Below are 121,896 nucleotides of genomic sequence, written 5' to 3'. Positions count from 1 at the left end.
GTATGGAATCGATCTCTATAAGCCTACCCAAACGAGGAAAATACATGTCAGATACAACATACTATAAATACATACCTAGAACGAATTCGAGCCTCAAAATATTCTGCTGTAAAAGTCGCCTCACCACGTTTCGAGAACAAAAGGACAAAGTTATTTATAGAAACGTTCGTAGAGGATTATGGTATATCCGAGGTCACGTGGTATCGCCACATCGTGGAGGCGCTTGAGCTGCGCCCCGAAGCAGCTCGAGTACGGGCGCCATTATGAGAGAGAGAAAAGTTCGCAGTCGTTCTCGAAAACGAAGGAAGTTTTGTTTGATTTAAACCCATGAATCAATGTTTAAGAGTTATCCCACGAACATGGTAATATTTGTTTTTGTTGTCGACACCTCTGCGTCTATGAACCAGAGAACGTCTATTGGCACTACGTTGCTTGATGTCGCCAAAAACGCCGTGGAAACCTTTACAAAGGTAATACTTTTGCCTATAGTCAAGATGAAGGCTTAGAACAAGTGTTGTTTCATTTTTCTGACCTATAAAATTTATTTGGTTTAGCTACGTCAGCGAGATCAAGCGAGTAGAACAGATCGATACATGCTGGTGACGTTAGAGGAACCGCCTGGAGCTATAAAGGTAGGCCCTATTGTGAGCAGCAATCTAGCTCCTATCGGCTGAGATCGTAGGCCAGTTTCGTACCTCGGACGGGGCATGTCAGCGGAAGGAGATCTCAAAAATGGAAGATAGCCGTGTAGGAAAATGCATTTAAATGTCTTACAAGTTTGTTGTTGTTTGAATTTACAGGAATTTTTCATGTCTTTTGTGACTTTATTTTGTCTTGTTTACTGACCGAAAGGGATTATGGGTTTTGTTTAGAAAGCAGTTCTTTAGTAAACATAGCTTTTGTTTATGTTGATTGGAAAGGTTGGGTTGCATTCTTAAAGCTTACCCCTTCCTATCCAAGCGATCTGAAAGTTAATCTATAAATAATTATTAAATTGTGTTTACTCAAGGAATCCCTTCAGGGGAGAGGAAAGGATGAAGTGTTTTGATTTATTACTGTCATTAATAATTATTCTTTCTCTCTTTTTTTGTTATATTTACATTTATGTTCCTTGGCTCTTTGATGAACTTGTCATTTGTGAGCCCCTTTTTAAAAGTTGTAAATATATATTATTTTTAATTTAGGAATAAATTCTTTTGAAATGTAAAGTTATCCTAGGTAACTTGAGGTTGTAGTAATGTGTACCATTATAATTAATTTTCAGGCGGGTTGGCGGGAAAATCAAGCAACATTTATGAATGAATTAAAGAATTTACAAGCTACTGGTCTGTCTACATTAGGCAGTTCGCTAAAAGAAGCATTTGATCTTTTGAATTTGTATCGTCTGCATTCTGGGATAGACAACTATGGAATGGTAAGACATTGTTAAATAAGTTTTAGATTTAGTTTAAATATACTACAAGGATTTCTTTTGGGTGGGAGATTGATCTTTTATTTGGAAAGATCTGTGTCTAAAAATTTCAGGATGAAAAAAAAAAACTACCTTTGTGATAAGGCCCACAACTCATTAATATTTATTGAGTTTGTTAACACTGAAGTTTGAAATCTACACAACATACTGTAAAGTTCTTCAAAATATATATTTGAAAGCCAATTTTTTTAACAGAAAGTTCCAGTATATATAAGTACCTGGCCGGGTCATTCCCAACTTCATTTGTCAATCATTGCAGAGTGTAAAAAACTGACAAACAGCGTGCATATTATCTACTTTTCTTAGTGTTCAGAATGAACCCTTTTAGCAAATTAGAAAATGATATCTCGTATTGCTGTGGTGACAGTCTAGGTTTTTTTAAATTAGAATTGTAGGCATATTTATTGTAGAGGATGTTTGAATCAACCACGTGTCAGTACTGAACAACTACTAAATTTGCATTTCACATCGCAAAAGGTGTGAAACAAAGGAGGAGCTTATCCTTTTATAACCGAATTTCTTGCTTAAAATAGTGTATTTAGTGGTTAGATTATGGAGACTAGGACATTTAGTTAAGACGTTCAAACTCTGCTGTTGTTCAAAGGTCATTTTATTTTCATTATCACTAATTAATTTGTTTTGGGCATTTATGCAGTGTCATACAGATGTAAAATATACTGTAGGCTAATTTAATTACGCCACCTTTTTTGCAAAATTGAAAGGCTTTCCCAAGGATTGGTTATATATTGGCCATTAGTTTATCCCAAGATGTTTGATTGTTTTGTGTATTAGACCTTAAGGATTTGTGGTGTCTTTTCAGTGGCAAGTTATCCAGCAAATACAGCAAATGTGTCACTAACAATCTCTAAGGGGAGCATAAATGCCCATAAATGAGGAGGCAATCGACATAACAAAGAGTCACTGAATACTTCCTGAGGCGAATTATCCTCGGGGAAGACATCAGACAGGTGGCGGCAAAATGAATTTCCAGCAAACAAGGCTTAAAATTTCGTGGCCAACTATAACTGTTTATCTTGCACCACACATCAAACAAGAACGTTCGGTACAAACAAAACCGAATAGGATTAATGTCATCTTTCAGCGTGTACTGCTCTGAACAAAACGTTTTGTACAAGTAAACCAGAAGCGTGACTCACATGCCATAAGATACAAAAATGAACACAAGCTTCCCATTGATAATCTCGAGCCGGAGTGAAAATAAATTATCATAATTAAGAAAAATGCGGGAAAAGACACGACACTTTCCTTGTGCCTTAGTTTCTTTTGAGTCAACATTTGATAGTGTTTTGATTAGTATAGAAACAAAGGAAAAGGAAATTAGTTTCTTAAAGAAATTGTGGAGCTTTTTTGGTGGGGGTGGGGGGGGGAAGGAGTAGAAATGAATGTTTGGTTTTATCAATTTGGCCACTGTAAGGAGATTTGAGTACTGATGTTTCAACGGTAGCCCTTCATTAGAGCGAATCAGCACTGATGAAGGGCTAAAGCTCGAAATGTCGGGTATCAGATCTCCTTACTATGGCCAAATTACTTTATCAACTCTGTTGATAAAAGTAACATTCATAGAGACAAAGGGATTGTCTTCTGGTCAAGCTCGACCATAGGCCATTTGAACAGCTCACTTTTTACTGCCCTGAAGAATTTGCCAGTTTATTTTGAAGACACTGGTTATGCCCAAGCTGTGAGCCCTTGGGTTGGGGACAGGAAATAGACACTCCTAGTAATGACTGATGCACAAGTATCCTCAAAACGTAGTGACAGTGAAGTGGTTATTCACTCTCTTTATTGTTTTTCACAGGGACGAAATCCTTTCTATGTGGAGCCAGCAATGGTAATTTGCATCACTGATGGGAGCAAGCTTTCTTCTCAAAGTGGTATCCAGGATGAGGTATAAGAATCCACATTTTTTAAACAGTATTTTCAATATAAGTAAGGAGAATCCATGTAATGGTTCTACTTTCACTGATTCCAGCAGTTTAAAATGGAATTCTGATTTATTGACAGTGTAGTAAGATAATAGCAGAAGTCATACTATTCTTTTCTTTGGTTGCACTAAGCCTGCTGCAATTAAAACCTCTAGTAACTTTTATTAGCAGCAACTCTATTTTTTATTTTACCCCTAACAATTGAGTGGCAACTTATTTTTGGTTATTTTATTATTTTATTGTTATACATTTTCAGAAAAGTTAGCAATCCTAGTAAAAGGTGGTTGAAAAACACTTCCCAAATTTATAATCTCAGCCAGCAGCTGTATTTTACAGCTGCGAACTTCAGAGAGGATGACCAGCGATCTAGAATTTGAAAATGACTAAATGTCAACAAGAATAAGAGACTCACTCTTGTATATGGCCGACTACTGCCCTTGGGGGGGAATCTTCATAATAAAAGAAAACTGTAAAACAAGGAATAGCTTTTGTTAGAGAGTACAAAAAGGCAACACGTGATGTTTTGCAAGCTCTGTACTGACTGAAGGATGATTTGGTAGATAAAGAGAAACTCATTCTCTTAAGAAGCCATGGAGGTTGCAGATGACCTCTAACCAAACAAAAACCTGTTTTCTCCAAAGTTATTTCTTGTAATTGGCCTGTGGCATTGTTATGATTGATTTTCTTTTGGCCAGAAAAAAAATGTTTAGCAAATATCAAAATTAGTAACTTTTAAGCCTAGCAACTACTCAAATCGGCTTTTTTTCTTGAAATTGCTAAGTTCTCGCTGAACTGCAACCTTTCAGGTGACTTCCCTTCTCTGGCATTGCAGCTGTTTTCATTGTTGGCAAAAATCTCCAAATAGTATAAAACCATTGTGCTGTGTTTTCATCTGTCAGGGTACATATTTTTCTGAGACATTCTTAGTGTTCCGGAATACACATTCATGAAAACTGTTTAACCCTTTCCCGTCCGAGGGAAATGGCGAATTTTTCTAAATCGCTAACTATGAACTGGGAGACTACATGTGATATACCATTTAAAAGGTATTTTCTGGAGTGTGCTATAAATCACACCAACAGAGATGGAGGAGGTCACATATTAGAGTGAGAAAAGTCCAAAACGAAAGAAGAAAAACTTTGAAAATTTTCTTATTTGTTGTACATACTGGGTATCCCCCTAAACTATAGCTTAATGTACAGCTCTCAGTGCATTGCTTGTTGTAAGATATCAACTGGACCCTTAACGTAGAAAGGAAAAAAAATCCAAAAGTTTGAGGGGTGGTAAATCAAGTCTCATATAGGAGGGGGGCATGATTTTATGCCTTCAATTTATAGATCTTTCAAAGATCTTTTGGTTGTGCAAATTTCACACAAATTGACCAAATACTGAGCTCATAATTGCGTCTTGTGCCATATGGGACTCTTGGTCGGGAAAGGGTTAAATATTTATTGTTGCTCCTAGAAGCTAGAGGACCAAAGGATAAGTGTTATTAAAACATTTTTCTTTCAACATTTTGGATATAAAGTCAAACTTCTGCTTGCGGACTCCTTCCGTAAGCGGACACCAAACTGGGGTCCCAGTGATTTCTCTACTTATACTCTGCATCTATCATCTCTTGTAAGTTGCCACCTCACATAAGCAGACAACTTTTTGGAGCTCCAGGCACCAAGATTACCTCCCATAAGTAGATACCTATGCTTGGTCCCATGGGTATCCGCTTACGGGATGTTCGACTGTACCTTCTCAGAATGTTTGCGATGGCCCTTTGTATGGTTGGCGGGTGGGAGGTTCATTGGACCACCTAATACAACTTAACCCTTTAACCCCTAATATCAAAGAACAAATTCTCCTATCTTGTCCCGATACTTTTCTTATGAAAGTACTGGGGAGAAATTATGAAAATAAAAGAAAATTCACCTTGGGTGATCATATCCTTAATTCTCATGACCTCATTGGTTGAATAAGAATTGATATTACGAGGAGAAATTTGATGCTGATCACCGTTAGGGCTTAAAGGGTTAATCATACTCTTAATAATATAACAGTAAATTTTCAATTTGTTGGTTCACTGTCTTCTTTCATTAGCTCCACTTGCCCATGCACACCACATTGCCGGGGCATGAGCTTACCACAGAGCCATTCCGCTGGGATCAGCGATTGTTTGCAGTCATTCTCCGTATGCCAGGGACCAGGAGTTCCATGCCAGGCAAGATGGGAATACACAGTGGGGATCCAGCTATAGCAGCCATGTGTGAAGTCACAGGAGGTAATGTTAACTTTGAAAGTGTTAAGTTCTATAAACATCATAATTCAGTTGACATTTGGTTTAAAAGGAAAATTTCAAGTCTTTGTTTAAAAGAAGTGATACAGGAAACAGATCGTCAGATTGTAATTCTAGCTGGTGGAAGGGTAACTCAATACCAGGGTTCGTGCTACTCCTTGAAGTCCTTGAAAAGCAGTGGAATTTACTTTTAGATTTCAGGGGCGCTTGAAAAGCCCTTGAAAAGGAGAATTTTTGCTGAAAGTGCTTGAAAATAATGAAAACTCCTTGAATTTTTGTTCGGATGGGAAATAGTGTGGGATGGCATCAAAGTTATTCAGGGATTGAGCGCAGATTTCAAAATCGGGGACAGGTTATATCTGGGGAAGCTTTTTTAAAGTTGATATTCATGTCCAGTGAAAACATTTTGAAACAGTGCAAGACAAAGCAAACTTGCTTTGAGTACTCCTTGAAAACTCAGTTTTAGTGCTTGAATACCCCTTGAATACTCCTTGAATTTTATGTCCAAAAACCAGCACAGACTATAAAGACTTAGTCTCACATGCTCCAGTCCTCTGGAAGTTGGCTGTATATGTAACGCTGAGGAGTTGAATTCAAGACGACCAAATACATCAATAATTGGTAAGGGTGGGAAACTTCAATCATGGAACCCTAACCCGTGGGCCACATTGTCTTTTTTGTAAGAGGTGGTATCAATAGTGCATTTGTTAGCAAAAAATGATGCATGTAGCTTATCCAAACTTTCTTTCCATCTTATTTTGGTTTCTTAATTCTCATCTCTTAGGGCGATGTTACAAGGTGACCTCATCCAAGTCCTTGGGACAAGCATTAGAATCGCTTGCGCAGAAAGTGCAATGTGGTGTGGTGATAAACTTTGAGAAGATTGGAGGAGCCAGTAATCCACCTCCTCCACCCCCTGAAGGTAGTTTAATGGACACTTTGAGATCTATTATTTTATATGTAATGCAAGCAAAGTGTAAGTTCTGTCTGTCACCAAATGTCTTGTAAAAACTGTGTTAAAAATTTGTTTTTGGTTTGAAATGTCCCTCGTTTCAGATTCATTACCATGTTCTCTTAACAGTGGAAAATAAAATCAATGTCTGATTTAGTATGAGTATGGCACATTGGTCCTAATTTACTGTACCCCCAAATATGCAATAGCACCCCTCAGCAAGAATGTGGTGGTTATTCAAAGGACTTGAGCTCTACACTGTAGGCTGGCTTTTATTCAAAAATGTTAAAGTGAAAGTGTAAAACAACATGGTTCATTTTAAACCAGCTACAAAGGAGACAACAACGTTGGTACTGTGGGAAAGACTAGTCATGATTGTTTATTTAAAACTTAATAAGGGCCTTCCTCTAATAAGCACCACATCAAATAATTAGAGTTCTCAACAAGTATTGTGGCTTTTTTTCTTGTCAAATGAATATTATATCTAATGGTACTTGGCAGTCCTGTACTCAATTGTTCATATTTTTGCCTTGTTTTGTTTTGTAGTTTCCAAAGTTAGTGGAAATGAGGTTCGTGAGACTGACTCACCAACACCATCTCTACAAAACCATGTAATGAATCATGAAGAAGACAAGAACTCTGTTAGTGATGAAAATCATGTCTCAGTGAAGTCAGAAGGCTCAGTGGCAAGGTAAACTGCACAGAATCAAGAAAAAAATATTGTTAGCAAAAGACAAGATTGTTTTGGTCCTTGATAATCATTAGGGACCTTCAGATCAGAGTATGAGTTACAAGATTGAGTACGAGTACTACTTTCAAATTTCAAGTCAGTCACATCCCCAGAACTCTCGCTTCTTCCTGTTGTTTAACAGCAGACAAGAAGACCCTAGAAACAAGATTGGTATGTCAAGGGGTTGTCTAAACAATGCAAACCACACTTGAAAAGTTGTACTCGTATTGAATCTCGTACTTGTAGTCAAATCTGAGGGTTACAAATTGCACGAATTGCACCATAATTTAACTTTTACACATTAGAATCCTGTTTGTTATAATTATTTGAGTGTGTTAGAAAAAGGCAGAAAAATTGAAGTTTGTGACAACATTTCACGTAATGAGTATTTTGTTTTTTGCTAACAGAACTGAACAAACTGGAGAGAACTCCTTATCAACTTCCACTCAGCCTGAGGATGGTCTAGGTGTCCTGGGGATTTCAAGGTCAACCACAAGTTCCCCTGTGCCACAGAGCATGCAGTCCACAGCATGGACGAGTTGTCGCAGGATGATATACATAAAGAGTAATCCACCTTCTGGGCACTGGCCTGTGCCGGAGTCATTTTGGCCAGATCCATCAATGCAAACTCTGGTAAAAAGAATACTTTTTATTTTTCTGTTGCATTGACATACAGGAAGGCACACAAGTACAGAAATGTGTACAATAGTTTATAGGTATTATATGGTGAAATTCTAGTACAGACTATAGACACACCTTTGGGGCCAGAAAGAAGTTTTGCAATTTAATGAGACGTTTGACCAAGGAGGTCAATTTCTGGGAAAAATTTAATGTCTGTCAGAATGAAGATAAGATAAAATAAAATAATTCTAAGTGTCCATCTATTTAGCACATACATACTAATTGGGGACACTTTAAATTAGGAAACAAACATTGCAATTAGAACATAAATGTGTTAAGAATCCCAACTGGTGGGAGGCAGACCAGTTAGCTATTTACAAACTGCAGCAGAGGAGTTGAAAAGTTGACTACCAAGAACAAATCCATTGAGTGGCAGGGTGAACAATTATTTGAGCCTGGGACCTCCAGATTTCCAAATCCAGCACACTGAACTACTATGCCTTAGCCATGCCGCCTCCATGGAGGAAAACTGTGTGGCTCAATTGTACAATACTGTTAGTTCTAACTATTTTCTTCCGATTATCGCAAGCACCTTGATATACAAGGCATAACAAATTGATCATTGGGTGTACATGTATATCAATTTTATGTGATTAAGGTGTATGTGGATAGTTTTTGAGTGAAAAAGAAGTTATGTTAGGTCTGCCTGCTAGGATTTGGTAGCCAAGCAGGAAAAAGTGGCCTGTTTCAGACCTCCATCAATTCAACTGTTGTTGTATTTTCGTGTGACAGATTGAGAAACAAACCATGTCAAACAGCCTGTGAGAATGCATGTTTTGGATCTCCAGATTAGACTGGTTCATATACATAATGTGTTAGAGTCAGTAGTTGCATGTGGGAGCATGTTATGATTAATTTGTTTTGTTTGCCAGCCCTCAAGAGACGCTCACCCAAGTGTGATGTTTTCATGCAACAATTCTGAGCCTTTGGTTCTTGACAACTTGCCATTTGACAAGTACGAACTTGAACCATCACCTCTTACCCAGTACATCTTGGAAAGAAAATCCCCATCTACTTGTTGGCAGGTATGCATCGTGCATTTATTAAACATTATTTCCTTGTCTTCTGTTGTTTATTGAAAACGTAAGGTGTTTTAAATAAAATTTGATTGTAGTTAAAATAATTATTAAAAAGTTGTAACTGTAGATTTTTATTTTTGCTACAATGTACATGTTGCAAAAATTATCATTTTGACGCCATTTGCAACTGAAGGCTAACTTACAAAGTATGCGAGGTGTAAATGTACATGTTGGTTTTCTTTTCTTTTTCTTTTTTCTTCAATACATTGGTACAAAGCATTTCTTAAATTAGCTGAGAATGGGAATTTGGGGAACTAGTGTTTTCCCCTTCCATATCACCATTAAATTAACAATAATTTTGTTATTGTTATTTAACTTTTTCAGACATTTATTGTAAATAGTTCCAAGAAACTTGGTGACACAGGATTTCCCTTTGGTTACCTGAAAGCAAGTACTAATCTTCAAACTGTGAACCTGTTTGTTATGCCGTACAATTTCCCAGTTCTATTTCCTGTTATAGGTGAGAAAATCCTCTGAGTGGCAGTTTTAACTCCCTGCTCGAAATAATATTTCTATTTTTTTATGGAAGCATTGGCCACTTTGTCTTGATTTTTGGCTCTTGCCATACATGTGAGCATTTTGTGTTTGTTTATTTGTTTGTGAAAATATGAATTCCAAAAACATTGGCTAATGGTTCTGCTATCCAAAGGGAAACAGTAACAATTGTCCTGGTAACATTGTAACCAGTTAACTAAAAGTAACATGTGGTGCTTTTTATTACCAGTATTTATAGTCCATTAATGTATTGTTTTCTGAATGCTTTCAGGGATGAACCCTTATGTTTTAATAATTATTATTGGTAGTGGAGTGCTCATTGTGGGACTACTGCACTTTGTGCTTGAAATGCAGATTGAAGTGCTTAACATGACTCTTGGATGATGGGGGCTTATAAATTGGAAGGAATGCTTTCCTTTCCTAAAATAAATACAGTCGACTCCTGATAACTCGAACCCTCACTAACTCGAACCTCGCGCTAACTCGAACCAATTTTCCTTTCCTTTCAGGTCATTTTCTATATAATTTTACCCTCGATAACTCGAACTCCCAATAACTCAAACCTTTTTCAATTTCCCTTGAAGGTTCGAGTTATCGGGAGGCAACTGTAGTAGCTTCAGATCACTGTGGGAAGGTGATTTCAGTCTGTTACATCAGCTCTTTATCTCTTTCAGATGAACTAGTCAAAGTTCACAAGATGAAACCAACACCAAAGTGGAAAGAGAAATTTGACAATTACCTCTCAACAATGCCCAACTACTATGCAGGGGTATGGAGATGCTCATCAACATCTCATGACTTGCTTTTTATTCCATAAATTATTGATGATAATTATTGGTATTAGTAGAGGCACCTGTACACTTTTTCTTCATTCTCAATAGACCATTTCCAAGTTGCTTTGAACCTCATTAAAGCGAGGCTAAGTGTAAATTTTCACTTTTTTTTTTACATTATCTTGGCATGTGATTCAAGTTTCACAGAGAAAGAAAGTTGGGTGGTGACAGTATTATTAACATTTGGTGTTTGTTTGTCTGGACAGTAGAATTCTATCTTTTCGATTAGAAATTCTATTGATTAATTTTATCATTTCTCTCTCTTTTGTCTGAAGCCTCTTCGCAATGCCTTCCGTCGTATGGGAATCCCACCATCTTTTGTTCCAGATCATTTGGACTCCTTCCTGAGTTACACAGTTGTAAATTATTTAAAGAAAGTAAAACAACAAGTAAGTAAAGTATGGGGGAGGGGAGGATTGTTTTAGTTTTGCTTCTAAACTCAACTAAGTGACTTCTGATGAACTGCTAGATTCTCCTTCCAAATTACCTTATGTTTCCTTTAAAAAAAAAGGAGAATTTCTTGTGAGATCAAGAGTCACTTAAAGCCTTTCTCCATGCATCACTTCATTTGATATGCAAGGTTTTCTGAGTACAGTACTTCTAAAAAAAACAGATGACAAGCACAAAAAAAGAAAGAATTGGGTCTCGGAAGAAAATCGGGATGTGTTCCCACTTTCCAGGAGCAAAATAGTAATAATTAATTTATGATATACATAAATTGCTCCATGAAGTGAATACATTCTTTTTCCCCAGTTTTGCTAAAAATTACATTGTAATGCAAGCTATATGTGTTAATTATTGATAAGTCCCTTCAGCTCAGTGGCAGAGCATCTGAAGTATGATTGGAAGGTGATAGGTTTGACTCGTGTTGGGGGAACCCTGATTTCTTTTTTCCAAGTATGCCTGTGTCACTTACTGAATAACACATCGTTCTCTGTGCTTCGTTGTTTGCAGAGTAAAATGGAGACAGAGAGGTTGATTTCTTTAGTTGGCAAAAATCCTTCTAGAGAAGCCGTGCCTCGGCCACTTTTGAGGTCAGTAATCATATTGTATTGATATATTGTTGCTTATTGTCACAATATTATTCTGATATTTAGCCAGTTATGGACTATAATGATCACTGATATTGAACGGTTTTTTATCATAGTCTCAGTGTAAGAACACCTCAGCTGCCTAAAGCCAAAAAAAAGGACATTCATGCATTACTACATGACAACTTTTCCTCCAGTAATGATGATAACAGAATATCTAGGTGAGAATGATTATACATTAATTACATGAAGTGAACTTGAAGTAAACGAGGGAAGTTTCTTTTTTTTGTTATATTGCTAGGATTACGGAGAGGTACTTGTGAGCTTGAGGGTCAACTTATCTGTTGGTAATAAGGATGCCTAATATAGACTAAGGTGTCTATAAAGAGACTGTTCAACTACACCAATGTGAGGATATTTCAATCCTGAAGTGCACAGACATTTGTTCCAGGAGAACTAAGTTTATGGTACAAAGATATGCACTACACTGTCATGATCACAGCACTTGCTGGTTGAAAATTATTTATCTCAACAGTTTTTTCTCTAGCTTGAAACAGTACGTCTGCATTGTAGTTGAAGTTAGTTTTTGGTTTAAAATTTTTCAAACCAGTTTAGTTGGATTTTGTTTAGTGTCAGATTATGGTAATGAATCTGGGATAATGGACAAGAAAACTAAATAAATGCATCACCATTGCAGTTATGTATGATGCAGTGATCTCTCATTTATTCTGCAATCATTCTTTCATCCACAGTTCAAATTTATATATTTCGTATGTTTTGCTTCTACCAAAAGTAAATCTGGCTTGAAAAAATATTTTGAATCAAACGTTCAGATTTAAACCACAAAGTCTATTCAAATTTGAATTGACTTCTGCAGCAACAACTTCATGACCTATCTTTTTTTTGTCTTTTTCAGTGAGACTGACATCAACATTCCTAATGCCTCATTTCATAGTGTTAAACAGGTTGGTTGTTGGTTGCATCAACTGCAGTATTTGATTCTAATAATCTTAAGAGTTAATTGTCTATTGGCATGAGCATTTATGGGGGTCAGGGGGACATATTATTATTACTAAATTTCCCCAACTATTACCATAAGAAGAACTAGGGATCTGGGAGGGCACATTATTATCAAACAAAATTAAGGTACCAGGGACTCCAGGCTCATGGGCCCCCCACCCAACACAAGGTTCTCAAGTTTGCATAGCTTACAATGATGCAGTTGTGCTGCAAAAGAACAATTTTGTGTGGTGTTTTATCAAGTTATTTCAATGTTATTTTTTTCCATAGAATGTCAGAACACAAAGCTACAAAAATCCATTTGACATATCAAGAGATGAGATTCTAGACCAAGTGTCAAGGATGAGAATCAACTTCTTTCATACAGCAGCCACATCGACAAGACTTCAAGATGAAGGTAACTTGTTCCTTGTTCTCTCATTAGTCTGCTTAAAATTTTTAAGTATTAAATTATGGTAATAATAAAGGCATAATAAATAATCAAGTAAAATGTTAGGCAGACAAGCACAATACTGAGGAGTGAATTCATGAAACTGTTAAATTATTCAGGCAAACTTACACACATGGAACTTTTATACTGGAAAACATCTATAAATCAGCCCTTATTTTGGTTGACAGTCAACAAGTGAAAGGGTACTACAACTCTCACAAGTCTTACCACTACAGATAGAAAACATCAATGTCATGCCTGACTGTCAAATCCAGACTACCAACAGAATCTAAATTTCATTCAATTTCAATAGTCCTACAAGTCGTGTGAACCTTTGTTTAGTATTCTTCAGATACTTTTAGGCTATCTTTGGCAGACTTTGGAAATCTTTGGACATTGATCTTCAGCAATGTTCTGTAATAATTGAAACACCTTCACTAAACAATGCAGTATACAGTACCGTGCAAATGTAAGTTGACAGTCTCGACTCGAAACTCGATCCTCGATCCTCGAAGCTATCGAGAATCGAGTATCGAGGTTCGAGGCTCGAGTTTCGAGTATCGAGTATCGAGACGCTCGAAGAATTTTTCGAGGATCTCGATGGCAGCTTTCGAGGAAACGATTAATTTCTCGAACCTCAAACAATAAGAGAGAACAAAAGCGATTTTCCCATGGCTCTTGCATGTGGTCTTTTTTTTAGTTTGGTCGAAAGTTGAAGTAATTCAAATCAGCGGCAGTGAGTGTTCGATAAATCTGTTTCGGCGCGTTTCTTCCTTCCGCGTATTGTTTAAAACACATCTGTTCGTCGTTGTTGTGACATTAAAACATGCTTAAATTTTTTCATATGCTACACCAATTCTTTTTAATCAAACTTCAAACTCGACGAAGCGAGCGGAAAACTACAAGATTGCGGCTTTTTCGCGGGCCGGAATGTAACACGATCGCTTCTGAAATGTCTTCGCTGCGCAAGGATTATACTTGATTGTATTTGAATCCTTCGGATGAAAACTTCGAAAAAAGCATTTCCTTATGTAAAAACGCACAACATTAACGGTAGATTCGGCAAGGAACCGGGGAAACTTCAACGTGGCCGTTCGCTTGCCTTTGAGCAGACTTCGAAAGCCGCCGCGAATGTTTACATTTGCGGCGTAGCGTTACAAATTTGCATAAATATTACCGAGATCATCTCAAAAGGCAATGTCACGTTTTCTTCATTTTCTATCAACTGTTGATTGTAACCGTATCCTTCTCTGACGGATGACTGGATTACTTGTTTACTAAACCCAGTTTTAACAGTGAAGGAAGCGAAACTAAAAGATTGCGGCTTTTTCGGCCGCTGTTTCACAAGCTGAAAATGGAAACGCGCGATCGCTTTCAGCCCCGCTAAGTAGTACGCTGCACATAATTATGCTTGATTGTCCTTTGATCTTTCGAATCAAAACTTCAAAAACAGCATTTCCTTGATTAAAAACGCACAATACTTTCGGTTGTAATCGGCAAGGAACCGAGAAAACGCTTGGAGAGCTAACTCTTTCCAGCTCGAGCATACACGTGTACACATCGCTCCAACAAAAACGTGAACACCGATGGCCGTCTCGCGGAGTTGGTTCCTGTAAAAAGGAACTGAACTGTGGCCTCGGATAAGACGTGTGAAAAACTAATCACGCGAAAAGTTCTTTGTTTCCCTGCCTCGAAACTCGATGCACTCGACTCGATACTCGATGCACTCGACTCGAGCCTCGATACTCGAAGCTTTCGAGTTTCGAGGATCGAGGATCGAGTCGCGAAGTTCGAGTTTCGAGGGACTGTCAACTTACATTTGCACGGTACTGTAATTATAAAACAGTTCAGCATTGCTTAGAACAATCATCATAGGCATTTTTTTGCAGCTGTTTCAAGTTGAAAACTGATACCACTTTCTTTTCAATGATACTAGATGCAAGGCACAGTGTGGCCATTGCAGATATGGGCAATTATCAAGAAGTGCTTCGTCAAATGAGTCCTTTACGTGAAGTTGATCCTGGGCAGAACAGAGTGCACATGTTTGGAAACCCTTTCAAACTTGCCAAAGACCAGGTAAGTTGATGTATGCTTTTTTAACACCTGGAGTGGAGAGTTAAAAGCAAGTTCAGCTTTTCATTTCTCTCAATAATATATTATTTTGCTGCACTAAGTTCAAAATATTATTAGAAAAATTCTTTTCCTTTGAGGAACACTCAAAACAAACTGCATCATAAAAAATGTCCCCCCAAAATACATACTGTAAGTTAAAAAATTTTCTTGAGACTTAACTGCACAGATTAAGCAAACAATTTTATATGTAAATGGCTCGCCAATTGTTAGCTATCTGAACAGCAACTTGATGACCCCCCCCCCCCCCTGCCTTCCAAAAAATAATCTTCAAATACTATAATTTCTGCAGAAATGTTAGCCCAGAGCATAAGTAATACATGTACATAGCTCTGCATCTGCAAGCATTATTTTGGTTCAAAATGATTTTGTTGTTATTTTTCTTGCAGCGAGTCATGGTTGATGAGGCTGATGTAATGAACGAGGCAATGGCAGGTCCACCTTCACGTAAAAGGCCTCCAATAGACAACAGACCTGGCTCCCCGAGGGACAGAAAGAGGCAACAGGAGACACCTCCTGTGCGATGGCCCAACAAAACAAATGGAGGAAGCTCATTCCCGGCACCGCTCAACAACAAAGTGCCGCCGGACAAAAGCTTGCTATCTCAGGATGCAAAAACAAACAATGTCTTTCCAGGTCATGCAATGAAACGGAAGCACAGTGAAGGGGGTGAAGGAGCTAACAAGTCATTTAAAGCATCAAAAGGTTTGATGAAACCACAGCTTGCTAAACTACAGCAGAAACTTCACAACAAAGGAAAGTTAAATCGGAAGCAGCAACTGGGTGTAAAAAGTGACGCAAGTAATTCTTCCAGGAATGATTTTGTGTCGTCAATTCTCAAGGAGGCAGTGACTTCTCAAAGTAGAACATTTTCAGGTCAAGGAGTGCCTGTGGTTAATTCTAATGACAATTTAGTCGTTAAAAATAAACTGACTAACTCGGAAGCTCCTGATGTGCTCGTAGATGGAGTTGTAAAAGAAAGAAGAAAGGGACCATCACCCAGATTGCTGAGAAGGCAACTTGCTCGAGAAGCCTGTGAAGAAAACAGGCTAATACGAAATACTGTGTTCAGGGAGATGAGACAACCAGACAAAAGTAAGTCTAGTTTTGTAATCGTATCAAGTTCCTCAGGTTCTTTCCTGGTTTCTGTGGGTTATTTTTACACTATGGAAATTATGACAATTTCTGTTGCCCTCAGGAGTGGTTTGAAATATCTTGCTGGGTGGCATCAGCACTACAGCATTCCCAAATATGGAGCAAGTGTCCCACTATCCCACACAAATCGCCCACTGCAGATGAAAGCAAGTTTTGATCTTTTCTCTACAAATGACCAGCTAAGATTTTAACCTCAACTTTTTCCTAAATCCACAAAATGTTAGTTCTCCAAATTGATGTTACATTGGGATGGGGGGGGGGGGGGGGGTTGCATTTCTTGTATCCTTCAACCAATTTGATGATTGCAGAAGTAAAACAATCAAACCTAAAGGAAACAGGTTGATTTTGAAGGAAAGTTTGGTATTTATAGTAAAAACAACAATGCTGTATACATGTCAAGGGTGGGTAAAGAGCAGTAGAACTTCATCGAAAATAAAGCAGCCATTTCATTTTAACTCTAGTTTATGACCTTATAAATCAGAATTCTTTACAATCTATTTAAATCTCAATTTTTATTTTGTGGAGCACAATTTGGAAAGTCACAGCCCATAGCCATTTTATCAGCAGATCATGTTTCATTTAGGGAAAAATGGTTTGTGGCAGTTACCATAAAGGCTCTATAAATGTTTTTTACCAAACTTGTTTGGGAGAGTTTCTGCAATACAGATTTCATTTGCAGAACATTAAAAAATCTAACATGCATTAAAATTTTGTTTCACAGACGATGAAGTTATCTTGGACCGTGTAGCAAACTTAAAGGGCTCTCCTGAGGTTCAAACTGCTGCAATACAAGAAATCATAGAAGAGGCTGTTCTGTTCAAGAAGAAAGCATTGATTGAAAAACTTTCATCACATCTTGCAATTGTACAGCAAAGACTCTCACCAGACTCAATCGATGTTAACCTTGAAAGGAAGAACAGATAGCACCTGTACAGTTTAAAGTATCACTGGCTTAATTGAAAGCCACTTTGTTTTGGTTTTGTTTTGATACATGTAAATTGACAAATTGTAATTATTGATTGCAATGTGTGCACAGCGTCAACACAGTCCTGTCATACTTGCCACCAATGTAAATTATTAGGCGTGTACAGCAAAAGGTGGTGGCAATGTCATTTGGAAGATGTTTTGGTAGATAAAGTATTTTGAACGCTTTCATACATGAATTCAAAACACCACTTTACAATATTGTAAGTTTGTTGATAACTCCAGAGCAAGTGTCTTTGGATAGTCTTTGCTCATTGTTTGAACATAAAATATACATTTAGAAAGAGTACAAGAAAACTTGCCAAGCATTATTTTTTAAAGGAACCAGAAACTCAAAATGTGACATTCTTGCAGTTTTTATTGTCACTAAAGCATCCTGCATTGAACTTCTTGTAATTGAAAGACTTGGTGCAAGTTGAAAGAAGGCAATTTGCTTTTAACCACTAACTGAAACTACTCTAAATTTGGCCAAGTTTTTGCATGTATAGCAGATTTTGTGCCAAGTTGATAATACAACGTTTTCACATGATGATGAAATAAGAATAAGGTCTGTAACAACTACATTTGAGAGGTTTTTAATATACCTATTATTAAATTTGGACTGAATGTTACGGCCTATCTGACTTAGAGTAAACTGTACAGGGAACAGAGATCATTAACACGATGGAGTTTTTAGCAGTGTAGCCTTCTGGTGAAAATAATACTGGGTCAGAATCTGCCTTGTATGCAAAAGCTGAGCTGTTGTAGAGCATTTCGCTGATTTCTGACCAAAACATAACGCAATCCTGTTTTGTACCAAGCCCTACAATTTACAAAAATATCGACAAAGCACTACATCATCACCTCTGTCCCTATCATTTCCCTGATCATAACAAAACAAATTAAAAACCTTTTCAGAGATGTTTAAAGCAAAGTTTTTCTTGATGATAAGATAACCACAGAGATGCAGCTTTGCAGCTGTTAATTTAGCTGTGCACAAAAAATGAGAAACAGTGCTTGATGTTCTAAACAGGAGACCTTGGCAAAGGAGAAGGTTTTATACACTGGACACTTGCGCTTTTCTTATAACAAAGATAAATGACTATTTTAATATTAAAAGCAACAATAAGAGTAAACACCTTAATTATTTCTCTCTGATTCTATTCTAAAATGAGTCTGCTTCACTGTAGTAGCAAAAAGCAAGAGTGTGAAAAATTCATGCATAATTTAATACTTAATAATTATTATTTGATAACACCATTTCCCCAACTCGCTGTAGATCCGTTGCATCAGTTAATACCAGCAAAGACCAGTTCAAATTAACTCGAATTTTTTTAAGCGATCAGTTAGCACAAGGTTTGGAATGAAGAAACGTGAGGACCACTGATAAAGTTAAACAATTCTTCAGAGCGTCTAAAATAATTTTAGGTTATATTAATTATAACCTGAGAACGGTAAAACAAGGTTGTGGCCTCGCAAACAGCCATTCTTTAGACTCAGCACATACTCACAGTCAGGAGACATCTATTCCCTGTACATTTATTCATTCATGGGGAGGACTACAGGCAGGAGCCCAGACCATTTGCTTCATAGCTATTGGTTCTAGACCCCCCGACCCCCATTCAAATTTTTCCCATGGTTCCAGTCCTTACTCCAGCCAAATCACAGAAAATTTGGACTTGTAACATACTTGACAATTGTCCATTCCCTATTGGGGAATATTATCAGGCTATACAGAAGGAGGCTAGACTGCTGGCAAAAGACTTGTTTCCAGACTCCCATTCAAATTTTTGCTATGAGTTCCAGACCTCACTCCAGCCTAATCACATAACAGTAGCTATGACATAAAGCAAGTACAGGGACATTAGACCAAAGTTACTGATTTTTAACTCATTCTGAGGACTACTTATGTGTACAGGGAAGAAAGCACCTGTGCCTTTCATACAATATGAGTTCACCTTGAATTGGCTTCCTCTTGTGAGGTCCTGCCTTCACTAACAATCCCAGTCCAAAGTTATTAATAGCAAACTTGTACAAGTTGATTCTGTTCGATTTACTGGTACTGAATTTCAGTCCCCTTTCAGTTACACTGTTAAGCAGGACAGATTCTTCCTGATCCTTCACTCCTCCAATGCAAACTGACCACTCATTTACTGGCACTTGAAGCTGGTAGTTGGTAATAGCAGTACCTACTTGAGTCTTATTCTCGGTAGGATTTGTAGATTTCTTGCAAGATAACAACTGAATACCCTCTCTTGCTTAAGACTAATGAAAACCGAAAGGATCTACTCCCTGGTTATTTAACACTGTCCTTTGCAGTCTGTTTAGCAACATAATTTTTTGACTTGAAACCTTTTTCAGTTCTTCTAGAGACTCTTCCACACCCCATGTGGGTTAGGGGGAGGAGACAGCTGACATTTCAGACTAGCTCTTCCAGTCTTAATTCTAGAACCTGACCTTGAATGTGAGCATCAACGACACTGTCTATTTTCTCTGTTCTTAGAAACACTAGTAATTCACCCATTACTGGGGAATGCCTTTAAGGTGGCCCATTCCTTTTTATTGGCGTGTTTTTAACATTTTTGATGAAGATTTTTGTCAGGAAAGATTCAACTGATTTCTTTGAGTTTTGGCACCCTTAATTAAAAATATTTGAACTTTAAGAAGATTTTATTTATTTTTTAATGTTATTAAAAGTTCTTGACGAGCCAAAAGAGCATCTGCAAGGGAGGCTACCTTAGAGACAAAACGGAGAACAGATTATTTTGTGGAGAAAAGGCACTGTCTTGTGAAATCACTCTTGCCAGCACTGAATGTGTTGATGCAAATCAAACACATGAGATGTTGAAGCTGGAGTTGGTTTAGGCAATGGGTCCTCCTTGTATAACTCTTCATAGTCAAAATGAGCTGTCTGCGTCTCAAAATCTTTAGAGAAGAAAGCCATAATGTCTGGCTCATGTGATTGAGACTTAGCTGTTTTGAAGGTACCCCGAGCTTTAGGATATGCACACTCTGTGAGCACATCTTCATCATTAACATCAAGAGGAACCAAATCGGAGAAAATGTGACTACCCTTCTTTACATTGACAGCTTGAGCAACTTTCTCACCAAGGTTTGTTCTGGCAGTCTCAGATTGTTCAAGTTCTTCAGCAATTGCTTTAGCTGTGACAAATTGTTCCTTCTGAAGAGCTGCAAGCTTTCTGCTTACTCGGTTTGTAGAGTTCATAGATGGCTGAACCAGGCTATGAAATCAAAAGACACTAGGCTTTATTCTCTCAGAAGTCTTAGTTCACTCAGCTTGTGAGGTTCCTCTACTTAGCCCCACCCCACACACCCACTCACCAAATTACCTATGTATTTATTATAAATTGCTCAGTGAATACGGTCACCTCTCCCCAAGCGACAAGAGGCAGCTGTAGCTGCAGGCTTCAAGATTATGTCAGTCATCTAGCAGTTTAGATAGAAGAAAGATCGTCGCAGTTAGTACGCAACTTAAGCAGTTGCGAAAAGTAAGCCTGAACAAAATTAAGGCTTGAAGTGGATTCAAACCCATGACCTCTGCGATGCTGTTGCAGTGCTCTACCAACTGAGCTATCAAACCAACTGGGAGCTGGTCATATTGTGATTAAGTTGCGTACTAACTGCGAGGATCTTTCTCCTATTTGATCTTTCATCCGCAGTTCAAAATATATGTTTCATATATTTCTATTCATCTAGCAGTTTGTTGAAACAGTATCTGTAAGTTGTATTAACCACAAATTTTAATAATAATAATAATAATAATAATAATAATAATAATAGCAGTATCCTTCATTACAACATAACAGAACTTCAACTTAGGGAAGAGTAATAAGTGAGCCCCCTCTGTGGCTTTGTAGCAAGCACCCACTTTTCCTAAATCATATCACCCCCCCCCCCCCCCCCTCTCAGAAGAAGAGAATCAAAAGAGAGAACACTATAACTAGGGTCTATGTTTCGCTAAGTGCCAGCTTTAAAGCAGCTAAGGTCAAAACATAGACAAAAAGCAATTGAACTCATGCATAATTATTTAACTTATAGTTATACTCTAACTTACGTGTATTTAACAAAAACTATACAAAGCCGCAGTTTAAAACCAGTATTTATCATTAATGAGTTCATCTAGTTGACTTACCATGCATAGATCTCCTTGCTTTCTTCTGACTTATCTTCAGTTGGAACCGTTGAACTCTTGTGGCCGTTTAGTTTGAGTCTGTTTGGTATTGACTTCGTTGATTTCTTCTCGGGAGTGAGGTCCAGTTGGGTACTTTTGAACAAAGTGGTTGGGTGCTGGTACATGGGTTTGGGAGGCAATCGTACACCTTCAGAATCCATGAGAAGATTTTCCTAATGTTTGCTTCAAAAAGGCAAATTCATCGATTGAAAACTCTCACGAGAAAATCGCCATTTTGAATTTGCCGCAAACTACAAACTTCCTGTAAATTCGTGACAATTACATAGAGAAGAGCGTGCTAAAAGTTATCCGCTGACCAACAAGGCGCTGGGTGGCGTGATTCGAGTATTGTCAACACAGTATTTCCTTTCCGTTTGACAATCAATGTTCTTCGCAAATTCTTCTCCTACTAAGGTTAATGCTTAAATTTCTCCATATTTCTGTAATAACTTATTTATTTGTATACATTTTTGTAGTTGTTCTTGTCAGGTAAAATCTACAGGACCCCACTAGCGTTCATACTAGACTTTAAGTTAACATCTTGTTTAAAAAGGATATGTATGTATTGTGATATGCCCGGGGATATGGTATCACAGATGGAGTCTTTTTTCTTTTCAGTAATTTAATGCAAAATATCTCATCGAAAGACATACACTATACAGTGATATCTAAAGAGGTCATTATATTTAACATTGTACTTTTGTTTTGAATCCAAAGTTCAACATCGTAGGTGAATAATTTAAAACAAAAACAAAAAATACGTGTAAAAAAAGAAAAAGAGACGTCCCCGGGTGGGCTTGAACCACCAACCTTTCGGTTAACAGCCGAACGCGCTAACCGATTGCGCCACGGAGACATTGTCAGTAATTACGCTGATATATGTTAAATATAAAACTTTTACCTACAATGCCTTGCGAGGCAGGCGAGCCTCAGAAATGTTATGCGTACCGTGTGAAGGCCATGCATCGAAAGTTACTTAAAGAAATCAGTCATTTGATTGTATTCGAAGAGATGTACATAAAACCAGACTCACCAACAACGTTTAGAAATCCCCCAAAAAAACATACTCACAAACGGCAGAGCCGAATCGACCGAAAGTCCTTGCATGTTTGATACTAACCGGTTATCCCTTCAAGAGAAAAGTGAAGTAGATAAGAAAAGAAAAATAAGCAAGAGGACAGGGAAATAAGCGATCGGTTAGTCCAGCTTCTGGAGACATTGGTCGCGTTAGAACTCGCGAGAGAACTCGCGCGAAATTAGGCTTCGCGCCATTAACGTGCGTGACTGACGCGAAATGTCATGGATATCGCTCCTGGAAGCGTTGAACATTGAATTTTTTTACAAACATCCTTGTTGGTTAAGGGGAGATAGTTTTAACGCTTAGTACCAAATACTTTGAAAACGTTTTCCATGTTTTCTTCGCCCGACCACCTATGCCATACAATCCCCATGCTTTTGCATTTCATTGTAATATCTAAATCGATATTTCTAAAATTATTTTTCTTTTTAACAATGTTGATCCTACTATTTGCAGACTTACAGCTGCCTATATCCTTTCATGTATGGATTATAGACAGACTTTTATTATTTATTTAGTGAGAGACCCTTTTGTCATTTTAGATTATATTATATTAGACCTATTTTATTATAGGTAAATACCATGTACTGGGTGACATAATATGCGATTAACACAGTCTATATAGTGTAACATTTTAAGCGACTAACTTTCGTCGGTGTTTTAGTATATAGTGAATATACCAACACGAAATTAAGCAAGTAGTTATCGGCTTAAAATGTCACAGTATCAATATACCGACGGAAAATAAGCCAGTGTTTACTGGCCTAAAACTGTGACATTTTAGGCCAGTAACTACTGGCTTATTCTGCGTCGGTAAATTAATATGAACTACATACCGTGACATTTTAGGGCAGTAACTACTGGCTTATTTTGCGTCGGTAAATTAATATTAACTACATACCGTGACATTTTAGGCCAGTAACTACTGGCTTATTTTGTGTCGGTATATAGTGTGACATTTTAGGCCAGTAACTACTGGCTTATTTTGCGTCGGTATATAGTGTGACATTTTAGGCCAGTAACTACTGGCTTATTTTGCATCGGTATATTATATAATATACAGACCAAAGTAAGTCGCCTAAAATGTTACAGTATATATACTGAGATAACAACATATTATGTCGTTGTCTAAACCGCCCCATGTACTCATGTAGGAATACCAAATAAATCGTTGTTGTTGTTGTTGTCTGTGCTATTAAAGAGTTAGTATTATCAGAAAAAAATAAAATAAAAAATATTAAGTATACAACACGATCACCACCATATTAAACAGACATCTAAAACATTGACAATCCTTTCGATCGGAAATTGATGTCGCCCTCACCGGGTCACGGTCTGCAGATCGAGTGAGAGCGTAGATAGTATGACAGATAATCCTTTTTTAATTAAATGTTCAGTTCAGTTTGAATTAATTTTAGGAGCTTCTTCCGCGTCTGTGTGTTCATGCCATTTTAAAGAGCTTTTTTCCCAATTGTCATAGCTGTCAGGCGTATGCAAATATTTCTGTTTACTTCGTGTAAAAGGTTACATGACAAAGGTACACGCAAAGTTCTGATTTGTTGACATTCTGACTAATTGCAAGCTACAATGCGAAGAGGTTCGTTACCAAAAACATTGGTCGCGATGGTGATGTTGGCGACTGTGCTTTTCTCTCTAATCATCCAAGGTAGGAAAAATGATAACCCTTCCTTCTGAAATCGAATCTGATCTGAAGTGTTTTTAGATCTCTGTGACCTCTGTGTTTGGCGTGCTGTGTTTGCAATCCTGTCCACATGGAAACATACACTAAGATGTAGCTAGATTCCTTAACTGCAGTATGCCTATTGTACATGTGAAATACTGGATTACTGCTTCTAATGCCAAAAAGCTAGTCTTTAAAAATCTTCCATGTGAAAACAAATTGCCCTTGACTCAGTGTGTGAATTTTCAACCTTAAGTTAACATGTCATTTAGTTATCTTGTAGTGGTATTTTTATCTTTGCGTGTGTTGAATTATGTATTCAAACTGTGAATTGTAAACTAACCGACTGGAATGAACCAAACTCAGGTATCAGTCTCGGTCTGCATTAGCGTGGATTCATTAGTTAATTGCTTAATCTCTTGTTTGCTTCTTCCTTTAGATGCTGCAGCACAATTTACATCACAGTCTTCAGGTAAGAAGAACCTACTTATGTGACCGTGGCATGAAAGGAAATTGAAAAGATACCTGTTCGGTATTATTGCAATGCCATTCACTCCGGCCAATGTTCAAAAACTAACGCAATGCTATGCCGGCGCAGCTGGGTCGTAAAACAGTTTTATTATTATTCGGTTGACAAAAAGAAACTTAATTCTTCTACTCGGCTTTAAACGTGTTGACTCATTTTATTTAACTACTTTGATAACGCGTTGTTGTTAATTAGATGTGGTCTGGTAGATGGACAAAATGTCATTTATGAACTGTCAATTTTCCTTTTCCTGTCTGTCGTCTCCTGTCCTCCGGTTGTCATAAGCTTTCCATATCCAATCTAGCAAGCATGCTGTCTTTTTTTTTTTTTTTTTTTTTTCTTTTCTTTTCAAACAAAACAAACCTCACCGGTTGCGTTTTCAAGTGTGATTGACTTGCCAGATGCTTTTATTTCAATCAAATTATCTTGTGATGACCGCGAGCCGAGCCCCACTTGGGGGCCCGTTTACGTGCTACAATCAATTAGGAATAGACAAAATGATACCTAACAGCTGTGCGCTTTTAAAAACTATTTGTACTGTCGCGGAATCTTTCATGGACTCCGCACTTGCCGGTTCACAAACTGAAGAGGACTGTATCTTTCCTTTTCTGAAGATTTATTTTAACATTCCAACAATCTGACAATCACCGATCCAATCTACAATTCACTATCTTCTATTCGCGGTTCACAGTTACCGTTCACAATCCGTTCTTACTCGATCTGACCTTACATTACAATCAGTGTACTAAGATTTACAAGCGTTTCTCTTCCTTATTTAGCTTAATAGATGGGTCATTCGTCATTGTCATGCAGTTCATTAACTTCGGACTTGTGACATTATTCATTTAATTAATTTCCTAGTTTTAATTTTCTATTTATGCAATATTTTAAGTCACGCACATCAGTGCTTCTTTTCCGACATTCACTTTGAATATGTTCTTTTTGTCCTAAAAGTAGACGGGGGAATAAGTATTAAAAGTCTTAGTCTTATTGTATAATAATCATGATCCAGCCACAAAATCGTTCCTTAATCAACACTGCTGTAGCATTTTAACTTCTAAACTGGCCAAGCCCACAAATGGAAATTTGTAAACTGATTCTGAAAGTCGCAAAAACAAACACCGCCACAGGAAAACACTGCCCAGCAGCTTTCCTCTGAATGGTCACGCTTGAAATTTTATCCATCAGCAGTTGGAACAACTTTGCACGCCGTGCTAAACGATTCCACAGAATCGGTACTGCTTAGTATCTCTATTTTCACAGTCACTCTTTAGGCATGTTTAGGATTTTTGGATGTTAACAGTGATCAGCATCAAATTTCTCCTTGCAATATAAATGCTTATTCAACCCCTGACATCCTACCTCATCCTAAGTATTAGGATATGATCACCCAAAGTGATTTTCTTGATGTTTCAATAACGTATCCCCAGTACTTTTATAAGAAAAGTATGGGGACAAGGTAGGAAAATTTGTGCTTTGAAATTAGGGGTTAAAGGGTTAATTTGAATCAGGGTTACTTGAATGTTCATAGAATTTTCCTCAAAGGTTCAAAGGGTAGAACAAAATTGCTTGCGATCGCCCTTATCAGCTTCAACCGACTTACTGATCCCTTTGTCTGGGCTATCAGGGTCACAATGTAACAAGACATTGGGTATGCAAAGCTTTTGGATCCAGAATGCTGACATCACCGCTTCGTCCATTCGTGACGTTTTGCACGACCCTGGGGAAGCACGTCTCCATGGCAACGGAGCTTGGATGCCGCTTAATCAAGATGTAGGCCAATTTTTGCAGATTGATTTTAAAGACGAGACTAATGTGTCAGCGGTCGCCGTTCAGGGTCATCCTAACTACGAGTACTGGGTCACAAAGTATTCGTTGTCATTTAGCTTGGATGGCAAGACCTGGGACGAGTTATCTGAGGTAAATGGTGGCGCATACCCTCAGCTTTTAGCAAGAATAAGCTAACCCTCCCCTCCCACCAAAATTGAACCAATTCTATTTGATTGACTCTATTCCGGCAAATAAGAACAAACCAAAAATTTTCAGAGCCTGGTTGTCAGGAAGTTAACCCCGAATCCCTGGTGAAAAATCAGCCAAGGTTTTAACCTTGCTCGTCAAGAATGTTTATAAAGCTAATTTGAAGCCAATGGTAGAAATAACTTTAAGATAAAACTGAGGGACAAAATCTTTTTGGAGAATCTTTTTTGATTAGTAATTCAACTTGAATCAAAGTTCACGTTAATCCAGGATTAGCCAGTTCTCTAGCCACATGTAGCTACGCTGTTTGGTAGCGTGGTTTGTTCACGTTTGATGTATTTGATATTTAAGGCAGTCAGATTATCTCATATCGTAAGACTTTTTATTGATTCTGTGTTTTTAAAGTATCGTTTTAGTTTTCTGTTAACACATTTGAGAAGCCGGTTTACTTTTTCCCTTTACCTCGGATCAGCTTAACCTTCCCTGCCGAGGTCCGAGCTCTGCGCTGCGTCAAAAGCATCAACATACATATGGCTATACAAATGAACCGCAAAGCTCTTACTGTTGCCAAAGGACGTTTACTAATGGACCTTTTCCTATTTAGGTTTTTGTTGGCAGCAATAACAAACACGACGCCATAAGTTCTCAACTACCGGAGCCAAAAGAGTCGAGGTTTTTACGCTTCAAGCCAAAGGAGTGGCATGGTGCTATTGCTATTAGATTGGAGATTTATGGGTGTGTGCGAGGTAGGCTTTTTAAGGCGATCAGTTAGGGGATTTATAGACTGCATAACATGCGTTTATTTAGAGCGTTTTATGTCTCGCGCTTCGTGTTTGGCTAAATAAACGCTTATTATAATAGAGTGATTAAGCACCACGTTTACGGAAAACGGCAAACGTGAGATTCGTGTTCATGTTTTCTTGAAAAAAAAAAAGAGTACATAGACGGAAAAAGTACAAGATAATTGTGGGCTTTGATGCTAACGCAAAGCTACTCAATTTTCTGAGAAACTGAAAACAGCGAGCGGTAAATGCTGTGTAAATATGGTCATGTGGTCATTTCTGCCTTTTACCGTTTGCCGCAAACGTGGTGCTTAATCTCTCTAATAACAGGCGCCGAATAGGTTTAATGAGCAAAAAAAAAATCGCTCTGCACCTGCGTTATACAGTATGATGCATTACTTTGCCATAGTATGTTCAACAACGTTTATCACCAAATACAAGGTTTTGTGCAACATCCTTCCAACATCCTTCCCAGAGTCCTCTCTCTTCCTCCCTCGAGAATGGAAGACAGCTGAATGACTGAATGATAGATATGGTTATTGCCTCCTATTAATGACATTTTGACCTTGCAAGTTGTTAGACTGTTCATTTTATTGTTGTCGTTTTGGTAGATAATACATAGCAGGTAGTAGTCAAATGAATGAAACAGGCATGGTATAGACTCAACTGAGTTAGTCATAAAATTTCTAATAGACCCTTCTCCAAAATGGTGGCAACAGATTAAGTGAGTTGAAATTGAACTGAATGAAAAACTGATACCAGCACTGGAAAGAGGACCTTTACTTTAGTAACCTTACAAAGTTTCAGCATATTGGGTGTTATATCAGCTTAGGAATTGTAAGATGAAATTTGACAAATTTACAGACGTTTGTATGACTGGGGGTATACGTCATACCCCCAGTCATACAAACGTCTGTAAATTTTTCATTTTTCAACTTACATTTTCTCAGCTGATATTACACCTGATATGCTGAACTTTGCAGGGTTACTAAAGTAAAAGTGCTCTTTCTAGTGCTGGTATACGTTTTTAATTTTAACTCATCTGAATTTTCGGCCGCCATTTTGGAGAAGGGTCTATTTGTCTTGCAGTAATACTGAACAGATTTTATAATGGAATCTCACTGATCGACTACTCTGGATAGCAAATATCTCCTATACTAACAAGCAATGATTAAATTGTTGAAATGACAAACTGCAAATATGTTCTCAGTCCTATGCATTAACTTATCTTTAGCGACCGAGTCTGAAAAAAGTATTTATTTTACCCCAGGTTCTCCAAAGTGCGGAAACCGCCAAACAACGCACCATCATTCCCGCCAAAAGCGTATTGTTGGCGGGAAAACCGCGCAGCCAAACTCGTGGCCTTGGCAGGTGGAATTTGTGGAGGAAGGGATCAACCATTGGTGCGGCGGCTCAATAATCCACCCTCAATGGATTCTAACTGCTGCGCACTGCGCAGATCCATTTTATTCTACAACTCATAAAGAAATACGCCTTGGAGAACACAACAATATGAAGCTCGAGGGGTACGAAGAGATCATGGAGAGCGACAGGGTTTATATACATCCAGGGTTTAAACACGATCGGCCGACAGCAATTAACCCTGGAGATTACGACGTGGCACTCTACCATCTAAAACGACCGGCGACTTTTTACAGTCGTATCAGCCCGATTTGTTTGCCCGACGAGGACTCGACGTTCCCCGAAGATGTTGGTCGGGAATGCGTCGTTACCGGCTGGGGTTATACTATGGAAGGTGAGTCCCCCGCTGAAGTTTTACAAGAGAACCAAGTACCGATAGTTTCACGAGCGGAGTGCAATAAAAAAGATTCGTACAACGGATACGTCAATGAACATTTCATGTGCGCAGGATTTGAGGAAGGAGGAAAGGATGCTTGTCAGGGCGACAGCGGAGGGCCCTTGATGTGCCAAGCCGATGGTACTGGAAAATGGGTGCTCGCTGGTGTTGTGACTTGGGGCATTGGATGTGCAAGGCCCCACAAATATGGAGTCTATGCTGACGTACGAAGAATTCTCCCGTTTATCGAAAGCACCTTATATGGTATGGAAAACGTTCTGTGTTTCGTTGTGATTTCCCAAGACTGGGATTACTTAATTGCTGTTTACCTTAACAAGCCTTATAAAAAATTCTGTGTCTGTAATACCCCCATCAGTCCTTGCCTCCTATCAGTGTATCTAGTCGCGGGTTCAATAAGCAGAAACAAAGGCTTCTCGTAGCCCAGAGTATTTGAAATTGGTTAAATGTATAAGTGGTATTCACGCAGTGCGAAAATGGAAACTAGTTCTCACCTGTTTTTCTTTGGTAAATCACATGAAAACAAATGAAGTCAAGCATTTAAAAACATCAAAGAATTCGATCAAAGCACCGAACGAAGATTGAAAATACGGGAGATCGTTAACATTTATTGTACAATGTAACTGGTACAAAAGTCAAAGTCAAATAACTTTATTTATCCTAGGTATTCTCATCACTTACACTAGGCACTACTTATAAAAATACTCGTTACAAAATTCGTTATATAAGCTATCTAAACCTACAATAAATTAAGTAAACTGCTTTACATGAGAGCCGTGTACAAAATTGCCTGTACAAAACCATTTAAACGTATTTAGCTTACGTTTTAAAGTGTCTATGTTTCCTGATCGAGAGTTGAACTGTTGCTTCTAAAAGCTTTCAGATTTTATTTAAGATAATAACAAAAGAACACAACTGATTCCAGGTATTTCTTCTAACAGGTTACCCAGAATGCGGTGTTCGCCCAGTCTCGTCCCAGATCACACGCATCATTGGTGGTCGCGAGGCTCGCCCCAACTCCTGGCCGTGGCAAGTCGATCTTCTGGTCAACGGCACCAATCACATGTGTGGAGGCTCTCTGATTGGCCCTTCATGGATTGTGACATCAGGGCATTGTTTCTATATGTATGACAAGCCAAGCCAGTGGCAAGTCAGAGTTGGCGAACACAATGAATCAAAGTACGAGGGCTTTGAAGAAATGATTGACATTGAGAACATAACGATTCATCCGGGATTTATACTCGGTAGCGCAGATTACACGGGCGATTACGACATTGCGATCATCAAACTCAAGAGACCAGCGGTGTTCCACAAACGAGTGCACTCCATTTGTCTTCCGACTATAGAAACCAATTTTCCAGCCGGTAAAACCTGTTTTACTACAGGATGGGGAAGACAACAAGAGGACGCTGCCGTGTACTCTGAGGTTCTTCGCGAAGTTGCGGTGGATCTGGTGTCAAAAGACGTTTGTAACAGTAATGTTTCATACAATGGCTCGATAAATGAGCGATATTTGTGCGCCGGTTTTCAAGCTGGCGGTAAAGACTCATGCTCTGGTGACAGTGGAGGACCTCTGGCCTGTCAGAAGGAGGATGGTAGTTTTGTATTGACAGGCGTGGTCAGCTGGGGTGAAGGGTGCGCTCGTGCTAACAAATATGGAGTGTATTTAGATGTGAGGTACATGCTGCCCTTCATTGAGAACACTATCTATGGTAAGTCACTCGCTGGTGAGGCATGTCTTTAGGTCGCTGGACATTGCTTCCTTTTTTGAAATCCCATTTACATGCGAACTGCTATATTTTAAATTAATCCAGATTTAATTGAAATGTTTCCTAGTTATAATCTTGAAACTGATTGAGGATTTGAGGTATGCAATTGGATAGAACATTTGACCAAAATCAAGGCTCTTTCTTAAATAGATGCGATCTGTGTTTATCTAATTAAGAAGACATAACAGCTTGAAGCAAGATTGATCATTTGTAGGTTGATGACTCAGACGTCTTCTATAAAGTGTTTATCAGAAGCCAAACAACTTGCAGTATGCTTATAGAAAGATAAAAGTAACGCATACACGTCACATGTCTTTAGCCTCTAAATTAATTTTAGATGGATTGGATATTGCTTTATAAACAATAAACTCACTTCAAAAAGGTCTTAAAAATAAGATGAAACACTGAATGAGACATCACACAAATCATTGGGTCAGTTATTAAAAGACAGTTTAGACGGTGTTTAACAAAACCACGTTTTAAGTCATTTTCAATTTTGCCACCAATCATATCTAAACATTGTCTGCTGCTCAAGGTAACAAAAAGGCTTGCATCTCAGACTAGAAAACTATTAGCTACTTAAAATAAACCACTTATAAACATATTTGGAGGCCCACGGTTTGTCTTAAAACGCGGCCTAAGTAAGACTCTCTTAAAATAACTGGCCCATTGTGTTTTAAACTCAATATATCTTTTGTCCATATAAGGTCATCCTTCTTGTGGAATGCGCCCAGTCCCACCTCCGTCCTCCCGTATCGTTGGTGGAAACGAGGCTCGCCCCAACTCCTGGCCGTGGCAAGTCGATCTTCTGGTCAACGGCACCAATCACATGTGTGGAGGCTCTCTGATTGGCCCTTCATGGATTGTGACATCAGGGCATTGTTTCTATATGTATGACAAGCCAAGCCAGTGGCAAGTCAGAGTTGGCGAACACAATGAATCAAAGTACGAGGGCTTTGAAGAAATGATTGACATTGAGAACATAACGATTCATCCGGGATTTATACTCGGTAGCGCAGATTACACGGGCGATTACGACATTGCGATCATCAAACTCAAGAGACCGGCGGTGTTTCACAAACGAGTGCACTCCATTTGTCTCCCGACTATAGAAACAAGTCTTCCAGCCGGTAAAACCTGTTTTACCACAGGATGGGGAAAACAACAAGAGAACGCTACCGTGTACTCTGAGATTCTTCGCGAAGTTGCGGTGGATCTGGTGTCAAAAGAAGTCTGTAACAGTAATATTTCATACGGTGGCTCGATAAATGAGCGATATCTGTGCGCTGGTTTTCAAGCTGGCGGTAAAGACGCATGCTATGGTGACAGTGGAGGACCTCTGGCCTGTCAGGAGGAGGATGGTAGTTTTGTATTGACGGGTGTGGTTAGCTGGGGTGAAGGGTGCGCTCGTGCTAACAAATATGGAGTGTATTTAGATGTGAGGTACATGCTGCCCTTCATTGAGAACACTCTCTATGGTAAGTCACTCGCTAGTAAGGTATGTCTTTAGGTCGCTGGACAGTGCTTTCCTCTTTTAAAACCATTTACTAGACTATTGATATATTCGAGTTAATCCGCATTTAATTGAAATGTTTTCCAGTTAAAATCTTATTGGGGTATATAATTGGATAGAAGGTCTGACTAAAATCTATGTCCGTTGTTGAAACAGATGCATGCCATCTGTATTTATCTAATTACGGACATAACACCTTGAAGCAAGAATACGATCTGTTGTTGCTTGGTGACTCAGAATTCGAAGTCGTCCATATAATGTTTATCAGAAGCCAAACAACTTGCAGTATACTTATAGAAAGATCGAAATAACGCGTACACGTCATATGCCTTTAGCGTCTAAATTAATTTTAGATGGATTGATATTCCTTAATAAACACGAAACGTACTTCAGAAAGGTCGTAAAAACAAGATATAACACTGAATAAGACATCACGCTAAACACTGTGATTTAAACTCAATATATCTTTTGTCCATATAAGGTCATCCTTCTTGTGGAATGCGCCCAGTCCCACCTTCGTCCTCCCGTATCATTGGTGGAAATGAGGCTCGCCCCAACTCCTGGCCGTGGCAAGTCGATCTTCTAGTCAACGGCACCAATCACATGTGTGGAGGCTCTCTGATTGACCCTTCATGGATTGTGACATCAGGGCATTGTTTCTATATGTATGACAAGCCAAGCCAGTGGCAAGTCAGAGTTGGCGAACACAATGAATCAAAGTACGAGGGCTTTGAAGAAATGATTGACATTGAGAACATAACGATTCATCCGGGATTTATACTCGGTAGCGCAGATTACACGGGCGATTACGACATTGCGATCATCAAACTCAAGAGACCAGCGGTGTTCCACAAACGAGTGCACTCCATTTGTCTTCCGACTATAGAAACCAGTTTTCAAGCCGGTAAAACCTGTTTTACTACAGGATGGGGAAAACAACAAGAGAACGCTGTCGTGTACTCTGAGATTCTTCGCGAAGTTGCGGTGGATCTGGTGTCAAAAGAAGTCTGTAACAGTAATATTTCATACAATGGCTCGATAAATGAGCGATATCTGTGCGCCGGTTTTCAAGCTGGCGGTAAAGATGCATGCTATGGTGACAGTGGAGGACCTCTGGCCTGTCAGAAGGAGGATGGTAGTTTTGTATTGACGGGCGTGGTTAGCTGGGGTGAAGGGTGCGCTCGTGCTAACAAATATGGAGTGTATTTAGATGTGAGGTACATGCTGCCCTTCATTGAGAATACTCTATATGGTAAGCTCTATGTAACGTAGGAGACTAATGTAAACACACAGACCAAGTGCTTCATCAGGCCGTTGGTACTTTATGTATGTTCAGTTTTTATTGCTACTTTCCTGTATAGTATTTTCCATGACAAGTTGAACTTTATATTCCTTTAGATTTTGTTGACAGTTTGCTGGCAAACATTTGCACAGCTAAGCAAAAAGATGCACAGTTTGGGTAAATTGTCTTGCATGTCGAAGGGCATCACACTTTCCACCAACAGTGCTCATGTCTAGCACACTTAAAAACCAATCTTAACTGGCCAATACGTCTTTGACACCAAAGGTCTAATTGACGAAATGAACTGAACAAATTCAGAACACAAAGCGAATACATCACCCGTGGGAAAACGAGTTTCTGATTGATTGATTGATTGATTGATTGATTGATTGAATGATAAAGCAACAAAATTGGCGGGGGGGTTGGGTAATGCTTGTTGCATCCTTCTTTTGAAAATTTATTACTACACGTCCGATATAAACTAGCCAAAAAAAGGTGGGGCCTAAGGTTCGCCTACAAAACGTCAAATGCATCTTTTGAGTTTAGAACGTCCTAAAAATGGCCTTTTATTTTCCTAATTGGTTATTATCACTCAGGTTATCCAAAATGTGGAACTCGATACCTATCCGCGCCCAGCTCTCCGATGGTCAACGGAAGTGAGGCTCGTCCCAACTCCTGGCCGTGGCAAGCTGAATTGCTATTCCAAAACACGCATGCCTGCAGTGGTGCCCTGATCGACCACGACTGGGTAATAACGTCTGCTTCTTGTGTGAACGCCAGTGCAAAACCTGAAGACTGGGCAGTCCGACTTGGTGAACATAACAGGACAGTGCTGCAAGGGTACGAAGAGACTGTTAAGATTAAAGAAATTGTTGTTAGCCCCAAACGTCATATTGCACTGTTGAAGATGGAGCGAATCGCCGTACTTCACCAACGTGTTACTGCTGTATGTCTGCCGGATGAAGATAAAGAATTTCCTGTTGGATCGTCGTGTTATGTGACCGGTTGGAAATCTAACGAGAATCAAGGAAATGTCTCTGATGTGTTACTTGAGGCTCAAGTCGAAATAGCTTCCCTAGAACTTTGTAACACATCATACAGCGGTGTGATAAGCAAGTATGAACGCTGCGCTAGCACCCCACGAGGCGCAGATAATGTCTGTACAGTTGATAGTGGTGCACCGCTGGTTTGTCCAGGAAGCGATGGAGGGTTTTTTCTAGGAGGAGTAGCGTCTTACGGAGACTGGTGCTCTAATCCGGGAAAATATGGCGTGTTTATCGATGTTAAATCGATGCTTTCCTTTATTAATAATACCATTACGGGGTAAAGGGATGCAATCAGCATTTAGGTATAAAGTGAAGAAACTCGAAGTAAACTAATTCTAGCTTGTAAGCATCTAAGGTGTGCTTATCCAGCGCACCTTTTAGCTTGCTAAAGTGATTATTTAGTTAGTAGGTGACTTATCTTACTTGTCTTACACAAATAGCTATCTGTCTCACAAAACTAGACGCAACAATATTCCGTAAGTGCTACATCATTAAGCCCGAGCAGACGTTGTGCACAACACTGTCAAACGTTCTGTATCTTAAGTGCATTGTACATCCACCCCTTTTTTTGTAAACGTTCTACATCTACATCTACATCTATTAAGTTGATAAAATCTTGTAAGATATCACATAATTGAAGGGGCCTTACTACGAAAGGTATTGGTCTCATCTTGTGAATCTGAGTTTAAACGAGACCGAAAGTTGTCGAGCTCCGCAGAGAGTGTTATCTTCCACCGTTAGTACGTTTTACAGACAACCCCCATTACTTCTATCCGACTCTCGCGCACTCTCGAAAAGTATTTTTTATAGAGTTCACAGTCAATGGGAGTTCAAACTATTGTTCTCACTTTTCGCCAACTACTCGATGCGCTCTCTTTAAGGAGTTTTCGAGTTATCACCACACTCTTGTGGACTTTTCGTTGTCGTTTAATTCTGACTTCACAGCGAAATACAAGGAGTTCACGCTGCAAGCGCGCCATTATAAAGGCATCCAGCCTCCTCTCCCACGCGTGGGAGCTGCTTTAAAGGGTTTATTGCAGTTTTATACGCAGTCGACGAAAGTGTTTTTCAAACTAAATGTGTGTCCTTGTGGGTGTTTTTAACTAGTATTCAATCTAGACGAAGCAAAGTTTCCCCTTGTCTCTTTAACCCTTTAAAACAGTGATTAGCACCAAATTTGTCCTTGTAATATCAGTGCTTACTCATCCCCTTAGGTCATGAGAATTAGGGATTTGATCACCCAAGGTGAATTTCTTGGTATTTCAATAACGTCTCCCCAGTAATTTTATAAGAAAAGTATGGAGACAGGATAGGAGAATTTGTTCTTTGATATAGGAATACACGGAAAAGACGGTGCACCATGATCTTTTGGGACTCCATTCTGGTTTTGAAATTCGGGGGTAGAATGGACGGAGTACAGTTTATCCGGAGTAAAAAGAAATGCGTTCTCTATTAGAAGATTTTTGAGGTTAATGAAAATGAGCGAAATTGCGTTCTTTTAGGAGCTGATAGTCTGTATTTTTTAATCCTGAATCGTGACCAGAATAGTCAGAATTCTCCCGAAAGAATGCGCCCTTAATTAGGTAGGACAGAAAACTTACCACCTTCCGAAACTAAAATCAAAGCCTCGAACATATATACACATTGAATGTAAATCCCTTTAAGGCAAAAATGAACCAGGAAATGAACATATAATCTCTGCGCGTTTATTACTAACGCAAGACTTTTTGACAAAGAACTGTTAAGCTACAAAAAGGGTCACGCCTCTCTTAAGCTTAAGCTATTAAACAATGAAAAATATCATGTACTTTAAAAAAGACCTTTACATGCTACATCATGCAGTAAATCCATTCCCCCCCCCCCTCCCCCGGGGGAGTGATTTTATATTAGTACAGGCATAGTACAGGCATGACTGATTGCCTACAAGTACTTCGCGAAACAAGGCATATCTTACCACTCAGTAAAAATGTCTAAAGTTATATCCTTGAGGCAAGACTCAACTAAAACACAAATAAGGCTTTATCAGACAAAATTTCGGATTCAATTAATTGAACAAAATGAACAACCTTTTTGAGGCTATCTTTCAAGTAAAGGCCTCAGGACCTGTTCTTATGAGCCCAGCTGGGTCATGAACTGGGCTCAGGAAGTGTTGCGAATGGAACAGAAATGTCCAACGTTCCCTTAGAAACGAGGAGCACCTTTAATGGAACTCCGCGAACGTTTTGATTTCCCCACAGGTTTTGTAATTTGTTTAATTTTCCACTTCGAGTTCGGGTTTTTCGAGCAAATGGTAAAACACTCGTGTTAAAGTCACTTTAGCCCCCTACCATCAGCACCCTTAAACTTATCTACGTTTTCAGTCTCATTGGATCCAGTGCACGAAAAGCTTTGCACTAGGTGTCAAAATTGTCAACTTTCTTGGTTTTCATCTCCGTCTGTAAACACCTCAGAAGCGCCTTCAGTACTTTCTGATGATCCCACACTATCTTCACTCGTACTATTTGGTGAAAATGTCTTTAATCCTTCCAGTCGTTCTCTGGCAACCCTTAGTTTCTCCTCAAGAAGCACTGCTCTTGCCTGCGCTTCAAACATGTCCTTTTTAGCCGACGATTGTTCGTTACTCTTTTTCTTTTGAGTCAGAGTGTCCAGATACGCGCTGGTCGATCTTGGCCTGTCCTCGTACTTTCCGAAGGACCTCGGCGACACCGGCTTCGTGTTTTCCGATCTTATGTTGTCTCGTTCTAACCTTACGGCTTCATACATTGCATTGAGATCGTGAATCTTTTGTCTGCTTTCGTCGAGTTCTCTCTGTAGCGTTTTTATAGTATCAATAGTCTTTTCGTCTGCTTCTAAAACTAATAAACGCTGCTGCATCATCTTAAGCTTCTGTTCAACATCTTTCTTTTCCCTCTGGGTCTTTTCGTTGTTTTCTTTCAGCATTGAAATCCTCTTGTTCAATAGTTGGATTTCCTTGTTTAATTGCTCTTTTTCCATTTTCAACTTTTGCACCGCGGCTGAATTTTTCAAATCTTTTTCGTCAACCTGGTCCTGAGAGCTGTTGATCTCGTCAAGGATGTTATCATAAGCCATCTTTAAATCACTGTAAAGTTTTCGTGAAGTGGACATCTCCAATTTCAGCTTCTCGTTTTCGCCTTTTTCATTCATCCAGCTTGACTCGAGCTCTGGGATCTGCTTTTTCAAGGCTTCCAGTTCTTCTTGTGTATCTTCCTGCTTATTCACCAGTGTTAATAATTCAGTGGTCTTTGCACTCATCTCTTTAGTTGCCGCTGAGAGTTCGTTCTCAAGCTCGCGGTTCTCTCTCTGGATTTTCTTCAACATTTCATCCTTCTCTCGTATCTCTTTTGCGTCCATCTCACGGTCATGTTTCTCTTCTCTCAAACGACTTTTGACTTGTTGCAGTTCTTTTCTAAGATTGGCATTATGTTCCTTTGTTTCCTTTGCCGTCACGTTCGCCTTGGCTTGCTCCCTTGCTGAAGCGCATAGTTCGTCTTCAAGTGATGCAATCTTGTTCTTGCAGGATTGCAAATCTCGCAGAAGTTCATCATTGCTACTTGCGTTAGACTGTGTCATGTTCTCTAAATTAGAAACTTTCTTTTGCATCTCTAGCAATTCTTTCATCTGAGAGCTCACCTTACGTTGACTGTTTTCCAAGGCATTTTCTAACTGGGCATTCTTTTGTTGAACGTCAGCTATTTTATCCTCTAATTCTTTAATCATCTCTTCATAGGTGGCGTTGCATTCTTCCATTCCGATAATGGTGTTTTGGGCAGAATTAAGCTCCGATTCCATTGCAGTCTTAGCTTTTACAGCTGCTTGCAACTCATTTCGATCGAGCTGTGCAGAGTATTCGGCTTTATGAATCGTGTCTTCAAGTTCGCTTATTTGTCTGTCTTTCCATTCGCTTTCTTTCTCCAAGGTATCTTTAGCTGTGAGACACTCATTAAGCTCTTGCTCCAGTTCTGCTTTCTTCTCCATCAAACTTTTATTCTTGTTTTCTGCGTCTTCTTTTTCGAGCGCGATATTTTGATAAGCGTTCTCCAGTTCAATCACTTTTTTGCGGCTAACTAGGTCAGCATCCATTGTGTTTTGCGGCATCTGTGGCTTCTTCACAGGGGTGTTTTTGGGAGTGTGAACTTCGTTCAATTTCCGTTGCAATCTCTCATTCTCATGCCTTAAAGCGTCGAGTTGGATCGTTTGTTCCGAACACTGCCTCTTCACCTTGTTAACCTCTTCTTTAAGCCTTTGCTTTTCTTCGTCTAATGCTGCATTTTTCGTCTTAAGTGTGGTAATAACTGGACCTTGCGATAGAATTTCGCCATTTAGCTTCTTGATTTCTTTCTGGGCGTCTTGAAGAACACTTGTCTGCTCACTTGAACTTGCTTTAATCTCTGATAGATCTGTCTGTAACTTCTTATTTCGTTCTTTTAGTTTCTTAATACTGAAATCAAGTTCAGAAATGCGATTATCCTTCTCTTGAATGATTTCATTCAATTTCTGTTCCTTCTGCTCGAATTCGTCCTGTGCTTCTTTCTTTTTCAGAACTTCACTCCTCAGTTCAGCTTCCAAATTTGTTTTCGTATTTTCCAACAGCAGAATGCGCGCGTCTTTTTCTGACATTGTTTTCTTGTTGTCTTGCACTCCTCCTTTAAACTGCGATAAATCCCTTAGAAGGTTGTCGTAGTCGTCTTCAGCATTATTTAACTTGTGACGCTCATTTTCCACTTCTTCTTTTAAAGCGGAAATGTCCTTCTGTTTATGTTGGAGTTGAAGTTGAAGGTCTTTAACAACCTTTTGATGCTGTGCTACAATCCTGCTAAGCTCATCCTGCTCTTGCTCAAATCCTTCTTCTCTAGTTTCATATTCTGCTACTGTTTTCTTCAACTGGAAATTCTCTGCATCGAGCTCCCTGTTCTTCTTTAAGGTCATGTTCATCAAAGCGTGTGCTGAAGACAGCTCATCTCGAAGTGTCTGAATGTCTCTTTCTAAAGATTTCTTCTCGGACTTCACTGTGTCAAGAACAATCTCATTGCCCTCCGCTTCTCTTTCAGTGTGATCCCATTTTGTCTGCAGCTCTTGCAGCTTGCATTGTACTTCAAGAACCTCATCCTCAGCCCTTCGAACCTTTCCTCGTTCACTTTTTAATTCTTCCATGAGAAGATTTTTGCTATCCTCCAGTCGGCTATTCTGTACCTCGAGCTGAGCAGCTTTTTCCTGGACCATTTCTAGCTGAGTGTTCGATATGTTCAAGTCCTCTTTAAATGTCTTCAAATCGCTTTTAACGTGGTCGAGCTCTCTCTCGGAGTCTTCGCTTCGCGCTTTTAAAACCCTTTCACGTTCTTTCAAGGCCTGTAAACTGTTCTGCAGCTGGGTATTAGTGTTTTTCAAACTCTCTACGTCATCTTGCAGGGCGTATTCGTTTGCAATGCTCCTCTGAAGATTCGCTTCCGCTTTCTTGAGACGTTCTTTCATTTGCAGTAACTCCGAGTCTTCTTCAAGATCATCTACATCATACAAATTACTCTGTAGCGAAGGCGAACTCACGACTACTTTATTTCCTTGAACTGCCTGAAGCTCGATCTTCAACTTCTTTAATGCGTCTTTATTTTGATCGAGTTCTTCCTTCAATGAGCATTTGTCAGCCTTCAAGTCTGTTATTTCATTCTGTTTGCTACCTAACTCTTTCTTGTTCTGTAGTATTTCATCTTGAAGCTCAGCAATTTGATTCCCAACGTGTGCGAGATCTTCACGATGCCTGTTAAGAGCGTTTTCCAGTCGTTTCTCTTTGTTCTTCAGCTCGTCTCTCTCGTCATTCAATACAGCCATTTCCTCATTAAGTGATTCGATCTCTGCGATCTTCAGCTTGACCTCTTCTTGGGCGGCTTGTTCTGCTTTTATTGCTTTCTGCAGGCGATCTTTAAGATTAGAAATAGTCTTCTGCTGAGCAATGATTTCGTCCTGAAGTTGTTGATGCCCTCCGCGAAGCTTCTCGCACTCACCAATGGCGCTGGTGAGATTGCCTCGTAACTCTGCAGTTTTTTCCTCCACTTGCACCTTGTCAGCCTTCAGCTCTTCTATCTGACTATTTTTCTGTTCGTTTTCCTTCTTTACTGCATCCAGACGAATCTTTTGCTCCACACACTGCTTGCTGAGCTTTAATATCTCGTTTCGGTTTGTATCTCCCCTGTTCGTTGCGTCTTCCAACTGGCTTTGAAGTGCCAAGTTATCTTTCTGTTCATTTTCGTATTTTAGCTCAAGGTCTGATATCTTTCTGTTAATTTCCAGCACCTCTTCACGCAGGGCCCTTCGTTCCTTATCACACAATTCATAAGTGACCTTCAGGTCTTCAAGGAGTCTTTGAGTCTTGGAATGTTCAAACTGAGAATCGAGGCAGTCTTGGCGAGACATTTTAACGTCGTGCTCCAGTTTTGAGATTTTGGCTTTGTTTGTAGCTATTTCGTTCTCAAGGGAAGCTTGTCGCTCTCTGCTTTGTTCCAACAAAAGATTAGATTGTTGTTGATGGGCAGAATCTTCATTTGCCTTGTCTATGTCATCTCGTTCTTTCACAAGAGTATCTACAGTTGTCTCATACTGGCTCAATTTGCGTCTTAAGGACGAAATTTCATCTTGAGCACCTTTCAGCTTTGACTCGCTGGACTCGTGATAAAATGCAGTGGTTTGCAACTCTTTCTTTAAAGCAAGGTTCTTTTCCTCAAACGACTCCTTCACGGTTTTGAGTTGTTCAATCTGACTGTCCTTTTCGCACATTTCTATCCTGTAGCTCTCAACGATCCTTTCTTTTTCTCGAACTTGATTGTGAGCTAAGAGAAGTTCCTCTTGGATTTTTTGTAGCTTCTTCTCTGCAGTCTGCAAATCATCTTTAAAACGCTCCTTTTCTCTCAAAGCAGATGCTAACTGAAGATGCAGGTTATTCAGTTTCGCTGATTGGCATCCTAGATCGACATTCGCTTTCCTATTTTCTTCGTTTGAATCGGATACTTCCTTTTCAAGGAGCGCCAGTTTGGTTTCCTGTTCTTGCATCTTTCTAGCCAGCCTGCTGTTTTCATCCAGGGCAAACTCGTTAGATATTTTGCTTGTTATCAGATCGTTTTTCGCTTTTTTCAACTCTGCTTGTAAACCCTTAATCGTGCTCTGTATATCTTCGTAGTCCTTGGCCTTTTGTTCCAAATCGGACTGGACAGACTCTCGCATCTTCTGATGTTCCGTTGCTGCAATTTCTAGTTTCATCAGTTCTTCTCTCTGGTTAACAACTTGAATATTTGTCTCGACCGTCTTCCCCTTTAGTTCTTCATTTTGTCTCTTTAATGCTTCAATCTGCACCTCGTACTTAGCGACCTTACCGCATAAGTCTTGCAGTTCGTCTTCGTGGTGCGATCTTGTCTTACCCGATTCTTCAAGGTCCTGTTGAATCTCTAATACCTTTTCCTCCAATTCCATTCTTTGTCGAATCGCTTGATCCCTTGATGTTAAAACCTCATCCAGTTGTTGTTTCAACGTTGCTGCTCTCTCGTTGAGATCGTTTACTTTGCGGCGAAGCTCGTCTCTTTCTTTCACGTGGTTCTCACATTGTAACTCCAATGCTGAAATTTTGGAACGGTAGGCGGCCATGTCTGTTTCTTTGTATACAAACTTGTTGCGTTCTTCCTGTAGAGTCTTAACCAGATTACTTTCCTTCTCTCCGTTTTCCTTCAGGTTGGATTCCATTGATTCTATCTTCTTGTTTGCCACAGACAATTCGATTTGGAGTGTTCCTTTCTCTTGGACTGTATTTTCGCTTAGCTCTGTCAGACGAGCGATCTCTTCCTCGCTACTCTTGAGCTTCAAGGTGAGTCTCTTGAGTTCTTCCGCGCTTGTCTCATGTAAGGAGTCCTTGTAAGACAACTCGGTTCTAAGCGTACCTAAGTCGGTTTCCAGAGAGCTGATCTCGTCCTTGAGCCGTTCAACGACAAGTTCATTTTCCGACACCTGTTGCCTCAGTCCCTCGCATGTTCTCTGGAGTTCTTCCATTTGGTTCTGCATGGCGCTTTCCTCGTCACCCTTTCTCCTTGCGTTCGTATTGCTTTCATGAAGTTGACATTCCAGTTGTGATTTGCTCCTCGACGCTTCTTCTAATTCTTCCTCCATTTTTGTCAATCGTTGCGCCGTCAAAGAATTCTCGTGCTCTTTTTCTTTGATACCCTGCTCGGCGAGCTCAAGCTTTGTTTCAAGATCTTTAATGGTTTTGTTCGCAGCTTGTAGATGCTGGTTTAACTCTTCCTTTTCGTTCTCCGCCACTGTGAAATCCACTTGCATGTCCGCCATGTCTCTCTGAGTTTGTAACAGGTCATCTTCAAATTCCTGGATTTCTTTCTTGTACTGTTCGTGCAACTCTTGTGTTGCAGTATATTGTTCACTCAGTTCATGGTATTTCAACTCCATGTTGGCGGCTGTGACCTTCTGCTCAGCAATAATGATATCCTTGCTAGCAAGCTCTCGTTTATAAAAATCTTCGCTTGCTTTCTGTTCTGAAATGCCCTGCTGGTAGGATATGTATTCGTCTTGTAATTTTACGAACTTTTCTTTCTCCTTTTCAATCTCCTCTGTCAGCTGGGATCTTTGCGCTTCTCCGAGATTTGCTTGGACTTCCATCTTATGTATTTCCTCTCGTGTTTCCTTTAACTTCGTCTCGAGGTCTTTACTCTCTTTTTCTTTCCTTTGAAGTGTGAAACGAACCTCTTGTGCCTGTCTCTTGGTTTGCTGTAGAAGCGTACCAGAGTCCATTGTCCCATCTATGGTTTTGCTCCCTCGGCGTGACTCTAGCTCTACGATTTTGTCCAGGGACTCCTTAAGTTGCAAGCTTAATTGTTCCACCTGTGTTTGGTTTCGACAGAGATCAGCCTCAGTTTCAGAAAGTTTGCGACTCATCGACGATAGCTCCGTCTCCAAGTTTTCAACTTGCTGCTGGAGGTGAGGAAAATCAGCCGATGATTCCAATTCCTGTTTAACTGGTTTAGAGAGACCGTTCGTCTTATTTTCTTTCTCATCTCTAAGATCATGAATCTTCGTTTCCAACTTTCTAATTCGCTCTTTAAAGTCCTGGTTTTCGGCTTTCAACTCCATAACGTCTTCCTCTGATTTTTCAAGTTTAATTTGGGTCTCTGACAATACACTCTCAAGTCTTGCCTTGTCCTTATTTACGACATCGTAACTTTCTTTAAACTCCACCACCTGTCCTTTCTTGGTCTCTAGTTCCTGATTACAAAAATCAAGTTTTTCTTTATAAATCTTAACTTCGTTTTCTAACCCAGAGCAGTTCTCGCGATATATTGCCAGTTGGTCTCGTACGACATCTAACTTATACAGCAATGAACTTTCTTTCCGCTCACTTTCCTCCATTTCTTCTGATTCCCACTCTTCCTGTATAGTTTTTATCTTTTTTTCTGCGGCCAGCAAATCGTGTTTTAAGGATTCGTTCTCCTGCTGAAGGAAATTGCAATGTTCGTGACACTCTTGAAGTTGTTGCTTGGTTCGAGAATATTCCCTGTCTAACTCCACAATGTCAGCATCGTAATTACCATTTGTCAGATTAAGACTTGTAAGGTCCTTCTTCAAAGTTTGCACCTCCTTGTCTAATTCTTCCTTTTCCTCTTGTAACCTCTTAATGATGTTGTTTCTCATTTCTTGGTTGCCACTATTCCAGCTCTCAACCTCGGAACACCTTTGCTGGCTCCTTAGGAGCTCCTGCTGAATCTTTTTACTGTTTTCTCGGGCCTCTACAACTTTATCCTTTAATCTCACATTTTGTTCTGTGAGTTCTTTGATGTGCATTTGCAGATTGGTAATCTGAAGGAAAATGAAGAATTTCATGGTTATTTCTTAGTTTTTGTAAAGTATATACTAGATTTTGTGATAAAAGTTAACGCTAAAAAGTAACGACGTTTCGACCTCTCCGAGGCCGTTTTCAAGTGCGAGTATTTATGCTACGTTTTGTATTTTTTACTCGCACTTGAAAATGGCCTCGGACAGGTCGAAACGTTGTGACTTTTTAGCGTTAACTTTCATCACAAAATCTATTTCTAAGAAATTATATACCCTGTACAACTAAATGGTTCAATTCTGGGTCCCAGAGGGAGAAGCCACACATCCTCGTCGTGAATCCAGGACAACGCCTATGGAAGCTAGTAGGAATCAGACAAGCTGTTGCTCAAACTCAAGTGAGGAAAACCAAGAAGCATAGGTCATGTGAACGCTGAGGAAAGAGTGATCAACGAGGATTATCTGGGTATAGACTATCGCTGATAGTATTAACGACTTTTGAGTTAATACTGAAATAAACTGATGGCAGCACAAAACAGTTACTTTAGGTAGGAAATTGCCTCTTGACAGAGAGTTTAGTTTGATTTAGTGAAAAGATTAACGTTGACCTTTCAAACTAGAGTACCTTCAGAATTTTTTAGTTTTAATTGTCAAATTCTTCCCTGGCAGTTCTTAAGCATGAACATCGAGTCCCATCGTTGAAAGCATATGAAAGACGATATGATGGAAAAGTTACTCTATTTCGGGGACGCATGTTGTTCTTTCTCTTATCGCTTGACTGTCTTTAAGATCGAGAGAATTAGGGACCGCTTGTAGTCTACCTTAAAACCTGGAATCATATCAGAACAGGAGCTACGACTTATACCGTCGTAGCCATTGACGGACTAACCCTGAAAACTCAGAAATGCACCTAACCCTGAATTTGGGTACTTCATATAAAACATGTTTTTTTGTCGTTTTCATGTGACTTCATGTTTGACAGAATTATGTGTGTTTAAGAGAGAATTAAGGTTAGGAGAAACCTTGTGATGTCTATCATACAGCTCATTAATCTCATTAGCATGCATTTCTGGACATATCTCAGGTGCTTCAACTATAACTCTTGTCTGTATTGACTGTTTTATTAACCTTTGAGTTTTCAAGTAATAGTTATATCACAGACAGGAACGGTATTCTATCGACAGCCATGTATGCACCCAACTTAGCTTCTCTTAAATGGGCTCATTTGCGTCAGTACACTGAATTCTGTAAACTTTTGTGAAATGTTTTTAATTTAGAAGTTGACCTTTATCAGATCTTTGACTTAATATCTTTAATGGAGAGTACTCAGAATGGAAATTAAGTTTTTCACTGATATACGTGTTCTTTAAACTTTTAAGCTTAATCACACAAGTGACGATAATGAACCAAATCAACTTGTGGTTATTGTCTTTATGTATGAGGGGTGAGCATTAACAAGAATTGATTGACTCTGTTTTATGGCTTGTCCGGTGCATGTTAATGGGAACCAGTATACAATAAAATATGTTTATATTCGGCATGTTTCAACATGTCTAAGCAATCGTTAACCGCAAACTGACCGACGGATCACGGAAAATTGCCAGGAAAAGTAAAGAAAACTTCAACAAATGATTTGTTAAACAATTAAGGTTTTCAAATTAGAGGTGAATGTAGAAGGCCGTCGATATTAAGCTATCAAGTAACTGGCCGTGTAAATTCCCACCCAAGATTGGAAATTTTACGTTTCGTGCGTAGTTGCTGACAATATACTCTTTTGTGACTGGAAAAGTGCTTTGTGTGTGTTGTATTAGCACATCAAACAACGCGGTAGAAAGTTTACTTCACGCTCTTACCTCATCAGCATCATTTTCCTTTAGTTTCTGTACATCTTTGCGTCTCTCGCTTCCGTCATCCTTACAGATCACGTTGTTGTTGATCAGTTCTTGATCTGTATCAGCCATCTTTAAATCCTGGTCGTTTGTTTCACAGCATGCCGTTAAAATCTCTTAGCGTCCATTTTGGAATCCGTTAGCTCTCTGTTAAAGTGACAACACGTGCATCAATACGCTCTGAAAACGAGTCTTTTCAGAAGTCACTTACATTCCGTGTTTTAGCAAAGCATCACGCTTTTAACAAATATGCGATCTAAGTGATAAATTCAGTTAAAGTTAACATTTGAAGGCGTACTATTGTATGCTTGGAATCTTTTCAGTAATGACATGCAAAAAACGCTGCATTTACACAATGCTTTGTTTACACAAATCAGTAGATACGATGTCTCGTGAGATTTGAGGTTTTAGACAAATGAGCTGTATTGTTTTCTTCGTTAGCGTCGAGCTCTTGGGATAGTGGGCAGAAGGACAAGAAACTATTAAAATCCTATATTGAAGAAAGAAAAATATCAGTAGTAAACTGGTCTTACTTCGGTGTAAAGCTATGAAATACGAATGAGTAGTTTTACGAGTCAGCTGTACACAGTCCTTTGTCGAAAAATCCAAAACTCTCTTTTTACTACTGATCGGGGATAGCAAAGGTATTTCTAATCATTCAGTAATGTACCGCACAAAATTTCTCTTGATGTGCTTTATTGCAATAAATTTATTGATGAGTTGTTGAAAGGGAAGATTTTACAGCACTTTTTTTAGACGTTGTTGGTTGATTAAGGATTTCATCCACATACCAGGAATTACTGCTAAGAAGCTTTTGTTTGAATACCATTAAATTGGTCGCATGAATGCACGTGATCGCAACTTAGGATTTTATCAACAAACTCATAAGTGAGTCTGTGGTGTCCACGTTCAATAAATTATCGTATCGTACCGTAACCTTTTATAGTGCAACAAACACGACTTCTGGGAAGTCAAGTTCTGTAGCTTTCATCCAAATGGTCACACTTTAGGATTTCGTCCGGAGACTCAAAAGTTAGAACCTTCTTCTAAAGCATATTATAAACAGAACCACAGGAAAGTAATGCTCAGTAGCCGTTTCAGTTTAGGATTTCATCCACAGACCGGAAAGTACAGTCCACTTCGTACATCAGATCACAAAAGAATAGTTTCTATAAATAGCTCACAGGAAAGGTAATGCTCAGTACCTTCCATTATAAATTGCCGCACTTTAGGATATAATTCTTTGGCTTGTTTCATTTTGTTATCTCAATTTTTCCCCTCCTGTTATTGGCGTATCTCTCACTTCCGCGGACAGGTGAAAATACTCGAAAAATAAATGAACGGATACCATTCCATAAATACTCTTTTCTATTAATTTCTCCACTCTTCCGCTTTTTTAAGGTGGGTTTTTTTTAAAAAGCCACCCCTTCTCTATTGTTAAGGGAATTGAAAGAGTCCCCATAGTGAAAGCGTTAAGTGCATTTGATAACCTTTTCGATTTTCCATGAACCTAGTTTAATGGCCTTAGCTCCCACAAGTCTCCTGTAGCTCAGTGGTAGAACATCCGAACAACAATATCGGGAGGACTTATGTTCGACTCCTGATAGGAGCACTCGGAGTTTTTTCCCGAGTATGCCTGTCTCACTTACTGAATAATACATAATTCTCATTTTTTCACCAAGCTTAAAATATTCCATCACGTTTATTCCTTTTCGATTTCCTTTTTGGCCTGCGTGGCAAGCGTAATCGGGGAAGGGAAGGGTGGGGATGGGAGCGAGAAAAAGTGAGAGAAAAAAGGGTGGACTGGGAGAGAGGAGAGGGAACGCAGGCATGCGTTCCATCATCCCTCTCCCAGTCCTCCTTTTTCTCTAACTTTTTCTCACTCCCCCTCCCCCTCCTCCCTCTTCCAATTTTTTTCTACACACATTATCTATTATCCTCTCCTTCCCGAAAATTTTTTCCACGCTTCCAAACTTCAAATTTTTTGTTTCTTTTACCTTTTTATAAAATGGTCTGATATTTGCATATGACAGGAAAAGAAGTCGAGAATCATCCGCAAGGTCGAGAGTAATGCATTTGAATTGTAGATTAATTTTAAATTATTCCGCTCCTTCCGTCACCTATTACCACGAGGAACTTGATGGCAAGATGGACGACGCTAAAACTTGATATCGTTTAAAGCTTATTTTCCGCGAAGAAAACTTGGTCCTACAAACGGCATATAACATTTAGTCAGTGTATATCGTATATATCGTCATGACAGAGGTCCCTTGGTACGCGCCTAACTTGCCAATGCAAGGCTGCTTCGAACCTTTGGTCGCAAACATGGCGTGGCTGAACATAACATGAACAGTTGCATGAGAAGCCGTTAGAGGTATGTAATCACCCAGTTTTCGAACATTTTTTCTTTATTTTCCTGAATTGCTAATCGGTTTATAACAATGTCAGTTACGCGTTGATAAATGAAAATGGTATGCAGTTTCATTTCAAAGGCCAAGATAATCGACGACCCTTTGCTTAACCGCTCAGTTTCCTGTAGTAATTAGCGTCTAGGAGTTTTGCCAACCACTTTTGGAAGAATCAAGAGTTAGAACCACCTAACACAGCATAATAAATAGCACCACAGGAAAGTACTGCTCAGTAGCTTTCATTTGAATGGTCGCACTGTAGGATTGCATCCACAGACTCAAAAGTTAGAACTGCCTTGTACAGCATAATAAACAGCTCCACAGGAAAGTACTGCTCAGTAGATTTCATTTAAATGGTCGCACTGTAGGATTGCATACACAGACTCAAAAGTTAGAACCGCCTTGTACAGCATAATAAACAGCTCCACAGGAAAGTACTGCTCAGTAGATTTCATTTAAATGGTCGCACTGTAGGATTGCATACACAGACTCAAAAGATAGAACCATTCTGTATACAGCCTGACAAAACGGTGAACACTTTTTCTATAGCTATCATAAATTTTGTACACTGACTTCTTCCATATTTATTTTCAGGCAGACATCACGTACGAAATTGGGCAAAAGAAATAGATTACCTCAGCGTAAAGATTTTGCAAAAGGTGAGAATGCTTTTAGTATGCAAACTGAGGATCTGTGCCAAATGAAACTTACAAAGAACTTTTTTGATTGAGGAAGGACAATTTTGCTTGTTTTCATGTTTGTGCCATAAAATGGATGGAGCCCCAAGAGTGAACTGAGACATTCTCTCACCCTAGGGGTGGATATAGGGGAATGGTTGTTTCACAATGGAAATTCCAAAATTTTCTAATGTAGCGGAAAAAGACCTGCACCGTTTGCGACGTCTCACATTATTGGTCGAGAGAACAAAAGAACGAAGAACAAAACAGTGGAGCTGCAGGTTGTCTGGGTCCAGTAAAAATAAAGCTTAGAAAATTTACAGGCCTAGTGAATGTAGCACATCCTCTGACCCCCTGTACGTGACCCCCATAAGCATTCCCCTCCCTACATAACATCCACCCCTCTAGTTCGCCCCCTCGCCAGTCTATCTCATCTTTTACAGTTTTGATTAATGTATTAATGTAAAGCAGACCTCTAGCCACAAAATTTCTTCAGCCCCCTCTTTCTGGATTCTCTGGACTCACCCCTGAACTGGTCTTGGAAACGAAACGAAACTTCCCAGAGGATACTTTCCTATGACTTATGTATGTACTGATGTCTGTGTAGTCAGCCAATGTGTATGGTTTTTTGATCGCCAGTTTTGTTCAGTACAAGGCAGAGATTTTGAACGGGTTATAAAGGCTATTATTTTTCTTTTGGGCTGAAAAAGATATTTTAATTTTGCCAGTTAGGTTTTTCGGTTAGTTGCACCCCTCCCTTGATCCTTTATCTCCTCACGCACCGTGTCCGCTCGATGTCATGGAACAAACAAGGAAGGGTAATGAAAACTAATATGACAAATTTTCATGGTTGCATTTTGCTTTACAGCCAGTGGTATCACAACAATCATTGCCAAGAAGAGACAGACTTCCTAACGATAAAGATTAATTGAAAGGTGAGCTAACAAACGTACCCTCGCATGGTGGTCACCATCTTATTTCAGTTTACAACTTAACAATGCATTTAAAAATAAACGTATCATGAGAATTAACTCATTTCCCGCCAGCATGTCTATCCTGTATTCATACATACCGACATTAGTTGTATGCGTCCAACAGGTTGTGGTTATTGACTCAATTTGGTCTGACATTAGCCTGTGTAGCAGTAGTAATCGGGGAGGGGGAGGGGGAGCGAGAAAAAGTGAGAGAAGAAAGGGGTACTGGCTCCCCCTCCCCTCCTCGATTGCGCCTTCAACGCAGGTTAGTCTGACGGTTTTTGAAGGTTTAACCCTCTCATTCACTTTTCTAGAAAGGCGGGGAACATTTTTCTAGCCTGAGTGTAAGGCCTCCCTTAGAGGAGGCTACATATGATCTTTTTGCCTTTAATTGTGGTTCGCTCCTTAAAGTGGGGAAGATTTAAATGAGTATTTGATTTTATGAGCAGAATTGATAAGGTAATTCGTAAAGAGATTCGCGAGCTGACGTTTCTCGCGTTAGCCCTTCGTCAGAGCGAGTCCAATGGATTTAGGGTTAAGTTTACAATAGGTTCGAAATGAAGCTTGGATTTTCCCTTTAAGCTATGGGTCGGCCACCGTCGATCATAATTTGAACATTACTGGTCCCCACGAGAGAAACAGGCAGTACCTTATACAAACGTATTTTACTATCGGGCTTTGTTCCTAACTAATATATGCATTCGTGTAGCGTTGTCAGGGCGCCAACGTCTGTGAAATTCTGTTTAGCTTTATTTAAATCTTCTTTCAAAACAATTTAAAACAGTCGATGATATTTTTTATCCGCTTATAGCTGGAAACGTCAGTCATCAGGTGATGGAGAGTGGAGAATTGTGGAGACAAGGAAGAGGATTGAACTTCGGACGGAGGACGGAGGACTGCGGGAATCTCTTGGCACAAGGTTTAGTCGCTTAAAATTGTAGCATATCAACTGTAGGGTGCAGTTGTTCAAAGCTGATTAGTGCTTACTTTTGACATAGCCTAAGATATGGTTTCTCTAGACAAAATTCTGCCTTTATATGTTGCAAGGTAAAGCCCTTGTTTCAGGCGAGAAAGCGTTTTTCAATGTTCAATTACGGCTTCAGTTTGAGAAGGAATTAACAAAATAGTACGTTTTCATTTCTGAATTTGAATTTTGATCGCTTAGCCTTGATAAACGTAAGAATTGTGCTTTGAACAACTGGACCCAGGTGTATATGCTTATTTTTATGTTTCAAAATTTATAAGAAGGTCTGACATGGGTACCTACGCTTCGGGAATCAGGAAAATTGCCGAATTTTAGTGTCTACCTTTTCACATTTAGGGTGCACATGTTGAACTAAGAAAAAGATTCGCATTTTTATTTAGTAGCAAAATTTAAAAAAAAAATTAACAACAACAAGGAGCAAACAAACAGTACACCGAAAAGTATTGTGCGTGAAGTTAACTTCAGTGATCACACTTTCAAAAAGGTCTGAACATGACTGGCCTTTGAACATCATCATCGAAAACACCACCACAGGAAATACTGGCTAGTAGCTTTCATTTGATTGGTCGCACTTAAGGATTTCATCCACAGGCTCAAAAGTTTGAACCACCTTGTATGTCGTAATAAACAGCACCACAGGAAAATAGTGCTCAGTAGCTTTCATTCGAATGGTCACACTTTAGGATTTCTTCCAAAGACTCAAAAGTTAGAGCCACCTTGTACAGCATAATAAACAGCATCACAGGAAAGTACTGCTCAGTAGCTTTCATTCGAATGGTCACACTTTGGCTAGGATATCGTGCATAGACTCAAAAGTTAGAAACAGCTTGTATAGAATTTAATGAGCAGTACTGTACCATGGCTTTTGTTTGATTCAAATTTTGAAGCACCTTAAACAGAAATGGGAATGTGGAATAGCCATAATTAGAGTGCTCACACATCATCCACAGAATTAAACGTCTTGATCCACCTTGTATTGCTGACAGCATAATAAACAGACCACAGGAAAGTACTGCTTAGTAGCTTTCATTTGAATGGTCACATTTTAGGATTTCATCCACAGACTCAAACGTTAGAATCACCCTGTACAGCATAATAAACAGCACCACAGGAAAGTACTGCTCAGCAGCTTTCATTCGAATGGTCACATTTAAGGATTTCATTCCCACACTCAAAAGCTAGAACCACCTTGCACAACATAATAAACAGCACCACAGGAAAGTACTGCTCAGTAGCTTTCATTCGAATGGTCACATTTAAGGATTTCATTCTCACACTCAAAAGTTAGAACCACCTTGCACAGCATAATGAACGGCGCCACAGGGAAGATCGACATTAGAGCGCTTTCTAATCGATAATAATTACCACAACAAAGAATCGTCCAAAAAAGCTCTCATTTTGCTTCGGTAGACTTTCACAGACCCAAACGTTAGGATCATTAGGTGCACCGGATAAAGCTCTCTACGGAGATATAGCTCATCAACTTTTATTTGAACGGTCTAATCAAACGTGATAACCACTTCGTTGAGCGTTGTGATCACTAGCACGAGAAGGTCCTATGTACAATTGTAGCTTTCAGTTGAATTTCCTCTCATTAAGTTTTAAGTCATAGATACAACAAATGTATCTCCAAAATCAAAAGTCGGAACCGCCCTATCCAGAAAATAAACAGGAACAAAGCCAGTTCACTTAGTAGCTTTCTTTTCAATGGTCATTCACAGAATCAAAGGCTAGAGTGCAAGTTTATAGAATGATAGATAGATCCACCGAATAATAATCTTCAATATGATTCAGTTGAATAGACACACCATAGGAATTCAGTCATCCACGGACCCAAAAGTTAAGCACTGTCTTGTATAGTATTAAAGTGGGTCACAACGGTTTCCAGCAACTTCAGTTATAATTAATTGGATTGATCACTTCAACCACTTTTTATCAGCTAATACTATAATAATGGTATAAAAAAAGCCTTAACATTGGCAAACAAGTTATGGCAATTTTTCCACTTATTAGGTTAACATAGCAACAAGGTAACTTTTCAAAAACAGCTTTATTTTAAGTATTATGTGAATATAACTAAAAGTCGAGCTCGGTGACCTGTCTTATTTTACTAGTTAACATGTCAAAACTAAACTTTCTTGCAAATCGCAAAAGTTTATGTGGTTCATAGCCACCTTAAATTTCCGACAATTTAAGGTGGCTACGAATCCCTCCCAACAAAATGTTGTAAACTTTGAAAAAAGGTTGCGTGTTTTTTAATTATGCCGAGTACAATTCGATAGTAGAAAATGGATGTCACCGAACTCATTTTTAGTTATAATCACATCACACTAAACATAATGCCGTTTTCAAAAAGTTATCTTGTTGCTATGATAACCTATTTAGTGGAAAAAATTACCATAACTTGTTTGCAAATGTTAAGGCATTTGTTTTATAATAGTATTATAGTATCCACTGGTAAAAAGGGGTAATAGTAGTCAATACAATTAAATCATTTAGAGCCAAATGTATGCCAGATTGTTGTTAAGGGGTTATATTGTTTCTAAGGTAACCTATAAAGTCAAGAAAACAACTATAACTTGTTCACCAATAATTAGGCATTTGTTTGATATTGATTCAATTATCGTTCTATGAACTAACGAAGAGTGGTAATATTGATTCGTCAAAGTTTAAGTGCCGGAAAGTGCTGGAAACCGGTGACAGTCACCTTACAGAAACGAACTGCATGTAGGAAAGTTCAATTGATAGGTTTAATTCGAATGTTTACAGCTTAGAAAGCGCTATTTCAAAATCCAAGCCTCTACAGACTCAAAAGTTACAGCAAGCTTTATGAATCACGATTTATGTATCACAGTTCAATAGCTTTCTGCTGTGAATGACAGCACTTGAGAGTTTCATCCACAGACTCAAAAATAGGAACCACTTTATGCACAAGATAAACAGCATCAGAGAAAGTAATGCTTGGCAACTCTCATTTGAATATTACACTTGAGCATTTCAGCTATACACAGATGGGATGAAGCATTTTTTGCAGTTTTACTGGCAGTACAATAGTAAAAAAAAAAATCCTCATTCGTTTTCATTTGAGAGGTCACATTGCGAGATTTCTTCGACATTTATCTTCATCGCACAGACTCGCAAGTTAGTACTACTTATTCTCTTTTTGTTTATTAGTCAAACTTTGGCATTTTATCCCAAGACATAAACATTGGAACCAATGCACTGTTTGTAAGTGTTTTGATTCTCAGAATGAACGGTTTGACACGTGCATCAAAAATAGCTAGGATGCCAGGCAATGTATCAAAGTTTCTGTTCTTCCTTTAAAGGAAATCACCTCTCAACTAACTTGAGAAGCTTGAAAGTTCACCAGGGGTTAGCTTTAACAAAGTCAGACCTTCTTATAATAAATATTTAGCAGTAAGTAAACATTTTACAACAACGTATTTTACGGTCACCCAGATGCCTCTTGTTTTCGCGGTGGTTTAGTTTTCACAATCGAATTTTGCCGAGAATAATAGCAGAACTGTGGAAAAACTATACGAAACGACTGAAGGATGATTTCTGACTGGACAAAATTCTGGTGAGTCCAGGTTAGGAGTATTTACTCGGCTGAACAATACAAAGAAACGACAGAAATACGACAGATACAATTATGATAGTGACGACAGGACTAAACACAATGACGATAACAACATGTCAAATAAAACAAAAACGAAACTACAGTCGATTATTTAGGACGTAGACAAAGTTACCGAGGGAAACGAAAACAAAACAACAAAAAACGACGGAAAACCCGAAAAAAAAAAAAAAAAACTGAGGAGAGGGGCGATGAAAAAAATCATGACAGAAAAAAGAAACAGAACTAAGCTTAAACAAAAACAGACCATGACAAAAAGACTTTGAAAAACTAAAGAGCAAGACGATGAACAAAACTTGACAGAAAACAAAAGCACAACAAAGCTTAAAAAAAAAGAAAACATGACAAAATAGACTTTGAAAAACTAAAGAGAAAGACATTAAACAATACATTACAGAAAAAAGCAAAACTGAGGTTTGACAAACACAAAAAAAGAACGATAAAAAACTTTGAGAACTAAGGGGAAAGACGATGAACAAAACATGACAAAACTACTGTTACTAAATAAAAATAAACGATGATAGAAAATGAGCGAAAAACTACAGATAGGCAAAAACAAATATGACAGAAACAGAGAAAACTGCCGAGAGACAAGAACAAGAGATGACAGATAAATTATTAAATTTGATTGAAAGTGCGGCGAGAAAAAATAGCAGAGCATGAAAGAAAAACATGGAAAATTGTAGAGAAACTGTAAGGAAAATGGCACAAAAAAAGAAAACTTAACAGAAAAATACGATACAAAACCAAAGCCGCGAGGAAAACTTGAAGAACGAACGAATTACACGAAACAAAGTCAAAACTCAAGAGGAACAACAGCAACACATACGTTAGAAAAAGTTTCGAGAAACAGGAACCAACACTGATGGCAGACCAATAAGGAAGAGAAACAAAAGAAAAATATGACAGCAAAAACGAGTAATACTATATGGACAAAATGGAACAATTGACAACATCAAAATTAAGGAAAAACTGAGGGGAAAAGACAGCAAAACATGACAGAAAAACGAGTGATATTTTGGAAAAACTGGAACAATTGACGACATGAAAATTAGGGAAAAACTTAAGACTGAGAAACGAAACAAACACGACAGAAAAACGAGCAATAGCATACTATGGGAAAAAAACTGGAACAATCGACAAATGAAAATTAGGGAAAAAAGGAAGGAAAACGAGAACAAAAAATGAGAGGAAAAAAAGCAATACTTTGGAAAAACTGGAACAATTAAAGAATAAAAATTAAGGACAAAGCAAAGGAAAGCAAAACTGGAGATATACCATGACACGACATGAAAACAAGTGCCGCAAAACTGTGGAGTAGCAAGAGAAAGACATGACAGAAAAATCCGTTTTTATTTTTTTTTCAGAGAAACAGAAACAAAACATCTTATGAAAACCGAGAACAAAACACGACAGAACAACGAACAATACTTTCTAACTATCGAGGAACAAAAAGAAAAAAAAATCACATCAAAACAAGAGTAAAACAGAAGAGTAAAAAGAGGGTCAAATTGAAACAAAATATGTAAGAAAAATTATAGAAAAAGCAAGGAAAAAAGACATGACAAAAACAGCAAAAACTGTAGAATACAGCACAAGTAAAACATTACATGAAATAATCGTCAGACTGTTGAGAGACAGAATCAAAACATGACGGAGAAACGAAAATGAAAGGAAAACAAGAGAAAAACTGAAGAGGAACAGAAAAAAAAGAAAGAAAGAGACGAGCAAAAAACAAGTTAAAAAAAGACAACACTTGTACCATTAACAGAAGAAAAACAAGACCAAAACAGAGAAATGAAAGAAACATTTGACAGAAAAATAAGAGAAAAACTAGAGAGAAACAGAAACAAAAGAGACAATAGCAAAAAAAAAGTTGACAAAAACGAGACAGAACTGTACCATTTACAGTAACAGGAACAAAATATAGTGGAAAAACAAGAACGAGACGGAGATATGAGAACAACATCTGATAGGAAAACGAGAGAAAACTATAGAGAAACAGAAACAAAGACGACAAGAGCAAAAACAAGTTGACAAAAAAGGGACAACTGTACCATTTACAGTAACAGGATCAAAATAAAGTAGGAAAACAAGAACGAGACAGACAAATGAGAGCAACATTTGACACGAAAACAAGAGAAAAACTATAGAGAGACAGAAAAGAAAGAAAGAGACGAGCAAAAACAAGTTTAAAAAAAGACAAAACTTGTACCATTTACAGAAGAAAAACAAGACCAAAACAGAGAAATGAAAGAAACATTTGACAGGAAAATAAGAGAAAAACTAGAGAGAAACAGAAACAAAAGAGACAATAGCAAAAAAAAAGTTGACAAAAACGAGACAGAACTGTACCATTTACAGTAACAGGAACAAAATATAGTGGAAAAACAAGAACGAGACGGAGATATGAGAACAACATCTGATAGGAAAACGAGAGAAAACTATAGAGAAACAGAAACAAAGACGACAAGAGCAAAAACAAGTTGACAAAAAAGGGACAACTGTATCATTTACAGTAACAGGATCAAAATAAAGTAGGAAAACAAGAACGAGACAGACAAATGAGAGCAACATTTGACACGAAAACAAGAGAAAAACTAGAGAGAAACAGAAAAGAAAGAAAGAGACGAGCAAAAACAAGTTTAAAAAAAGACAAAACTTGTACCATTTACAGGAGAAAAACAAGACCAAAACAGAGAAATGAAAGAAACATTTGACAGGAAAATAAGAGAAAAACTAGAGAGAAAGAGAAACAAAAGAGACAATAGCAAAAAAAAGTTGACAAAAAAGAGACAAAACTGTACCATTTACAGTAACAGGAACAAAATATAGTGGAAAAACAAGAACGAGACAGAGAAATGAGAGAAACATTTGATAGGAAAACGAGAGAAAACTATACTGAAAGAAACAAGAGCAAAAACAAGTTGACAAAAAAGAGACAAAACTGTACCATTTACAGTAACAGGAACAAAATATAGTGGGAAAACAAGAACGAGACAGAGAAATGAGAACAACATCTGATAGGAAAACGAGAGAAAACTATAGAGAAACAGAAACAAAGACGACAAGAGCAAAAACAAGTTGACAAAAAAGGGACAACTGTATCATTTACAGTAACAGGATCAAAATAAAGTAGGAAAACAAGAACGAGACAGACAAATGAGAGCAACATTTGACACGAAAACAAGAGAAAAACTATAGAGAGACAGAAAAGAAAAAGAGAGACGAGCAAAAACAAGTTAAAAAAAGACAAAACTTGTACCATTTACAGAAGAAAAACTAGGCCAAAATAGAGAAATGAAAGAAACATTTGACAGGAAAATAAGAGAAAAACTAGAGAGAAACAGAAACAAAAGAGACAATAGCAAAAAAAAAGTTGACAAAAACGAGACAGAACTGTACCATTTATAGTAACAGGAACAAAATAAACTAGAAAAAACAACAACATGACAGAGAAATGAGAGCGAAGTATCAGAGGAAAACTATAGAGAAACAAGAAAGAAAAAAATACGAGTAAAGAAAAACTGAATAAAACCATGACACGAAGATTACAAGCAAAGCAATAACAAAAAAAAAACTATAGAGAAACCGGGAAAATTGAAAGAAATAAGGAAAAAACTTGAACAAAAAATGACACTGAGAAAAACCTTGGCAAAACCGCAGAAAACTTGACAAAGAAGCGACTTCAAAATTTTAGAGAAACAATACTCAATGTAAACTTATTTCCTACTCGAATTATTATATTTGTATAACATCGCGTTAAAATAAATTCAATTTAGACCCCTAAGACAAAAGGCATCAGGGTATACAACTGTAGGGACCGGTTTGGTTGAAAGTAATTTAACGCTTATCCAGGGTTTAAAAGTAAAAAAATTAATTGAAAAAATTACAGAGGGATTTGAGACTCGACGTTTCGGAGTCATCTTGACTCCATTATCAAGAGAAAATTATTTAAGTTTATAAACGTGGATATTTAAATAGACTAATTGTATTTTTATTTCTGCTTTTTGAAAGTTCCAAGCAAATTTTTATTTAGTTTTCTACGCTATGTGTGAGATTAACATTAGCCTACACTGAAACATTTTTTACCAAATCAATCAATCCAAATTATTTTTGCAAATTTTTTTCTTAAAAACGGACGTTTTAAAGTTAGTGTACGTGTTTACCCTGGATAAGCTTAATTTTACTTTCAATAACTGGCCCCTTGCTCCAAAAAAGCGCGTTTTCAGATATTAAAATCGAAGTTGAGTCCTAAATCCAAAAAAGAACAGCCTCTTTGATGTACGATTTGGAAAAAGTCTAATAGCAATTTTCTCCCTTACATCTTGCGTATAAATAGCGAATTAGTGAAATACAAACCAGATGTAGTTTGTTTCTACCAGAAGCGCTTTAATTCCGGAAAACAACACAATCGTTTTGCGAAAATGATATCCTGAAATTCACTGTTATATACGAAAGCGCATAGAGCAAAAAGTCTGGAGGAAACAAACTGTATCAGGTTTTTATTTCACTTAATAGCTTTCTGTATGCAAGAAGTGAGAGGAATCGCTATTTCATCTTAGGATTTTTGTCTACTTTATATCGGGAGCAACGTTTTAGCTTTTAGTAGATAGAAAAAACAAGAAAAACGCGCTTTTAAAGGGGGCTTGATAACTAGTCATTTTGTAGGCTATTTCTTTTACATTTTTGTCTATGTTTGATTGCCTTTACCAAGAAAAAAAGCGCTCTGCTTTTGATGTGGGTGTTCTAGTACTGAGTCAAAAAACTTTTAAGTCTTTTGGCGGGAAAAATCTGTGCAGGTTTAAGCCGGATTTAGCCCTTCAAAAGTCAAGATATTTTTTGATTTTGTGCTATACTAGTACTGAGTCAAAAAAAATTCTAAGTCTTTTGGCGGGAAAAATCTGTGCTGGTTTGAAACGGATTTTGCCCGTCAAAAGTCAAGATATTTTTTTGATTTTGTGCTAGACCCCGTGTTAAAAGCGCAGGACTTTTTTTCTTTTCGGCAACCTCTCCTAGGCAAAAAAAAGTAAAAGAGATAGCCTACAAAATGACTAGTTACCAGGCCCCTTTTAAAAGCGCGAGTTTTTTTTTCTTTTATTGTTATTGTAATGAATACAAGACAAATAAAGTTGAACAATCAAATAGTTAAGTTTTAAATTCTTTATTGACTAATTGATATTAATTACAAGTTATTGTAACTACTTAAGTAGTGATCATAAAGTAAATAAACTATTTTTGTTGACAAATATTGTGTGAAACGAATTTACTGAAGTCAAAAGTAAAAAATAAGTATTTTTTTGGAAACTAAAACCTTCAAGAATAATATTTTGTTGGCAATATTGTGAAACGAATTACTGAAGTCAAAAACGAAAAATTATTTTAAGTCTTTTTTGGTAAATCAAACTAACTTTGAAAAAATTTGTTTGAAAAATCGAAGCAGTCAATCAGTTGTTTTCTAGAGTACAAATATGGTAGAAAATTGAGTTTGTGTGGAAATCTAATAAAAAAAGTTCAAGTTTTGAGCTCAAATAACAGACTGATAATACTGTGACATAAACCAATTTGTGTAAAGAATTTCGTTTTCTTTTGATTTCCACATAAACGCAACATTCAAGCCATGTTTGCACCCTTTGAAAATGGCGAAAAATGTTCTACGAATTGCCGAACGCGAACGGATCAAAGTGCACGATACAAAGCTCAGGTTTTTCTGCTTAAAATATATACAAAAAGTGTAGTTTTGAAGACGCACCGAAATATTGTTTCTTTATAAGTATTTCAGTGGTTAAGAAAGTTTAGAATGTTTTAGAGTAAAAGTTTGCATTTCGAATTTACAGACAATCATTTAGAGAGGATTCCAATTAGAACACTGAATTTTCACCAAAATTAAAGACGATTGTACGAAACAAGGAATCCTCTGCTGTACTAGTGTGAGATTTTGTATCGTGTACTTACGAGTGAATCGCGAATATGTGATTTGTTCCAATACTGAACAGACATTGTATACAAGAAGTTCCAATTTAAAAATCATGGCACTTTTTAAACTAGTTCCTCGGCCCATCTTTCAGCCAAACGTGTCTCCATCCAATTTCTGTTCAATCAAAATTGTTTATCAGCCAAGTAATTACAATCTAAGATTTCAGTGTTTTTAGTTTAAATTTAGTTAAGACAAAATTCAGTTTGTTTGTTGAATTTTGGTTTTAAAGCTTTAATGTCCACTTCCCAGTTTGAGGCGATCCAAGTAATTTTAAACTTAACTGGAACTTCATGTTTAGCGCCGATCGAGCTAAATGATAAGTCAAGTTACATTTTCTACCTTAAGTGAGTCCGGGGTGTTCCAACATGTTCATCCTTTCTTGTCTCTGGGCGATAGATTTGAGTTCCATCCCTGTTGGTTTGCTTGCTTGCTTTCTGCTCTTTCTTGCGTTGAAATCAACTTGCGATTGATAACTAAAAGACAACAAACAAACTCCACATTAATTATACAGTTGCACCATTAACAGCCTTCTTACATTTCGTTTGATATCAGTTCAGAAATTAGTGTTAAATCAAGACAACGTTCGATTTAGTTCACCTTTATAATTACTCCTTATGGTAACAAATCAAACTAACAATCATTTTTGTACTGTTTTCGCCAAGTCTTTCCCATCGCAATTCTCTCTACACGGATAAAGTCTATTTTGTATAAAATTATTTGCTTGTTTCTTTATTCAAATTATTTAGAAAGACGCAAACCATCATATAACAAAAGCGTATGGCGGCTAGAATTACGTGTTTTTGCGCGGTGTGAAATTCATGAGTTACAAGTTTTTTTTAAAAAATTAAAAGATGGCTATCAATTTTTTTTTGTTTCAGTCGAATCTGGAACGAAATAGCGATCCTTAAGTTCTGAGAAAATAAATCTCAATACAATCTTCGCAAAATCTGGATAAATTTTTCCAGCTGTTTTTGTTTTCAAAACTTATTGCTTGTTATTATGTAGAATTTGCACGCCTTCGCGACCTTGCTGTCATTCAAGCTATTGTTCGTTGGAAACAATAGGTCCACAACCTATCTCTAGCGAATTTTGACCCTCACTTACCATGCAAAGCCTTGGTGGTCATGTGGATAAGCACACGCCCCGATCGACACAACGACGGCCGTATCTCTGCCGTCGTTTAATTTAAGTTGCTTCGAGGGGCTTGGAGTTCAAGCCCCGCAGTAGCCAGCAAATTGTGCTTTTTCTTTTTTCAAAACCATAAATTATTTTCTTACTTATTGCTGTTTTGTCTTTATCTTTTTGCTGGGTTTTGTTTTTGCTATTTTATTTTTGGGCTATTTTGCAATAAAAACAATAGCACAGTGAAGATACCTTTAATTCCAAATTTTTGAAGCAACCCAACATTAAAATTTCCAGACATTTGTACAAGACCTATCGCAGTACAAGACCTACACAACGACGGCCTTATCTCTGCCGTCGTTTAATTTAAGTTGCTTCGAGGGGCTTGGAGTTCAAGCCCCGGCTTGGAGTTCAAGTGTCTTTTGTCGCAGCAAAAATTATTGATTTGTCTTTGTAGAGACTAAATTCGGCTCGGCTGAGACTAATTTTTGTGTCTACGGCTTCTAGAGAAGCGTAGACACTATGTCATCGGGTTGAGTGAAAGAGTGAAAGAGTGTAAGAGTGTAAATGCCACAGGAATCCCAAATGGAATCCTATCGAAAGCCGACGCTAATCCTCGACTGACCGAGATCGAAGCGATTGTATTTCCGGATCAGGACAATGGCGACAATACGGTAAATGATGTTTTCCGATGTTGAGTTGCTTTTTACAAATAGTTTAAGTGATGACTTGAACCAGAATTCTGTAACTTCTGTAATTTTCATCGCAAACGTGCCCCAATTTACTGCGAGTGATCGCTTTGAACAAACACGGAGTGTCTTCAAATTTTACATGCGTGTTTGCACGCACGCAAAAACAAAAACTGAAAGTCTTGGCCTCTAATGGCAAATGCATCGTTTATTTCAATAAAATGTTTTGTTGGAAAAGCTTTTTGTTGATTTTTGTGTCTTTGGCAATTCATATATGCGTTTGAGAAGCGACAAATGCGTAATCAAGGACAATTTGCATAAGCGGGTTGAAATTTGATATGCCAAAGGTCTTCATCAACATGCCGTGAATTTTACATATTTTTGCGTTCAAGTGTGTTTTTCGGCAAATGACTAATAGTAACGATATTATTTTACGTCGGAAAACATTTGCTTAATCATTCCAGTTTAATATGCAGTTAATTTTGGAAACCAACGATATTTATTTATCTACTGCGCATTTTGAAAAAGTTAATTTATGCGAAAACAATGGAAATACGACAGGAGTCAAAGGGTTAAAGAATGCTACTTGCCATTCATAAGTTCAGTATAGATTAATTAATAGTTTCTGTTGCATTTTATGCCTACGTTTCAGGTTAGAACTTTGCTTTCAGTACTTTATGTTTAGAACTTTGCTGAAAGTTTCAGTACAAAGTTGTGGTTCACGTTGTAAGATTATATAATATATTGTTTATGTTAGAATAAAGTTACAGTTCTCTTCTTACAAAATGTTTGGGGTAAACGATACCAGCTTAATCTCAATCTCACCAGTATTCTGTGCAATATTTTTACAACCATGTTTTTTATCTCTATCCTATTTCCACTCCTCCCTCTTCGTTTTCATTTCAGTCTTATTTTCCTTTTCTTCAATTCTTTTATATCACATTTCTATACCATAACTGCAGTAGACACATGCAGTCTGAAACTGCCTATTTTTTTTTTGCTTAAGATCAATTAAAGACATATTAAATTTAACAGACACTAGACGGATAAAACGAGGCCTGAATTGGCATGAAAATCTTTGGTTGAATTTCAACTTAGGACTCTCAAACAGCAAGCCTTCTTCATGCTTTGAGCATTAATAAAATTATACACCACTGCTTATTTTAACAAAAGCTATTTACCACTTGACTGAAAATTGTTCGATTCTCTTAAATCGATAAAAACACGTCTAGAGCATTCGGTAGCTGTTAAGACATTTAAGACGAACTGATTCAAAACAAAACTCTCTCATTTAGCTATCTTGAAACAAAGTTCTACTGGCCTGAGCCTAAAGGAAACTTTTCAAAAGTTTTGCCTGTTAGAGTTCTATTATTTCCGGAAAATTTTCGGTGTAAAAAACTAGATATTGCACCATTATTTTTTGCTTTGCGCACATCTCCAAATGAAAACAGCCCGTATCAAGAAATTAACCCTTTCAAAAGTTCTGAATGTTAATTCTCCTGACTGAATGACTGACTGCCAAACCGGCATTTCTTTTTAAAGTTAGTTCACAGAATTTGGTGTTACATCAAACAATATCACCTTCATGAAGTTGATGATTTTCTTTATTCTCATCACCTGTCTGGTTGACAATGTACTGATAACGTAGGGAGAAATTACATATTGATCACTCTTTTTGGGTCATTAACTGATATTGAAAATCGCCACAGTTTGGAACAATTTGACAGTAGTGTCTCGCTCTTTGTCAAAAGCTTGCCAAATCAATTAGCCATAATGTCCTGAAAATGATTTTAAAAATCTATCGCCAATGTAAAAGATAAGAGAAGCAGAGACCGATACAATGTAGAATTACGTTTTACAGTGTACTATATTTCGGCTGGCCAAACCAGCCTTAACAGATAGTGTAGTTCATCACATTTGCATCTTCAACTATTTTTCAAACCAATTTCTCCTACTATTCTCAAAATTATTTCAGGACAATTTCTGAAAGTCCAAGGGGAACAGGTTGTCTTTTTCAAGATAAATTCATCAAAAATGTCTGAGGCAGTCTATTAACTCTATTTAGCCTGGGGGTGGGGTGGGGGGGGGGGGGGGGGCGCACAAAGTTCCCATGCTGACTTTGAATATTATAGTAAACACCACCAAACTTTGAAACTTCCCTAACATTTATCTGGCAATTTGATATAATAATAGATTGGTCAAATGACTTGATGTTTCTATAGCAACAAGATCTTTTCAAATTTTAAGTTTGTTCTCCTGATTTGATAAATTTTGAACCAATTTGGCCTGTTTCCAGTGGTTTTGGAGACATTGAGAAATCCAAGATGGTGGCTGTGGATCTTCACGTGAAATGATGTCATCGGTCAACTTTGCACGCTTCAAAGGAAACAGTTTGGGACAAACTATACCTCCGCCAAGTCTCATTGCCATTTATAGCCTGAATGGTCTTAAAAGGGCCCCACCCCACCCCCCAGGTTCGGGAACAGAAAAAGAAAGCCCAGGCAAAATATGGGAAAGTAAATGCATGAAATAGAAGAACTTATAAGAAACTGTCATCAAAGTCATTATTTCATTATCATTCTCCTTTTTACACTGCTTTAATAATTCCATTTGCAATTTAAGGCGTTTCTATTATTATCGAGCAACAGAAAATCTGCCACACAGTTTCGACTAATCAGATATCACGTTTACTAGGAAAAACGAAGATGTTCTTACCAATCTGTTCGTTCGTGGTTGGTTTTGTGTGCTAGTTCCATCACTGAATATATTTGAAAATTTTGGTGTTTTGTACCAGGAACCCTCAGCTCTTATGAAAAATATCGAAATAATAATAAAAAATAAAATGTTTTGTATTTAAATCCGTTTTGTTCTATTTTTTGTTTGTCGCTTATTTTTGTTCCAAGTCTTTTTTTGTTTCAAGGTTTGGTGCAAGATTTTCATGAAATCTGCTTCATACAAAATTAATGCTGTTTATTTTTCTTCGATGTTTTCGTTGTTGCCACGGTAATCGATTTAACTAACTGTTGTCTCGTGTCTATAATTCAGATTGTTATGCAGTGAAAACTACTGCTCAAAGACTCCTAATTGCTACAAGCCTAATTCAAGGTAGAAAACAATAAAAATTCTTCCAAAAATGCAACTTCAAGTGTTGATATTTTATTGTTCTTTTCCTTTTTCAAATTCATTAGGAATGCCACTCTTTTATATAAAATTACTTTCAGTTTAATCCAAAATGTTGTTTCGTGCCAAACTACAAAATGCCCAGCAGCCAGAATGAGAACAGCGCCTATTGTCTGAGATGAACCAGGTTGTCCTGAATTTTTCAATGCCTTGTTTTTGTGTAAAAGGTTATGTTAATCCAAAAAAAAAATCAACAAAATTATCACTATTTAGATGTTAGGCCGTTTCTTGCGCTAAATTTTGGTAGAAAATAAACTACATGACGTCATTAAGCGCTGTTACGAAACAGTGACTTGCTATTTGAATACTAAACGCTCTAGCTCTTCCTATACGTACATACACCGAGCAATCGTTTACCAAAAAGATAGATGAGAGAATCGGCGTGTTAAACTTTGCTTCAATTTTGAACAAAGTATTCTGCAAACGACCAGTTTGTGTGACGACTACGGTATATTTGCTTCGGTGCATTCATAATCTTCACATTCATCATCATCATTACTGTTTTGAATGCTTTTGCCTATAGAAAATGTTTCATTGGAAACGGGAGATGATTGAAAAGATTCAGTACCTTTTTCAATGACATTTTGCAACAAATAGCGGCCGACATCACTCACTCCAGATTTAACTACTTATTCCAGATGATCCGTCTCTTTCATCATTCGAATAAAATCATAATCAATTCAAATCTCATCGGAATCAAATCAGTTGACAAAATGAAATTCTAATCAGCCTAAATCCATGCCACCAGTTTTTAATCAAGTGACTTATATTATCTTAATGTCAATTTTCAAAGTTCTTACCTTTTTTGGGATTGTCCCTCCTTATCCAATGATTCCAGCTTGTTCTCTTGGATTCAGTCTTTCGTTTCCACTTCCACTTTCGATCTCCTTATTTGGTTTTCCTGAAGAAAATATTATAAAATCAATTATTCTGTTACGTGCCCTTTATTGCTGCGACTTCAAAATGCCAAAATTGACAATTTAATTGCTCGTATGTTATTTGGCAACGGGGCGTTTACAAAAATAACTTAAGATCACAAGAAAATTTCCATTTTTGGTTGTTAACGACGTTACTGAGAGAAAACTATATGAATACATAAATCAGAGTTTTTCGATTAACAAAGTGTTTTTTTTTTTTTTAAGAATGGTGTAAATTCATTTACAAATCAGTAGGAAGAGAATGATAGCAGGACGTTAATGAACTTCAGAACAGTCATTTGCCCACCAACCCCTCCCCACCCTCCCTCCTTCCTCCCAGATACCAACTATCCAGTAACTGACCCTGAAACCACCTTTCCGGTCAAACTAGAAAATTGTCAGCATATCAACACGTAGCTTAGCCATCATTATTTGTTAAAGACAGTTTACATACACTATTATAAGGTCCTACCTTTGAGGTGTTTTCCACATGTTTAGTGATTCCCTCTTCTTCTCTTCCTCTGCCATTTTAATCAAGCGAACAAGGTTTCCTGAAAATTAAAATTATTGATTGTGGTGATTACGCAGCACTTATACAAACAAAAATCAGCGTCTCAAAAGGTGAAGGGGGAGGGGGGAAGGATCTTTGGAACCATGGAGTCCCAAACTTTTTGCAGTGATGCCGGGAGCCTGAAACCTTTCTCTATTGAACCCCGGATTGAAAAATACTGATCCTTGCTAGATGGAGTCCTGGAGTAAAGCCATGCCACCCCCCACCCCCCACCCCCCAGAACTCTTTATCTATTTCAACCCAGAGCCCTGGAGCCCCAAACCCCTTGGGAAAATTAAATTTGAGACGTTTGTCGGAAAAGGCCGTTTCAATGAAGTAAAGTAATTAGACGTTTAACTGTTCTCACGCCAAGTTTTATCAGATAAGAACTAAAACTGTAGAAATCGCAAATCACCATTTCTTATCAACAAAGGATTTGCGATTTGTATTGGGGGTGGGGAAGGAGAGTAAAAAACAAACAAACAAGAAATCCTCTGGACTATTCATCCGATCTTCTTAGGTTCACCTTACAACGCCCTCTTTCCTCTCCTTTATAAACGTCTTCAAATAATCAAATTTCCATTCTACCTTCCACGATTTTTTTTATTAACGATTGTTGATAAAATTATATTAAAGTGCATTTTATATACCCTATCCAGGGAGGGGGGACAGGGGCCGTACAGTAGAATTTTATGAATGTACAGTAGAATTTTATGAAATAAAAGAAACAAGAAGTCCCCTGGCCTTTCCATCTGAGCTCCTACAGGTTTCTTTTTACCCACCCTCTTCCTCTTTATAAACGTGTTCAAAAGTCAGAATTCCATCTTAGCTTATTCGGCTTGTTAATAAAATTGGCGGGTATTTGGGTATATAGCCTCGTTTAAAGAAATTAACCTTAGCTATTGTGTTCTTACCTTTTCCGACATTTCTTTGGTATTCAGTTATTCCAGCTTGTTTCCTTGTATTCTGTCTTCTCTTTTCAAATTACTGCAATAGTGTCGACCTGTAATTTCAAATTTTCAATCAGTGATTTTGCAGGAAATTTTATTTAAATTGTTATAGCCTGAGAATACCCGCCTCGACTAGCTTCAGATATTTGCGGGTAGGTATATAAACACCTTCAGGTAACTGTCTATTTTTTAATAAAGTGTTGTTGTTGTTGTTGTTGAATACAGCCGCCTCTCATCGCTACTGGTCCCCCGGGGGCACTCCCATATAAAAGTGACTGGGGTGATCGTCGTACCTTTTAGGGATTAAAATTCGTGGTTTGGTACCCCTTAGGGTGCTACAACCTAAAATGACTTCTGTCAGACGTATGGTTTACAAGTGTAGTTTGCGTTAAGCAGAGGTCAATTTAATAAAACTTTCACACTTATAATCAACAATCTGAGTCCTTGTTATTACACGCTCAAGAAGAAAACTAATTTTAATAAGCATTATAAGAAGCTTTTAACGATGATTATTTAACTCGTTTTGAACTCTTCGTTGAGTTTCTTTTTATGTGCGCATGAATTGAACTGCCGTCTCGAAAATTGCTAATTTATTTAGAAACACAAATAACGTAAGCATATACGAATGATGGCCCCGGGATGATGGCTTGTTTTGCCCAGACAACACATTCTCTATAACTTCTATAAAAGAGACAAATATAACGTCCACAAAGACGCTGTTTTAACTATAACAAGGCAAGAAGCCCCTGTTTTATAGTAGTTTCAATCGACGCTTAAATCGAGAAGTGAAGCCTAGCGCACGTGTTCAGTCAGCTAAGCAACATATTTTTGCTCGTTTATAGCGCTATAAGCAAATTTAATGTAATACTAGTAAAGCACAACTCACCTTCAGTTTGTGTATCTTATTGCCTCGCTTTATTCCTCCATTTTCCATCATTTTTCTTCCTTTTTTTTGAGGACCGTTAAGCTAGTCTTTCGAACGTAAGATTCACAGGTCCACGAACTGCTCACAAGTTCGTTATGAATATGGATTAGAAACTGAAGCCAATCACCGTTTAAGAAATGCAAGAAATATTTCGCGCCGCTGTTTGAACTTGAAGAAAGAAAAATTAATAGACAACATGCAAAAATGGCTGACATTTTAACATTCTTTTGTCTGTATTCAGGGTTCAGGGTAAGATATTCTTTTAATTTTTGTATTCAAGAACGAAGTTAGTAAGGCTAATTTGAATGCAAACAAAAGAATATTACAATTCAGCCATTTTTACACAGGGCCTTTGCACGTTCTTTGCAAGTGCGCATGCAAAATCAAAATGAGCCTTTGTGGTAAGGGCGGGGGGGGGGGGGGGGGGACTTAAAATGAACAAGGAAGGAAAAATGATCTATATAGTTCTATAAATACAAGACTTGGTACTGAACACAGTGACATGATAAATTCCTTCCCTTATGCACCAATAAGGACATTCGTCGTACTAATGGCATTTTTGCAAAATTCGTCCCTGCGCTAACAACATTCTGCTGTTAGGTTTGAAAGTTTTAAGCAATTTTCGGTGCGTTTTGATGAGTTTTTTTGGGGGGATTTTCGAACTGCGAGAGTTGTGAGTAAAGCAACTAGTCACCATCTTTTTCGGCACAGTAAATTGAAACCAGAAAAAAAAAAATAAACGAAATGGATTTTTCAAACGTACTCGGCTAAACTTGACTCCTACCGGTATTTGAATGCAGTTTTTGGATTTTCTAACGCTAAGAATAACAGATAAATGTACCAGTCACCATCGTTTTCAGTACGGTAGATTGAACTTTCGTTTTAACAAACCTATATCTGTTTGCTCAAAGCTGATAAAAGGGAAGGGAGAAAGGGGGGGTGGGGGGGGGGGGGAATTCTTGTTCTTGAGAAATGCCCAGAACGCATGCGCAGTAGCAAATGGAGCCACCGTTCTTCATTTTATTTGAGAGATTCTGTGCATGGAGTATTCATCTTTTTTTAACTTGCAAAGAATTTCAGCACACTCATTGGTTGGCTGGATAAGACAGATTTATTCCAGAGTGCTATCAATCTGAGCACAATCATACTTTCAATTAGTACAATTACATAACATAACATTTCTTTCAATCTGTCAATTGATAAAGTAATTGAACGAATGGGAACGTGTCACGAACACTTGGTGTCATATTTCAAAAACCCCAAAACATTTTTTAGTTAACAGGAACCTAAACATAATGGTCCTGTTTGCTATAAATCGAGTGAGTTAAATATTGCTTTTAACACGAGAAAATAAAATTCATATCTTCAAGCCACCATGCAATTCTCTTTTCATTACATAGACAAATCTATCGCTTACCATTTTTCGCCGACTGTTTGTACAAACAACTGTGATAAAGCCGGAAATGAGGTCATCAATACCCTCATACACCAGTGAGGATATGGAAAATATGCCACTCAGGTTATTACTATTATTATTATTGTTTTTATTTTATTTTTATGCAGTGTAAAACGTAAGAATGCTAAACATGAACCATATAGGGCGCACAGCGTAGGCTATGTGGCCTTAGAGAACTAAACTGCTCTATTAAAACTATTTCGTACTTAAAATTACTTAAGTCTAACTCTAAATAACTTGGCGGTAAAATGTTGCAAAAAAATAAAATAAAATAGTAATTAGTATTATGCAGCAGGGGGGGGGGGGGGGGGTAATTCCTAGGGTCTTCTATCTCATCCTCATCAGTCTCATCAGGCAGTGTTGAAAAACCACCTGCCCAGGCCTGTTTTTCACCAGAAGAAAACATGCACTACCACTGAGCTACAGGAGACTCGTGGGAGCTAAAGCCATTAAACTATGTTTTTTCCCGTAGCTCAGAGAGAATGTGGAGGAATGTTTCTTGTCAAAGGAAACAACACAAAAATGCAGAAATTAATGTAGCCTCAAACTGACAACACTCTGATCTTGCGGTAGAAAGTCCCAGACACTTGAATGCAGACTGCTTTGATACATTGAGTCCATTTATGAATAGTCAAGCAGGCGGGGAATATCATGCAGAGATTAGGGAAAGAACCAAATTGGAGCAAAAAAAAGTGCATCCACATCACTCTTTTTTTATTATTTATACAGGAAATCTGGTTTAGCATAGCTAGTTTAAACAGAGGCCTGGTTAAATAGGAAATAAACAAATAACAGAAAAAAAAATACAAAATTGCACACTAATAAAATACATAGAGACGCACTATTATTAATGGGATTCCGTACAGAAGTGCTTGAAGTGGCGTTTCGCCAGGGATTTGAACATACTAAAGTCAATTGCTAATCTAATATTACGCGGCAATGAATGCTGAATGAGCTGAATGCTCAAATTGTCAGAGAGAGACTGGCAGTAGTTGAAGTTGAAATTCGTCAAATATTATGTTTATATTCTTTTGAGTGTTTGATATAGCTTCTCAAACTATTGATAATTCTTGGAGAAATTCGAAGCAAAAGTTCACAAAATTTTATGATAATTAAGATCACATTTCCAAACCTCCTTCACGGTAGTGATTTCCTTTGTTTTCTCTTCACAAATTATTAATGAGTTTGAGAATGGTAGTTGAACACTAATGTCACTAATCAAACACAGACAAGACAAACTTATACTTTGCTGAGGGGCATTCTCTTGCGTCCAAGGTCGACTTGTGGCAACAGCGGCAAGTCCCCACCCAGAACAAAGTTGCCTAATATTGCAAGGAGACCTCATTAATACGTTGAAACACCTTTGATTATACTAATTCATCACTTATGTTGCCTATTTCTAGCTTATCAATGATTCTGTTCATCAATCTTGTTTTGAATTTAGCGGGGTAAATTGGTAATGCCCTCTTCCTCTCCCTCTGTGATGACCGACCCAAATAAGAGTAAGGCCGTTTAGCTCATGAAAATTACGACGTATGCACTAGGCGACGTTCATTTTACAGTGGTTTAACTAGCTTTAGATAACAACAACTAACTAAAATATACCAACCTTACGTTCATTGAATAGCGTCTGAAGACTTCTGAGCCACGGCAGACAAACAACATGGCGGCACCAGACTATACCCGCAAAGATTGCTGGGAAGTAACCGGGAAGGGGTAGGGAGGCAGAGGGGATCCTTCAAAAAGAAAATGTCGAAATTTTCAGCTCTCGTTTGATTTTTATCAGATTATTTTTATACGTATTTAAATAGTGAAATTAAACCATCCCCGAAAACTAATTGAAGTAGAAACATTTATTTAGGGGTGTTGTAACCTCTGAAAACTCGAAACTCACCAGTTTATGGCCCTGTAAAAGTGATCATCTTCTCATCCCCAATGCAGTGATGTACTGTTGCTCTAAAACCTTACTTTTCTGCAGGTCTGCATGTTTGTTGGTAGTTGAGCAGGTGGGTGTACTCCCCTATTTTCGTTGCCTGCTCGCTCCGTTTACCATACAGCTTGCCACGTCAATGGCGGCTTGGCCGCCAAGAGAGACATGAGACGTAGAATGATTATTGGTAGATTTTATGACATTAATTAGTCGAAATTAGAAATCTATGGAATAACTTTCTGGAGGCATCATCGTCATACCATTCTATGGCTAACCATTATTATGGGGAACGGGCGAGTCCAGTCAAATGTACTATGTTCAGTCTTTTTCAAAAATAGCGTGGTTAGTCCTGTTGAATGGCTGGACTTTCTAAGAAATTGGCGGCAATTTCAAGATATATAGAAGCTTTTTTCTTTTCGTAGAAATGGCTGAAAATTTTAAGATGACAAAAAAAAAAACAAAAACACCCATTCCTTGAAATCGTCGAGGCTATTTGGAATTTTGATCCAAATACTGTCTGAAAACTTCGGGTGGTCTTCATGAATTTGTATGTGCCAATCTCCCGCACATACTAGCTGTCATTATGTTTATCCAAGCTTGCAGAAATTGTGCTTCACACGTCTATTCAATATCCTGACGGAAAAACCCTTTCCTGTCCAGAGCAAACAATTAATTTATCTTTGTGAGAAACTGACAGCCTTTATCACTTTCCCCTTCATCCCAATCTGCGCACAGAATTGAATGATAATAACAATAACTTCGTCACATTTTATTAATTTGGCTGTGCCTTCGTTAAGATTTGCAAAAAAGATAATCATTGGTGCTTAAAAAGTCAAAACTTCCTGTATCTTCGAAACAAAATTAGAATTTTGTCTAACGAATTAAGAAAAAAAAGATTCTGTTTCAAGAATTTCATGTTACAGGATAATGGTTATTTGATATTTTCTAGTGTTGCTATGACAACTGCTATCTCAGAAACACAGGGGATGTGAAAAAGAACTTTCGAAAAATATGTATAATCACAGAAAATTAAATCATTTATCATCAGGCTTAAAAGTGAGATAAATCAATTTAGGAAGTAGATATGATAATGAATATAACAACGAGTTTTCTGGTTTTTACTCAGAAAGTCTTGTGAAAAACAACACTCGATTAATTACTTGAAAAAGATACGCGTTTGAAGTCGTGTTTTACATATCCATTTGCTTTTGTCAAGTTAGCTTTCAACGCTGCTTTTAAAATTTCTTTCCTTTTTTAAATTCTACTGCAATATACGTCTCATTACGTTCAATTTGAATTGCTTGGAAAGGCCATTGTACAAACAGAGGCATTAGAAAAATCAACAACTAGATGAAAGCTGCTATTCATATTAAACAAAGATAGGATGCATTCATAATGAAATGAAATGTGTCTTAAAAAAGATCACTTGGATCGGCCTTAATTTTGGTTTTCTTCGTGGAGCGAGTTGCTTTATAGCGTCTGTAGAATTCAAAGTTTAATTTGTACGTTTAGTCTTGGAAGACATCTGCTTTCGGTGCTTGGCAACTCGTTGCGATTGATTCGAGAGGAAATTCTATAAGGTTAGAAACTGGACTTGTGAACTTCAATTTAATTGAATTAATATTTTCTTGTCCCGCCTTTGGTAGAGTTTGTTTACTACTTTCGTTGTGTCTTTTGCAAAAGTTTTCAGTGACAGTAGCAGCTCCAACACTGACTTCTACCACGAAAGAAATAATTACCTTCAATCTTTTTTTTTTTTTTTTTGAATCTTTTCAGAGACAAGTGATGCACACTTCGAGCTGAGTTTGGCAGGACTCGATAAAATTTCTTTCAAAGTGATTTGCAGTAGCGACCAACCGAAGATTCACCATGGTTCGATTACATCAATACAGACCTCTCATAATGGTATTGTTTCTTGCTATGGGCGAAGCCGCACCTTCCAACTCGACCATGAAAGTTGAGGTTGTTACGACTACAGCTGTCGCCGCCTCAACCGTGGCACTCGTTCTTGTAATGGTGCTAGCGTTGTTAGGGAACACCTTAGTCTGCGTGGCTTTCTATCGCTCAACAAATCTACGAAGTGTTACGAATGTGTTCATTGTGTCGTTGGCGGTCACTGATATTCTTGTTGCAGCCGTCTCCATACCCATTTGGCTGGTCATTAAAAACGACTGCATTAATAACAGCACGGCTTGTGATCCTGTGCTTTTAGCGTTTTGGCGCTGCCTCGATATACTTTTCTCCACCGCTTCAATCATGAACTTATGCGCAATAAGTTGTGACCGCTACATTGCTATAACCTCACCACTACGCTACACGCAGATCATAACCAAGACCCGCGCAATAATAGCTTTAATCTGCCTCTGGTCGTACTCAATAGTAATTGCCACTATTAATCTACACGGGGGAAAATATTACCCCGTCCTTGTTTTCGTAGTTTCGTTTCTTCTTCCTCTAATAGTGATGTTATACTCGTATTCGCGCATATTTCTTGCAGCCATACGCCAAGTGCGCCGCATTCAACCGATACGCCAAGCGTTCTACTTCAAGCGTGAGATAAAAGCAGCGAAAACATTGGCAATGGTGATGGGGGTGTTCATCGTGTGTTGGACACCGTTTTTCGTCATCAATATTCTCGTGATGTTTTGCCGAGGTTTCTATGTTAAACCAATAATGACATTAGCCATTAAGCTGCTGCATTACGGCAACTCGGCGTTAAATCCAGTGATTTACTCAAGTACCAATCGCGATTTTAGGAACAAGATTTTGCGCGTTCTTCCTTGGAAATGTGGATCGTTCCAAAGTAATATCGGCGACGCTGTTGTTCATTTCTGGAGCAGCTCCAGTTTTCGCACGCTTGGAATAAGTTCCGTGGCTTACCCTAACACCTCAGAGAAAAACAATAATGTATCTCAAGAGGAAATTACAAGCGCTCAAGAAAATGCGTCTGTTAACAAAACCAATGTACATGTACAAAGTGTACCTATTGGCGTTGAAAGTCACCCTCCTGTGACTGTATCACATTAGAGGCTGTTGTTCTACCCCTGGGGGAGATTGTACCCCACGGAATTTTCTGTGAGCACCAGGTGCCAAATATGTAATCTGCATCACTTGCTTTCAGATCCGACCCCTAAAATCCATAGTAGTTTTCAGACCTGGCCCTAGTTGTTCAAAGGGCGGATAATTTTATCCACTGGATAGGTTGCTATCCGGCAGTTAAAATGTGTGCAGTATTTTCCCGATAATCCTAAAATTTGTGAATAGAGTAGAAGCATATGTCAAATTTAAGTATGGGATTGCGTGGAAAACTTGCCAGAAGCGTTGGTTGGAGTACATTTGCTCCACTGGATAGCGACTTATCCACTGGATAAAGTTATTCGCTCTTTGAACAACTGGGACCTGGTTTGTAAATGTTAAATCCATATCCGCTTTAAGATTTTAAGACAAAAATGGTTGAAATCTGTAGCCACTGGCAACAAATATTGTATGCATAAATACTAGTGTCACTTTCGCAAGTAATAATGGTGAGGAAATAAATAGCTGTATTTACTTGGATTTGGATAGACTTCCTGTGTGGCTTGCAGTCAACAAAGTCACTTTAAATATGACAAAAAAGCGTTTCTGCTGATTGGCACTAAAGCAAAGATTGTGAAATCTTACAGTGAATACTATTATCAATCACAAAATCAATAAGTTTTCAGTAAAACAGGTGTTGACTACAAATTCTTTAGGGATAAGGGGGTGAGTTTGTAAAGAAACTGTGGTGTTGCGTCGGTGGGGAGTAGAAACAAATGTTTGGTTTATCAACAGAGTTGATAACTGAAGGTAAACTAAGAGTGTACCGTAGAGATTGGAGTGCTGTCATTTCGAGCGTTAGCCCTTCTTAGAGAGTTTTAGATCCGAGTTTACCGCGAACCTCTAATCGCGGTTTACGATGACCCGTTTGCGATTCGACATTCAAACATAATTCGATTTAGTTCTTCTTGCAAATTTACGGCCGCCATTTTGAATCAGCAGCCATGAATGACACTTGTTTTCAAGATCCAATTGGATTTACCAAATTTAGCTTTTCGCCCGAATTTTTTGCCTCTGTTTATGGATAAAGACTTGTTCCACAAGATTTTTGTATCATTACGTGAGATAAAACAAGAGTTATACCCTAAAAGCTTTCAGGTAAATGACATACGTGAAAACCTGCCTTTCCACGTTGAAAACGCACGTCGAAAACCTCAAACGTGACGTGAAGACTAGTCACGTGACCTCCAGCGGTTCGCGGTAAACTCAGACTAAAACTCTCTGAAAACTAAAACTTATAGTTTTGTTGGCTGGAGCGTCATGATCAAAGGTGTTAGATTCTAATTGGCTGTTATGCCTGACCTTGCAAAAGCATTGGGTTGTTTTGAAATTAGATGCTTGGTTAGGCGGATTGTAAGAGCGGTATACCAAGGTTTGAATCTCACCTGGAGTTTAAATATTTTAATTTGTTTTAAAAAAAGACACGTCTGGGACAGGAGCGCCATTAAACTTATTAAGTTTTTTGTTTCAAATAAGACTGTTTTTGCCAGTTATAATCCACTGGTCAAATCCCTAGGAGTTTCCCCTCAAAGTGACTATAATTATAAAACAGTAGAAGTAATTTCTCATTTTATTAGCCTAGCCAAGGTGTACGGTAAATAAAGAGCGACCTAAAAAGCCCTTTGTTTTGTTGTTAATTGAGTAAATTCCCTTTTCTAGTTGACGGGCCAAGGACCCTTGGTTTGCCTTTATATTAAAAGGCGGTGTGTTTTGTTGGCTGGAGCGTCATGATCAAAGGCATCAGATTCTAATTGGCTGTTATGCCTGACCTTGCAACAGCATTGGGTTGTTTTGAAATTAGATGCTTGGTTAGGCGGATTGTAAGAGCGGTATACCAAGGTTTGAAATATAACCAATACCAAAGTACTCATATCTGACCCATTACAACTAATAAAACTATGAACCAATCAGAACTCAACAAACAAACGTGACGCAAGAGCCAAACGCGGGAAAATAAACAAATGATGCCAAGCACTTCACAGCGGCAAAACGGCTGAGCATGCGCACGACTTAGCAGCTTCAGTGACTTTCGAGACGGCGGTAGTGAACGCTTCATCGATTTATGAATCAAATATTCTTGAGAATTTATACATTACTACTTACGCCGCTCTATTATCGCCGTCATGCAAATTAGATATTTGCAATAAAAAAGGCAAAACAAACTGTTATCTGAAACACAGTGGCCATTTAACGGCACTCGATGTTCAGAGACAAATTTTCCCCGCTTGCAAATCGAGATGAGAGAAGGTATAGATAGAGGTAAACAAAGACAAGATTTCTTACCGGCACTCGACGTTCAAAGCTTAACTTTTAGGCAACGGCCTTATCTTTTAGCTCGAAGCAAACCGCAAACCAACTTTCTCAAATATTTTGTTTGAATTTCTCGGCTACAAAGCGGTCACGATTGCGCACGCGTAGTATGTTTGATTGCTGTAACGCCAATCACGGGGAACCGGTTTCAATCGCGGGAGGACTTAAGGAAACTGGTGCCAAGCGCGGGCAAACCTGTGAAACTCAGGACTGGTTTGGGTTTGAAAGAATTCCAAGCCAAAACCAAACGAACAAACAATCAAAACAAGAAACGGCATCCACATTCTCAGTTTTATTTCTTATGAGGAACCCATCACCTTGTTCTTATACAGTGTACAGTTTTTACCTGTACGGAGATAAATCGACATTCACATTTGAGATGAAATTGAAATTCTAAGACACTAAATTCTTTGTCTTCCCAGATTGTGAAGTTTTCATTTAACCCCGTTTACCTGTACAAGAAAAGAAAATAAGGAACATCACTTTTATAAATCTACCATAAGCTTAAAACAAAAAAAAACCCTAGCATAGTTTACCCTTTAAAAGGAATGGAATAGCTGACAGATGTTAGTACTGCCGGCCTTCCAAGGGCGCGAAGTTCTTGTGTCAAGCTCGATCTTCCTGGAATTGTTGGGCAGATGACTTCCCACCTCTCGTCGGATCCCGTGCTTCAAGATGTTCCCCAAATTACAGCTCCCCTGGGGGCGCTCCCTCACATAAACAATGCCGGAATGTGTAGTTACAAGGGAATGGCTTTTGGGCCATTTTGGTGTGAACTAGGGTTTGGGACTTTGAACTTAAAAAAGAGGAACAATTTAGATGTTTTAGATCTGACAGTAAATTAGCATCGAATTTCATAAGCCAACGGATTAAAGGATGGTAAAGAGAGGTCTTCGATTATCTAAGAAATCATCGTTGTGTGGCCTTTGCCTTCAAAAGCTATCAAAATTAAATAAATATATTTTGGTCTTGAATAGAATTATGGATTACCCCACCCCCGTTACGCAATATCAACATTCATATTCACCTTACTATTATCTTCCTGTTTTTCATGGCAATAGTTGGAGGAATTTGTTTGAACATCAACACATTTTAGCTTTCGTGGTCATGTGTTTCTTTCTTATGACTTGTTTGTGGTAATGATTGGAGAAATTAAATGCTGCTTACTACTGGGACTTAATGTTTAACAGGAGAAACAAGAGCTGACGAGAGGAACATGGAAGACGAGTACAATAATGATGATGATGATGATGACGACTGATCATGATGATGATGATGATAATTATGATGATGATTTGGATAATGATGATGATGATGATGATGATGATGATGATGATGATGATAATGATAATGACGATGATAATGACGATGATGATGCATCATTCTTTGCCATTGTGTTGGTCCTTGAACAAGGAACTTTGAAACCATATCACGACAGGAGAAAGCTAGGGAATCTAACAATAACAAGGCGGCATGATTTCATTTAAGCGACAAAGGGTCTTTTTTGCTGGCCTTGTTAAATTTTAGCCTTAGCCTTACTTACCAAGTTATGCCAATACTTTATAAACGAAGTTAGACCTTTTTCTGCCCACTCCCTTTTTGCAAGCCTCGCTTGGCCCATGCTTCTTGTACGAGTCACCGTCAGCTCCCCGGCAAATGCCATAAAAGGTCAGGGCAAAGTACTCCTTCCCAGCCTTCTTTGCAGCCTGATAGCAGGTGTCAACTGAGAGATGACAAAAATAATAAATCTGGTAAATTTCGGAAGAGCCAGCACCACGAAAAAGGCGTCTCTTTATTAGCTTTAATCTCAACGTACCGAATAGAGCAGCAAAAAACGGAGTTCGTCAAGTCGTTAGCAAGCAGAATATCTATTATTTTTGTTATTATTATCATTATTATTATTATTATTATTATTATTATTATTATTATGACAAAGATTGGTATTTTTTCATCCCTGGTAGCGTGATTATAAAAGACCTTGCAAGGTAAGAACACACAGCAAAATTCTTCACTCAGGCTAGTGCGTTCGATTGACCTTATTCTGGAATAGGAATGCATATAATGATGATGATGATGATGAGAAATCCCTCATAAGAGGTTTTAGGAGTTACTAGAGTACGAAATGGCTCTTAAATTGTCATGTGTCATGTGTCATGTGTCAGTGAACGTTTGCACATAAAACTTAACAAATTACTAAAAAAGAGAAATTTAACAACTATTCCGCTCATTCTTATTCCGGAATATGATGACAGAAAACTTTGAAACCGCATAGCTTTTGCCTTTAGTTACACAAATTTATGAATTGGTATCATCCTTCCGTAATTTAAACTTAAGACATAAGGTGCTGACAGTTGGTAGGAAAGGGAGCCACGAAGAGTTTATCATTCCTGCTCTGTACATTTAACGGAAATGTCCTTATTGCAATATGCTAACGTGTTCCATTATAGTTTAAAACTTCTGCAATTCCTAAGAAAATTAAACATCACAGAAAAGACAGCACAGAATGACCAGCATCTGGGACTTACTGGTTTTGTCGACGTCAGACCAGTCAATTTTCTTTCGTAGGTTGACGAGGAACAGCGGCAAGGCTTTGTCACGTTTCTTTTCTCTCCAACATCCCATGGCCTCCCACGGCTTCTTGTCCAAGGGCATGTCGACTCCTTATGGAAAAAGGAAGAAGTTACCATTAAAGTTTATTTAAAAAAAACCCAGCGTTTTTTATTTTAATTTAAAAAAAACAAAAAACAAAACAAAACAAAACAAAAAAAAACACAGAAAAGAAAAGTTAAGTAAAGGGGATAAACGACAGTGCGACAAGTTTTCAAATTATAGTTGTTTACATTAGTTTACATAAGATGCGATTTTTACCCAAATTTAACTTGCTTTGACAAGTATTGCCATTTTCTACTTATACATTGTGTAAAGTAAATGCCCGATTCCTGTAAGTGAAAGTGGCCAACTCGAAAACCCAAAATAATTGGTCAGTTACGCGAATTTTATTTTTCATCAAAGGTGGCTTCGGCTTTTGAGTTGATCACTACCACAGACAAGCAAGAACTAAGGGTATTTATCATAAATAATTTACAAAGTAGAAAATGGGAAGAAAGTACACAATCAAGACATATAGTTCACAGTTCATATAGCACATAAACAATTGAAATTAGCATTATGACGGGGAATTTGCTATCTCTTGGTCAAAACTGCACATGTTTTTGTCAAAGTTTCCTTGCACATTTTCAATCTTTTCTCAGCTTAATTTTATGCCTTGAAGAGAAATGAAACAACACATTCTTACCTTGGATTTCTTGTATTTGTTCCTGCGTCAAAGCAACATTATAAATTCGCATCTTGGTGATCTTTCCTTTGAAGGAACCTAAGTGTTCTTGAAAACTAGCTCCCATTCTGGCATTAGACTGTGTACCCAGGTCATTTCCAGCTCCCATATTTACCGTCTGGACCGCAACTCCATCGACCCATAACTTTGCTTCCCCAGAAGAACGCTCGTAGGTTGCACCGACAAACTTCCATCCACCTGCTATGGGCGTATTCCACAAGAAACGATTCGGAGCACTATTATCTCGATATCGGAAGCGGGAATAAAGCTTTCCTTGATATACTAACAGGTTAACTCCAAAGTTGTATTTGTCTGGAGAATAAACGAACAGAGGCCCGTCCGTGCCGTCAGAGTACACCCAACACAACATCGTCATAGAGTGTTGAAACACGTCCAACGCTCCCCCTTCACTGTTGGGAAACTCGATGTAGCTATCCTGATTTCCATGAAACTCATAAGAGCCGTCAGCTTGTCCGTCAGGTCCTGGGGCCAAATTAATTCCAGTGGGGACGCCTTGGGGCGATCGATCTTTGATTTCCTTGGTGCCATATTTGACATTCAGAGGGAAAAAGGCAACGGGATCTGGAACTTGATGAGTAAGGTATAGAATGATTAAATTACGTTCATTATTACATACTTGGAAAAATAACTATATTTTAATTGGTTGAGAGACGGGATATTGTACCCTGCTCGTCGGACGTTACAACCCCCCACCATGATACAAGGGGTGAAGGGAAGGTGGGGGACGGATGCAAACATTCCCTTAGCTTTTGCTGTGATCCGATATTTTACGAAGACTAGCCCCTGTAATATAGTATACAGCCTGTGATGGTTTCGTCAATAAAACGGTAACAGGTGGCAGCGTTTTGGTAAGATTTTAGTCATCTTTTCTTCGAAATCATTTCAATGGAAGGGTGATCAATGTGCGCAATAAATCACTTACCATCTGCTCCAAGAGCCTCCATTTTCACGATCAGGAACAGCAAGACGGAAATATACACAATCCGGTCCATGATCCTGTCTAGAATGCTAAAGTTAAATCATCAAAAAGTTTGAAAAGAGGTGTTTCCTAAATATCATGGCCATTTTAGTTAACTAGATTTTATAATTTCATAGAAATACAAGATATGGCAAACTACTCACTTGTTAGTTTTGATAGTCTTATAGTAAGAAATACAAGATATGGCATTCGTGCGCCCGTCCACGGCCGCCGCGAATCATTCATCCACATTTCAGCAGACGTACACTTCTCAAATCAGAGAAATTTTATCTCATTTTTTAACAACTGTTTTCATGAATTTCTGTCTTCTATTTCGGAAAGGAGCTGAGTCTCATCAACTTGATATAACGTTTTTTGGTCATCAGTTCCTGAAAGTAAAGATCTCAAAAAAGTAAAGAAGGTAACGACCCTCGTTGCTTTCGTAATTTTACGGTATTTTCATTTGGGCCTTTTAAAATTTCTGCTTGATGAGAGTAGACCAGGACTCTGCGGTTAGAATTAAATACAAAAGAAGAATTAAGACAGTCAGAAATAATGCAAAAAAGTGAAAACTTACCGAAGAACAAGGAAAAAGAACTAGTACTTTCGAAACCTCCTTCTGCGTTGATGCTGCTTACCAGAGTTACAGTTAAGAGTGAATGGTATGTATCTCTCGAGGAGGCAATTTATTTGTGAACAAGGTACTTAGATATAAAGAAAGCACATTTTCTGACCACAAACAATGTCTTTCTTTTAGTTGCTGATTACATTGTCTGGGATGGTTCCCATTGGGATTATTAGATCCTTTATAAGCAACTCGCTTTGAATCATTATCACACCAAATGACAAAGTATACAAATTGAATCAGGATTCATGGTGACACTCTTTCAAAACGCCTCCATATATAATTAAAGTACCTTTGAAGTTAAAATCAAATATATCAGAGCTTTGTCTGACTAATTATAACGTGATCAATTTCAGTGTTATTTAGGAAGGAAGGCAATTTTGGCTGTTTTCTCTCAAATACATAGACCAGAACTCTGCAGTTATATATATATAAAAAAGAAAAATCAAGACAAGCAGAAATGAATGCAAACAAGTGAAAACTTATGGAAGAACCAAGAAAGAGAACTGGTACCTTGGAGCTTCTGAGTTGATGCTGCTTCTAAGAGTTACAGCTAAGAGTGAATGGCATCCCTCGGGGAGGCAATTTATTTATGAACAAGATACTCAGACTGTCTAAAGAAAGCATATTTTCTGACCTCAAAGAATGTCTTTCTTCTAGTTGCTGATTATATTGTTTATTTTAGTACTGTTATTGAAATTATATCTATCGCAAATAGCATTTCTATTGTAATATCTTTTGTTAATATTAGTTTTGTTGGATTGTAAAGCGCCTTTGATCATTCTAATGTTTGTTGAACGAACTTTTGGGGAACTAGCTGGGTTCACTTCAACAAATGGACTTGTACGAAGTCAGCGCACTACTCTTTTACACTCAATTCTGCGCTAAACTAGAAAGCACCCATTTTTATACTGACTCGACAACCATCTGCTTAACGCAAACTAAATCTTACGCAAGCCTTCTGTGATTGGCTACAAGGAGCTTATTTGCATCCATGTCTTCGATCTATTAGCCAAGTCAAAGACATTTTTCTAGTAAGATATCACCATGAAGATTGGGTTGTCCAGTCAATACAAAACAGGGAAAGCAATATAAAAATTACAAAGTCCAGGCTTATACAGTAAGGTTTCATAAAGATAATCTGAAAAACACTAAAAATTGTTGCTTAAAAATTGTACAAGTAGTCGATTCGGTGGAACTGTCAGCCTTCTTCATCAAAAATGATTGGTTAACGGTTTCCATAAATTAAATGAGTACGTGGTAAACAAAACCTAGAGCTTAAATTATATATTCAGTACGTGGTTGATAGCAGGATTACAACAATGAACATTTATCTTCATAATTACTTTTGGATCAAAGTATATTTACTTTCAAAAACACCTTAAAAATTACAGATATTGTTATTTAGATATCTTCATCTTTAAAATGAACATCAACTACCATGAATTCGGTGAAAGAACCCAAGAAAATCTACTAAACATGACTAAAAATAAGAGCAGTAACAATTTCCTGGAATAAACAAGCGAAAAGGTCAAGTTGAGGAAAAACTTATAAAAAGTAAGGTAAACAAGCTAGGTATTATCATTTGTAAGAAACTTATTAAAAATATTTTTACGATCAGATGTGTTTCCGCAGAAACATACAGCTGCTCATACCAAATTCATGTCAGGAGAATTTATACGTTAATCACACATTAAGAACAACTAAGTCGAACTAGAAGGTATTATCTATGGAGAGCTGCGTAAAGAAGAAAATGAGTCAACGTTAACTGGTCTTTTTCTTTGATATTCCCCAAACCGAAATATTAAATTTATAATAAGCCCCAACACCAAATAAAATTCCTATAACTATTTTAATCCCAAGTAATTACGCTGCAAATATTTTTCATCATTGACTATTTTATCATCTAACATGTTAAAGGGCGCTATATGTATAGATGAATAAATTAAATTAAATTTGGGATGGCTCCCATTGGGATTATCAGACCCTTTATAAGCCACCCTGCGAATAAAGTTAAACAAAGAGTTTGGCTCTGACGGAGTCGCTCTGGGTGTTTAAATTGGGTCTTATTGTTCTTATGTACAACATTTCATGAACAAGACAATCCCATTTCGTGCTACACTTTTTGAGCATTCTAAATTAGCTCTCATTGAGTAGGCCAATGTTCCCATGGGCATCTCTCAGATGGCGACCAACGGCAGAGTATCGAATCTTTGCGAATAACACATAAAATGACGAAACAAAAAGCAAATGACAAAGGAGATAAGGAATCAGTATTCATGGTGATACCCTTTCAAAACGTCTCGATGCGTAATTTCTGTCAAGATGTACTGTGTGGTAAATAAAGAGCGACCTGAGAAGCCCTTTGTTTTGTTGTTGAGAAAATCCCTTTCATCGTGAGGGGCCGTGTACCGTAGGTTTGCCTGTATATTAAAAGACAGTGCGTTTTGTTGGCTGGAGCGTCAAAGGCATTAGATTCTAATGGGCTGTTACGCCTGACCTTGCAAAAGCATTGGGTTGTTTTCAAATTAGATGTTTGGCTGGGAGATTATATTGTAAGAGCAGTATGCCAAGGTTTGAAATAAAACCAATACCAAAGTACTCATATCTGACCCGTCACAACTAAAAAAAACTATGCAGCAATCAGAACTCAAAAGACAAACGTGATGCAAGAGCCAAGCGCGGGAAAATAAACAAATGATGCCAAGCACTTCACAGCGGTCAAACGGCTGAGCATGCGCACGACTTAGCAGCTTCAGTGACTTTCGAGGCGGCGGTAGTGAACGTTGAATCGATTTATGAATGAAATATTCTTGGGAATCTATACATTACTACTTATTCCGCCCTATTATCGCCGTCATGCAAATTAAATATTCGCAATAAATTAAAAAAGGCAAAACAAGCTGTTATCTGAAACACAGAGGCCATTTAACAGCACTCGATGTTCAGAGACAATTTTCTCCGCTTGCAAAACGAGATGAGAGAAGGTATAAATAGAGGTAAACAAAGACAAGATTTCTTACCGGCACTGGACGTTCAAAGCTTAACTTTTCAGCAACGGCCTTATCTTTTAGCTCGAAGCAAACCGCAAACCAACTTTCTCAAATATTTTGTTGGAATTTCTCGGCTACAAAGCGGTCACGATTGCGCACGCGTAGTATGTTTGATTGCTGTGAGGCCAATCACGGGGAACCGGTTTCAATCGCGGGAGGACCTAAGAAAACTGGTTCCAAGCGCGGGCAAACCTGTGAAACTCAGGACTGGTTTTGGGTTTGAAAGAATTCCAAGCCAAAACCAAACGAACAAACAATCAAAACAAGAAACGGCATCCCTTTCTCAGTTTTATTTCTTATGAGGAACCCATCACCTTGTTCTTATACAGTGTACAGTTTTTACCTGTACGGAGATAAATCGACATTCACATTTAAGATAAAATTGAAATTCTAAGACACTAAATTCTTTGTCTTCCCAGATTGTGAAGTTTTCATTTTACCCCGTTTACCTGAACAAGAAAAGAAAATAAGGAACATCACTTTTATAAATCTACCATAAGTTTAAAAAAGACACTAGCATAGTTTACCCTTTACAAGGAATGGAATAGTTGATACATATAAGTACTGCTGGCCTTCCAATGGCGCGAAAGCTCGATCTTCCTGGAATTGTTGGGCAGATGACTTCCCACCTCTCATCAGATCCCGTGCTTCAAGTTGTTCCCCAAATTACAGCTCCCACGGGGGGTGCTCCCTCACATAAACAATGCCGGAATGTGTAGTTACAAGGGAATGGCTTTTGGGCCATTTTGGTGTGAACTAGGGTTTGGGACTTTGGGCTTAATAAAGAGGAACAATTTAGATGTTTTAGATCTGAACGTAAACAAGCATCGAATTTCATAAGCCAACGGATTAAAGGGTGGTGGCAAAGAAAAGTCTTAGATTATCTAAGGAATCATTGTTGTGTGCCCTTGGTTTAAAAGTTAATAAAATTAAATAAATTTAATTTGGTCTGGAATAGGATTATGGATTACCCCACCTCCGTTGGACAATTTCAACATTTACATTCTCCTTTCTATTACCTTCTTGTTTTATTGGTAATAGTTGGAAGAATTTGTTTGAACATCAACACAATTTAGCTTTCGTGATCATATGTTTTTTTTTTCATGACTTGTATGTGGTAATGATGGGAGAAATTAAATGCTGGTCACTACTGGGACTTGATGGCTTGAAAATATAACAGGAGACACCAGAGCTGACGAGAGGAACATGGAAGACGACTACAATGATAATGATGACGATAATGGTGATGATGACGATGACGATAATGATAAAGATCATGATGATGATGATAATAATGATAATAGTAATAATGATGATGATAAATATGATAATGGTGATGATGATGATGATGATGATGATGATGATGATGATGATGATGATGATGATGATGATGGTGATAATGATGATATTGATGATGCATGATTCTTTGCCATTGTGTTGGTTCTTAAACAAGTAATTTGGAAACAATAAAGGACAGAAGAAAGCTAGGGAAACTAATAATAGAGAGATTGAGAATCGCGTTTACGGCAAACGGCAACGGCTTAAGATTCGCGTTTATGTTTTCTTGAAATAAAGAGTACAAAGATGATAATAGTGCAAACTAATTGTGGCGTTTGATGCTAATGCAAAACTACTCAATTTTACTGAAAAACTGAAAACAGCGAGCGGCAAATATAGGATAAACATAGTCACGTGGTCATTTCTGCCATTTGCCATTTGCCGTAAAAGTAAGTCTTAACCTCTCTAATAACATTAAAAATGTTTGTTTTAAGCGGTAAAGGGTCTTTTTTGCTGGCCTTGTTAAGTTTTAGCCTTACTTACCAAGTTATACCAATACTTTGTAAACGAAGTTAGACCTTTTTCTGCCCACTCCCTTTTTGCAAGCTTTGATTGGTCCATGCTTCTTGTACGAGTCACCGTCAGCTCCCCGGCAAATGCCATAAAAGGTCAGAGCAAAGTACTCCTTCCCAGCCTTCTTTGCAGCCTGATAGCACGTGTCAACTAAGAGATGACAAAAATAATAAATCTGGTAAATTTCGGAAGAGCCAGCACCACGAAAAAGGCGACTCTTTTTTAGCTTTAATCTCAACGTACAGAATAGAGCAGCAGTTTCGAGTTCGTCAAGTCGTTAGCAAGCGGAATATCTATTATTATTATTAATGTTATTATTATTATTATTATTATTACTATAATTGTTATTATTATTATTATTATTATTATTATTATTATTATTATTATTATTATTATTATTTCCACATAGGTTTTGCCTTTAGCTACCCAAAAGTATGAATTAATATCATTCATCCGTAATTTAAACTTAAGACATAAAGTGCTGAGAGTTGGTAGGAAACGAACCCACGAAGAATTTATCATTCCTGCTCTTTACATTGACCACGTAAATGTCCTTATTGCAATATGCAAATATGCTAACGTGTTCCATTATAGTTTAAAACTTCTGCAACTCCTAAGAAAATTAAACATCACAGAAAAGACAGCACAGAATGACCAGCATCCGGGACTTACTGGCTTTCTCGACGTCAGACCAGTCAAATTTCTTTCGTAAGTTGACGAGGAACAGCGGAAATGCTTTGTCGCGTTTCTTTTCTCTCCAACATCCCATGGCCTCCCACGGCTTCTTGTCCGCCGAGGGCATGTCGACTCCTTATGGAGAAAGGAAGAAGAAGTTATCATTAATGATTATTAAAAACTGGATCATTGTATAATGCAATTCCAAGGATTTGATTGGCTTAGCGGCCATGGTATATGAGCCATTATACCATGCCCAAGGAAAAGCGACTGTTAGTTAAATTGCCTTCTGGTTGTTCTTGCAAAGCGAAATCAGCAATATTTCTTGATTGTTTTTGACAAAGAATTATTCCACTGAGGCGCGTTGGATATGGGGTGGTTATAGCCAACTCGGCGCTATTACAGATATCCTGAACGTGATATAATAAAGTTATCTTATCTTATCTTATCTTATCTTATCTTATCTTATCTTATCTTATCTTATCTTATCTTATCTTATCTTATCTTATCTTATCTCATCTCATCTTATCTTATCTTATCTCATCTTATCTTATCTTATCTTATCTTATCTCATCTTATCTTATCTCATCTTATCTTATCTTATCTCATCTTATCTTATCTTATCTTATCTTATCTTATCTTATCTCATCTTATCTTATCTCATCTTATCTTATCTTATCTTATCTTATCTTATCTTATCTTATCTTATCTTATCTTATCTTATCTTATCTTATCTTATCTTACACGTCTCGTTGGCTATGTATCATCTACAAGTAATATCCAACGCGCATTCGTGTGATAATTCTTAATACTACCAGGCTGTTCCATACTCCAAGATAGCACAGAGAGAAAGAAAGACAGAGAGAAAATTCCGCCTCCCATTATTTTCTTTCTCGCCATGAAACCGTAAAAACGAGAAAAATCACCCACTTTTAATTTCTATTTTCAAAAAAAGGAAACAAAACGGGATAAACGACAAGTTTTTCAAAATTATAGTTGTTTACATTATTTGCGATTTTTACCCAAATTTAACTTGCTTTGGCACGCGTTACCATTTTCTACTTATACATTGTGAAAAGTAAAGTTTCCTGTAAGTGACAGTGGCCAATTCGAAAACCCAAATAGGTCAGTTACGCGAATTTTATTTTTCGTCAAAGGTTACACAATGAAAACAAAATAAAATGTGTATATGGATTAAAGTAACTTCGGCTTTCTAGTTAGTCACTACCACAGACAAGCAAGAACTCAGGGTATTCATTAAAAATAAGTTTCAAAGTAGAAAATGGGAAGAAAGTGCTCAATCAAGACATTAAACAAATTGTTTATTACACTGGGAATTTGCTATCTCTTGGTCAAAACTGCACATGTTTTTGACGACGTTGCTTGAACATTTTCAGCCTTTTCTCAGCTTAATTTTCTCCCTGGAAGAGAAACGAAACAACGCATTCTTACCTTGGATTTCTTGTATTTGTTCCTGCGTCAAAGCAACATTATAAATTCGCATCTTGGTGATCTTTCCTTTGAAGAAATCTAAGCTTTCAACTAAACTAGCTCCCATTCTGGCGTTAGACTGTGTACCCAGGTTAATTCCAGCTCCCATATTTACCGTCTGGACCGCAACTCCATCGACCCACAACTTTGCTTCCCCAGAAGAACGCTCGTAGGTTGCGCCGACAAACTTCCATCCACCTGCTATGGGCGTATTCCACAGGAAACGAGTCGGAGCAGCATAATTTCGATATCGGAAGCGGGAATAAAGCTTTCCTTCAAATGCTAACAGGTTAACTCCAAAGTTGTATTCGTCTGGAGAATAAACGAACAGAGGCCCATCCATGCCGTCATAGTACACCCAACACAGCATCGTCATAGAGTGTTGAAACACGTCCAAAGCTCCCCCTTCACTGTTGGGAAACTCGATGTAGCTATCCTTGTTTCCATGAAACTCATAAGAGCCGTCAGCTTGTCCGTCAGGTCCTGGGGCCAGATTGACTCCATGGGGGACGCCTTGGGGCGATCGATCTTTGATTTCCTTGGTGCCATATTTGACATTCAGAGGGAAAAAGGCAACGGGATCTGGAACTTGATGAGTAAGGTATAGAATGATTAAATTACGTTTATTATTACATACTTGGAAAAATAACTATATTTTAATTGGCTGATTGCACCCTGGTCGTCGGACGTTACAACTCCCCACCATGGTGGTGGGTGGTCATGCCACGCGCAAAGAGCTCAGAAAGTATCGTACTTGTTCACTGGACTTCTTAAGGGATTCAAAAGAGTGGAATATCCCCATAAAAACCCGGAGGGAAAACTTGAATCATGCTGAGATAAAGACCGAGCAGCTATCTCGGAATGAAGTCAGGCATCTTGCAATAAGAATTGCGTTGGAAAGAGAGAGTTTTAGCCCCCAGGGTTGTACTCCCATATGTGAGCTATTCAGGTATGTGCCGCTGTGAAGGCTAGGGTTTTCAGCGAGTTTACTCTCAAATAGGGTTTAGAAATCAGAGAGTTGTGGTCTACAATAGGGTATCATTTTCTGTGAAACTAATTAGTTGCTTGAAGAATTTAGTCTGAGAAAGTTTCCCGGTAAATGACATTTAAAAATCGGAAATAGGTCTAAGATAGGGTACGGATTTTTGGTGTTTACTCTAGAATAGGGTTGCAAAATAAAGGTAGTCTAGTATAGGTTAAGTTTCTCAGAGTCCCAGCCTCACAACCCCCAGTTAAAAATTATACGAGTACCCCCTCACCCCAAGGTTTCAGCCCTATGCTGCCATCAAATTCAACAGGATAAGCTGCTACAACCTGTTGCTGACGATCTATGATAGTTTTCCAAATGGCGACGTTTTCCCTTGTTTTATAAAGAGGGTTGTTCATTCCCCGGATGGAAGTCAGAAGTGGTAACCACTAAACCACCACACCAATACTTGACTGTTGTGACAAGTGGCCTGATCAAAAACTTGTTTTTGTTGGAGAAAATGTACTTGTCTATTGAAGGCCACCTAAATGGATTTCCTATGATGTCATTGATATTAACAAGGTAAGGTTCATATTGTGGGCCAAACATGGATTAAAACTGCTGGCGCCTGAGACTACATTTAAGGTAAAATTTCAGTCATCTTTTCTACGAAATCATTTCAATGGGAGGGTGATCAATGTGCTCAATGGATCACTTACTGTCTACTCCAAGAGCCTCCATTTTCACAATCAGGAACAACAAGACGGAAATATACACAATCCGGTCCATGATCCTGCCTGGAATGCTAAAGTTAAATCATCAAAAGGTTTGAAAACAAGTGTTTCCTAAATATCATGGCCATTTTACGTAACTAGATTTTATAATTTTATAGAAATTTAAGATATAGCATTAACGCGCCGGTCCACTGTCGCCGCGAATCATTCATCCACATTTCAGCAGAAAAACACGTCTCAAATTTAATCAGCACCGAAACTTCAACTTTAAATTTATTTATCACTTCGCAATATCTATGATAATTCTATATCACCCGAAAATAGCAAAGTACTAATCTAAGAAGGTGGTAAAAAGTAATAATAACGCATTAATAGGAGGCTTACAGAGCTGACAAAGAAATTGCAGTGGGGATGAGCAAGGCAAAAAAAAAAAAGTAGCTGGCATTAGAAATTAATGGCCTGGGGAAGGATTCGCCGTGTAACACACCCTAAATAAGCTCTATAGATTTCCAAAATTTTACGGGTATTTTCGTTTGGGCCTTTTAAACTATTTTTCTTGATGAGAATAGACCAGGACTCTGTGGTTAGAATTGAAAAGAAAAGAAGAATCAAGACAAGCAGAAATAAATGCAAAAAAGTGAAAACTTACCGGAGAACGAGGAAAAATAACTGGTTCTTTCTAAACCTCCTTCTGAGTTGATGCTACTTACCTGAGTTACAGTTAAGAGTGAATGGTATCCCCTCCAGGTGGCAATTTATGTGTGAACAAGGTACTTAGATATAAAGAAAGCACTTTTCTGACCACAAACAATGTCGTTCTTTTAGATGCTGATTACATTGTTTGGGTGGTTCCCATTTGAATTATTACACCCTTTGTAAGCAACTCGTTCAGTGAATATCACGCCAAATGACAAAGGATACAAAGAATCAGCATTCATGGCGATACCCTTTCAAAACGCCTCCATGTGTAATTTATGTCACGTAAAAGTGTTGCCGTTTTCATTGCGATTGTCTTTACACTAAGAGAGATTAGAGGTTGATACTTAGAATCTTAATGTAACCCGTATAATCTTTTGCCTTGGAACTGTCTCCATAGTGTCATGGTTTAGTATTTTCTCTGGTATGAATTGGTATATATATACGGCTACATTTTAGGGACACTATTAACAAAACTAAAGAAAACATAAATACCTGTAAAATGGAAAAAATATTTTATATAAATAGACAGATGACTATCTCAACATATCTCAAGATGGAGAATAGCGAAAATGTGCACAGTGAAGACCTTTTGAAAAATTATGTTACAAACAAAAGAGCGACCTGAGAAGCTTCTTGTTTTGTTGTTGAAAAACTCCCCTTTTACCCCTCAGTCACGGGTCATGAACCCTGTACCTTAAAACGCAGCGAGTTTATACAAGAGCATGTGACGATATTAGATTCTACTAGGTTGTTATGTTATGCCTATACCAATGGACGTAAGTAACAGTCTTGTAATAGGCGAAAGAGTCAGTAAGAGATCGATAAAAGCCGGGGTTTTCTTGATATCTGACTTTGTTTCCTAAGCAACCAAAAACATATGTAATCATGCAATAGACCCATTCGGCTAACGCAATGTTGTACCCAATTTAAATCCTTTGGGCATAAAATGTTTTGTTCTAAGTATTTCCATATCATTTAAATGTGAATGCTACGTTATAATGCAAATGCAATAAACAAAGAATCCTAAACCCGGGCGATCTGAATTGGGTACAACATTGCGTTAGCCGAATGGGTCTATTAGCACGAACCCTGTGCATTTCATTCAACATGAGCTAGTTTGAATTAGGTAAGGTAAGGTAAAACTTTATTTTGCAAGGGTGACCCATTCAGCAACGAGGCTGATATCCAGAGGGGCCTGAATTAACTTTCTATGAAATAAAATAAAACAAAACAAATCATTAAGTCGTGTTTGTTTAAGGTATCGTATCCTTAACAAAGAGCTGGAAATTGTTTGTTAGAGCGTTTTTCCAACGTTCGACTGCCTTCGACATAACAATAAGCTAAACTTTTCGTATCTGACCAGTCATAACTGATAACCAGTTCCTTGTTCCGATGCATTCTTCAAATTGCGTCATATGAAGTAATGAATCCCGTCGCCAGAAAGATCACATAAAAATTTGGGTTATGTTTCATTGTGTAGTAACCAGGCTGTGACCTGTGAAATGTCGCCCAAATTCCGTACAAATGACTAATTCTGAGACAGAGATGGCGTTCCCCAAATCCATACAAACTCTCTAAGTTTTCCAATTTTGCAAGTCTAACGACAGAACCTCAAACTTGGTAAACTGACTAATTGTAATATAACCTTTCTTGCTATGGACTCCAAGTTCTGATGAAATGAAAATTCAAGAACTCGTCCACAGTTAAGATTTGAGTCCGGTATGGGCAATTGGAACTCAAAACTGTAACGTCGACGGCTGGTGCCTAGCGCGGGAAAGCATCAGGCAGCCGGTGCCATTTCGCGGGAAAACTAGCGTAAGCCAAGTCAGGATTAGATATGATGTTTGGTTGTGCAAAAGGTGACGCTTTCTCCAGAATTGTTACCTCTTAACAGGTGGATGGAATTCGAGCTAAATAACTCAGACAAGGACAACGGTATCCTTCTTTCCCTGATCAGTTTTATTTTTTGTAATTCACGAGAAAATCATCCTGTGCTTTTACAGGGAGAAATTTTTATCGGTACGGAAATCATGCAATAGTTACATTTGGGATAAAGTTTCAGACAATTAACACTCTATCTTGTCACATCGTCAACGATCGTTTCACTTGATCTATACAAGAACATCACTTATATAAATCTTTTAAAATCACTGAAATTAAGGTGTTCTACACTTTACGCTATCACAGACGTGCTTACCATGTAATTACCACTCTATTTTATACACGTAGTTAGTATTTGCTTTCCCCACCCCACTCCAGCAAGCCACACTCGGTCCATGCTTCATGTAAGACGAGCCATCATCAGCTACCCAGCATTCTGCGTAAAATTGCACTGCAAAATACTCCTTCCCAGCCTTCTTTGCAGCCTGATAGCACTTGTCGACTGAGAGATGAGAAGAGAATAAATCTGGTAAGTTTCTTTAGTGACCTGGCCTTTGATTGGTAGCGAGGCTGGCGTGACCTCACCCCTTTTCATATGTAAATGGAAACTAACTAGTATATGGACAGCATGATCTAAATACGAAAAGCAGTGAGATTTGAATCAAAGCAAGGTCACCCCAGCCTCGCTACCAATCCAAGGCCAGGACACTAAGCACACAACTGTAAAATGGGCTATTCTAGACTTACTGGTTTTTCCGATGTTGAACCAGTCAATTTCAGATCGCAGGTTGACGAGTAACTGAGGTACTGCCCGGTCACGTGTGTTGTCCTTCCAGCATCCCAGATCTCTCCACGGCGCGAATTTGTAAACAAAGTTGGCCCAGTGCATGCCGGTTCCTTATCGACAAGGGAGAGGAACGTATTAAAATCTGGCAGAACTACAATACGTTGCACCGTAAATCCATCTCTGATCTAACGCAACAGTTCTGGGGAGCTTGCGGTACAACTTAGAAATTCCGCGTAATCTTTTGTGTAGTGATCCGCCCGGCCCTGTGTTCGGACTTAAACAAAACGGTTCTGGAAAATGAAGGTTTTAAATGTGTTTGGTGCAACATTGAAATAAGGGAATGAGGTTATTGGCATATCTACTTGTAATTGAAGCATTAATTCCTTCTTTCCATACCAAGTGGTTAGAGAGCCGTTAGCTTTAGATCTTTTACACAAGGTTAATTCTAATACTATTTACGTATAATTGACTATGTTAAGGTATTATCAGACTTAATCCATTGTATTTTAAACGCACGATTGATAATAAAGGATAGTTAAGGATCAAAAAAGCTCTAAACTTGAACTTAAGGACATAATCGACCATCAGCTAATTGACGCAGCCGTGGAAGTCCAAACAACGCAACCACAACAACAAGGAGTACCTCCCTTGCGGGCAATACCAATAGGATCAAGTACGTAATTATGATCATACGGGTGAGTATAGTCCTGGGAAAGACTGTTTGAGGCGACATTAACTGACGTTTCGACTGAGCAGAAGTCATCTTCAGAGTCAAGTAAATTGTGGAACGGGAGTAGATGGTATGAAACATCAGTCAATGTTACCTCAAACAGTCCTTCTCAGGACTACAGTCACCCGGATGATCATAATTTAATTTACGTACTTATGATACGACTTCTGGGTTCAAACCATTTACACTAATAGAATTGTCGACTCTCCTCCACTATTTCTGAAACTTGTTGCAGGCCTTTCAAAGAGAATCTACTTTCCTTCCGCAGCTGATTAAACAAGCATCCGGTCACTAACCTTCGAAGCAGTTCTGCTCTTTGTCTTTTTTGTCTACCTCACCATGCATAGCGTACCGTGATTCGGCTTCATGATCACCCCAGCATTCTCCATAGAATTGAATCCCAAAGTATCTAAGAGAATTGTTATCTGAATCAATAGCAGCTTCTTAGGAGTTGATCAGGCTCTCTAACAACTGTCAACGGACTCTGCCTTGCATGTAAATGAGGTCGTATGAATGTTTTATATAACATCAGAGCAATGCCCCTGTGCTTAAATTGTACAGCATTTTGTTTATTCACTTTTGAAATAATTTTATCGTAACTTTTGTTTAACTTTAGACGGTCGTAATAATGACTGAGGAAACTGGCGAAAACATTGCTGGCATTAGTAAATATCATAAGAGAACACTGAACTCGTCGAACCTTAAAAAAACTTGGCAATTCACGTAGCATTGTGAAAGTGACGGTTGAATTGGATTTGGTTATTTCGACAGGCTTCGCTTTGGTTTAGCTCCGTTCCACTCCTGACACCACGTCGCCTTGGTAACCAGCATCTTACTTGAATGAAGCAAGCTCAGTTTTATGCTTGGTACAATACATTCAAACTGTTGTAACATTACAAGAGAAAAAAAAAAAAAAAAAAAAACATTACAAGAGAAAACGAGGGACCCTCATTTTCCCTTGAACGTAGGCAAAATACGTGACTAATCACGTGGTCAGAAATGTGAAAAATGGGGAGAGGTCGTGCAAACCTAATCAGACTACACCGAAAGTTCATGCTCCCCACTATTTGTCGATTGTAAATAGAGGGTAAGCTTTCATCAACATTGCAGTTGACCCTTTACCCTTATTTAATGGTTCACTGTAAAGTGATTCCGTCATATTTTGGTGAACATTGAATTTAACCTATTGGCGTCTGATGATAAACTGAACGTAGCCTTGTTGAAAACTGCATTCCCTTTCCTCCAAACGACAATCCCTTTCGGGTCCACAACTGTCTCAGGCTTTTTGAAATGATTGATTAGCTTACAAGGTGGTTACCATACCTAAATCCTCGTTGCCAGGCTCTTTCCGCGCATTTTGTAACCATGCTTCGTAAGTTATACCAATCGATTTCCCTTCGAAGATATGCGAATAAAGTACGAAGTGCCCGATTGGACTTGTCGTCTTTGTAGCACCCGACCTCAATCAAACGAGGTATACCTGGGAAAAATAAAACTGATTTATGAGCCGACAGGAGTGATCATGGTTACTAAAGTTATCGCGTTCGTGTCGATGCTTGAGCTGGAGTTAGCTGTTAGAGTTTTACCCAAAAGGAAGCCCCACCCAGTGAAACGTACGAAACGTTTTCATTCAGTTGGATCAAAGAAATTAAATCTTACTAGGAGAAATAAAGAACACGAAAGAAAGAAACGCACAAAGTATAACTAATTAAAACCTGTTGGCAAAGGAACTTCCATGTTGACGACTTTCTGATAGAATGGTCCAGAAGAAGGAAATTATTCTTATAAATTTTCGAACGACTTTCAGTTTCGCGAAATATTTCGCAGATCCCTATTTTCAAAGAAAATAATAATAAAAAATGCCAATATAGAGCCTTTATTTTCAGGTTTTGTTTTATGTTTTGGGAGAATCGGGAACGTCGAGATTGACACGACCGTAAGGTACAACTGTTTTAAACAAGGCAACCAACTGTCTGCTTGTGTTACGTACCAAAATCTGTTCTTACCTGTCTGCAGACACTTGACCCCAGCATCGCTGCTATGTTTACAAGAGCCTACATTTCCCCATCCAGGGTGGGGACAGTTGAACAAGGAACTCTCTCCTCCACTGCAGTCCACATTACTGAGCCAAATGGGACCTTCTCCCTGACCATATTTGGCATTCTTGGTCTCGTGGATAGCCTTGACTAGTCCCAGTTCATTGCAGACGACAAATGCGTCATTGCGATCCCAGGCCTTATCACACACTGTTCCCCATTGATTATTATGGTATACTTCAACTCGTCCTGTAGCATTTTCCTTGGGAAGGCTGTCAGGCAGGTTTAGGCGGATCTTGTTCGCTTTCAAAAAAGAACTTCCTTAATTCTTATACTCCCACAGCCAAGTTACCCACAGATGGTTTTGTTAGCCTATCCAAGGCGTTCAAGTGGTGAGTGACGCAAAAGTAAAATTTCAACTTTCAATTTTATCAATCTTTGTAGTTAAATACAGTTTACAATAACACTGGACCCACAAGTAGCATTTGCTAATCTAGGCGGGTAATTACATACACGAAGAAACGAAAAAAGATTGGGGAGAGGAAGGCGTTCTCTCGCCTTCTCTCCTAAGTCCCACCTAACTATCGTTGGCTGTCACTAGAATGGATACTCCAAAACAAGTTTGGACACCTAATGATTCTTTCACAACAAAAATCTTACTGCAAACGGTAAAAGAAGTTTAAAAAATCAAATTAGGGTACACCTCGAAATCGGGTCATTTGCTTCATATCTCCTATCCATGTTCACTAGACCAAAGGGGGCAGGCTGACGAAAATGGTAAATTTTTAACTTATTCCAGAGAGTTAGCCATAACAACAAATGACAATTAACCGGATGTTCCCTTCCTAAATGGAGCTCTATTCTCTCAGTTCCCTGGCTAACTTAAAGGCTTCTGTTCTCTTCTACGATAGGGTAATCACGATTATCACGATTAAGAATACTACATCATGTAAACACCATAAGGTGTTCAGCCTTGTTTTGGAGTATCCATTCAAGGAACAACTATTCTCATTCGTTCACACAGCAGTTTTCTGCGCGCCTCTTCCCCCAGCTGAACGCCTGGAACAGGCTATGGTTATTGCTAGAGTGGTTTTATCCTTGAAGGTCGAGGATTAAATCCTTTAACGACACATTCAAATGAAATTTATCTGTGATACTTTCTTGAGGTGCTGTTTATTATATTATACAAAGTGGTTCTAACTTTTGAAGTCTAAGGAGAAAGCTTGTGAGTAAAATGTAGTACTTTCCTGTGGTGCTGTTTATTGTTCAATTAAAAGCAGTTTTAACTTTTGAGTCCATGGATTAAATCCTAAAGTGTTACCATTCAAGTGAAAGCTACTGAACACAACTTTTCTATGATACTGCTTTTGTGCTGTAAAGGTAAGTGATATTAGAGGTGATTAAAAGTAGCGTTTTTAATAGAATCTCAGCTGATGCAAGGCCAACCAGATGGGTATTACTGTGACACCAATCCAGTGACACCTTTTAGGTTTGGATCCTGCTTGGTGTTTAAAGAAATTCTCCCAGCTAGTATCATAAGGAATATATAGAGAAAAGTAAGGAGAATATGTATGTTGATCGTGGGGATTAAAGGATTAATGGGAGTTGTCAAAACTACTCTATGTACTCAAACAGGACCCACCAAACTACAAAATTGATGGTGGCCTCTGCCTGCACCCCTTTCCTCAACCTCAAAAGACGGTGTCTTTATTGCATAGCCAACCCTCTATACAGCAGTAAAAAATGACAATGAGATTCAAACCTTACTTTTCTTTTGTTTATGTAGCAATACTGACTCTTGCTAGCAGAATACTTCTGTGTCAACTCAAATTTTAAAGCCAATTAAATTTTGTCGGTAATGCTCATGAAATAAGTGGTGTCTTCGAAAACCCCCCTACCCCATACAAGGTAGGTCCTCTTCGAACAAGCTTGTTATGACCAGTTCCCTAATCGGACTCCCCTCTTTGCCAGGTGTTTAAAGGCAAATGTAGAAAGCATTGCTAACATGCTACTCACGTTTAATGCTGATGATAGATCTCTTTGTCAAAGACAACAAAGACCAGGACTTGTCCTCTAGTGGGTCATTTGTTCCGGAAGAATCTGGAAACAAATTGAAACATGAGCTACGGGAAACATGCTTTTTTGCCGGATTAAATAAAAGAACATTAAACTTAAACTTTGTAGTATACGTTTATAATCGCTATTTGAAGTAAAAGATGTTCCCTCTCGGGTTTAAAGTTTCCAAACTGATGTGTGCCTTCGCCACTTGAAAGCTTCTTGGTAACCACGCGCTTAGTCTAAATAACTAGGCCTGGGCTCTAGGGTGATTTGTCCTAAATTGAGAGTTTGAGAGGGTACGGAGTTAGCACCAATGAGCGAGGGAATTTTTGCGCGAGTTCCTTTTATATGAACGAAAATGAAAACAAATCGTAAAAGTAAAAATCTGTGGAAATTTTAATCCAAGAACAGAAGGGAAGTAAAATTAATTGGCGAAGTTTTGGTGATGTCGAATCTGTACATAAATTAAAAAGGAACGCTTGAAGGATAAACCAGTTGTCCATTTGGTCAAATGGTTACTGTAACAACATATGGAAATTTGGTATCAAAACTTAAATAAGATCACAGCAAGTGGAAAGATAATATTTTTGTTTGAAAGAGAAGTCATTCGCTCTGTTTTAACAGAAATTTAAATTTAAATTGACAAATTTCAATTTCTGGACTGTGCTGTCTCTTAATCATGATTTGACTGAAACAAAGGAAAATAGGACCCCCCCCCCCCCCCCCAACACCACCAACAACAATTTTTTCGGAGAATGACAAGGAAAAATAAGCGTCTTTTTATCAAAGAGCTAGTTTTAATAAACTGTATCGCTGGATGTGGCCCTTTGAAATCGCAGAACAAACATGCAGCCAAAATTCGCTATTAAAGGATCAGAAAATGAAATGATTGCACGCAGTACGCGCCTGTTGGACTAATGTTGTTGTTTTTTTAACTTAAAAGGAGTTCAAAGCGAGCCGCTATTAATAGATTTTTTCAACACAAGCAGAGGTAATCTACATGAGCTAATCAGGCCCCAGTTGTTCAAAGAGCGGATAACTTTATCCACTGAATACTGGTCTCTATCCAGCGGAGCAAATGTACTCCAGTAGATAAAATTATCCTTCTTTGAACAACTGGGGCCGGAATGCAATAAATTAACCGTTAATTTACGTTAATCTACTTTAATTCAGATGCATAGCCTTATCTATATCTGCGTTATTATGTTAAGTTGTTTTTTTTTTTCTGTTTTTCCAGCATGTTTGTAATTTACTGTAATTTTTTTTTCCATCATGTTCTCGGCTCGTCTTGTCCCGCCTCAACTAGCTTTGTGGCTATTTGCGGGACAAGCCCCTTGTGTAAACTGAATTCATAAATAAATTGTTGTTGTTGTTGTTATGTTGTTCAGTTGCTCAAAAATATACGCCGATGTTGCTCGAAGACAGTTCTCTGAAAGTCAAGCTCACTTTAATTGAGCTTAAATTTGCGTCTATTAGACTATTGTTGTTGTTTATTTTTTAGTTAAACCTAGTCCGTGTCATGCCGTTATAAAAAAAAAATTGCTTTCGGCTGCCGCTTGTGATTGTTTTCATAGGTTCCTTTTCGTCACGATGTGGGAGTGACTAAACGAGCCAATTATAGTACGGTGTATTAAAGTAAAAGATTAAACGAGACTAAATAATAATCATTGCAAATCTAGTTTTACTGGCGAAAAAATACTTGAATAAATAATGAAAGAGCAAAATCACAACATGTGAGCTTCAAAAAAAAAAAAACGTTTAAAAAACATCCGTGCTCGGCAGTTAACAGCAAGAAGTTTTCTGAGGTCTCTTTACGTCATAAGATGGGTGTGCCGCTGGCTTGACGAACCAAACAGAACAGTGCACATCCAGCGAACGGGGAATTAAAAAAAAATTATAGAGTTTATTTAACGGACTTTTTTACGGTTGGAAAATTTGTCTTATAACACTGCCTTTGCTCAAATTGGAGAAAAAGAAACTCTTATCAAAATGCAAAAATTACAGAGAGATTTAAGCTTAACAAAATGGGAGGCAAAATAGACGTCAAATTGACATTAATATCATTTCCATTTTTTCGACTCGGCTACTTCAAACAGATAGCATTTTGCGACATTGGTGTTTGCTACTGTTTTAAGGATTCTTGACGGCAAAAGATGAAAGTAACTGTGTTAACCAATCACAAATTGTTGAGTCGAAGGATGGAAATTACACGATGTTGCAATGATGATTCGTTCAAATACTATTTAACAGTGAGAGAAGTAGTCTTGTACTGAGGTGGCAAAAAAGTCTAAAACCAAATAGGCATTAACTGGGCAATACCAAGAGGAAAGTCAGTACCAGCTGGTGCGAGTTGTCCTGGTAGAAGGAGGATGCTGCCGACGCCAGGGGAACACGAACTGATAATTCAAACGAGTTTTCTTGCAATCCTTCTGTTTGTGGTGGTGTTAGGTAACTCTCTTATCTGCGCGATCGTTTGGAAGTTTAAAAATCTGCGTACTCATGCCAATATTTTCGTCGTTGAGATGGCGATAACCGACCTTTTGAACGGAATTATCAACATCCCGATGTTTATTTGTTATCAACTGTATCCGTCGCCGGCTCTTAGAGGCAGAACACTTGCTATGATTTGCTTGTTTCTTCGCAGAGGTTGTCTTTTTCAAAATGTTTTGTCTGTTTCGACCATATTCATAGATCGCTATTTGGCTTTAGCTCACGGAGTAAGGTATACTGCGTGGAAAACTAGGAAGATTATATTTGTTACTATCATTATTAAGTGGTTTATAGGTTTAGTTGTCGTTGGATCAATAATTTATTTTCATACTGAGTTTGAAGACATGGGTCCTAATGCCCCAATTGCCAAATACGTTCAACAGTATGAGGATAACGGGGTAATGCCATTCCCTAGGATTATTTTGCCAGCTTTTCTTATGTTATTTTGTATTGTGTCTTTTTTGAGCTCACAAGAAATTAAAAAAACCGTTACCTTTCGAAAAGGTTTTCAAGGGTTGAAAATGAAACGTTTTCAGGATCTTAAAGCGTTGAAAACAGTCCGCTACATCATAGCTTGTTATACTATTTGCATTCTGCCCGGCGTGACCCGAAGTATTTTGATCGCTCAAAACATGTTAATAGATGACCATTGGCTGTTATTTTTTGATATTTTCTTTTTGCTTGTTACTTGTGCGGTCAACTCTGTTATTTACTATGCTCGCACTGAACGATTTCGCCGAGCGCTGTTGATGTTCTTAAGCAACCCCTTGGAGAAAAACAAAGTTATAGTTGAACTTAAAACTTATGATAAAATTATTCCGGGGATTGTCAAGACAGCGAAAAAGTTGGAGCAGCTGGAATTTCCGAGTTTGGCTGGCGAACCAAGTCATCTGATGTTTCACATGACGAAGTCAAGCACTGAATCCAAGGATGTCATTTCAAGAGATACCGAAAACACATTTAACGTAGATGAGGACGATCCAAGTTGCTTTGACACAAAACTGTAATGAAAAGTGGACAGAGGTTCTCCAAACATTGTACAACCAAGACTGGATAACCAGACACTGAATGTAACTTCTTCTCTGATAAGGTTGAACACTGAATTGCGCTGCGAGCAACAAGGTACATTTCTGGAGTTAGGATCACAAACTGTCACAGAAATTGAACATAATTATACAACCAAATCTGGCTCATCACAGAAAGACCAGTGATGGAAAAGATTACTGAAGTTAACATCTATTTGAACACTGCCCTAATGAGCAAATCCCACAACTTTAGTTCTGTGGTAATAGCTGTTTTCTTTTCTTTTTTTTTTTTTTGAATGTTAGAAACTTTGAAACTATCAAGTTAAACAAGTAGGAGAGGCAAGAAGTAAGAAAATCTGGGTGATATTGCGTTGGTACAACACCAAGTTTCCAAAACATGAATTTTGTGCACACCACGCTGAGTCAGGAGAATTCATAAGTCGGTATAGGACTAAGGGTAGATTGGATCGGATTTACAAATTGAACACTGTTCTGTAAATAAAAATTTTTATCACTTTCAAACCCGATGTAGGTTTTTATTATAAAAAGGTTCCTGCTAGTTAAAATAAGGTATACGTTTTTTACATGTATTTTACCCTCAAAGCGATGTAATAAATATATGTATAGTATAAGTTTTTAAATTATTGTAGTAGTTACTTGACAATGACCTCATGTGTTACAATTAAAGGAATAGTGTTAAAAAATTTCACATTTGTCTGCCATATTTTTAATTAGAGTTACTGCCAAAAAACCTTCAAATTCAGTTGTAATTTAGACAACTCTTGTTCTATCGAACAACAATTATTTATTATTCTTGGATATAGTCTTTTAAAAAATCGTTCTTACTGATTTTCGATATTCCCCCGGGATTTTTTTCCCAAATTAACTGGCTCAGAAACTAATGTACCTTAGCCGAATTTGTTGGTCATTAGCACCTATTACGTTTATGGAAATTTTTTTTAAGTTTCCGTTCGTTTCCTTTGAATATCACTATTACCAATTATTGTTTTTGCGACAGTTAAATAACCAACAGAATGTGTCAAAAACCACTCCCTTAGCGAAAATATTCAAAACTCCGTTGAAGTGATTTTAATTATTGTATTTAAAAGTCTGCAACTAACTATGGCCTCTGTTTTGAACAAAAATCCCTTGATATTGGGCAGATGGATATTTTTAGCAGTAAGAAAAATAATGAGATTAACATAACTAAATTAAAGGGCAAGCATCCAGAGAGAATTAAAATGAAACAGAGTAAGAAAAGATCAATGAGTACATATACACGTTATCGCGTTTTCGCAGTCTTGGCTGGAACTCACGCATTGATACAACAAAATTTGAGGAATTTATATACCGCTCTAATACCATGTTATTGTCTAATTTCTGTATGCTGGCTTTCAATGGATGAGAAATATCATATAAAAATCAAATAGTGGATATCAGATGATATATCCCGTCGGATTTGATAAACGTTCCGTAAAAGGGAACAAAATAATCGACTTCAATTTGTTAAGCGGCTTTCTAAATTGTGATTGGTTGTGTTTGTCACAAGATAAAAATAAAAACTATTAATTATGATTATGATTATAATTATTTTTTTATTATTATACGCACCAAATGCTTGACTTACCAGGCTCAGTTTCCTTCAAACCTTGTTCTCTGTCTTTCTTAAACTGATTTAATGTGCTAAAGAAAGCTTCTTCACCCTCAGTAGATAGAGTATCTGTAACCAAAACATAAACCAGCAAAATCGAGAGATGTTAGTTTAAAAAATCAACCTTCCTTCATCGTTTAAGATGATGCTACCCCAGTCAAATTGTCCCGCAACAAAACTGAGCCGCAATTTTCACCAAAAATTACCGGGTAGTGAATATTTTTCCGCGGTTTTTCATGCAGGCACTACGAGGGCGGCAAAAGAAAATGCGGGAATTGTCCATTGTTGATTAACAATTATTCCACGAGCGCGCGTGGGTTGTAATCATCTCAAATCCAACAAGCGCGAGAGGAATACTTGTTTTATTGAAAAGAAACCAAGATTAATATTTATTACTAGATCTTGCTGATTTCATTTGACAAGAAAGACCAAAAGACGATTAATGGTCGTTATTTCTCGGGCATGGTATAATGGCCGATATCCCATGGCCGCCAAGCCAATCAAACTCTGGAATTGCATTATATCCAATGATTCGGTTTTTAATGAAAGGGGATATCACGCTGGGTAATTTCTTTCGTGAAGGTTTCCTCAAAATTCAGTTTGTTGTGGAACAAGTTGTAAAAAACATTTCTTAGTGTAACAACGTCTTTAGTAGAAAATATTCTGACGCCCACTAACAAGCACAATGCAAGAATTAACCAAGTCGATTCCTTGCCAATCCACTTAGCAAACCTAAACTGTCATCATACTGTAAAGGTTTATTTACACCAAGAGAACACCTGGTGTAAGCTCAAATATTTTGCAAATCACACAAGAAAATCACGGACGGTGGAGTCATAAAATTGCTGAAAGTCTTCTTTGATGGATTCTCTTTTTCGTTTTCTGCAATTCAAATTTGCCCATTTTGTCGTGCAAACTTTTCTGGTGATCATAATTGCAACTTCTCACGTCGAGGAACGTCAACGTTTTCAGTTCCAAAAAATCTCTATTTTCGACTTTAAGGGGTTATTGCCATGAACAGCACTTTTCTGATGTGCTGTTTATAACGCTGAAAAGGTGATTTGAACTTTAGAGTCTGTGAATTAAATCCTAGTGTGCCGTACCATTCACGTGAGAGCTACCGAGCTTGTACTGTATTTTAATTACCACTTTGTGGTTTTCTATTATGATTGAATACTGAGAAAGATCAGAACGTGGCAATATTGCTCGCGCACTACGCCCCTTTGCTAGTAAGTAGGTTCCCAAAAGCAAGCTAACGTTTCAATGAATAACGTAGATTTATCTGCCATTAGTCGATATAAGCCTCACTAGTTTCAGCTTTGTTGGCGTCACAGCGGGAATTGAGATCGACTGCAAAGAAACAAATTTGTTTGCTACACTAGGTAAAGCAAGAAGGTAGAGTAGATAAATATCATTATTTTTTTCATCACGGCGAAGAAATAAGTGGTACTTACCCACTAATCCCACGTCCAGTGAAATCAGGAGACTAAAGATGAAATAAATTTTCATTGTTTTTCTGTTCCACCGTTGAGAGCGAAACAATGCCAATCGAACAGTTCTAACAAAAACAAAAGCGTTTATAATTTCTGTAAAAAAGATACCGAAAACAGATTTTATGCTAAATACATACTTTGTGTTTTCTCAGAGGGAACTCAAAGTCATTCAAGTTTCCACAAGTCAGCAGCTTTCAAGTGCACATTTGTTTAAATGAAATTTCCATACGTCAAAAAGAAGTCAAATTAAGTAAACAGTTATTCTTTAAACATTGTTTTAGTTCCGATAAAAAAACTGCCCACAACTTTTTCGTTTGGACAAGTGACTTTTGTTGTTTTCTTTAATCTGGATTTGTACGATTTGTTGGGCAAAATTTGCCGTAAAATTTATAATTTAGCCATTAAAAAGAAGGTATTCGTTCTTCTTTATAAATTTAATTTGGGTTGAAAGTATCGTACAAGAAAATGAATGATGATTAAAGAAAATAACTCCAAAAAATGCAATTAACAACAAAACAAATAAACAATTTCCTTGTCTACTGCAAATGTCCGATTTTGTTTTCTGAGTTCTTCAGTAAAAGTCATTAATTAATTCAGCTTCGGTTGTTTTTCCTTTACCATCACAAAATTCCACGTTTCGAAAAAAGAGCAGATATTGGTTGCTGTAAACCAAAAGTATTAAGGATCAAAATGCAATAAAGGGGCAATATGGGACATTGGCGAAAGGGTCCCTAAAGGAGGGACACTAGCGAAGGGGTCCCTAAAGGAGGTTTTTCCTAGCTAAATGTGGCTAGGACCATCTTTCGGTAACCCTCAAATGGGAATGTTCCCAGTCAGTCTTTCTTATGACTTTCTTTCCCTTGTATTTCTCTTCTATTGCTTTATATTTCTTAAAGATTCATTGAAATTCGGTTTTTCAGTGAATGAAGTTACCGGAACTATTGAAAGACGGAACATATCAGTTTATTCCTGAATAGTTTGTTTTGTGACTTCCACTGAGTTTCCCAGACAAAGAGTAAACAGCTCAACTGAATGTATCGAATAGCTGTGAGACTGTTACACTAGTTAGCTTGGCTGTGAGAATCTTAAACGTCTACGATAATTATTATTTTTTTAATTTTCGATGATGGTTTAAGTGATTGCAAGTCAGAAAAATAATTCTTTATATACACACATATTAGTTATGTGTGTACTAACTACATAGCAAGAGCAAAGTTTGGGCAATTTAATGAAAAACAAATATTACTTTTTCTTGACAAGTCCATGTTTCACACTGTTGTCACAAAAGCAGATGGGTGGATGGGCTGACATTTGGAAAGTTAAACAGAATTTTTATTTGCACAAAGAAAAATCATTCTCATTAGTTTTTCTTTTTAGTTTCTTCTTCCCTGGTGTCTGTTGGAAATATGAATTACGCTGTTTTCATTTTCTGCGTTTTCCGGGCAGTGCTGTCAGGTGAGTGATTTCGTAGAGTGTATGTCAATTCGTTAACAAATTTGCAAGTGTAAAAAATCAAATTTTGTGCGATTACTGTCTGTTATATTAGTTAAACGCGGATTATCTTTACGTTGAAGTCAAAAATAAGGGGATATATATACCATCAGATGTAGTTCTGTGTTTTTGATAGAAATATCGACTAAAATACAGTTGAAATTAAAAGCTCGAAATCGAGAACAAGCACTCGCTGTCCACACGATGAAAATTGGTTTGTTTATATATGAAATCAAGTAGCTCACGTTTCCTTCACGACATCATTTTCAAATAGCCATAAAAAATCAAAACATGGAAACAAAATTGGCCTCATCGGCAAAATATAAGTCCATTAACCGGTCTGAACAGTTAAATACGTGAATTTAACCTGCCAATCAAACATGGGTAAGCTCAAAATTGCGAAACGAAACCTGAAACACCAGAAGATAAAAGCATTTAACAGCTATCATTACTAAGAATGGCTTCACTTGGTTTGGAACTTCATCCACAGAGTTAAAAGCTGCACTGAACCACAAAGACTCTAGCCTGCAGTGCAGGCGTTTTTCATGGACGAGCGCTGAATAATAAATTTAGTTCGCGTATTTGAAGGAGGCTGAGGGGGAGGTAGGGGGGGAAAGGTTCCCTCCTCTCCCCCTCCCCCCTCCTTTATTTCTCAGCCAGTCGTCCTCTCCCTTAGGGTCACTTTTGACTCGCTCCAGCCCTCTCGCGCTTCCTCGCCCAAGATGACAGCGACGAAGGATTATTCAGCGCTACCGCTCCAAAAATACGCCTGCATTGCAGGCTACAAAGAGACGTGAAAAGGATGTGAGTCTGTAATTCCTGTGTTCTCACCCGCACGGGACGATGGTAAAAGCAACCGGCTTTGTATTGGTTGGTTATTTGCGAGTGAGAAACTTAAGATAACTGTGTGCTGACACAAAACTGATACCAATTATGGATTAGATTCACCCCGCTTTGAAGTGCTGGATCTTTGCCTATCCTGTGATCAGGCCGGTGGTGTTCCTCTCCATTCAAGTGTATAAATAAGCGACAGCAAACAACAAAACTCGGGGGTTTAACTTCTCGGAAAATTCTGCATTCATTTTAGAGGGAACGGCGTTACTTCTATTCCCTTCATGTTACAAACCTCAAGTATCATCATCTTAGAAAGAGAGGTAAGCTTATCGGGGCAAGAGGCGGGGGGGAGGGGGGAGGGGGGAGGGGGAGTAGACCCATCAAACATTGGTGCGACGATAGTTTCCGTTTGATGTAAAAAAAAAATCGGGATTTTTAATCGGTTTATTTTGTCCCGCTCCGAACCGCTAATCCCCGGGGATTCACAAATGTCAACTTACCCGATAAGCTAATGGCTCGTAAGAAAATGCCAAACCTACTTCTTGAAAGTGAAAATAAATACCTTAGCCTCTTTCTCAGATAACTGATATGGACTATTTATGTTTTCCTTCACAGAAGATGTCGTCAGGCTTGTAAAGCCGCCAGACGCAACACATGTGGGTCTGGGACGGGTAGAAGTTCAACACCAGGGGACCTGGGGCACAGTATGTGACGATGGATGGTCTTTTGAGGATGCGACGGTGGTGTGTGAACAGATGGGCTTCCTCAAAGCCATTTATCAGGCAAGCATGGCATACTAACGGCAGTTAGTATATACTCTAAGTTAACATGAATGCCCTACACTCCTCGAGAGCAGTTTTGTTTTGAGTATCGAAAGAAATTGCGCGTTTGCTTCGCTTTTGCCTTACTACTTACTACTACTAGCTACTATTCTGTGATTGGTTAGCTAAACTCGCGCCACTTTCTCAACCAATAAGAAACAATTGAAACCAAACTCAATCCTGACTTGCTTCCACGCGTTTTCCCGCGCTTAGCACCGGTTACATGTATTTGTTTTGAGTTCTGATTGCATGGTTTGTTGCGCTGTTTTCGTCTGTTGTGATTGGCTGTGGTAATTACTTTGGTTGTAGTTTTCCGACATTCACTGAAAACCGCTCAATCTTTGCAAATTTGTAAATATTATTCGCTTGATCACGTTGCTGCATTTTAAACTTTTTGATTGGTTCAAACCCCACAGGTTACTACACAGTGTCCTCTCGTTTTACCTTATATGGAACAATCCTTTCACCATGGATCAAAATTTCAGTAAAACATCTTCAACCAGGAGCCCCTGGTTCAGCATATCAGTATTTTAAACATGTAGAATTCGTCAAGATTACTTTGTTTATTAATTTCCAGACGGGACTTATAAAAAGATAAAAACAGTTTGGAGTCATATGAGACGCATGCCCTATGTATTAATATCCCCGGTAACGAGTTTTTGTCGGCTTGGGGAGCATAAATAATAAGTCTAATAGAGGTAAAAAAAAAAAAAAAAAGAATGGATAAAGTGCAATCTGTACGGTTACTAAGACATGAATTTTGCAGGCAAAGCGTGCAAAGTTTGGCAAGGGGACTGGTCCTGTGTGGCTGAGCAAGATGAAGTGCACTGGGAAAGAGAAGTCACTGCTAGACTGTCCCAACCCGGGGTGGGGACAGAACAGTTGTGATCACAGTCGAGACGCCGGCGTCAGCTGCCTCCAGGATGGTGTACCGCAAATACTTGAGGTCGGATGCTACCAAGATAAGCCTAATAAGAAGGACCGAGCCTTTAACGAGCTTTACGCCAATCTCCGAACACAAATCGATTGGTGGAACATGCGATCGATCGTGACGAAGTGTGCCGAGCGGGCTTTCGTTCGCGGTTATATGTACTTCGGAGTGCAGTTTTATGGGGAGTGCTGGGGAGATGATCGACCCCGCCCCACCTATGATAAACATGGCCCTGGAAAAGGATGCACGGATGGTGAGTTGGTACATCATATTGCAAAGTGTTAACCTTTATGTAGACGCGTTAGTTACCTAGTTGAACCAGTCATCTTCAAACCATGCTAAACCACACTAATTAACAAGTTTTCTGACCTTTTCCCGAACATTCCCATTTCTCTCCGAGATTTACCCAAAATAATCCGAAGGTAAAGTGCGGGACGCTTGCAAACACGTTCTAAACGGTCGGAAACATTCCGAAGTTTAGATATCCGAAAAAGTTCGGAAGTTATGACTGTCTAGATCTCATAATAGGACTTGTATTTTATTATCAGCTTCTACTAAAGGCCAAGTAATACGGCAACATTTTCTTGCAACTTGTCTGGCAACAAATGTTGCATTGCAAATTACGATTGTTTGGGCACCAAATTTTCATGTTGCAAAAAGTATAATAGAAGTCTACTTTTAGCAACATGACAACTTGTCGCGCGAGGAGCAGGTAATGCGCGCAACAAAGAATCACAACTTACAACGCGACATTTGCGCGACAAGTTGCAAGAAAATTTTGCTCGTATTACTTGGCGTTAAGAGTGAGTCCTTCCGTTGATGCGGCAGGTGTTGGAGACGATTCCCACAACTTTGTTTACCGTTTCGCTCCGTGGCGCGACCTTGGTTGCTGGCGTGACATGGGTGACGGACGCACCATGAAGCTCCTGGCCAACTTTCGAAGACAAATCAATTGGTTTCACCTGGAGAAAACGGGTAAGTATCAGGATTGCCATGCAACTTGAAGCTGATAGGAATCGGCTAGTCAAAATGTAAGTAGCATATTAAGACAATAGCGACCCATGATCAGTATGCTATGATCCTTGCTAATAATATAAGAAGCTTTTCTTGAATTCTTGACACTCTACTTTAGACAACTACGCGATCAGATACGAAAACAGTGGCTTTTTTTACGTGAACATGTCGTTAATTTGTGAATTAATTAGGGCACCGCTGCTCTCCAGACAACGTAAAGCATCCTAGGAAGCCTGCGCACCAGCGTCAAAAAGAGGAATCGTCTCCTCTCAGGTTAAATCAGAAGTAACACTTGAATAATGCAAGGACCACTTGAACAAAAAGCAGCAAAGTGAAGCCGGATCTTTGTGTAGATTTAGGATCAGCAACATTGAATAAAACGTAAAAACAAATCAAAGGCTAATCGGACAGCGAAAAAGAGTAGCAGTTTATCACTTTGATACACTAAGAGATACGCCAAGGGAACTTTACTGTTGCTGCTGTATATTATCTTGTGCTATGTATTTGTAGTTGAGATGTGCTATCAAGCCGCCAAAAAGGCCAACAAGAAGTACTTTGCTATTCAGTTCTTTGGTGAGTGTTGGGTATCTGACACTGACTCTTACAAGATACATGGTCCGTCAACAAACTGCTGGAATGGAGTGGGAAGGGACTACGACAACTATGTTTACGAGATGATCTGGTAAACACAGGTAAGACAAGTGTTAATCAGAGATTGAGTTTTACCTTTGCTTACAGAAAATTGTGGAATGATTGAGAGTTGTTACGGTGTCACACCCTCCCGCTCTCTCTCTCTGGCACCTGCCCCCTCCCCTTCCATTCAGTACTATCTCTCATACTCGTACACATACCCACTCATCCCCAAATATCCTCAGTCACGCACTTAACGCAGTTAATGACTGACTAACGTATTCCGTCACTAATACTCACTCGCTCACTTAGGCTAGACTCTCTCAACAACGCACCCCACTATCTTACTTACATTCTATTTTTGAGCTCTTGTGTGGAACTACCTGAAAGCGTTGAGACAAAAAAGGTTAAGCAATATAGAGTACGTAACAACTTCTAAACTTCGTCGTGTGTTTCCTTCAAGAGACTGTGGATGGAGTTAAGTGGACACTGAATTTTCTCATGTGATACCTTTTGCAAAATGAAACGGTTATATGTTTTCGACATTTAAAGTAACATTTAACTGAATGTTTTTCCACTACAGGTAATGCCGGAAGTGGAACGAAATGTCTTTCTAAGAGGATAAAGCTGTATATCGAAATAAATCAGTGATAATTATTGATCTTGAACCAAGTGTAACTTCTCCCGATGATGAGCTATGTGACAAATAAATATAAAGTATTTAACTCTGATTATATGGCTTGGTCAACTTTGGCAGATACAAGTTGGCGTGTGTGAATGTGGTAACAACAGCTAGAAACTATAAACAAGCGAGAGACTATCGCAGTTGTGTACGCATCAAATCAAATCAATCCGGCTGCGTGTTAGAGCAGGTGACCACAAGCTTTCCCCATCCTTGCTTATCCCTGGCCAAGCTCTCGATCTGCTCTGACTCCAGTAGCCCGTCTCTGTTACCCGGCGTAGAAGCGAGGAGATAGAAGTGAATGTAGGCAAAAACAGAACTAGTCCCTATCTCGATAGCACGTTCACTCTCTTCTCGCGAGTTTCCGCGTGACAAGCAACTTTCATGTGCTCTTGTGTGAATAGCTGCGAAGACGGCGCACTATTCGTGTATTTTGATGCGAGTTGTCTGTGATTGATGAGATCCTTGACAATAGAATAATGACATGTTCACGTAACAACCGAAAAGTTCCTGTATAAAGTTTATAGGTCCCATATCTGTCTGTGTGCTGACCCTTGTATTCTTCTTCTTTAGCAGCTAAGACATACGTTTTGCATGGCTCCTGACAGTTTCTGTTCAAGTCTACCTTTTTCCTATTATTAAACCAAGCATTGTTCAGGGAATACTAAAAGACAAAGTAAAAATATTTTTGTTGCTAATAAGTGAAGAAGGGTAAACACAGCTGTAAAACCTCGCAATCTCTTTGCGCATATCTTTTGAGTAGCACCGCTGACAAATGATGGCGCAGGATCTAGAGGGAACGTCATCGAAACGTTTTCGGTTTCCGGTTAAGAGCGCCAGTAATAACGATTTCCAGAGACTGTCGGACGAACTTTTTAAATAGAGATATTTCTAGTAAAAAACAAATGCGGTCTTATGAGAGAATATGGTATAGAGGTAGAAAAGAAAACCTTCGCGCCAGAGTTCAGATGATTTCCAGTCTATAACAAAATCCCAGATGGACCAGATGATAAAACATATTTTGACAACAGTGCCTTCGACGAAAGTATGAGAAGCTATTATGCAAAACAGATACAGCTTTGGACCGTAATACCCGTCATCTGACAGAACAAGCTTCCACGAAACATGACAGCAAACTCTTCCCGTTCAGTTCAGTTCGCCTTAAGTTAAGGGCGGCCTTATAGGTCTTTAGATAACGATGGAGGGTAATTTTGCCCAAGGGAATAGAGTCTACAATCGTGCATAATGATCTTAAACTAGACTATTATTGTGAGAACACAAGTGAACCTCGTCGAAATGAGTTCTAATCACTTACGCTTGCATTCGATTTCAGTTAAAATATGGCTTTAATGTGCGACTCAGTTAATGTGCGGCTACTCCACGAAAAAAAAAAATTGAGAATGCGTGTTTTGGTAGCAGATTAAACTGAAGGGTCAAAGAAAAGTTTTAAAAGAATATAAAGTTGACATAAAATATTCTATTTACAGTCATCATGCCGTGAAGACAGACAAAAGGTTGTTTTTATGCAGCACGTGTGGTGCATAAGAGTTTCAAATAACCACAACTAAATATATATCTCTACTCTTACTTGTAGCTCAAAAGCGCACCTTATACAGCGAATTAAATTACTTTCACGTCGACTGCGATGAAATATTGAATCTTTTGTCATATCCACTCATATTTTGAATACTGATTTGCATATATCTTACTGCGAGTTCAAGGTCGCTTTCAAAATATTTACACGTGTAAAACTAATATCAACTTGTTAAACTCAACGTAAAAACAACGTTTAAGTTTCAAAAAGTTTCCCACACGTATAGTAAACGTTGTGGAATAACTCCTGACGTTTTTATTTCACCTTTACGCATGCGTTTATAAAACAAATAAGCGCGGCAGGCAAGTTTGAACTTGTCCCACAGGCTAAAGCAATTTCAAACTGTGTGTAATATATAGAGAGTTTGATGTAAGGTATAAACGTGCTCGCTTCGGCAGCACATATACTAAAATTGGAACGATACAGAGAAGATTAGCATGGCCCCTGCGCAAGGATGACACGCAAATTCGTGAAGCGTTCCAAATTTTTTTTTCTTTACCACAACGGTTAAATTATTTCCACTCGGCACCTGTCGCCTGTTATGGTAATTTGACAAAAACAACGTTCAGGTACTGAACATTGCACCCAACATCGTCTAAAACAAAACGAAAGCGTAGTGTGGATATTTCTTTGATGCTATTCCTTTAAGTCTTACTTAATTGTTGCAAGCAATATTGCCCCCAACAATTTCTGTCGTAGGCACTCACAAAAATTTAGAAAACTTGTGCGCGAATAAAACTGAGAAAACAAAATAAAGCGCACGACTTTCAGTGCGAGCAGCGTTACATGTTCAAGCCGGAAGGACATGTTTTTCCTCGTTTTTGTGGGAAATATTTTGAAGGTTTAAATCTCTGGTATAATTTTTTTCTGTAATGCTCAGTTAGGTATGCTTTGAAAGACGTTTTCCCATCTTATGGACAGGTTACCCGAAACGTCCTTTGGCGGAAAAGTGATGACGTCACAAGTGGTACAAAACAGTGTGCACATTACAGTATCTCTGATTTCGCGCTGAAATCGCAGCTGGTTTAAACGTGCGATTTGATATCGCAGCTTCGCGCGAGAAAATTGCAGTGAAGTGCGACAGAAGTTTCATCAAAGGTCGAATGTTTAAACGGGCCTTAAACTAAGGAGCGACTTATCTCGTACGCCTTTAATCTCAAGATCAACGAGAAAATTTTGCCAGATTTTTTAGGCGTCTGTCGAGGCACGTTTGTTTCTTCGTGTAGCTTAAAATTGAGCCCACTTTTTCCTTTCTGGCTTTTTCCTCATATGAATACAAAGCAATAGCGGTAAGTAAATTATTTGCCTGCCTGTTGAAAATTCCAAATTAGAATTAGAAGTGACATTCGAGTGCGAAACAAAACTGAAATAAGTACCCCTTTTATAAATTCAAAATTCTAAATTTGTAACTCAAAATACATATTTTACAAGGAACTGCTCAACAGTTAAATGATAAAACTCTGGGATTGCCGATATACAGGCACATATTTTTAGTCATCGTGTTTGCCAGAGTACTGGGCCCACACTGAATGCCTTTCTTTCTGATATGTGTGCAGAGTAACTTACGGTGACATTCATAGGCCCAGTTTGGTAGCGACTGCTTGAGCACTTCTAGGTACTCCCAGCAGCTGAGGGATAAACTCTTTAGGTTATAGAGGTAATTTTTTTTTGTAAATGGTTTGGACCCAGGATTCATGTCATAAGTATGTAAATTATGATCATCTGGGGGAGTTTAGTCCTGAGAAGGACTGTGTGAGGTAACATCGACCATCAATCAGTCCTTCTCACACGGATGATCATCTTTTACGTACTTATGGCAAGTTTCTTTGTTGCTATAGCTTGAAATTGAGCTCACACGTACTTCACTTTCTCACCTGGGAGCAGAGTAACTGAAGAAGCTTAAACATACAGAGGCTGACTCTTAATTGCAAACTTTGAATCCAAAAGCCCATTACACTGTAGTTCATTTTACAGTGTATTCTTAGTGAGCTGGCTTTTGAATGGAAGCGAGTCTGGAGTTGACTTCGTTTTGATTCAAAGGCCTCAGTGTTGAAAACGAAAACTAGTTAACATAAGAACCAAATTATTTCCATATGAAAAACACTGAGGTTTGTATCAAACAAAGTTAACTCCAACCTCGCTTCTATCTAAAGGCCAGGTCACTGAACACAACTGTAAAATGAGATAGTTGCTTTGGAAATGACTGCAAGATTTTGTCCTTTAGGTAAGGTTCCAATATCATGAGTTGTAATGTTCTTATTGTGTACATGCAATAAAAACGTGTGACCATATTCGGACATTGTTACATTGTGTTGAATAATATATATTTTATGCGCTGGATAACGATGGATAAAAAGTCAACATTCCCACTTTTTGAACAAGGCCAGGTGTTACGATCACAGAGGAAAACTTTCTGGAATAATTACATAAAGGAGCGAAAGTCAATTGGTTTTTTGAGATTTCAAGTCTTTTTCATAAAAGAAAAGATTGTAACATCACTGATTCACACCATATCAGTTGATTTTTCAGTATTCTTTAAATAATCTTGTGTTTGATCAGCTATCGCTGTTTCTTTTCACTTGCAAATTCATTTTCAATTTCCTGGCTGGAGCAGCCGCCATGTATCTAAACAAGTGGTACATTGTACAAATATACTTTTTTGTAATTTTAAAAACGAGATCGTTGATCTGGATATTAAGAAAAGAGAAAGAAAAACATGACCAGTTTAATTTGCAGCCATGTTAATAATCTCGATCACCAGTGTTAAAGGTTTGCAGGAAATTGCACAAGAAAATATCCGGTCAAGTTCGTATCTCAGTTTGAAGACGAAAAAAAATTAATCAAGACATGTTAAACATGGACAACGTGTCTTCTACGAGCGAAGAAGACTATGGTCTTACTTTTCGAAGCGTTTTACTGTGCAAGTCCAAAACAATACTAACGGAACACACCATTTTAGATATTTCCACATCGATTATCTGCATTACATCTGCTTTACCCGCCATTCTGGGGAATCTGCTTATATTGCTGGCCATTCGCAAGACATCTTCGATTGCTCCGCCATCTAAGGTGCTTCTCGGCAGCCTTGCCTTTACGGATCTTGGTGTTGGGTTACTTGCACAGCCTTTGTACGCGGTGAAAACCCTGTCTTCATACATCCACACGAAGTGCATCACTGGTCTGCTCTTTGATCTCCTGTCTGGACATCTTTCAATCACCTCCTTTTTCTCCATGATGTTGATAAGCCTTGACCGATTCCTGGCGCTGCATTTAAAAATGCGTTACCGGAATACCGTGACACTCAAACGCGCGCTCTTTGTAGCAGTTCTCGTGCGATTGATCGCTCTTCCATGGGGACTATCGTTCATGTGGAATTCCAGTGTGTACTTCATGCTCATACTTTCGATCATGCCAGTCTGTTTGATAGTCTCATCTTTGGCGTTTATCAAAATCTACCTCGTCCTTCGACGGCAACAGAGAAATTTCAAAAATCCCACGCAACTGGAGTCTGTGCGCAAAGCCCACGCCCTTAGAGTATCGAGATACCGTCAGTCAGTGAACAGCATGCTGCTTGTATTCTGTGTACTGTTAATCGCGTATATTCCAGCGTGGCTTGTGGTGGTGGTGCGCGTTACGTATGGTAGAACAGAGATGCTGGACAAAGCCACCAAACTATCCATGACAATAGTCCTTATGAATTCCACAGTTAATCCGATGCTGTATATGTGGAGAATGAAAGAGCTTCGTCTATCAGCGTTAGACGTGCTGGCGGACATGTTCCCGAAATCAGTGACGCGGAGGAACGCTTCGGGCAACGCCATTGAAAGTGTTGAACGCCTTGAAAGATCATTTAAAACAAACAACACAGTAGAAACGTACTGCTGAAGAGCTTTCATTTGAATGATAGGATTTAGTCCACAGAATTACAGGAAAAGAAAACACCAGTACTTTAGGAATAAATATTCTATTGAGAAAAGAGCTGTTACTAAGTTACAAGCAAATTACACTGAGTTTGAAAGGGATCAAAGTAATTTCACTTCTGCTTTGGCTGTATTTTACTGCGCTCTGTGATTGGTTAATAAAACTCGCGCCTCTCTCTTAACCAATGAGAAGCAAAACCAAAACCAACTTGCTCGCATGCGTTTTCCCGCGTTTGGCACCTGTTGTATGTAGTTGGTTTGAATTCTAATTGGTTCATTGCGCTGTTTGGGTCTGTTGTGATTGGCCAGAGTAATTGCTTTGGTTTTGGTTTTACGACACTCGTTGAAAAGCGCTCTTTCTTATCTTACTTTGTTCATTTTACTTATCCGGCAATGTATATTAGAGCGGTTCAATTGAGTGTCGAAAGTAATTTCGCGTTTGCTTTGGTTTTGCATTACTACGCTCTGTGATTGGTTAACAAAACTCGCGCCACTTTCTCAACCAATAGGAATCCAAACCAAAACCAATCGTCCTTTGGCCGCACGAGCTCTCCCGCGCTTTGGCGCCAGTTACACGTATTTGCTTCGAATCTGATTGGCTCGTTGTGTTGTTTACATCTGTTGCGATTGGCCAGAGTTATTACTTTGGTTTTGGTTTTACGTTACTCAGTTAGAAACCGCTCTATCCGGCAATGTATATTATGTACGTACACCTATGAATGCGCCTATTGCTGCAGAATGTGACAAATAAACTACTTCTTCACCTCAACGGAAGCGCCTTTTTTATTGGATTTAAAATGACTTTTTTTGGCGGAAAATTAAATTTTTGTAATTGGAGCAAAAGGCAAGACGTGCAACAAAATCTTCAAGCCTGATTTTTTTCAAGCCTTCTTTACACAGCGCACATAATTGTGATGGTCTTTCACATATTAAAGAAAAAAATTATTGAACAAGAAATACAAACTATTAGTGAAAATGCAAAAGGAAACTGGCAAAATTAAGAAATTGTGTTGTTCTCAGTTCATAGCTATTCAGATGATTTCTTAATCTGCGAGTTGTTTCTTGTTAACGGAGCGACAAAACTAATCCAATGTCAATTTGAATCTGTTTATGCAACAATTTCAGGGTAATTTTAGTTTTTTACAAATTTCACGAGTAAACATCTTTACAAGCTTTAGTCCTTTGCGGATTGCGAAAAAAGAAAACCTGAAAAAAGTTACTCTGGTGTGGTAGGAGCCAATAAATTGAACGACAGCGGTGAACGCAGACAAGCCAAAAGTTTAATGGCCTGGTAATGGCTTTGTGAGTGAAAATAACGATGGAAGCTATCCTTACTATTTGTGCAATAACAAGATCCCATGAGCCTCCTGACGATAACTAGGTTATATAGAAAAAAAAATGGTATTAAATATTAACCTTCGTTATGAAAAGATTAAACTACGTTATTAGGTTTTTTTTTAGTATGGAACTAAAAAGAAAAGCTGAAAAAAATATTCAAAATTGAGTTAAAGGTGAGAAAGCATACGACAGTCTTTGAATTAGGGCGCATGAGGGTCCCCAAGAGTTCACCATAGGGTCGCCGAGAGGGTAGGGGGTTCGAGAGAATATGAGGGTATCCTTCCATGCATGAGGCTCTCCGAGACCGTACTTGGATCTCCGAAATCTCAAGGGGGACTCCGAGACTGTGAGGTTCTCCAACAGCTAGGAGAGTTTTCCAAAAGCACATTCAGAGCTGGATTCACGAGAGCATCTGATTGTCTCCGAGAGCTCGCGAGGGTCGCCGAGAGTTTACCGAGGTTTCTGAAAGAGTACGAGGGTCTTCTACCGTGCACGAGGGTCTCTGAGATCGCACGAAGATCTCCCATAAAGCGAGAGAACAAGGGCGCGCGAGATTCTCCGAGTACGTACGAGAACATCCGTATGAGACAGGTTTTCCGAGAGCGTACGAAGATCTCCGATGGCGTACGGGGGTTTCCGAAAGCACATAAGAGTTCAAACATCAGTCAAACGAGTTTGACACTCGAAAGAAAATTTTCATCCTTGCAGTTGCTCTTTCTAATGCGTGCTTTGTCTGTGAACTAGAGAGACTCTTATTCAGGAAACCAGATAATTCAGTTACAATGAAAGAAGACTCTACACCACTATGTAATTTACTTTAAACAGTAAACGGATGCCGTATTTTGGTAAGCAGGTGCATTATACAAGATAGGCATTTTGGATATTATCATGAATTAAGTGTGAAATCTCCTTAGACCCCCAACACCTTACAATAAAACAGATAACAACTTTGAATACGCAGAAGTTTTAATTAGAAATTCTAATTATTTCCAGACAAAAGAAAACTTTCCTTGTTTACCGAGGAAATTTCCTCGCTTTTAAAACTTGTCAGAACCAACAACATTTGATACCACGTTTGTCTATTCCCACGGTGTATCGACTGCTGCGTAAAAAAATAAACGACTTGGTATAAACAGCCCAGTCTGAGCGACCGGATTTTACAATTAACAAGTAAAAAACAGACTTTAAAAACATCGAAGAGTGTGAATTCACAATGAGCAACATTTCTGGCTCTTCGGGTCAACGACTTTACATCTGTGACTTCTACGCCAACGAAGAAGCTAATAGTGTGAACATTCTCAATGCAGTGATTAACCTGGTTTTTTCGGTTTCAGCAATACTTGGTAACGCCCTTGTCTTGGTGGCCATTCGCCGCACAACATCCTTGTGGCTTCCCACAAAAATTCTCCTCTCAAGTCTTGCATTTGCAGATCTTGGTGTTGGGTTGCTGGCACAACCATTCTCAGTGGTGAAAATGTTCCTTCAAGACAAGATTTCCCGTTGTGTTATTGGAGTACTGTTCGATTTTCTTTCGGGGCATCTTTCCATCGCTTCTTTCACCACAATGATGTTGATTAGCATTGACAAATGCCTGGCCGCGCAACTTAAGCTAAGGTACCGCATCGTGGTAACCCGGAAACGTACGATTCTTGCCGTGAGTTTCATCTGGGCATTCGCAATTCCGTTGGCCATATCGTTCTTTGTGAACGTGCGTGTTTACGGTATTTTTGTCATAACA

General features: G+C 38.3%; 11 protein-coding genes, 1 long non-coding RNA gene and 2 other non-coding genes across 18 annotated transcripts in view; 7 read left to right on the top strand and 7 right to left on the bottom strand.

Annotated features, from left to right (window-relative positions):
• Positions 1-225: 225 nt before the first annotated feature.
• Positions 226-17,508, top strand: LOC146449410 (integrator complex subunit 6-like). The gene is made up of 19 exons (XM_085101869.1): positions 226-470; positions 555-632; positions 1,265-1,414; positions 3,288-3,377; positions 5,503-5,683; positions 6,483-6,620; positions 7,197-7,341; positions 7,788-8,013; positions 8,934-9,086; positions 9,465-9,600; positions 10,310-10,404; positions 10,744-10,857; positions 11,423-11,502; positions 11,616-11,720; positions 12,416-12,464; positions 12,790-12,916; positions 14,886-15,025; positions 15,469-16,174; positions 16,956-17,508. The coding sequence occupies exons 1-19, from the start codon at positions 336-338 to the stop codon at positions 17,156-17,158; spliced, it is 3,051 nt and encodes a 1,016-aa protein (XP_084957995.1). The 5' UTR covers positions 226-335; the 3' UTR covers positions 17,159-17,508.
• Positions 17,509-19,789: 2,281 nt separating this feature from the next.
• On the bottom strand, positions 19,790-21,672 carry LOC146449409 (uncharacterized). Its single transcript, XM_085101870.1, has 3 exons — positions 21,351-21,672; positions 19,980-20,439; positions 19,790-19,917 (listed from the first exon to the last, which is right to left on the bottom strand). The coding sequence occupies exons 1-2, from the start codon at positions 21,548-21,550 to the stop codon at positions 19,992-19,994; spliced, it is 648 nt and encodes a 215-aa protein (XP_084957996.1). The 5' UTR covers positions 21,551-21,672; the 3' UTR covers positions 19,790-19,917; positions 19,980-19,991.
• A 499-nt stretch (positions 21,673-22,171) lies between these two features.
• Trnan-guu (transfer RNA asparagine (anticodon GUU)) lies at positions 22,172-22,245 on the bottom strand. The gene has a single exon. It is a non-coding gene; the product is annotated as a tRNA-Asn (tRNA).
• Positions 22,246-23,901: 1,656 nt separating this feature from the next.
• LOC146449407 (transmembrane protease serine 9-like) lies at positions 23,902-36,697 on the top strand. 4 transcript variants are annotated; one of them, XM_085101534.1, is made up of 9 exons: positions 23,902-24,133; positions 24,588-24,620; positions 26,302-26,594; positions 27,256-27,397; positions 28,704-29,495; positions 30,191-30,961; positions 31,726-32,496; positions 33,013-33,783; positions 34,410-36,696. In XM_085101534.1, exons 1-9 carry the CDS (start codon positions 24,055-24,057, stop codon positions 35,138-35,140), a joined length of 4,383 nt encoding a protein of 1,460 aa, XP_084957660.1. In that variant the 5' UTR covers positions 23,902-24,054; the 3' UTR covers positions 35,141-36,696. The 4 variants fall into 4 exon arrangements, with proteins under 4 accessions (XP_084957660.1, XP_084957662.1, XP_084957659.1 ...); XM_085101535.1 differs by lacking the exon at positions 23,902-24,133 and adding an exon at positions 24,240-24,381; XM_085101533.1 differs by lacking the exon at positions 23,902-24,133 and having other exon boundaries at positions 24,236-24,620.
• Positions 36,698-37,268: 571 nt separating this feature from the next.
• LOC146449406 (uncharacterized) lies at positions 37,269-46,704 on the bottom strand. Its single transcript, XM_085101886.1, has 2 exons — positions 46,547-46,704; positions 37,269-44,720 (listed from the first exon to the last, which is right to left on the bottom strand). Exons 1-2 carry the CDS (start codon positions 46,652-46,654, stop codon positions 37,269-37,271), a joined length of 7,560 nt encoding a protein of 2,519 aa, XP_084958012.1. The 5' UTR covers positions 46,655-46,704.
• Positions 46,705-61,069: 14,365 nt separating this feature from the next.
• On the bottom strand, positions 61,070-67,699 carry LOC146449405 (uncharacterized). Its single transcript, XR_014860639.1, has 3 exons — positions 67,621-67,699; positions 67,032-67,132; positions 61,070-61,713 (listed from the first exon to the last, which is right to left on the bottom strand). It is a non-coding gene; the product is annotated as an uncharacterized LOC146449405 (long non-coding RNA).
• Positions 67,700-74,285: 6,586 nt separating this feature from the next.
• Positions 74,286-77,202, top strand: LOC146449404 (histamine H2 receptor-like). Its single transcript, XM_085101307.1, has 2 exons — positions 74,286-74,539; positions 74,736-77,202. The coding sequence occupies exon 2, from the start codon at positions 74,829-74,831 to the stop codon at positions 75,984-75,986; it is 1,158 nt and encodes a 385-aa protein (XP_084957433.1). The 5' UTR covers positions 74,286-74,539; positions 74,736-74,828; the 3' UTR covers positions 75,987-77,202.
• A 1,416-nt stretch (positions 77,203-78,618) lies between these two features.
• Positions 78,619-83,320, bottom strand: LOC146449403 (uncharacterized). Of its 2 annotated transcripts, XM_085101328.1 has the most exons (6): positions 83,235-83,320; positions 82,622-82,707; positions 81,640-82,266; positions 80,870-81,004; positions 79,888-80,067; positions 78,619-78,796 (listed from the first exon to the last, which is right to left on the bottom strand). In XM_085101328.1, the coding sequence occupies exons 2-5, from the start codon at positions 82,689-82,691 to the stop codon at positions 79,892-79,894; spliced, it is 1,008 nt and encodes a 335-aa protein (XP_084957454.1). In that variant the 5' UTR covers positions 82,692-82,707; positions 83,235-83,320; the 3' UTR covers positions 78,619-78,796; positions 79,888-79,891. The 2 variants fall into 2 exon arrangements, with proteins under 2 accessions (XP_084957454.1, XP_084957452.1); XM_085101326.1 differs by lacking the exon at positions 83,235-83,320 and having other exon boundaries at positions 82,622-82,804.
• Positions 83,321-86,610: 3,290 nt separating this feature from the next.
• Positions 86,611-93,618, bottom strand: LOC146449402 (uncharacterized). The gene is made up of 6 exons (XM_085101325.1): positions 92,703-93,618; positions 92,039-92,124; positions 90,314-90,940; positions 88,859-88,996; positions 88,157-88,336; positions 86,611-86,784 (listed from the first exon to the last, which is right to left on the bottom strand). Exons 2-5 carry the CDS (start codon positions 92,106-92,108, stop codon positions 88,161-88,163), a joined length of 1,011 nt encoding a protein of 336 aa, XP_084957451.1. The 5' UTR covers positions 92,109-92,124; positions 92,703-93,618; the 3' UTR covers positions 86,611-86,784; positions 88,157-88,160.
• A 1,072-nt stretch (positions 93,619-94,690) lies between these two features.
• On the bottom strand, positions 94,691-106,986 carry LOC146449401 (uncharacterized). The gene is made up of 8 exons (XM_085101324.1): positions 106,865-106,986; positions 105,387-105,479; positions 100,203-100,286; positions 98,157-98,489; positions 97,474-97,630; positions 96,447-96,559; positions 95,381-95,530; positions 94,691-95,135 (listed from the first exon to the last, which is right to left on the bottom strand). The coding sequence occupies exons 1-8, from the start codon at positions 106,917-106,919 to the stop codon at positions 94,957-94,959; spliced, it is 1,164 nt and encodes a 387-aa protein (XP_084957450.1). The 5' UTR covers positions 106,920-106,986; the 3' UTR covers positions 94,691-94,956.
• A 1,259-nt stretch (positions 106,987-108,245) lies between these two features.
• Positions 108,246-113,346, top strand: LOC146449400 (soluble scavenger receptor cysteine-rich domain-containing protein SSC5D-like). Its single transcript, XM_085101702.1, has 6 exons — positions 108,246-108,358; positions 109,844-110,010; positions 110,816-111,233; positions 111,809-111,955; positions 112,505-112,686; positions 113,208-113,346. The coding sequence occupies exons 1-5, from the start codon at positions 108,310-108,312 to the stop codon at positions 112,678-112,680; spliced, it is 957 nt and encodes a 318-aa protein (XP_084957828.1). The 5' UTR covers positions 108,246-108,309; the 3' UTR covers positions 112,681-112,686; positions 113,208-113,346.
• Positions 113,347-115,282: 1,936 nt separating this feature from the next.
• LOC146449399 (U6 spliceosomal RNA) lies at positions 115,283-115,389 on the top strand. Its single transcript, XR_014860713.1, has one exon. It is a non-coding gene; the product is annotated as a U6 spliceosomal RNA (small nuclear RNA).
• A 2,367-nt stretch (positions 115,390-117,756) lies between these two features.
• Positions 117,757-118,785, top strand: LOC146449398 (adenosine receptor A3-like). Its single transcript, XM_085101916.1, has one exon. It carries the CDS (start codon positions 117,757-117,759, stop codon positions 118,783-118,785), a length of 1,029 nt encoding a protein of 342 aa, XP_084958042.1.
• A 2,586-nt stretch (positions 118,786-121,371) lies between these two features.
• Positions 121,372-121,896, top strand: part of LOC146449397 (uncharacterized) — a 1,020-nt gene continuing 495 nt past the window's right edge. Inside the window, exon 1 of the mRNA XM_085101915.1 lies at positions 121,372-121,896. This exon is cut by the window's right edge and continues 495 nt beyond it. Coding sequence (XP_084958041.1) covers positions 121,372-121,896 — 525 coding nt within the window.

This window comes from Pavona decussata, unplaced genomic scaffold, assembly GCF_977016875.1.
Source record: "Pavona decussata unplaced genomic scaffold, jaPavDecu1.1 SCAFFOLD_602, whole genome shotgun sequence".
Taxonomy (NCBI): Eukaryota; Metazoa; Cnidaria; class Anthozoa; order Scleractinia; family Agariciidae; genus Pavona; species Pavona decussata.
This window is presented reverse-complemented; position numbering and strand designations above follow the sequence as displayed.

Bases quoted from the DNA above. Each gene is read 5' to 3' on its own strand.
- LOC146449402 (XM_085101325.1), bottom strand. From the start codon at position 92,108: ATGGACCGGATTGTGTATATTTCCGTCTTGTTGTTCCTGATTGTGAAA. The intron at 88,997-90,313 runs GTAAGAATGCGT...TTTCTCCATAAG, and splicing joins ACAAATACAAGAAATCCAAG to GAGTCGACATGCCCTCGGCG. The intron at 88,337-88,858 runs GTAAGTCCCGGA...GTCATCTCTTAG, and splicing joins GTCTGACGTCGAGAAAGCCA to TTGACACGTGCTATCAGGCT.
- LOC146449398 (XM_085101916.1), top strand. From the start codon at position 117,757: ATGGACAACGTGTCTTCTACGAGCGAAGAAGACTATGGTCTTACTTTT.
- LOC146449406 (XM_085101886.1), bottom strand. From the start codon at position 46,654: ATGGCTGATACAGATCAAGAACTGATCAACAACAACGTGATCTGTAAG. The intron at 44,721-46,546 runs GTAAGAGCGTGA...ATTTTCCTTCAG, and splicing joins AGGAAAATGATGCTGATGAG to ATTACCAATCTGCAAATGCA.
- LOC146449404 (XM_085101307.1), top strand. From the start codon at position 74,829: ATGGTTCGATTACATCAATACAGACCTCTCATAATGGTATTGTTTCTT.
- LOC146449407 (XM_085101533.1), top strand. From the start codon at position 24,500: ATGAACCAAACTCAGGTATCAGTCTCGGTCTGCATTAGCGTGGATTCA. The intron at 29,496-30,190 runs GTATGGAAAACG...TTCTTCTAACAG, and splicing joins TATCGAAAGCACCTTATATG to GTTACCCAGAATGCGGTGTT. The intron at 33,784-34,409 runs GTAAGCTCTATG...ATTATCACTCAG, and splicing joins CATTGAGAATACTCTATATG to GTTATCCAAAATGTGGAACT.
- LOC146449403 (XM_085101328.1), bottom strand. From the start codon at position 82,691: ATGGACCGGATTGTGTATATTTCCGTCTTGCTGTTCCTGATCGTGAAA. The intron at 82,267-82,621 runs GTAAGTGATTTA...TTACTCATCAAG, and splicing joins GGAGGCTCTTGGAGCAGATG to TTCCAGATCCCGTTGCCTTT. The intron at 81,005-81,639 runs GTAAGAATGTGT...TTTTTCCATAAG, and splicing joins ACAAATACAAGAAATCCAAG to GAGTCGACATGCCCTTGGAC.
- LOC146449401 (XM_085101324.1), bottom strand. From the start codon at position 106,919: ATGAAAATTTATTTCATCTTTAGTCTCCTGATTTCACTGGACGTGGGA. The intron at 98,490-100,202 runs GTGAGTAGCATG...CTTTTTTGAAAG, and splicing joins ATCTATCATCAGCATTAAAC to CGAACAAGATCCGCCTAAAC. The intron at 96,560-97,473 runs GTATGGTAACCA...CAATTCTCTTAG, and splicing joins GCCTGGCAACGAGGATTTAG to ATACTTTGGGATTCAATTCT.
- LOC146449409 (XM_085101870.1), bottom strand. From the start codon at position 21,550: ATGGATTCTGAAGGTGTACGATTGCCTCCCAAACCCATGTACCAGCAC. The intron at 20,440-21,350 runs GTAAGTCAACTA...TTGATTTCATAG, and splicing joins AGCAAGGAGATCTATGCATG to CCTGGTTCAGCCATCTATGA.
- LOC146449400 (XM_085101702.1), top strand. From the start codon at position 108,310: ATGAATTACGCTGTTTTCATTTTCTGCGTTTTCCGGGCAGTGCTGTCA. The intron at 108,359-109,843 runs GTGAGTGATTTC...TTTCCTTCACAG, and splicing joins TTTCCGGGCAGTGCTGTCAG to AAGATGTCGTCAGGCTTGTA. The intron at 111,234-111,808 runs GTGAGTTGGTAC...TTGATGCGGCAG, and splicing joins TGGAAAAGGATGCACGGATG to GTGTTGGAGACGATTCCCAC.
- LOC146449410 (XM_085101869.1), top strand. From the start codon at position 336: ATGTTTAAGAGTTATCCCACGAACATGGTAATATTTGTTTTTGTTGTC. The intron at 9,601-10,309 runs GTGAGAAAATCC...TATCTCTTTCAG, and splicing joins AGTTCTATTTCCTGTTATAG to ATGAACTAGTCAAAGTTCAC. The intron at 12,465-12,789 runs GTTGGTTGTTGG...TTTTTTCCATAG, and splicing joins CATTTCATAGTGTTAAACAG to AATGTCAGAACACAAAGCTA.